Source organism: Heteronotia binoei, chromosome 2, assembly GCF_032191835.1.
Source record: "Heteronotia binoei isolate CCM8104 ecotype False Entrance Well chromosome 2, APGP_CSIRO_Hbin_v1, whole genome shotgun sequence".
In the NCBI taxonomy this organism is placed as follows: domain Eukaryota; kingdom Metazoa; phylum Chordata; class Lepidosauria; order Squamata; family Gekkonidae; genus Heteronotia; species Heteronotia binoei.
Window position 1 is genome coordinate 100861476 of NC_083224.1, and position 144179 is coordinate 101005654.

General features: G+C 44.4%; 2 protein-coding genes across 3 annotated transcripts; one reads left to right on the forward strand and one right to left on the reverse strand.

Moving 5' to 3' along the window:
- Positions 1 to 1063: 1063 nt before the first annotated feature.
- Positions 1064 to 70491, reverse strand: POMGNT1 (protein O-linked mannose N-acetylglucosaminyltransferase 1 (beta 1,2-)). Of its 2 annotated transcripts, XM_060231754.1 has the most exons (21): positions 70311 to 70491; positions 48262 to 48367; positions 47631 to 47746; positions 46938 to 47003; positions 46163 to 46276; positions 31779 to 31896; positions 31193 to 31291; positions 29333 to 29460; positions 28577 to 28647; positions 27793 to 27868; positions 22007 to 22090; positions 21206 to 21247; positions 20680 to 20738; positions 19380 to 19452; positions 19140 to 19268; positions 17758 to 17883; positions 7271 to 7335; positions 5945 to 5989; positions 5085 to 5220; positions 4749 to 4858; positions 1064 to 2206 (listed from the first exon to the last, which is right to left on the reverse strand). In XM_060231754.1, exons 1-21 carry the CDS (start codon positions 70422 to 70424, stop codon positions 2104 to 2106), a joined length of 1980 nt encoding a protein of 659 aa, XP_060087737.1. In that variant the 5' UTR covers positions 70425 to 70491; the 3' UTR covers positions 1064 to 2103. The 2 variants fall into 2 exon arrangements, with proteins under 2 accessions (XP_060087737.1, XP_060087738.1); XM_060231755.1 differs by lacking the exons at positions 48262 to 48367; positions 70311 to 70491 and having other exon boundaries at positions 46938 to 47008.
- A 34888-nt stretch (positions 70492 to 105379) lies between these two features.
- LURAP1 (leucine rich adaptor protein 1) lies at positions 105380 to 124691 on the forward strand. The gene is made up of 2 exons (XM_060231756.1): positions 105380 to 105700; positions 123661 to 124691. The coding sequence occupies exons 1-2, from the start codon at positions 105509 to 105511 to the stop codon at positions 124363 to 124365; spliced, it is 897 nt and encodes a 298-aa protein (XP_060087739.1). The 5' UTR covers positions 105380 to 105508; the 3' UTR covers positions 124366 to 124691.
- The last annotated feature ends 19488 nt before the right edge of the window (positions 124692 to 144179 follow it).

The window sequence follows — 144179 nt, forward strand, 5'->3', positions numbered from 1 at the left end:
GAGTGACACCCTTCTAAATCCATTCAAGTAAATGGGCTTATAAGGCTTTAACTATGTTTAGGAAGGCACCCTTAATCTCAAGCAGGTTCTGCTGTACTTTTACTCTGGGGCATGTTTATCATGCAGCTGGAAGATGACTTCTTTCACAGTGTATCTACCTCAAAACCAACAGGAAGGGCCAAGACACACTCATACACTACACTGGACCAGCTGGTTTCATGTGCATCTTACAGTGCCTAGATAATAACTGAATCTATCTGTCAGAGACAAGGTGTCAGCATTTGCTGCCCTGTTTTCTTACAAAAGATAAAGGATGGACTGAGGACAGATACAAAGATCATGAGTCACCTCTGTGTACCAACTCATTGCAGACCTCTGAAAAGTAAACAGCCCATCTCAAGATTTTGTGGTCTCTTCTTCAGTTATAGGAACAACAGGGCTAGTAGGTTGTAAGATTTAAAAAGAAAAAAAATACACCAGATGCAAAGCACAACACTCCCAACTCAAGACACTTCTCCAGCTCTGGAAGAAGCGGCAAAGGACGGAAACTTAGCTAGGAGACGACTACTACCTTGCAGGTGGATTAAAGGAACCCTGTAACCTCATGTTAATCCTTCATGAATCCAGAACTTGGAATGGCTTCTGTAGAACTAAAACCCAACTGTCCCTTAATTGTTCACTGAATAATTTTGAAAATAATATTCTAGACCCAAGCATTCCTTCACCTCATAAGGCACAGAATGTGGACAAGGAAGCCTCTGTTCACCTTCTATCTGTCCCATTCCATCACATTCGCAATGCTAATTTGAAGTCCAGAACATCTGAAGAACTGGCCACCTTTCCCATGGTGCGCACATGAGGACACACACAACCCTGCTCTTTGTGGAATAAGCATCATCAACCCTGGCCTCAAACGACAAGGATGGCAGAAGTCAGAAGAAGAGACTCAAGTCCTATCAACTCTCTAGGTCATAAGCAAATTTCCTCCAATGGTGGGACAATTGTGTTTCTGGGTTTGAATTTTTAAATTCCGAGAATCCCACTTCCAAATAAACAAGGAGCATTTAAAATCTGGTTATATTTATTTTTCTTCACCTGTACTTTTAAGAACTGATGCACACCAAAACCTTCTAGACTACCAGTTGCTTACACAAGGCATTTTTTCATCTGATCCTTGACCCTTTTCCTGGACCCTGTACAACATCACACACTGCAGCCACAGAACAGTAACAACGACAAGCCCTACATCCTCAGCCTTTGCAAGCCACTGCAAGTCTGCCTCTTGCCATGAGTTGGAGCTAGGAAAAGGTGACTTCATTTGCCAACAAAACCAAATGGGTTGACAGAAGCCTAGAAGATCTCTTCTTGTGTGGCATGCCCCTCTGACACAAGTTGGGAAAGAGAACAGAAGAAAACTAGCTGGAGAATCCAAAACAGGTATTCCACAGTGCTAATACATGGAGTGCCTTTGTGGCTCACATCCTGATGTTGCAGCATTCCACATTCTACACAAAACCATCTCCTCATGTACAGGTGATGTATTTGTTTGGCTACCTATTAGCTAAGCTGCAGGTAGGCTGGCTCATCTTATCCACAGAACTGCCCCCACATGCATTCAATTTGCACCATAATACCCATCTTAGAAACCACCAGAAATACAAGCAAGCCAAAACAGCCCATAGAAGTATGCTGACCACACAGAGTTAATAAATAAAAAAAAATCCTGAAGCAGTGGTGTGGGAGGAGTTCCTAAAAAAAGGAACCAAACCCTTTAAACAGCTCCCTCTGGCCCAGCCCCCAATTTGGGGGAAGGGGGCCACAGTTAGTAAAGCATCAGTGTTAAAAATGAGACAAATTGCATTGTTGCAGTGGCATAGAAAAATACTAAATGGAGCCTGCTGTGGCCTTCTCAAGGCAACTTATCCACACTTGACAGCAGCTGCCTTCGGGCAGGGGGAGCCCTGTAGCTCATCTGTCTTGCCCCCTACTCCTGAGACCTTCCAGCAAAATGACACACAGATCCCACAGAGCTTCATGGCTGCCTGTGCCTCTCTTCTCACAGCAGACAGCAAAGGCAATCCAAATGATGCTGTAAGTCCTGCTTCACGTTTGTTCTGCTGCTGCTGCTGCTACTACAGGACCTGCTGCCTCATCCTTGGCTTGGGGCTCCATGTAGATTGGGGTAACTGACAACGGTTTCTTGAATCTAAAAGAAAGGAGAAAGGAGTGAAAGATGACCAATGACCAGGATACATAAGATGTAGGGGAGCGGAAATTGAGGAGTCCACCTAGTAACAGTGGAACTGACAAAGAAACACCATATGATGATCTCTCTTCTCTTGCTTGTGGCCACTCTATGACTACACATCCTGCATGATTCTCAATCCAAACATTCCCTGATCACTGCCTCCCATTTATTCTCAACTATCTTTTGCCATTTGCATTCTTCAAGGGCCTCTCAAAGTCCCTCCCTTCATTGCCCACAGCTATCCTAGAGGCAGATGAAATGCTACACCACCATCTTCAGCACACACAGAGGCTAATCAAAGAATCATTTCTCTTCTCTTGTGAAAAACTTGGGCTTCCACCAAATCCCAACTGACAGCCAAGCAGGCAAAATGGTGCATTAAACGCACCACAAAACAACTTCCAAAGTGTTCTTGTTAAAATGAGACATGTACGTGGGACACAATGTGGATATAGAGTTTTATGCCATGCCATCAGTATTATTAGGCACTCAACTGAGGCCTAACATGCAGGCAAACTAAAAAAAAGTTAAAATCACATGTAGGAAAACCCTGTAATATGCAGATGTACACTGAATGAGCATGAAAAGAAGCACTTAATACCCATCTTGGAAACCACCAGAAATACAAGCAAGCCAAAACAGCCTGTAGAAGTATGCTGACCGCACGGAGTTAATAAATAAAAGAAAATCCTGAAGCAGTGGGAAAAAGGCATATGCCATCTTATGTGATGCATAGTGGTAGAAAAAATTAATTCTAATGCCAAACAATTGTATTTCCATTAAACATGGTAAAATATTACACAGGCTGCATTTCTATTAATTTATTTATTTAGTTCTATTTATATCCTGCCCTCCCTGCCAAATCAGACTCAGGGCAGCAAACAAGGCCAATGGTAAATTTCAGTACATTAAAATCAATTAAAAACCATAGGTACAATTACAGCCTTAAAACATTTAAAATGACAAATAAAATATTGAGTATTATGTTCGTAATGGCAGTGTGCCAATCCTTTCCATCATGATTTCCATCATAAATTCAAATCTCCAGGCATAGTTCAGATCTAAGGCAGGATCTTTAAAGAATAGTTCAATTTTATCCAACACGATAGCATTTCATATTTGACCAGGTGGAAGTCCCAATCAAAGGCTTGGTGGAAGAGCTCGGTCTTACAGGCCCTGTGGAACTGTAAAAGATCCCACAGGCCCCTAACCTCTTCAGGGAGCTCATTCCACCAGTGTGGAGCTGCAACCAAGAAGGCCCTCACTTGGTTTGCAGCCAGACTGGCTTTTCTAGGGCCAGTGGTTGAAATAAGGTTTTGACATCCAGACCGTAGTACTCTCTGAGGAATATATGGGAAAAGGTGGTTCCATAGGTATGCAGGTCCCTGGCCATATAGGGCTTTAAAGGTAGAAACCAGCACCTTAAAACGAATCCAGTATGCAATGGATAACCAGTGCAGTGCTTTCAGAGCAGACTGAATGTGTCTCGAGGTGACCATGGCATGGATCACTGTTGCAAGGTCATCATGCTTGAGGAAGGGAACAAACTGCCTAATTAGCTGGAGATGTTAAAAGACCGACTTGGCAGTGGTTGCTACCTGGGCTTCCATTGATAAAGAGGGATCCAGGAGCACTCCTAAACTCCTAACTTTCAGCACCGGCACCAGTTGCACCCTGTCAAAATCTGGGAGTGAGATGTCTGTCCCCAGACTGCCATGACTCAAGTACAGGACCTCCATCTTAGTCAGATTCAGTTTCAATCAACTCAGCCTGAGCCAACCAACCATGGCTTGCAGTGCCAGGTCCAGATTATTTGGGTCGTAGTTAGACCGGCCAGCCAACAACAGATAGAGCTGGGTGTCACCTGCATATTGGTGACATCCCAGTCCATACCTCCAGGCAATCTGGGCAAGAGGAAGCATGTAGATGTTAAATAACATCAGAGAGAGAACAGTCCCCTGTGGCACTCCACATAATAAGTGCTTTTGGGACAGCTGCTCCCCTATTGCCATCCTTTGTCCCTGAACCTGGAGGAAGAAGGAAAGCCATGTAAGGCAGTCCCTTGTATTCCAGCATAAATGAGGCGGTGGATCAGTAGCTAATGGTCGACCGTGTCAAACGCTACTGACGGGTCCAACAGCAACAGCACTGCCAACCCACCCTGATCCAGATGCCTCTGGAGGTCATCCATGTATGTATTTATGCAAAATACAGGAATGATTAATTATGTTTTGCCAAGTTCTTTACAACTTCTGTTTTTTGTTTTGGATTTTAGTTTTAGAGGAGATGGAACGGGACTAGCATAGAATGGCAATGACAACCTGACAATGACTTGGTGCTTAACTAGACACTTCTGTGCTGCTCCCTTCTGAACCATCAACATCAATGCCATTTGTCAAAACAGCAGCTAGAATAATGTGAGGAGAGAAACTGCCCCAACTAAGTCATCTGGCACCAAAGGCCTTTAAAGAAGCAGCTTCTTCCCAAGAAGGACACTTACGAATATGGTGAGGCAGGAACTCCTACTACTAAGAAATGGTTCTTCTTCCGGAAGAGCCGCCAAAGTCCCTTGTGGTTCCCACGGACATCCAGATCCCAAATATGGAGGCACTAAGAGCAGGGGGAAAGGGGACGGTTTATAAGTAACATGCCAGCAAGCCTTGGTCAATTGCAGTGGAAGCTCTTTAGATCTCACAATAATCTAGAAATGGTGAGGCTGCCATTAGGAACTTTTTTTTTGCACTGGCTATGAAATCATGTGGCTTGTAACTAATGCAATTTAATGATGGAGTTTTCTACATTCTATACCATAGGTTGGAAGGAAAGACGAAGTAACCTTGGCAAGTTGAGTCCAGGTAGTGAAATCTGCTTCTTGCTCCATCTTGATATACATCACATAGATCTTTCCCTCTGTATCTGGCACAAAGGAATCCTCACAAGGGTTCTTGCTGTGATCCAGAACCTCTGCCTCACTGATGAAGTCAGGGGGAGATAAGAAAGAGGAGGACAGAAATAAAAAGATTCAAATTTTGAGGCACATTCACAGGCATGATCAACAATCCAAGAAATCTTAAGTAGCTTTGAGAAGTCTGTAGAAGTTGTATTCATAGTATCTTTAAAAGTACTGCAAAATCCAGTAATCCTTCAAAAATTTAACAACCCAAACTGTAAACCTGCTGGATTGGCCTAGAATTGTCTGTCATTAAAGCTTCAGTTTGTTCAGATGTCTCCCCTGCCAGATGTTTGTCAAGAAGTCTCTTAGATCTATTTTATACACCTGAATTATACCATCTGCTAACATATTCTCACTTTCACATACAGGTGCTCTACAGTTAAGAGATACAACATTTGCAGATTTGGAGTCTTGGAGATGCTGACTGGGTGGAGGGGTGGCATAAAAATGGTTTAATAAAAATATATAGACTGCCGTAGGAAATTTCCAAAGCAGTCCAAAGGTCTACTCCTTTTTTCTTATACAGTTGATGTTCATTGCAAACATCTTGCTTTAATCAAAACTCATTCAGAGCAAGCATAGCTTACTGTCAGAACTGGCAAAGGAGAGGCCTGAAGATAGACACTGACTGGCAACAAACAATCTACCAGCTTAGATGGTCCTCTCTTCCTCCCCACTTAAGAGATGGGATTCCACAAAGTCAAATTACTAAGAAGTCTGTCATTCCTTAATACATACGTTACCTGAGCAGTTGGTGAATCTCAATCTCATATGCATCTTTCTTCAAGCTGTGTGATAAAAAAGAGAGTTTGCTATGTGCAAGCATGCATATAAGACTTGTTACAAGACTTATCTGAAGGCAGCTCAGACTGTGAGCCAAGAACTAGAGAAGGTATTCCACAGGAATGGTTTACGTAGCCAGCCCTTTGGCCCTCCCAGGGGATGAACAACTTGGGTAGAAGAATTAAGTCAGACCATTGGTCCCTCCTTCCCCCCAAGTCTTGTCTCTTCTCTCCTGCTCTCTGCACATGTTTTGAAGAGGCAAGGAGTAGACTAGCATAGTGAGCATATGTTGGTTTCCCAGTGCCCATGCCCATGGCCAGCTTGCCCAGTAGGCAAACTAGGCAATTGCCTAGGGTGCCAGGAAGGGGGGCAGCAAATTGGGTTCCCTCCCCCAACCAAGACAATTGCCTGTTTGTCTCCCCCCCACACTGCTGCCACCACCGTCACGTGCCCCTTCCCTTCCCCAACACAGTGCTCTCCCCCCCCCATGATCAGAGGAGCGACAAGGCTCAGCCCTACCCACTTTGCAAGGGCCTGGGCTTCTTCTAAGTTGTTTGAAGAGCATGCTGGAGGAGTTTTGCTCCTCCTGGTTCCGGGGGCAGGTGGCTTGCCTAGGGTGCCATGCGCCCTAAGGCCGGCACTGCCCATGCCAGACTGTGGAAATCAAGAGAGGTAAATGCACCCCAGTGATGCTCAACTGGCCACCCATGACTTATATCCAGCAGGTTCATCAGTACACTTAGTTGCTCAACAGATAAAAAAATGGGCGCACAGGAGAAAATTAGGAGAGGCAGGGGTAACCCATAGAGTACTCTAGATTCATACAAGGGTCTCTAAATAGATTAGTTAGAAAGACAAAAAGAGCATTTGTAGAGGTAAGTATATGAAGAAGACATAACTAAAATAGGGTAGAGATGTAGATTAGCATTAATTTTATCAACGTGAAACAGCCCTGGGTCAGTGGGTGGGAGCACTCCCCCAGGACTGTTTCAGGCTGGGAAAATGGCATGAAGGGGAGGAAGGCTGAAGCCCTTCTCCACATGCACTATGGCATTAATCCACATTGGGCACTACATGCATAGGAATTTAGGAGAACTCACAAGAGATTGTGTTACACCTGATATGTTGGGGGGGGGGCACCTGCTACCTAGACCCAATCTACTTAGTGTGTACAGCGAGCCTAAGTGAGCAAGTCTAGGCTGGATAGGTGCATCAATGAGAATGCAGTGTGCCTAGATCTGGACACACTTTGGATGGGCTACTAGTTACATATGCATTGCACTCACCTTTCCACACTTTTAAGCTGTACATTAGGGACTGTATTGAACTTGTGCTTTTTGAAATAGGCTTCCTAGAAAAATGAAGAACAAAACATCTTTAGGATTTAGTGCTCATCTATTCCTGGACTTGGCTTAGAACACAGTGAGCAAGTAGGGAAATCTGGGCCTGTGCACACCAGAACAGTGATCAGAACTGCAAGGAAGTCCCCACCACCATTGCCATGGTGAGCAACTGTATGTGATAGAGGTAGCCTCTAGATCAAGGATTTTAATGTGGGTTCTACATGGTAGTAATTTTGTGTGCACCAGCACATTTTACAGGGGGGAAAGTGGAGCATACATAAAATATTATTCAACAGATTACTTCATAAGCAGCTCTGGTATTGAGTTTATTCAATTCATTGGCCTGTAAGACATTTTAAATCAAAAGGAGTCTACAAAGCAGTGGATCAGACCAATGTTCACTAACTCCTGTTCTCTTTCCAATAGCAGCCAACCAGATTCACTGAAACATTTTCAAGTTGGGTATGAAGGGGGTAGCCCAGCCTTATTTGTCCTGTAATTGGGTATCCAGAGATGTTCTGCCTTATGCACACAAATATGTAGTCAGAAAACTGGCCAGGGAGATGGGGAGGGGGGGGAGGCAAGAAAACAGGGGATTGCCAAGACACAGAGACAGTAGAGAAAAGGAATGAAATCTTTGCATTTGTTTTCACTGTGGGAAATACCCCAAATTAGAGCAGCTGTTTTTGGAAAAGGGCGACAGAAGAACCAAATCAAGCAGAGGTGAAGATGTAAGAGGGTTAATGAGCAAACATAGACAATGTCACCAGGTCTTGGTAGTACATACTAGGGGTGTACATTCAGTTCAGCTGAACCGAATAAACCTCCGAATACCCCTTGATTCGGAAGTATATGGTGTCGTATACTTCCGAATCCAATTCACAGGAATTATATGGCAGCTGTATACAGCTCCCGTATACTTCCGAATCAATATCAATATTCGGAAGTCCATAGTAAAGGTGGGAAAGGAGCTTCTGCAGCCTCAGGGGAGCTGTCTGCCTCCTTTCCTGCCTTTGGAAGCCTTTTCCTGCCTCTCCCATAGCCTCCCTGGGATCAGGAAGGGAGGGGGAGGGGAGCCCCAGCAGCCAATCCAAAGCATGCATTTGCAAAATACATTGCAAATGCATGCTTTGCAGGGCTATTGTGTGGCTGGGCTAACCCCCCAGCCATCAGCAACATTGTTGTTCTTTTGTTTACTTTGGTATCCAAGTAAACACTGTTCTCTGGCCAATCACAGAGCAGTGGTATTTTTTGAAACTGCTCTGTGTAGGGCCAGAGAACCTTTTTAAGGCATCTGCCTGACTGGACTCCATTCCATTCCTGCTGTGTTGGTGTTGGTGTGTGAGAGAGATTGTGCTGGCCTCAACTGCTGCTGCTCTCTCTCAGCCTTGCCTGACCTGCCTGAAGAAGAGAAGACATCTAAGGTAAGACAGTCTTGGGGTTCTTGCTTTTATTTTAGTTAGGATAAAAGTAAAAGGACTTTTTAAGACTCAGAGTCCCTTTACTTATCCAGATTTGAGTGGGTGGGTAGCTTATTGGGGTTAGGGGGTTCTGCTGGGGGTGGGTGCCTGGGGTGGGGAGGCTGCCAATTTGAGTGAGAGGACTTTTAAAAGTGCAGTGTCCTTTTACTTTTCCTGATTTAGGTGACTTGGATTTCTTGGGGTTAGGGTGAAGGTTTTTTTGGGGGGAGGGGTTGGTAAAGTTCCTGTATTGTTAAAAGTCAAGTTTTTTACTGTTTTAAAAGGATTCTGTGTTTGATTTGTTGCTGCTGCGCTGCGCTGCACTGCAGTTGTTCCTTTTCTCTTCTGGTTCTTTTGGGGGGTGGGGTGTTTGACCTAATTTTCATTGTTAAATTCATTCCGTCATTGACTCCCATCAGTCGGGCTTTCGCCCGGGTCATGGGACGGAGACAGTGCTGGTTACCCTAGTGGATGATCTCCAGCGGCATCTGGACCGAGGCGGCTCAGCGGTACTGATGTTGTTAGACCTATCGGCAGCGTTCGATACGGTCGACCATTGGTTGCTGACTTGCCGTCTTGCCAACATGGGATTCAGGGGTTGGCTCTACAATGGCTTACCTCTTTCCTCAAGGGTCGGGGACAAAGAGTGGCGATTGGGGGTGAACTGTCCCGGAGGTACCCGCTGGATTGCGGGGTCCCTCAGGGAGCAGTTCTCTCCCCAATGTTGTTTAACATCTACATGCGCCCTCTTGCCCAGATTGCCCGGAGATATGGGCTGGGTTGCCACCAGTATGCTGATGACACCCAGCTCTATCTACTTATGGACGGCTGGCCTGCCTGTGTCCCAGAAAACCTGGACCTGGCATTGCAGGCCATATCTAGATGGCTCAGGCTGAGCGGGCTGAAGCTAAATCCGACGAAGACAGAGGTCCTTTGCCTGGGTCGCCGTGGTCCGGGGAGGGAGATTCCCTTACCGGCCCTCGATGGTGTGCCTCTGTCAGCGGCGCACAGGGTTAGGAGCCTGGGGGTGCTATTGGAGCCTACTCTAACTATGGAGGCCCAGATAGCAGCCACTGCCAAGTCCGCATGTTTTTATCTTAGGCGGGCAAGGCAGTTGGCTCCTTTCCTGGAGGACGGCGACCTGGCAACAGTGATCCAGGCAACGGTCACCTCAAGGCTGGACTACTGCAATGCCCTCTACATGGGGCTGCCCCTGTGCCGAACCCGGAAGTTGCAGCTAGTGCAGAATGCCGCTGCCCGGCTGTTGTTAGGGCTCCCTAGGCGGGAGCACATTCAGCCAGGACTTCGGGGACTGCACTGGCTGCCGATAACATACCGAGTTCGGTACAAGGTGCTGGTTATGACCTTTAAAGCCCTTTATGGCCTGGGACCTGCCTACCTTAGGGACCGTCTCTCCCCACATGTTCCCCAGAGAGTGCTGAGATCGGGGTCTCAGAACCTCCTTATAATCCCTGGGCCAAAGGAGGCCTGTCTGAAAGCGACCAGAGACAGGGCCTTTTCGATTGCAGCTCCCTGTTGGTGGAATCAGCTCCCAGAGGAGGTGAGGGCCCTGCGGAACCTTGAACAGTTACGCAGGGCCTGCAAAACAGCCCTCTTCCGGTTGGCATATAATTAATTGTTATCGGAATGCCTGAATATTCAAATCTCGAACATCAGATTATTGAATACTAGAATATTGAAGAATTGATTTAAGAAAAGGTAGCATAGTACATATTGAAGTGAGTTTTATGTGTTTTTATGTATTTTATTGTATAATTATTAATGTATTTTAAACTGATTTTTGTTAGCTTTTTATGTTGTAAGCCGCCTTGAGCCCACCTCGGTGGGGTAGGGCGGGACATAAATCGAATAAAATAAAATAAAATAAATAAATAATAAAATAAAATATCCGTTTTTTAACAGTTGAGTTTCTTGGCCTTTTCTCAGTGATTTGTTTGGATCTGTTGTTGGTTTTGCATCCTGTCCTGTTGTCCCTTTTCCTGGTTCTGGTTTTGGGTGGGGGGGTGTTAAAAGTTAAGTTTCTTTCCGTCACATTTTGGTTTTTTAAAATTACGTCTGGTGGGCGTGAGGGGGTTGGTGTGTGGGGTGGGTCACTTTCATGTTTTTATAGTTATTTTTGGAGTCTGAGGGTGCTTTCGGTTTGGCTAGGGCCACTAAATAGGCTGCTCCACTACTAAGGGTGTTTTTAGGGATTGTGGTTTTTTAAATTAAAAAAAAATTAATCCAGTTTAGGGCTTTATCTTCTTTCAAAATTCAACCAGGCCAGATAGGGGCAATTTAAAAAGATTTTAGTTTTCTCATAAAAGGCAGCGTGACTACTAGGCCACATCAGGCTCCCTTTTAAAGAGACTAGGGTTGCAGTGCATCTTACTTTCAGCCACTGAAAGCTGGTACATCCTTAGATTTCCTTAGGGTAAACCATAGCTTCTCTCTAGTTATAGGGGACACCTGATTTCTAGTTTGCAAGGAAATCCGGTTTGTCCCAGAATCTAGTTAGGAGAAGTTTAACTAGGAGGATATAACAAAGATTGCCTTCATCTCAAAGTAGCCTTTTAAAAACTGTAGCCAGGTAGAGGCAGGATCACCTAGTCTCCTAAATTTTACCAGACTACTACTACTTCAACCCAAAGAAGGACAGGTTAGGGACCAAACAAACAAGTTTTGGTGGGAGGGTTTTTAAAAAGAAGTCAGGGCACCTGTTGGTTCAGGGTACAGTGTAGTGAGTTAGGTTTGTAAAAAACCCCACTCTCAGTTCAGGTTGTGTGAGACTGGCCAAGAGTGACATAAGTCACAGGCAGCATAAGAGAGGCCCTGGGGGCAAGGCCAAGGAGAAGACTAGATGGGTGGAGGAGAGAGGGAGGACCCAGTTTCCCCCCCTCCACCTGTGCATAGGGCCACTCCACAGCCGCCTTCCAGCACTCCAACCTCTGGCTGGAGTGTGATGAAGAAGTCCCGCCTTGGGCCCTTCATCGAGGCTGCTGCTGGGGCGCCCCCAGCAGAGGTGCCATTAGGTGCTGGCACTGAGCAGGGGTCTGCTGCTCAGGCAGTCTTTCCTCCAGCTGATGTCGCTCGGCCTCAGCAGCTGGAGGAGGGGCAGCAAAAGCAGCCCTCCTTGGAGATGAGCTTTGGGGACAGTTTTCTGTCCAAAACGATCACCCCAAGGAGGGTGCAGGGAGTTATGCAGGAGCTGGAGGAGAAGCTGGTTGAGGAGGACCAGCCCCCTTCTTCGGTTCCTTTGGACACCAGCAATCCTTCAGGGGATGGCCAGGAGGGGAGGCCGCATGGGGTGCCTCCATCTCTGCCCACTTCCCCCCGGTGGCCAGCCCCTCCTGCCACCCCGAGACACGATGTGTCTGCCTGAGCACCTCACAGGAGGTAGCTCTGAACAACCAAGCTGCCGGTCAGCTTGGGCATCCGAACACCTCCGAAGTCTGGAAGCATTTCCGACTTATGGAGGATCCACGCTATGCGCAGTGCCAGCTGTGCAGGGCCCGGATCAGTCGTGGGCGAGACCCTGCCCACCTGACTCCAGGAGGGATGCGGAACCATTTGTGGAGAAGGGGGAGAAGCAGGCTGGTGCTGGGGTGCCCAAGCGGCCAACACCACCCAGCCAGGAGGTCTATCCCACTGCGACTACCTCCAGAGCTCTCCAGGAGAGTTCCGCGACAGGGCAGGGACGCCAGCCATCTCTGCCTGAGATGTTTGGTGGGGGTGGTACCTGTGTGCCAAGAGGGGGAATCAGGTACTGCAGGAGGGTGATCGCTTGGAACCTTGCCAGGTCGGTCACCCATGGGCTTCCATTTTCAGTGTTCAAGAATCCTGGGGTGCTAGGGTTGCTTGAGTATCTGGCGCCCTGGTAAAAAGTTCCTGCTAGAACCACCATTAGCAGGACCATTGTGCCATCTGTTTTCAGGGCGACCAGATCTGTGGTGAAGGAGCATTTGTCCCGTGCTGCCGGAAGGACTGTTCATTTCACCTCAGATATCTGGAGCTCCAAACATGTGTTCGAGGGGTATCTCTCCCTGACTGTGCATTGATGGCAACCGAGTGAGCTGCAGGGTGGGGGTGGCAGTAGTGGTCGACAGTCGACACGCCGCACACAGCAGACACTCTTGGAGCCATCCTCTCATGGCAGTTAGAGGACTGGGTAGGCAGCTGGGACGTCGCCATGGGCTTCGTGGTGACTGACAGTGGCTCCAACATCAAGGTGGCTGTCCAGTGTCAGGCCCTAAAACACCTTCCTTGCGTGGCCCACCTTCTCCACCTTGTGGTTAAGGATGCATTGGGCCAGACGAAAAGCCAGGATCATCGGTATCTAGCCACGACCCATGAGTACCGACTTCTGCTCCAGAAGTATCGGCACATCACAGGTAACTTCTCACGCAGCAATACGGACTCATATCTGCTGCATGAGAAACAGACACTGACAGGTGTGCCAGGGCACCGCCTGATCGGTGACGTCAGCACATGCTGGAACTCCACCTGTACCATGCTGGAGCGCATGGTGGAGCAGAGAGCAGCCCTGAATGCCTTTGTCTCTGAGACGAGGGTCTTTTGGGATGAGAACCATCTCACCCAAGAGGATTGGGTGGTCCTTTCTCAGACTGTGGAGGTTCTTGGGCCCTTCAAGACCCACACAGAAATGCTCTCGTCTGACACGGCACGCATCGCACTGGCGTTCCTCGTATGCCCACCGACGAGCGTGCAGAGCGAATGCGTCTTTTCACATATGGGCGACATTGTCTGCCCACATCGCAATTGCCTGCAACCCTGGACAGTTGAGCAGTTCGTCTTCCTGAAGGTCAACTTGCCTCTGTTCGGCTCCCCAAATGTAGACTTTGAGAGTGAATGAAGTGAGCACCTACTTGTGCCTGCATCCTTTCTTGGTTTGCGCTTAGAAGGTGGTTGTAAAATGCTCTCCCACTAAACATAGACTAGAGTCCAAAGACAGCCCAAAAACTCACTCACAAATTGACTGGCAGTGCACCCCCCACCCCTCATTCACCCCCAAACCCAAAGTGAATGCTGGTTTAAGATCTGCAAAGCAATCCAAATTTCCCCAGTCCCCATCCACGCATGCCTAATAATACTGAAAGGGCCATTGCAGCCCCCAGCTGTAACCGACAGAACCCATAGGCCCAGCCAGGATAACCCAGTTTTTTTTTCAGGGGCAGGAGGAAGAAAGAGGGAGGTGCCAGTGATGATGACAGGCAGCCAGCAGCCATACCAATGCTGAGGTCCCTCTAATGGGACAGTGATAGCTGGTGTGTTGCTGCTGAGCTGAGAGAGAAGGAATGGTTCCCTTCCTCTCAAACAATCTGAGGCCCTCCCAGTGATCTTCCTCATTTGGGGTGCAACTCTGGCTCGCCTCCTTGTGGTGCACCCTGGGTAACGCAAAAGAGCCTGGACCAGCCAACCATCCATCACTCAAGGTAAGTCTAAATGCTTTTTGCTTTGTGTCAGATACAGAATGATGTGGAGTTAGGTGTGGTCCACCGCTTCTCTTGTTTGAGAGTTGTGTTGTTTGGGCCAGGGCTGGAGAGCTGGCATCTGTAGATTGCCTGTTCTGTGGCAGGCAAGCTGGCATCTGGGTGAGAGACCCAGAACCAACATGCTTGTTGTGCTTGGCCAGCTCTCCCCATGTTGTTTGGGGCAGGGCTGGAGAGCTGGCATCTGTAGATGGCGTGTTCTGTGACAGGGAAGCTGGCATCTGGGTGAGAGACCCAGAACCAGCATGCCTTTTGTGCTTGGCCAGCTCTCCCCGCATTGTTTGGGGCAGGGCTGGAGAGCTGGCATCTGGGTTTGCTGCAGCCAGGTCTGCAGAGCAGACTTTGAGCAGATTGTGTTTTGTGTGGCAGTGACATTGGCAACTGGGTTTATATTGGTTCCAGGCCAGCAGGGTTCATATAGTAGATAGATAGATGTAGTGCATTTGGGTCCTATAGAGATTCTGTGGTGTGAAGTTAGGTTTGGATTTAGGTGCCCCAGGAATTGGACCCCCTGGTCCAATTTTTTTTTTGGCCTTGTGGGTTTTGTGTGTGACAGTGCCCTGAAGCTGCACAGCAGTTTGGGGGGGCTCTTCTCAAAACCCCCTGCTCCCCAGAGATACCACTTTTCCCACGATAATTACAATGGGGGAAGTGCCTCTAATTGGTTTTTTCTCGCCATTGGGAACAGTGTTACTTTTGGGGTGCCCACAGATGGGTACAGTCTTTTTGGGCTAGGGGGTTGAATGTGGGGGAGTCCCCTGAAGCTGCCCTGAAGTTTTTGGGCCTCTCCTTCAAGCCCGCCTCTGGCCAGAGTCACTTTCCCCACAGCAATTATAGCGGAGGAAGTGACTAATTGGGCTTTCCCCAGCATCGGTGGCAATGGGCCTTTTGGGGAGCCCAAAGACAGGGACTTTTTGGGACTTGGGGGTTTTGTAGCAGAGAGTGCCCTGCGGGTTCCCTGCAGTTTTGAGGGCTCTCCCTCAAACCCCCTCCCCTCCAGGCGGCTTCCAATATACCCTATTTTGCCATTGATTTCAATGGCCCATAGGGTATAATGGTGGGATAGGGGCACCCTCTTTGGGTGCCCCTGGAATGGGACTCCCTGGCCCAATCTTTTTGGGACTTGGGGGGTTTGTAGGGGAGAATCCCCTGCAGGTCCCCTGCAGATTTGGGGGCTCTCCTTCAAACCCCCTCCCCTCCAGGCAGCTTCCAATATACCCTATTTCACCATTGATTTCAATGGCCCATAGGGTATAACTGGGCCCTATATTCGGAAATAGCTGTATATCTCTAGTATATATGGCTATTCCGAATGCCGGTATTCAGAAATATATGGTATTCCGAATATTTTGGCCCTGTATATTTCCGAATCTGATTATTTCCGAATTATTATTTTTTTTTTTTGCACACCCCTAGTACACACCTGGTAATCTCCTAACAAAATATACAGTATTGCTAAAAATCACCCTCCTTTCCAGGGGGCTGTTAGGAACACCAATTCTTAAAAGGAATCCAAAGGAGTTCCAGGAAGTTGCAAACCATTTAATCTATTCCAGGTAAATTGGTGAAAACCATTATTAAAGACAAGACTACTACACACTCACAGAAACAAGCCCTGCAGAGGAAGAATTGAGCATAATACTAGAATTTGTGGGTGCCCAATGAAGCTGATGGACAGTAGGTTTTTTAGTATTCTATGTGGTTTTTAACTGTTGTTAGCCACTCTGAGCCCGTTAGGGGAGGGCGGGATATAAATCTGATAAAATAAAAATAAATAAGTAGGTTAAGACAAAGGAAGGCATTCATCACTTAGAGAGGAATTAACATGTGGAATTCACTGCCATAGGATGTGGTGATGGCCATTAATTTAGTCTGGCTTTAGGAGATTAGATAAATGCAAGGCAACTAGATCCTTCAGTGGCTATAAGCCATGAAAACTCAATGGAATTGCCATGTTCAGAGGCAGAACCACTGTGCATACCAGTGCTGGGACAGGGAGGGAAATGGGGCAAGGCTTTGGTTTCTTTGCCCTCCCTGGCTGCTGGCCTCCCAAGAGCAGCTGGCTGGCCAATGTGTGAAAAAGGATCACTGGTCTAACCTAGCATGAATGCTTTTATGTTTAAATGTGATTTAATTATCACTCCATATGAATGATTGTTTATGTGGAAGGGAGAGAGGGCAGCTTCCCCCAACAACTTTGGGTCCCATGTTGCCTGTGAAAAAGGCAAATATATAAATAAATTTTTGTAATAAATAAGGATTAGATTTTGTTTGGAAAAGTCAGGCTGCCTTGACAGCAAGAAGGATAAAAAGCTGAACAGTGACCATGTTCATTACCAGATTGCAAAACAACCCCCCCCGCACACACAGATTATTAACTTCCTGGCAATGTCAAAAGAGGATGCTAACAGATTGCCATAGTTAATGGATCATAAGAACATAAGAGAAGCCATGTTGGATCAGGCCAATGGCCCATCCAGTCCAACACTGTGTGTCACACAGTGGCCAAAAAAATTATATACACACACACACACACACACACATATATATATATACACACACACACTGTGGCTAATAGCCACTGATGGACCTCTGCTCCATATTTTTATCTAAACCCCTCTTGAAGCTGTCTATGCTTGTAGCCGCCGCCACCTCGTGTGGCAGTGAATTCCACATGTTAATCACCCTTTGGGTGAAGAAGTACTTCCTTTTATCCGTTTTAACCTGACTGCTCAGCAATTTCATCGAATGCCAATGAATTCTTGTATTGTGAGAAAGGGAGAAAAGGACTTCTCTACTTTCTCCATCCCATGCATTATCCTGTAAACCTCTATCATGTCACCCCGCAGTCGACATTTCTCCAAGCTAAAGAGCCCCAAGCGTTTTAACCTTTCTTCATAAGGAAAGGGTTCCAAACCTTTAATCATTCTAGTTGCCCTTTTCTGCACTTTTTCCAATGCCATAATGTCCTTTTTGAGGTGCGGTGACCAGAATTGCACACAGTATTCCAAATGAGACCGCACCATCGATTTATACAGGGGCATTATGATACTGGCTGATTTGTTTTCAATTCCCTTCCTAATAATTCCCAGCATGGCGTTGGCCTTTTTTATTGCAATCGCACACTGTCTTGACATTTTCAGTGGGTTATCTACCACGACCCCAAGATCTCTCTCTTGGTCAGTCTCTGCCAGTTCACACCCCATCAACTTGTATTTGTAGCTGGGATTCTTGGCCCCAATGTGCATTTACTTTGCACTTGGTCACACTGAACCTCATCTGCCACGCTGACACCCACTCACCCAGCCTCAACAGATCCCTTGGAGTGCCTCACAATCCTCTCTGGTTCTCACCACCCAGAACAATTTAGTGTCATCTGGAAGCAGAAGGTTTCAGTGTCTGCTAGGCACAGCAGCTGATTCCTGCTCTCTCTCTCTCTTGGTCTATATGAGTTACTCACATGGAAGTAGCCATTCATGTTGAGCCCCACAATGCCAAAATGGTATGAACGTGATACATCAGGGATGATACATTCTCGGCCCTTCCGCTGCTCTGGCATTCGCATCCACATATCCCAGTCCCAGAGCTGAAGGAAGCACAATCAGAGCAAACAGTAGAGCACAATGCAAGAAATGCTTGCCTGGAAAAAGCCTGTTTTCTGCAACCCCTTCCCCCATATCTTAATCCTGACAAGCCAGGTGAAAGATGCATGGGAATAGCAGATCAAGATATGCAGCAAGATTTCTCCTTCTAGTCCACCACTTTCCATCTGTCATCCAGTGACTATCCAAACACTCATGCATGGCATGCTCTGATAGACAGAGATCATAAGAACATAAGAGAAGCCATCTTGGATCAGGCCAACGGCCCATCCAGTCCAACACTCTGTGTCACACAGTGGCAAAAAATTTTATATATACACACACACTGTGGCTAATAGCCACAACTCTAGGCGATAGCAGGGCTAATCTAGACCTGGCTGTAGCACTGTTATGAACACCACAAGGGAGGTAAAAGAGATGCTGATTTGGGTCTGATATCTCAGAATCCAGAACCAACTTTGATTTCAGGTGTTTTCTTTGGAGCTGAAAATTCAAATTTCTTGCATCTATCATGGATTGAAGTCACAGGATTGGTTCAAGTTTATCAAACATTCCCGTATTTTTTCTGAAAGGTGCCAACAATAAAGAACTCCAGCAAAGTTGAGACAAATAAGCAGATAAGAGTATACAAAACTGCAATAGAAAACATGGTAGCTTTAAAAGCTTAAATAAGGCAGGTCATTTATGTGCGAATCTGCTGTGGTTTGCTCAATTGCTTTGCCATGTCCAGCCACCTAATCTGCTTCAATCATTTGTAAAGTAGAGGCACAAGAGCATGCCAGTAAGAGATGTCCTCCACAAAGAGGTATACTTCCAAGTGGCATGGACCAAATAGATTGTGAAAAGAGCATGGAATTTTGATGATCATTTTCAAACATGAATTTAGGATTTTCAGTGTTTCTCATTCATGACATTTTATACACTGATACACCAAATTTCAAATGTTTCAGTAGTGACATCTCTCCTCCCTGCTCCTTCCAGTGAACTTTGCAATGGGAAAAAAAATTTGGGAGAGATTTAGAGATCTTTTTGGTTCTTATTTTTCACATTTGTTTCCACGGGAAAATTCTGAAGATAACATGAATATCCCTTTTAAATAAATAGTACTAATACTGCAAGAAGTGATAATGTCTGGAGTTCAGGCATTGAATATCACTTTGGTATTCTACCCAAAATTTGGAATTTAAGAACAAAATTCAACCCTGTTCCATAAGGTAAGTCCAACAGAGATAACACTGACCTTTTCTGGTGTTGGCCATTTGGGCTCTAACTCATCCTTGTAGAGGGACTTCCTCAGCACCCAACCCAGGCCTGGCATGGTCTCCACACGATACAAGAGAGAAGGATCTTCAGCTGTGTGCTCATAACCCTAAGTGCCCCAAAACAAGTATTTTTAAAAAGCCCTCCCCAGTAGATAGCATTTTATGACTGTGCATGGAGAGTCCTAAGGGAAGGACAGGGTAATGAAATACCAGATCACCTGATCATTCCAAGCAGAGATGCAATACATGCTGTCATCTTCCTCCAGCAAATAAATACTCTGGCTTAGGAAACTGTTTAAAGAAGAAACAAAAACACAGTTGGAAGAAGCCTGAGTTTATGTCAACCTTTGTTGAGCTGGTTTTCCCAGTCAGTTGCCCACACTAAGGTTGGTGGTTTCCTTATCCTACTGCCTCACATTCTACAAAACACAGCACATGGAACAAAATCAAGATTAGCAGATCAGTTAAGCAATGGGAAAAACCCAGTGAGTGGATTAAAAAAAGTATTTGATCAAACAGATAACAAGAATGCGATGGACAGGCTAGGTTCAGCCTCTCCCTAAGAGCAGCCAACGAGAGCTGACAGAATGTTGAGAGTGGACACTGGAAAAACAATGGTTAAGATAACAGTTAGGGTTTAGCAGCAGAGAAGTTAACAGTTAAGGAGCTTAAGTGAAAAAGGTTTTCTGACTGCGGGAAACTGTGTAGAAGAGCTGCTTAGAGCAGGCTGAAAATAGTAAATTTGTAACTAAAGGATTCCAGTTGTAGAAATAGGACCTCTGTTCAAAAGTTCAGTGCAGGTGAAACATTGTTACTTGTACTTTACTTTCCTCAGTGTTTTGTTCTTATAAATAAAAGTTTCTTGTTTTGATTAACCCTGTAGGTCTAAAAAAACAAAGCCCACACACACACACAATACCTTGATCTACATATATTTATTACAGGACATGAATGAATGGTGGCAGCGAGTGAACAGTGTTTCAGTCCCATCCTCAATAGCTCTATGTGAATGAGGGGTGATTATTAAAGAGGGCTGTGCTACCCTGTCTGTGAACAGAGGACCTGAGGTGTGAGATGGTCATGACTCTCTGTAGATTTTAAAAGAGACAAGGGTGGCAAGCGTAACATCCTATAACCCATAAACTGAATAAGGGAGGTAGTAGTCACTCTGTGAGTGAATAAAGGGTGTCAAAGGATGACTGAAGTAAATGCTCAGTTTGGTCACAGGGATGGTCCCACATTCTTTTTCACACTTAGTTTTTTTTTACTTTGATCTCCTTTCAAGAGGCTGGTTGGAAAAGCCCTATTTTCCATCCTTCCTATATGAAAACTGCACAGCTCAACCACTTTCTCACACCCTTCTCCACTAGCTTGCTATTCTCACAGTCAGCTGTAGTGCAGCAACTAGAATTAATCCGGTCATGCTGAAAAAACAGAATACCCTGCCCAAGTTCCTTGTTAACAGAAAAAAATGGGATCTGGGCATAGTTGTGTTTTGGCTACAGAATCAGCTGGTACCTGAAGAAATCAATGGAAATGTCCAAGTCTTCTTCCAGCACCACAGCGAACCTGGCATCCTAAAGAGGGAAAGATACAGAAAGCGAATGTAGTGAGGAGTAATGTTCCCACCCAAGTGATGGTGACAACATTCTTCAAGAGGTAATCCTGAAGTCAACAATTTCATTCTTTCTGGTACCACAGTAGCACCAATCTAAATGTTGACAAGATTCAGAAGTGTCTACCAATTATTGTTTCATATCAGAACTAGATGGTCCTGACCAGGGTATGAGATATCACTTGTTCTAAGCACTGTAAAATCCTGAGCTTCCAAAAACATTTTCAGAAACAGAATGTCACTGCTTCTTATACTTAAAAAAATGTCTCCACAATAGGTTATCATGAGCATCATTATCTCAGTCACCAGAACATATTCCCCAGTGCTTCCATAGATGAGCATTATAAAAGCAGAGTTCGCCGTCTTGGAGAGCATAGGCTCAGTATGAGAACAGGACAAGAAAAAGGGGAGGAAAGGTGTTCCACATACTGGATGCAAGTTGAATGTTGCTGTCAGACTGGCCTTGTAGTGCTGCAAACAGGGAGAAAAAGAAGAAAAAAGTTATATAGACCAAGGTCTCTCTTGAAACCTGTTTTATCTTCAGAAGAGTGGCTAGGAGTTGCTTACAAAGTACTACTTTAAAGATAATAGAATTTCCTCTTTCACGAGTCTGGCCAATGGAGAACAGTTACCTGCAAGCACAGCAGCATGATTCCACTTAAGGCCAACCTAGACATTACATTCTTTATTACTTACCCAAACACAGCCGCAGAAAGGAGGAAACAACTCCACCTCTGCACTGTTTCAGCTTGGGAAATTGGCACAAGAGGAAGGCAGGAGTCCCTCCCTCCCACAACACCATTCTGAGTCAAACCTAACTCTCCCATATTTAAAAAAAAAACCCAAAACATTCCCCAGCTTCAGGAGAGTGCTTCAGGTCCAGGCAATCCAGACTCAAATCTTTTTTAAAAGATGTTTAGTTTGGCCCGTACCTATTACAGTAAAAGCTCCTAGGTTGGGTCCAGGTCAACTCCTAGACATCAAATTGAGGATATTTAAGGTATGTTTCTTCTTTTATTTTTTATTTGGTATACTCATTAGATCTATTAGTACTCAGGTTGAGAACATACCTCAGCCAGTGGGTCTATGTTAGGCCAGTTGCTTCTCAGATATTAAGCACAATTATTTAGGGTGAGCCATACTTCTATGTCCCAGGCAGCCCAGCAACATGGTTGCCAGAAAGGAGACACTGCCACGATCCCAGTGAGTGAAGAGAAAGGAGATCCTCACCTGGGAGACTCTGGCATTTTTAATGCTGATAGGGGTGTGCTGAATTCCTTTCAGCCCAAATAATTCCACCACATCCATTGGCTCCTAGAAAGAGAAGGCAACATACAAGATTAGTAACTGGGGTTCTTCAGGACACAGGGAGGCCTATTTCTTTTCACATAATCCATTAGCCTTTGAGCAGTCAATAAAAAAGAACATGACAGACTTCAGCTGTTACTAAAGATAACTTAGAGCCGGTTTGGTGTAGTGGTTAAGTGCATAGACTCTTATCTGGAAGGACCTGGTTTGATTCCCCTCCACTAGCAGCTGCTGGAATGGCCTTGGGTCAGCCATAGCTCTTGAAAGGGCAGCTGCTGTGAGAGCCCTCTCAGCCCCACCCGCCTCACAGGGTGTCTGTTGTGGGGTGAAAAGATATAGGAGATTGTAAGCCGCTCTGAGTCTCTGATTCGGAGAGATGTGCAGGGTATAAATCTGCAATTCTTCTTCTTCAAAACTGTACTGTATTTTGTTTAATAAAAACATAATACCTTCCAGACTGCCTCTCCCCATATGACCCCCGTAAGTCTTTAAGATCAGAACTCAACATCTTCTCCCAGTCCCTGGCCCCAGAGACATCTGACTTGCCTCAGCGAGGGCCAAGGCTTAATTCAGCCTGGTGGAATTAACTCCCCTTGAAGATCAGGACCCTGTGGGACCTGCTGCCATTCCGGAGGGCCTGCAAACAGAGCTCTTCCACCAGGCTTTCTGTTGAGATGGTGGACATCATCCTTTATTAGGCTTTCCCACCATAGGAGATCTTGGGATCTGATGGAACTCTGGGTCATAACCGTTAAGGCAGACTCTTTAAAGTCTGTATTTCAGCTGTTTTATATTGTAATTTTAATCTTGTTTTTAATTGTTTAACCTCTGACAGAACACACCCTTGAACCTGCTTCATGGGAGAGGTGGGATATAAATTGAACAAAATAAATAAAGTAAACAAAAAAAGTAATGTTTAAAGTATGTTGGACCGCTTCAGTTGACTCACATTGGAGGATGTAGACAGAATCCTGGCTGAAGTGAAGCCTACTACCTACCCATCCTGGCTTGTGAAGGGCTTCCAGGATGATATCAGGGCTTCTCTGGGTGATATTGTTAACCTGTCTTTGACAAGCGGGACATTCCCAGAGAAATCAAATAAGGCAGTAATTTGGCTGCTTTTGAAGAAACCATCGCTGGACCCTATGGTTCTAGCTAACTACTGCCCAGTTTCGAACGTATCATTCCTGGGAAAGGTGGTCGAGAAAGCAGTGGCAGAGCAGCTACAGGTCTTCCTGGATGAAACATCCGCCTGGACCCATTCCAATCCGGTTTCCACCCAGGCCATGGGACGGAGATGGTACTAGTCGCCCTCACAGACAACCTAAGAAGACATCTGGACCAAGGCGGGTCGGCGCTGCTGATTCTTCTTGACCTGTCAGCAGTGTTTGACATGGTCGACTATGATCTATTGACCCACTGCCCTGCCGTCACTGGAATACAGGGGGGAGCCTTGCAATGGTTTTCCTCCTTCCTCCAGGGACGGGGACAAAGGGTGATGTTGGGCGAGCAGACCTCCCTGTGACATCCACTTATATGTGCAGTGCTGCAGGGAGCTATTCTCTCACCCATATTATTCATCTATAAGTGCCCCCTTGCCCAGATTGCCCGAGGTTTTGGACTGGGTTGTCACCAGTATGCTGATGACACCCAGCTTATCTGTTGATGGATGGCAGACCATCTTCTGCCCCTGAACATCTGTCTGAGGCATTAGAGGCTGTAGCAGGATGGTTACAGCAGAGCCGACTGAAGTTAAATCCAACTAAGACGGAGGTTCTGTGCCTGAATCGAGGGGTGGGTGGGTGGGTGGGTGGGTTTGTGCACCTCGCTCCCAACCGTGGACAGCGCTATGTTAGTGCTGACCCAACAGGTGAAGAGTCTGGGAGTGATCCTGAACGCCTCACTTTCTATGGAGGCCCAGGTCATGGCGGCTGCTGGGTCTGCCTTCTTCCATCTATGGTAGATCAGGCAGCTAGCACCATACGTTTCCCTCCAAGACCTGGCTACGGTGACCCATGCAATGGTCACTTCCAGACTAGATTACTGTAACTCGCTCTACGCTGGCTTGCCCTTGAAGCTGATCCAGAAACTGCAGCAAGTGCAGAATGTGGTTGCTCACCTGCTGACTGCATCACCTGTATGGGTGAGCATGCGACCAGTGCTCCACAGCCTCCACTGGCTGCCTATAGAGTACCGGATTCGCTTCAAGGTGTTAGTTCTGACTTTTTAAGCCTTACGCGGCCTGGGACCAACATATCTGCGGGACCGTCTCTTCTCATATATACTTCACTCGGCCTCCCAAGATCTTCTGACCGTCCCCAGCCCAAGAGATGCCTGTCTTGCCTCTACCAGGGCCAGGTCTTTCTCGGTCCTGGCTCCAGCCTGGTGGAATCAGCTCCCTATGGCGATCTGGGTCCTACCTGGCTTGTTAGCCTTTCGTAGGGCCTGTAAAATGGAGCTGTTCCGCCAGGTTTTTGGGTGAGGTGGCAGGCATCTATTCACTAGATCGGCTGGCCTCCCCTACTGTACTATCCTACTACGCTGTTTTGCTGCATCGTATTGTTATACCATCTTGGTCCTGCTGAACTATTCTGTTGGACTGAATATTGCAATTGATTTTTACTGTTATGCTGTTTTATTGTTACGTTGATTTTATTGTGATTTTATTATTCATGTTGTGCTCCGCTCTGAGCCTCTATGGGGAATGGGCGGAATATAAAATATAATATAATATATTTTAATAACAATAACAACAACAATAAAGTAAAATAAAAATAAACAAATAAAAGTGATGTTTAAAGTAGAATAGTTAATATTTACCTGAATATGACCCAGGTTATGGCCATTCATACACACACAGAGTGCCTAACCTACCTCACAAGGTTGTGGTAATAAAATGGAGAATAATATAAGCTATTTAGGGTTCCCACTGGGAAGAAGTATAAATGAAGTAAAGAAAATGAAATAAAACAAAATAAATTAAGAACTGCAGAAGAACACATTTAGAAGATACAAGGAATTTCAGATTACAGCCACAAGAAATGGTCAGTGTTTGTGAAGTGGGTGAAGTCACTGCTTGGCCATCACTCACGCACTGCATGGCTTTTGCAAGCTGTACCCCCACATGGACTGATGGACCTCCTGGGACAGTCTATGGACTGGGCTCATGGAGCACAAACCAAGCCACGGTCCATGGTCCAGTCCATGGCTATCCCTAGTTATGGGGTTCAGTAAAACACTGTTCTGGTCTATGAACAACTGTTGGAAGGCAATGGCACTTCCTTATATAGCAGTGATTAAGGTCTTCAGCTGTGGATAGGGAAATTCCTGGAGATTTGGGGAAGGTTCTCAGCAGGGATGTGATGCCAGAGTCCAATGTCTGAAGCTGAACTCTGTAGTCTGGAAACCTGTAATAAAACTTGCAGGTTAGAAATCTCAGAATATTCTCTTCCTAAACCCTGCTATAGACACAGGCTCCAGAGAAGATGGAATCCCAGAGCTCCAGAGAAGCTGGAATCTTGTGACATAAGTCACAAGATGCTTTCCAAGTGTTGTCATGGGAGCTGTAACTGTCACTACAGCAACAGTAGTAGTAGAAGAGATTGCATTTATATCCTGCACTTCACTCAGGGAGTCTCAGAGCAGTTTACAATCTCTTTTTTCTTCCCCTTCCCACAACAGATACCCTGTGAATAGGTGGGGCTGAGGGAACTCTTTCAATGACTGCTCTTAAGAGAGCAGCTCTTTCAAGAACTGAGACTGACCCAAGGTCACTCAGCAGGTGCAAGTGGAGGAGCGGGGAATCAAACCTGTTCTCCAGGATTAGAGCCTGTGCACTTAACCACTACACCAAACATTTACTACACATGGTGAACGGTATATATATATATATATATATAATGTTGTTGTTCAGTCACACAGTCGAGTCCAACTCTTCATGACCCGATGGACTACATCATGCCAGGCCCTTCTATCTTCCACCATCCTCCTAAGTTAACTCAAATTCATGTTCATTGCATTGATAACACTAAGTATCTCATCCTTTGCCATCCCCTTATTTTACCTTCAATCTTTCCCAGCATCAGAGTCTTCTCCAGTGAGTGCTCTCTTCTCATTTGGTGGCCAAAATATTTGAGCTTCAGTTTTAGTATCTGACCTTCCAGGGAACAGTCAGGGTTGATTTCATTTAGGATTGACAGATTTGATATCCTTGTCATCCAAGGGACTCTCAAGAGTCTTCTCCAGCACCACAGTTCGAAAACATCTATTCTTTGGTACTCGGATTTCCTTATGGTCCAAAACTCACAGCCATACATTACTACTGGGAATACCATTACTTTGACTATACAGATTTTTGTCAGCGGTGTGATGTCTCTATATATTATACTAATATTTTCCTCACATAGTGTGCTTGCTTTTGCTATCTGGTTGTATCCAACCACTGTTGTCCAGATATCACTGGGCCACTGTGTGATACAGGATGCTGGACTAGATCGACCATTGGTCTGATCCAGCAGGGCTCTTCTTATGCTCATATGTTAACAGCAGAATTAACTGGCCTCCTGTTAAAATAGGAGGGTGGGAAATGCTGCCTTCCTGGAAGAATTGAATTAACTGGAGAAAGACCTCTGGGGAGAGAATTCTATAGTCAGGTCATCACTGCAAAGAAGTCTCACTCTTCATCCTCATCATTCTTAAGCAGAGGTATGTGCCCCAGGGCCTCTCATGGGGTGGGGGACGGGGAAGAAAAAAAGTGCTCCTTTAAGTATCCCAGGCCTAAGCCTGCTTAAACCAAGACATTCAATGGGTGCAAAAATTAGCAGGAGAATGAGGTGGAGGATTCTGAAGATGGTCCAATGAACTGCTCTGCTTCAGACTGCAAGAGGCAAATTCCATCTTTGAATATTGCATCAAAAATCTCCCTTCAAATAGAAACCAGCAAGAAGGGATAAGGATTTCCCCCCTCATTCTTTGCAGTGTGAAGTCTCTACTTGCAGGGATATTATTGTGCAAAGGAACATCTGAAGCTGAAGTTTCCCTGCCTGGAGTCTGAAACAGATGGACTCATATTTTTTTTTTCAACATTTCAGGTCCCTGTCACTGCACTCTCCTATATGCATAAACCAGGCTGCCAAACTAATCACCAGAGTGAGCAATGCTATGGCTGTAGGTCAGGCCAGATCTTATAATAGCCTGGATGCCACAGTCTGGACCAGCTTCAGTCTCTGAACCCTTTTCAGTGCCAGATACACCAACCAATTTTAATTCCACACTTCCACTTTGCTTTCTTTATCATGGAAGATATCCTTGCATCTGTGAAGCACAGAATGAAGGACAAAAGAATTTCTCAGTCTCCAGAGACAGCCACACCATGACAGAATCGGATCCTTGAGATTTTACAAATAAATGGCTTAACATGATGGAATGTGCATTCTTGTCTCAAGTCACAATGCACTTTCTGTGATCAGAAAGGGTGGAATTCATAAACTACTGGCATAAGCAGGACAGTGGAGGAAGGGAGCCTCTCCTTCAGTCTTCCACAAATCATCTTCTAGTTCTCTAGGGAGATTTCATCTGCCAGTGGAATATTCCCTGGAATTTACACAAAATTGGTATCTTATGTCAGGTGGAAAACTGATCAACATGATGCTATGGACATGAAAGTAGAGGATTTGACAAAGGAGGAATACCTCCCCACTCTATCTTACCTCATAATATCCATCGATAAAGACTGTGATCATCTGAGGATTAACCCCTTGTGCTGACAGCAGAGATCGAAGCATCCTGCCAGAGATATGTTCAAAATTTTTGCTTATGATCTGACCCAGTTTCTAATACAATTTCTACCAATATTTCTCTTCATTTTAAGTATCACACCTACCATACCCTTCGACACCATATGTATCTCTGACTTAGCAATTCTTGATGCCTGTTTACATGACTCAGCAAGCCAATTATCCAAGATTTTCTTGGACTGTACTACATCAGGCTGCAGGCAGGCAATTGTTTGAATCTCCTTCCCAGAAAAATAGACATGAAGAAACAGCTTGTCAGGGAAAATATTATTCTGACTTTACAAAAGAGAAAGAAGCTGTTGGCAAATAGAAGCCTCTTTAGTCTAAATTTAAATTTCTGGATCTTTGGCAGAAATCATCCCCACACTTAGGTTCAAGCCAGCAAAATGAAGTCAAGGAACTTGTTTTGTGTAAACAGAAAAGTTATTTCTATGCTTTTATGATAGTAAACTGATTTGTGCACATGTATGGCTTGCAAGTGTGGGAGAATTATTTTAAAATACATAAATATGTCCTCCAGGTGTTCAAGGAACTTTTTTTGCAGAAAGTCTGGAAAACATTTGTTTCTACCTTGTTTTTACATACTACATACAGTTCTAGGTTTGTTTCAAGATTTTTTTAATAATTATTTCTGGCTCTTGCTGTTGATGCAGGCAGTGCCAGTGGAAAACCATACCAAACCCAGCTCAAAACTCACCTGTATAAGTAGTTTGGTCTGTTTCCTGCAATGACAGCAACTGGCACATCAAAAACTTTGTTGTCTTTGAGCTTTAAAAAGGAAGAAATATGACCATGAGATAGAGTGTTAGCAAAACTCATGCCCTTCCCATCATATTGCTTCTGGAAAGTGAAACAAAGAAACCACCACGTTTACAAGCACAGATACATAATGACTACTACAGGCCATGTACAAAGGAGGCATTGCATCTCTTTGGTTGGTCCTTGTTGTTAAGGCTTGTGGGGTAAGCAAACAGAGTGCCAAGGAAGGGATGTATACCCTTCCTCTGAGGACAGGAAGTGAGACTGAACGATGGCAAAAGGGACGAGCAGGAGAAAACTGGGCAGATAGGTAGGTATCACAAGAGTTTGGAAGGTTTTATTGCACAGCAGCATCTAGCCCATGCTGCATCACATTTAGATAGCTTTACAATGACAAAGTGCAGTTTGAACACTCGTAAAAAACTTGAATTTCAGAAACTACCATGATGTTTGGGATAAGCTGAATATTACTGAAAGCTTTGGCATCCAGACAAAACATAAGTAGTGTCCTCCCAACACAGAGCCCACCTTATGCATTTTGGTAAGCTTCAGAGAAGATTTAGTTACTTCAAGCCATGCCTAGTGCTCACTGCTGGTTGCTTAGTTAATTAGAGAAAATTAAAAGGAGGCCTTCAATGCATGCTCTTCATGCAGCAGCTGGGGAGGAAAAGGACTTGAATACGGATTTACTCACTGGCTCAGGATTGAACTCTATAGGCGTAGGGTCCTTACAGCTGCAGACACTGCCATAACCTTCCACTTTGCTACAGAAGTGTTTCCTCCGTCGGTTTAACTCTGTGTCAGGCCAGTGACATTCAGCATCTGTGACGACAACAGTTTAAACACAAGGTAGGATAGAATTTGGAACCAGACAAGTTTTTAACATTACTACCCAGCAATCATGGTGTTCCTGGAATCTGAACTTCACTACTAACAGCATTAACAGGTTATGTGGCAATCCTCAACCTGGAATCAGTTGTGAAAACCCTTTTTCCCCTTTGCTGGGCTGCCCTCAAGGCAAGCAGCAAGGAGAACACTGCAGTAATTTCATGACATGGCTGAAGGAGGTCAGAACCACAAAGTCTCATAAAAGCTCAAGCACTTCCCATGAAAATAATGCAACTTTCAGTAATTCCAGAACACAAAATAAAGACAATGGTTCATTACAGTGGCATTCTGCATTCATGTTCAGCCTCTATCCTCGCATTTCCATCCTTCCACAAATTCATGAAGTAGGATGGGTCAATGAATATTTGTTGCAATGGTCCACTAAAATTTCAGTCTGAGACAAAAAGCAAGAAAGTATTTGCTAGCTGGCTTCCACGAACGACATTCAAAATGCTACAAAGATTAGACTTCATTAACTTGGAACAGAGGCATTACAATCTGGGCTTTTGCCTGTTTATCTGGGTTCTGTTAATTCTGATTTAGTTCCTTGTATTTCTCATCCTGATTCTACATCATTCCAAATGTGGCCTCTAGGACTTCACACCAGTGTTCCCTCTAAGCTGAGTTAGTATGAGCTAGTTCATGATTTTTAGCCTCCAGATCACACATTTTTGTCTCAGCTCAGGAAAAATTGCCCTACAGCAAACTAATTTATGCAGTAGCTCACAACTTTAATGCCAGTAGCTCACAAAGTAGAATTTTTGCTCACAAGACTCCATGGCTTAGAGGGAACATTGCTTCACGCATAGCAAAGTTCTTACATAGAGCATGTGGCTCAGAGCACTTGCCATGCATGCAAAAGGTCCAAGGTTCAAGCCCTGGCATCTCTAGTTAAAGAATACTGGGTAGCAGGAGAGGGAAATTGACTCATCTCTGCCTGAGATTCTGAAGAGCTGTTGCCAGTTAGACAATGCTAAGCCAAATGGACCAATGGTCTAGATTGGCTTTAAGGCAGTTTGTCAAGTTCCTTGCTATTATCTGTTTCTGTTTGATGTAGCCTGAGGAATGTATGAATAGAATGCTTAGTCTGCTGAGGAAATGGAAAGTTAACTGCTTGTCTCCTAGGAGCTGGGAACCTACATAGTACCAAGGTCACGGCTCCTCTCCCTGGATGTTTTGTAGAATGCTTGGTAGTGCGTGTGTGTGATTGTAGCCACTAAGTTTAAACTGTCTTCACACCCTTCACACTTCTAACAACCCCTGCAAGAGTATATAACCTGAACCTGTATTGCTGTGTGCCAGTTTCGGCACTGGCTGCGTGTCAGTGTCAATGTATCTCATCTTACCTTAAAATAAATACTTATCCAAACACGTGGAGAGTTATAATTACTGAAGAAGAAATGGGAACTTGACACAGTTGATAAGTTTGTTTTCTTGGAGTGGGGTTAAAAGCTCAGTGTTTCTACACAGAAGGTCCCAGGTTCAATCTCTAGTATCTCCAGGTAAAGGGATCAGGTGTTAGGCAGCACAAAAAACCCTCAACTTGAAACCCTGGAGAGCTGCCAGTGCAAGTAGATGATACTAACCATTATGGACCAGTTTAGTATAAGGCAGCTGAGCACATTCATGCATCCCATAGTCTCTTGGTTAACCATGCATACAATACCTTCCACAGAGGTCAGCTGGACTTCAGTTTTCAGTAAGACTGGTTCCCCCCATGTGGAAAGTGCAACTGACTTGGCATGTTTTTCACCATAGATCCCACCTGTGGAGACAGTATTGTGTCAAGACCACCATATGGCAAATTAGCATTAATCACTCATGCCTGTACACTAAAAGGCAGAAATTTTCTCTTTCTGCACCCCTATGCTAATTTTCTTCAAACAACAGTAGCAGGATCAACAATGCTACATTCACCTTCAGAAAAGACATGAAGCAACAGGAGAAGGTGCCATGGAAGAAGAAGTATTTTAATTGTTTGAAAGGAGAGAAAGAAAATGTCGGCATGCAGAGCTTTTCCTTTCCCTGTTCATAAATATGAAAAGCTGCACCTGCAAGAAGTCTCTCTCCTACACAGTCATTAGAAGTACAGGAGCCCTGTTTCTCTCTTACCTCTCATCCACTTAACAATACCAGTAGTCTCACTCTGAACACCTCAGAATACCTGCACAGTTAGTCTTAGAGCTTCTTTAAGAAGAGTCTCCCCTATCCCTGCTGTGCCTCACAGATTTACGCCCAAACCAGGTTCATACCTCCTTTCTTCCCCACAAAAGTCCACATGTCCCTCCAGCTGAGGGATTCTGCAATCTGGCTTCCTAAACTCTTCAGAAGACTCTTTGCTGTGTCTTTCAAGTGAAAGGAGCCCTCATCCTGAAAAGGACAGAAATTATGTTATTGGACATGATTTGCTCAGTTTGAAATAAGCTCTCATTTTTAGTAGTAGACTCAGTTTGATTAGACTTCCTACTTTAGGTGTTAGTCACAAGAAGTAACTTTAATTCCATAGCAACTTTATTTATAACTTAGAAAAAATGCCTTTGATAAATTCCAGATTTTCAGTACCAGTTCTGGGCATTATTTGATCAGCTTTATTAAAAAAAACCCAGTCACCAGAAAAACAATGCAGCAAGAGTAATACTAGTTTTAACACTACTCTTATTATGGTAAGCCACCTTAAATCAAGAGGAAAGAAGCAATATAAATGTTTTAATGAATAAATATTAAAAGGGATGGGGGGGGGGGAAGCAGGAGCTCTGACTTACAAAAAAAGAAAGAAAAAAGCAGTAGACAACTAACACCTTCAAGACCAACTAAGTTTTATTCAGAATGTAAGCTTTTGTATGCTCTTAAGCAGACCTCATCAGACAAAACTGGAATGGCAAGCCATCTTTAAATATAGAGAAAGTGGGCAGTGAGTTGGTACGTAGAGTCATGGGAATGTTTTTAGCAGATTAAAAGAATCACAAATTGGGGTCTGTTTGTTTGGTATTGTTAACTGGGCTGTAATAGCAGTGGAGGGTGATAAAAAGCAGACATGTCATAGGTGTGAAATGCCATAAATCTGGGTGTCATTCTGGCTTCTTAATTGTGGATTTAAATGGAGGGCATTAGTATCACAAGAGGTTATAACATCATTATAGTTTGCCATTAGAAGAAAAGAATACATTAAAATATAGTGGAAGATGAGTTAGTATATGTAATAAGATAAACAGCCAATATCCCTATTTGAGTATGTAAAAAAAAAACCCCAAAATATTCTGATACACTGTTCTAAAAGAAATACATTCTAGTTTGCCATTAGAAAAAAAGGGTACATTAAAATATAGTGGAAGATGAGTTAGTATATGTAATGAGATAAACAGTCCATAACCCTAACGGAAGTTTTATAGCGGGGCAGACATTGTAGCTCCAAAGCAGTGTGCACAAACACCAGCAGAGGTTGGTACTATTTACAATTTTATTTACAATATATATCTATAGTCCTTATAGTCAGTCATAGTTCTTACTGACAAACTGCTTCGCCAGACACCTGCTACCACAATGGCACACGCTGGCAAGTATATCACAGACTTATATACAGAGTTATGTGTCTTTTTACCCAATCAGCACAGACATGCTGAGTCACTGAAGCACCATTTACAGGCTGATGCAATATCTCCAGTCATGTGATCTTTACCTGTCAGATAGATCAACATGATCCGTCTACAAGTTGCTATCTTGTTAAGGCATTTCTACTTCATATGCCGACACGCTTACCAAACTAAAACTTGTTAGACACAACTTACTTTGGAGATATTCGAACTTTTCCACAGATAAGCATTTTGTAAATATGTCAGCTACATTATATTCTGATGCACAGTGCTGCAAAGAAACAAATCTTCGAGACACAGCAGTCCGTACATTCTGGTAGCGAATATTGATGTGTTTACTCCTTGTATGGATTCCTTGATTGTTTGCCAATTGTTCAGCTGCTAAACTGTCGCAATGTATAATTACAAGCAATTTACAGTTTACATGCAGATCTATAAGCAACTGATAACACCACTCTAATTGTACCAGGCAATCACTAAAAGCTGAATACTCTGCTTCACATGAGCTAATAGACACATGCGTTTGTTTAATTGACTTCCATAACACTAAGGCTCCAAACATGCAGGAGGCATAACCAGACGTTGATTTACCGTCTACTCTTTCTCCCCAGCTGGCATCACAATAGGCTAATAGTGCTTGTTCCTTATCTGAACTCAGGACTAGCTTATTGCTAGCAGTTCCTTTTAGATATCGAAGGATCTTTTTGCTGCTACCCAATCTTTTCTGTATGGACAGGCACACTTTTGACACCACCAATGAACAGCAATACATATGTCAGGACGTGTCCAGCATGCTATGTACAGCAATGAACCTACTAATGATTGATATACTGCCTTGTGGGGAAATACTTCATCATCTGTTTCCCCGTGATAACCAGTAGTCATTGGTGTACATGCACTGTGTGCTTCTGACATTCCATACTTGTCTAGCAACTGTCTGATTTTGTGTTCTTGGCTTAATTCAAACCATCCACAGTCACTCCTGGTGACATGTACACCTAAGGAGTTCTGGATAGGGCCAAGGTGTTCAGTTTTAAACACTTTTTGTATCATGTGGGTGAATAATTTCAATTGTTCTTCATGGTGTATACCAGGCAAATATTATCCACAAATACTAGCAAGTAACAGATTTTGTTACAAATGGTGATATAGAGACAAGGGTCAGCCACACTTTGTTTGAACCCATGGTCAATTAATGTTTTGCTAAGACATTCACTCCAGGCAAATGAACTTTGTCTTAATCCATACAAAGTCTTATGCAATCTTAACACCACATTTGAATTGTCACAAGTATACCTTGGGATTTGCTAAACGGGAGCGTTTAGATAAGCAGTGTCAAAATCAAAATGATTGACATTCCTTCTGCTCCTGCTTTTACAAAAGTTTCTTTAATTGTTTCAGCCTGCACTGTGGAAGCGATTGATTCATCAAAATCTTGTCCTTCTATTTGAGAGAAGCTTTTCACCACTAAGCAAGCTTTACATTGCACCCTCCCATCTGGTTTCTGCTTCAACTTAAAAAGCCAGCTGCATCCGATCACCTTTTTACCAGTGGGTAACTCAGCCACAGAAAACACATTGTGAGATACCAGTGATTTATACTATGCCTCCATGGCTTGCAGCCAAGCGGTCTGTTCCTCTGTTCCCAGAGACAGCATTTCACTGTAATCTTTAGGCTCTTTTACAAATACATGACTTACAGACACACCATATTGCCCAGACACCCTGGGCAATGCTTCTGCACTTTGCATGTTCTCAGGGGCTAGAGATATCACCTCCTGTTTAATTTGCAGTGAATCATTTGTGCTATCAGTCAAAGGTAAGAGAACCAGGGGAAGGTCTTCACAAAAAGTTGCAGACCGGCTGAAACTTAGAGCATTGTGAGTGTTAGAAAAACTATATGACTTCATCCCTGTTTGATATCCCAGAAATGTAAGTTTCTTTGCTCTCACCCCCCCTTTTCGCCATTGTCCAAGAGGGACATTCACTCAAGCTTTAGTACCAAACACCCTTAGGTGACTTATGCTAGGGGGTCCCTTCTATATAGCACCTTGTAGGGAATATTGTTCAAGGCTCGGGTCCAGTCTATTAAGGACATAGCAGGCTGCTTTCATAGCTTCAGCCCAAAATGATATAGGAAGATTTGCATCTGTCAACATTGAATGCATCATCGTATGTAGGATCCCTCCCTTTCATTCTGCTACACCATTCTCTTGAGGAGAGGCTACATTGGCAACCCTGTGCTCTATCCCTTGGGAGTTTAGCCAGTGCATTAATTCCCCGACATATATGCTCCACCCATATCTGACTGGGACGCACAAATCTCATGTCCTAGTTGCTTTTGTACATTCCTTGCCCACAGTTTCACTGTAGCACATACCTCAGATTTTCTTTGAAGGGGAAACACCCATGTAAACTGAGAAAAATCATCCACCAACATCAACACAAAATGTTGATTGGAATGATTATGAGGATATGGCCCCACAACATCAGAGTGTACTAGAGCGAAGGGCTTTTCTGTTACTCTTACACTCTGCTTTGCTACTGGGTGCACTTTGGATTTGGATTGCTTACAAACATCACAATCCAAGAATGTTTTACACTCCTGTACTACCTCTTTGCCAATTAATGCCAGAGTTTTGTTAATGGTGCTAAAACTAGCATGATCTAGATGTCATTTGGAGTACTGTGCACAGTTCTGGTCGCCGCACCACAAAAAGGATATTATAGCATTGGAGAAAGTCCAGAAAAGGGCAACTAGAATGATTAAAGGGCTGGAACACTTTCCCTAGGAAGAAAGGTTGAAACGCTTGGGACTCTTTAGCTTGGAGAAACGTCAACTGCAGGGTGACATGATAGAGGTTTACAAGATAATGCATGGGATGGAGAAAGTAGAGAAAGAAGTACTTTTCTCCCTTTCTCACAATACAAGAACTCATGGGCATTCGATGAAATTGCTGAGCAGACAGGTTAAAATGGATAAAAGGAAGTACTTCTTCACCCAAAGGGTGATTAACATGTGGAATTCACTGCCACAGGAGGTGGTGGCGGCCACAAGCATGGCCACCTTCAAGAGGGGTTTAGATAAAAATATGGAGCAGAGGTCCACCAGTGGCTATTAGCCACAGTGTGTGTGTGTGTGTGTGTGTGTGTGTATATATATAATTTTTTTGGCCACTGTGTGACACAGAGTGTTGGACTGGATGGGCCATTGGCCTGATCCAACATGGCTTCTCTTATGTTCTTATGTCTATGCAACAAATGAATGCAATTGTCATGGGGACTCTTATTGGTAACATACTGTGCCTTACCAAACCCGTTATCCAGTACATACACATTGTTCTTGAGCGTTCCTACAGCAAGGGCTTTTTCACCTTTGAGAATGTTACAGCATTTGTTCTTAAATACAACACTGAAACCAGCCTTGTCCAAGGCATAAATACTCAACAGGTTGTTTTCAAGGGATGGGACACAGAGCACATTGTCAAATACATGGTCCAAAGCTGGAAAACATGCACTCCCTTGACACACTATGGCAGCAGAGCGTCCATCAGCCAGACTCACGTGTTCCAATGTAGAAGGATGAATATCCTGCAGAAGACTCTTGTCCTGGGCAAAATGGTGAGATGCACTCGAGTCAATAATCCAGACCTCCTCCAGAGACGGCGTATTTGCCATAACTAACATGGCTTGTAGCTTCTGCACAAAATGAGGCTTCCTTTCACCCCCATGTTTCAGTGTAGCCGTACATTCCCTTTTGAGATGATTTGTAGCTCCACAGATAAAACAGCACCGCAATCTCAAAGCAACGGGCTCCTGAAGTTTCTTGCAATTATCCATGTTGTCTTTGGCACGAACATAGCTGTCGGCTCCTCTCCTCCCTTCCGGCTTGGCACGGTTCCCCGTCTTGTCAGTAACTACATCTCTCTGGAGCTGACGAGATTCCTCGTCCAGAAGATGGCCAGAAACATAACTTAAAGTGAGTTTCATAGGTTCCATCGATTCCAACACAGTAATAAGTGGGTCAAAATGCTCTGACAAAGAGCTTAAGATAATACAAACTTGATCATCTTCAGGGATCTGCTTCCCTCTCTGCACAAGAAGCTGGAAATAGGTAGCCAAGGAATTTAGATGAGACCGAACTGACTGGCCTGGCTGCATAACCATCCTATACAGCCGCCTCGTTAAAGATAAGAGAGTCAGCTGTCTGCTGAACATACACAGCCTTGAGGCTATCCCACGCCACCTTAGCTGTAACTTTGTGTGCAACATGCACAAGCTGATCATCAGCAACACTAAGTATGATCGTTGCCAAGGCCTTTTGGTCCTTGATGGTATCTTCAGCTGTTGGGGCTTGCGGAGGAGACGCAACATACTCCCACACAGCCTCCCGCTTTAGATAATGTTCCATTCAGAGCAACCAAACTGTATAAGTGTCTGAGGTCAGCTTCTCAACAAGCAAAGCCGTTGCCGCTTGGGCTACGGTTATCTCACCAACAGGCACGCTCTGGTCACTCATGGCCTCCTTCTCCGACTCTCCATGGTCGATTGCAGCACCGGCAGAAGACAGGTCACTCTGTTTTCACAACCTCTGCATCACTGGCAGCAAAACATCCACCTCCGGACCTCTAGTAGAACCTCCACAGCACAGAGCAGAGTTCTGGGCCCATAACCCTAACAGAAGTTTTATAGCAGGGTAGACGTTGTAGCTCCAAAGCAGTGTGCACACACACCAGCAGAGGTTGGTACTATTTACAATTTTATTTGAAATATATATACATAGTCCTTATAGTCAGTCATAGCTCTTACTGCTTCGCCAGACTGCTTCGCCAGACTGCTTCGCCAGACACCTGATACCACAATGGTACACACTGGCAAGTATATCACAGACTTATATGCAGAGTTATGTATCCTTTTACCCAATCAGCATAGACATGCTGAGTCACTGAAGCACCACCTGCAGGCTGATGCAATATGTCCAGTCATGTGATATTTACCTGTCAGACAGATCAACATGATCCATCTACAAGTTGCTATCTTGTTAAGGCATTTCTACTTCATCTGCCGACAATTCCATATTTGAGTATATCAATACAAAGAAACAAAATATTTTGATACACTGTTCTAAAAGAGAAACACATTCTAGTTTGCCATAAGAAAAAAAGTTACCTTAAAATATAGTGGGAGGTATAATAAGATAAAATGTATTTCAAAAAATGTATCTCATATGTAATGAGATAAAAAGCCCATATCCCTTACTTGAGTATATCTCTAAAAGAAAAAAAACATTATTCTGATACACTATTACTAAAGAGAAATACATTGGAATACTGTGGATGTATAGCTATACTCAGTGAGAGTTGGTTTAGCATATGTAATGAGATAAAAAGCCAATATCCCTGTTCAGTCCTGGGGAGGTGTTTGTCCCAAGTTTCATAATAATTTGTAATTCAGCAATTTCTCTCTCCATTCTGTTCTTGAAGTTCCTTTACAATAAAACAGCTACTTTGAGGTCACCCATTGAATGCTCAGGAAGGTTAAAGTGTTTTCCGACTGGTTTCTCAGTTCTATAATTCCTGTTGTCAGATTTGTGTCCATTTATCCTTTGGCATAGGCTTTGTCCTGTTTGCCCTATGTAGAGAACTGTAGGGCATTGTTGGCATTTAATGGCATATATAATGTTGGAAGATGAGCAAGTGAATAAGCCTGAGATGGTGTAGTTAATGTTGTTGGGTCCAGTGACTCTGTTGTCTGGATGTATGTGGCAGGAAAGTTGGCACTTGGGTTTACTGCAAGCTGTGGTACTGGTGTTCATGCTCAGATGCAATGTTATATTGTTGTGGGTGAGGAGTTGTTTGAGATTGAGGGCTGTCTGTGTGCAAGAAAAGATTTACCCCCCAGTACTTTTGAAAGAGAGCTGTCACTGTCCAATAAAGGTTGTAAGTTGTTGATGATATGCTGAACTGTTTTCAGTTGAGAGTTGTGTGTGACCACTAGTGGTGTTCTGTTATTGTCTCTTTGGAGTTTGTCTTGTAACAAGTTTTCTCTGGGTATGAATCTGGTTTTGTTAATCTGTTTCTTGACTTCATCAGGTGGGTACTTTAGTTCCAAAAAGGTTTGTTGTAGATCCCTCAGGTGAGAATCTCTGTCAGTAGGATTGGAGCAAATGCAGCTGTAGTGTAGAGCCTGGCTGTATACAATGGATTGTTTGGGATGGTAGCTGGAGGCATGCAGGTATGTTTGTCAGTCAGTAGGTTTCCTGTATAAGGTAGTGCCTATGGGTCCATTATGTATTTTTTCAGTGGTGTCCAGAAAATGTATTTCTTGCATAGACTAGTTCATTGTCAGGTTGATAGTAGCGTAAAAGTCATTGAATGCTTGGTAGAATGCATCCAGGGCTTCTTTACCATGTTCCAGACCATAAAGATGTCAACAATATAACGCGGGTATAAGGTAGGTATGAGTGGGTGGGAGTCTAGGAAGCATTGCTCCAAGTCAGCCATAAAGATGTTAGCACACACCTATGACATGTCTGCTTTTTATCACCCTCCACTGCTGTTACAGCCCAGTTAACAATATCAAACAAAGACAGACCCCAATTTGTGATTCTTTTAATCTGCTAAAAACATTTCCATGACTCTACGTACCAACTCACTGCCTACTTTCTCTATATTTAAAGATGGCTTGCCATTCCAGTTTTGTCTGATGAAGTCTGCTTAACAGCATACAGCATTCTGAATAAAACTTAGTTGGTCTTAAAGGTGAAACTTGTCTACTGCTTTGTTCTATTGCTTCAGACAACATGGCTGCCCACTTGGATCTAAGACCCTGAAAGGGAGATGTTGACTTGGCTCATAGTGTGTGAACTGAGGAAAACGCAGAGATTAACACAGAAACAAACAATACAGCTCACTGGTTGTCAAGAAAATGGTTCCTTGCAAAGTTCTGTCTGTGTAAAAATCTTTGGTTCAGGCTTGAGAGGCCTGCACATTCTTTCCCAGAGAGATTTAGAGACAATGATTGCTATGATCTTGCAGTGTAGATTGCTTACATCTGGCAGAGAAGGGAGTACTACTCTTGCCTTGATCTTCCAATTAACAAATACCAAGGTCTTGAGACATGATTTGCACCTGGGAACAGAGGCAAAATGAACTGCAGTAAATTTCATTTCTCTCCCTCCTTGCAAATCATGTGGTTAGTAACTCAGAGAGAGTGTTACATCATATCTCAGGTTTCTGATTGGCCCAATCAGGCCTGGGGTTCATCAAAATCCTTTTCTAAAAATTTAATTAGCTTTTGTCTGTCTTGGGCTCAGTGACTACTAGGCACGAAGAACATCAGTAGTTGCTCAGTCTAGCTTCGTGTGGCATCCACCTTGAACTGCTATGCTGCTCTTGGTGTGGGCTATGGCCCTCTTTGTCTCTGGAGACCAGAGGCTCTTTGTTGCTGAAACTGACAGCCTTTGGATTACACCTGGTAATTTGAATTTGGAACTTTGTTTTACTGTGCAAGCTGAGCTGGATAAGCATAGAATTTGTTACTTTATTCCTTCTCAGTCCTGTCTCTTTTAAAATATTTTTGCAGCACAATAAAAATAATTATATTTTTATCAAGGTGTTGGGGTTTCGCCTTCATTAACCTCAAAGCCTAAGTCCAGAGCTTGGGTCCTTGACCACCGACAGGAAAATATTTTAGTTTGGGGAAACTCAGACTGCAGTCCTACTTTGCAGGGCTGACTTTTCTTCATAACTTCCTGAAGAAGACGACAAGAGTCTCAGTGTCAAGCACTGATATTTCTCAATAACCAGTCTTTTGTTTTAAATCAAAGCTGTTTTATTTTAGAAACTCAGAAGCTGTACCAAGGACACAAGCCTACTTGAGTCACGGGTTCAAAAGTTGCTAAACACTATCTCTTTTATCACTAACGAATTTAGTTAGTGATAACTAACTAAAAACATCTCCCTTTCTCACACTTCTCTAGCAGAAGATAAGAGTTGTCTGTGTGAACCTGTGGGAGATGCGACTTGAAAGTGGTACCAGCTAGGCTGTAGCATAAACATCCTTGGGCCAGATGGATTTATTACTTGCCCAATGGTTATAAATAAGGGGGGAGCAGTAAAGAGCTGGAGATCTGCTCTTTGTCTGAGAACCAATTATGTTACAGAAATAAGCGCGCTTGACATACTGCCCCCCCTAAGCCCCTTTCCGGGGTTTTGAAGGATATTTAGCATAGAATTGTTTTATCAGCGCTGGCGCTCTCACATTTGAGCTCATTACCCACTCATCGTGTGCTGTTGAGAAATGTTTCCATCTAATCAGAAAATACAATGCACCCCGCTTCAGTTTAGCATCTAAGATTTCTTTTACTTCATGGTGATTCTGATCCCCCACTGGTATGGGTTTGGATGCTTGGGGTCAGGGGTGCCAAGGCGTGGCTCCAGGATCCCTCCGAAGCAAACTGCAATGAAAGATTGGATGCATCTTACTAAATAGTTTGGGTAATTCAAGTTCTACAGTCACTTTATTGATTACTCGCTTAATATGGAATGGTCACAAACACTTGTATGTCAGTTTTTTAGAAGTTTGTGGTAGAGGCAAGTTCTTGGTAGAGAGGAACACTGTATCTCCCACTTTAAAATCCCAAGTGGGAGAATGGTGCTTATCGTAATGTTTTTTATAGTTCCCTTTAGCCAATTCCAGGTTTTCTTGGATGTTGTTCCAAGCCTTCCCCAACTTTCCCCACCATTGCTGAAAAGTTGAGGGTATTGCAGGCATTGTTCCCCCTGGTAGTAGCAGAAAATGTTTCCCTTCATACCCATTCACTACCAAAAAGGGGGAGGATTTGGTTGAGCTGTGTATGCTGTTATTATATGCAAATTCGGCAAACGGGAGCAACTCTGCCCAGTTTGATTGCTGATAGTTTACAAAGCATCTTAAGTATTGCTCCAGCAGCGTCTTTAGCCATTCCGTCTGGCCGTCCATCTGAGGGTGGTACTTGGAACTCAAGCCCTGCTCAATCCAGGTTAGTTTACAAATCTCCCGCCAGAAGTTGGCAACAAACTGGACTCCTTTGTCACTAATTAGCTTATTCGGGAATTAGTGTAGTTTCACCATGTGTTGGAAGAATAGTTGAGCTAGTCTTTTAGCCGTGGGTATTTGAGAGCATGGAATGAAGTGGGCTTGTTTAGAAAAAGTGTCCACTACTACAAGAATTACAATCTTTCCCTGAGAAGGAGGAAGTTCTACGATAAAATCCAATGAGACTATCGACCACGGTCTGGTTGCTGTCTCCAGTGGCTGCAATAACCCTGGGGGTTCCCCCCCACCCCTTCTCTTAGCCATCAAGCATATTGGACAAGAAGCTACATAACTAGAGATGTCTTTTTTCATAAACGGCCACCAAAATTATCTATTCACTAGATGCAGGATTTTTACATTCCCAAAGTGCCCCGATAGTTTGCTGTCATGACACATTTGGAGCACCTCTTTCCGGAGGCTCTTTGGCACATATAGTTTGCTGTCTTTGTACCAGAAACCACCCTCCCCTTTCTTTACCCCTTCGGGTATTGCATCCGCTTCCTTTTCCACTTCATCAATCAGTCTTTCTCTCCCCCCCCCCCCCCACACCGCATTTTATGTTGGGTTCATGTTTGGCCAACCATCCAAGTCCCAGGACAATGTCAAATGACGAAGAAGGGGCCACAACAAAAATCTCTGTATCCCAGTGGTCTTCTATTCCCATCGGCACCCCTTGGGTTTGCTCCGTACATGGTTCCCCCTTCATCACTGTCCCATCCATTTGCTCAAATTGTATGGGGTGGGGGAGAGGACTCATAGGGAGTCCAAGCGCTTCCACTAATTTGGGGGTGATTATGTCTCTGGTGCACCCAGAATCTAGTAGTGCCCGGACATGTATGAAACGTTTGAGGCTAGAGTTTAATAAAGTCAGTGGAATGAAAAACAACGGTCCCTGTAATTCTCACCCTCAGTGATGCCGTTAACTCCACGACCTGCTGCTCGGCACCTCTCAGTGCAGGTCGCCCTTGTTTCCCACTGGCTCGTCTTCCCAGGGGTCTTCTCCCAGCTCATCAAGGATGATGATTTCTTCCTCCTGGGCGGATGCGGATGCTGAGCTACCCATGGCGGGTTCTTTCGCTCTCCCCTCCACCTTTTTCACCTTGGGTGCGCTGGTCTTCAGAGTGGGGGGGGGGCTCGAGGCCACTTGGGACAGTTGGCCACCATATGGTTTGGGTCGCCGCACGGAAAGCAGCGTCTAGGGGTGGCTGGTTTAGTTGCTCCCCCAGACTGGCTTGCTTTCCTCTCTTCTGCTTTTGCCCCAGCCAAGACTCACGTCCCCCCTTACTCCCTTGCTGCTGTTGACGCTGGAGAGCCACTCTCTTCATGTTGGTTTCCACCTCACCCGCCATTTGCACCCACCCTACCAGCATGGTAGGGTGAGCCTCTTGGAGGGCTCGATACAGTACGCTGGCATTCAGGCCCCTCTGGAACTGCTCAATCTTCATTTGATCGTTCCACCCTCGTACTTTGGCCACATTGGCTCGGAATTCGGCTGCATACTCTCACACAGCTTTGGGCCCCTTCTGTAGGTCCCTCAGGGTGGCCAGGGCTCGGGTCTCTTGCAAAGGGTCTTCGTACTGCGTCAGTAGGGCTCGTAGGAACACCGCTAGTTTGGGGCTCCTGGTCTCGTACAGGCTTACGTACCATCTCTTGGCAGCCCCTTTCAGTTTTGATCCTAAGAAATCCACTCTGCTAAATTCATCTGGAAAGGCGTGCCCCCCAGTAGAACATAAAGCTGTTGGCTTGTATTGAAAAATACTCTCTCTTTGGGGTCTCCATCGAAGGTGGCATACAGTTTGCGGTCTCGCCCGTAATCTCGCAGCGATGGCTGTACCAGCAGCTGAAGTTGCTGGGGCAGCGGTGGCGGTAGTGGGGAGGGCAGTGCCAAGATCACCTTTCTCCGAGCGGGTGCTTCGTCCATTAGGCTGGTTGACCTCCTGGGGCCCCAATTCTTTGGGGTAATTAACAGCTGCTGTATGTACAATGGAGACCCTTGCCCAGCTGGCCTCCTGGTGCCAAGTACATGCCATGGAGGTTGTCTCGGGCCCTTGATCTTCGCCAATTGGTCATTCTGGGTCTTTGGGGGCCTCTCCGTTCTCTGGAGCTCTCTCCGCCATTTGGATAGGAAGTTTCCAATTCAGTTACGTCCCCAAGGAGGACTACTTGCAAAATGTCAAGTGCCGATATTTCTCAATAACCAGTCTTTTGTTTTAAATCAAAGCTGTTTTATTTTAGAAACTCAGAAGCTGTACCAAGGACACAAGCCTTGGGAGTAATGACGTATACAGAGTTACACAGTTGCTATATAGGATATCTTCAAAAGTTACATTACAGATACATACTTGAGTCACGGGTTCAAAGGATGCTAAACACTATCTCTTTTATTACTAAGGAATTTAGGCTACTAAAAACATCTCCCTTTCTCACACTTCTCTAGCAGAAGATAAGAGTTGTCTGTGTGAACCTGTGGGAGATGCGACTTGAAAGTGGTACCAGCTAGGCTGTAGCATAAACATCCTTGGGTCAAATGGATTTATTACTTGCCCAATGGTTGTAAATAAGGGGGGAGCAGTAAAGTGCTGGAGACCTGCTCTTTGTCTGAGAACCCATTATGTTACAGAAATAAGCGCGCTTGACACTCAGAGCGGCTCACAATCTCCTTTATCTTCCTCCCCAACAACAAACATCCTGTGAGGTGGGTGGGGCTGAGAGAGCTCTCCCAGAAGCTGCCCTTTCAAGGACAAGCTCTGTGATAACTATTGCTGACCCAAGGCCATTCCAGCAGGTACAAGTGGAGGAGTGGGGAATCAAACCTGGTTCTCCCAGGTAAGAGTCCATACACTTAACCACTACATCAAACTGGCTCTCTGAGAAGCCAGGAGATTTGTCCTTTCACTCCTGTGTCATTAGGAATAGTCAGAAAGGACTGGGGGCAACCTACCATAGGCTAGAGTGAGAATTAGTCTCTCTCTGGTATTTTATAACTTTGTTTGTCTTGCCCTCTTAACCAAGAGTTCTCAACCCAGGCTTGGGGTGATGCACGCTTTGACACTGGTTTCTACAAAAATTCTGATCTCATTTTAATGTATCATGAATTTAAATGAATGCTGAAAGCATTCCAGGTGGGTGGTATAAAATAAAATCCCTCCAGAGTAACTGAATAGTATAGCTAGATCAATGCTTTGATTATCTAGTTTCTAGAAAGGACAAGAGCCACAGCCAGCTATAGCTTACATTTGGCTCCAGCTGGCTTTGGGCATGTTTATTTTGCTGGTCTAAGAGCACATAAGAGGGAACATGGATTAAAAAAAACCTTGGTTAGAGCTATGGTTTAATTTTATGAAGTACTAACATTAAGAATACTCTTTATGTATCAAAATTCTTCCATCTTGAGTCTCCAAATGGGAAGAGAGAGAGAATAGAAATACAATGACCAGTAAAATGGCATCCCTCCTCCCCCTTATAAGTTTTTTCCTGGGGTCATGGGATCCATGTGAAGTTGCAGCTGTGTGAGTTGGTATGGGGTGAAACAGCTCCCCTCTCCCTTTTCTGCCAGCAGAGCTCTACACATGCAATGTCTTCTGGTGAGAGTGGAATGCTGAGAAGGCTGGCAAGTGGGACCCTCTGCTGATGGATTTCAGGATCTAACCTATTATTCACACTTTTACTAATACATTAATTATAATAATTACATTAAAATATTCATGTTAGATTTTTCTAGAAGTTGGGTCAACAAATAATCCTGTGGTATACCTTAAAATCTTCCCTCACTCACTTTTAAGTGTTCATAATACAAATAAGAACCTTTCTTCAACAAAGTGCTATCCTCTACTCATTAGAAATAGTTGGATGTTTGCCTCCTCATTGTGGACAATGAAGTATTACCTACTGAATTTCTTGAAAAAGGCTGCTGGGTATACTACTGTTTTATTTTTCTTTAGAAAGAGTTGAGACTCCAGCCCCACTTACCTTAATAGTGAAGATCAGAATGCGGCCTCTGGCCACCATATTGAGGAAAAGGACCATGGCTTCATCCTCATGTGGAGAGTAGGTATCAAAAACCCGTTTTGCCATCACATGGCCCTGTTTGGCATTCATAGACATGGAGGGGGGGTCATGTTAGAGCACAGAAGGAAATAAAACACCAGCATGTACATGAACACTGCTCAAGTGTTAAAGTATGCTGAAGAGTTAAGAAGTATAAAGGAACAGCGTTAAGTCAATCACAACCCTCAAAGCCAGTGCAGAATGTGTGCATCATCCCTGGGAAGTATATTCCATATTATATCTGTCTGCCTTTTCAGACTCAAATGGATACACACCCATAGGTGTGAATAACCTTCATGAATAATCTTATTTTTAAAAGGAACATTATGCTATCTGAAGATCTGCAGCAAAGATGTAGGAGAACAATTATTCTTTATGATGAAGTATTTTAAAAAATCTAATTTCTTGACATGATTGTAAAAAAGAATGAAAGCAAGAACTGTGAGAGATGGGGCCAACAGAATCATCAGTCTACATCATCAGGTCTATAAACAGAATCATTGGTGTTTGCCCAAATTCAGAGGTTGGACTCCAGAATATGCCTCCATAATCAATTAATTTGTTCCTGGTTTTGGTGGTATCCTATAGATAGACCATCATGCACTGTAGGCAAGCTGATTTACACCCATCTTTTGAAAGAAAAATCAGATTGCTCCCCCTAAAAATATATTACCATAGGATTTGCTTTCCTGCTTACCGTAGCCTGATTTAACACAATCACATGGATCCCTCTGCCCTGCTCCCGGGCTTCATCTTCCAAAACCTGCACTATGATAAAAACAAAAGTGGTAAGACTGTATTTCTCCAGCTGCTGCCACTCCTACCTCTTTTCCCGAGACCTTCACTCAATAATTACTAGTTTCTGTAACATGGAGATTGCTTCAGAACTTGTATTGTGCCATTGTCTCTCTTGCCTTAGGGAAGAACAATCCAGCATGCAAGCAAGAGCTAGAGTTAGATTCTATACCAAAAATCTTTGGAGCTGAGGTACAATAACACCATAACAGGGAAATAGCTTTAAAAAGGGGGGAGGGGAGAGGAAAAGGTTGGTGAAACAGAATTGTACAACACCACTTTAAAACAATAATGACAGGACTTTTTTTTTTAGTAGGACTGCACAGGAACACAGTTCCAGCTGGCTTGGTGTCAAGGGTGTGGCCTAATACGCAAATGAGTTCCTGCTGGACCTTTTCTTCAAAAAAGCCGTGCATGAAACAATGGTGATGTCAGAGGATGTGACACAATATGCAAATAAGTTCCTGCTGGGCTTTTTTCTACAAAAAAGCCCTGAATAAAGGCCTCTCTGTTCCAAAGAGGGAAAAACAAACAACGTGAATTTAGTGATGCCTTGACTACACCTCCATTCCTGTTGCAAAGTGCAAGCCCTCACCGTCGTCCCATCCACCGCCACATAGACCTTGGAGCGACTGGAGTACACCTCAATATCCAGAACTTTCCTACTGTTGACTGGCCTCCGTGGAATCTCCACGTTCTGCAAGCCTTCATCTAGGAAGGAGGGAGGGAGAACACCAATATTTCCATGCAATTTTCCAGCTCTGGGTCCAGAATAATTAAACACCCCAATGTTTCCTTTTAATTAAAAGTAATCTTGTTATCTACTTTGAAATCTCTCTCCCCATCATTATATTAACATTTTCATAATACAAATAGGAACATTTTTTCATGAAAATACTATTCCTTACTTACCTACTTATCTGTGAATTTAGGATTCTTAGCTCCCCCCGGGATAGATCTGAATCTCCAAAAGTCAGCATTAAACTCTCCCACCCAGACCCTTCCCTGTGGAACATCCTTTCTCTTTGAAACCTGTTGCAATGCATACGTAGAACCTTGCAGCACACAGAGTAGATCAAGAACGACAGTTGTGGGTTAAAGGTGTAGACTGGAGCCCACGATCTGAGAGATTTAAGTATGATACTGGGGGAGATACTAGCCTGGCTACCAGCTCGGCTACCTGATGTCTGTGCTAACCTCATTGAGCTACAACCTTTCATACTCACCATAATCCTGAGCAGACTCCTCTTCTTCACTGGCTGCTCTCCTAGTATCCAAGATCAGTTTTATGTTTACTATGACAGTCACCAGCAAGAAGAGAACAGCCCCTGTCTGCAAGGCAAAACCATCCACATCAGACCATTAAAAGATTAAGACGTTTAGACTTTTAATTTAAAAAAGACTTTTAATTAAAAAAAGATTAATTCCTATTAGGAAGGGAATTGAAAACAAATCAGCCAGTATCATAACGCCCCTGTATAAATCGATGGTGTGGTCTCATTTGGAGTACTATGCGCTATTCTGGTCACCGCACCTCAAAAAGGATATTATAGCATTTGAAAAAGTCCAGAAAAGGGCAACTAGAATGATTAAAGGTTTGGAACACTTAAAACGCTTGGGGCTCTTTAGCTTGGAGAAACATTGACTGCAGGGTGACATGATAGAGGTTTACAAGATTATGCATGGGATGGAGAAAGTAGAGAAAGAAGTCCTTTTCTCCCTTTCTCACAATACAAGAACTTGTGGGCATTCAATGAAATTGCTGAGCAGTCAGGTTAAAACGGATAAAAGGAAGTACTTCTTCACCCAAAGGGTGATTAACATGTGGAATTTACTGCCACAAGTGGTGGTGGCAGTTACAAGCATAGACAGCTTCAAGAGGGGATTGGATAAAAATATGGAGCAGAGGTCCATCAGTGGCTATTAGTCACAGTGTGTGTGTATTTTGACCACTGTGTGATACAGACAGCTGGACTGGATGGACCATTGGCCTGATCCAACATGGCTTCTCTTATGTTCTTATGACTGGAAATCTGAATCGTATCTTCCTGGTTTCAAAAATGCTATAGAAAGAATTCAGATTAAATTATATACCATACCACCAATCAGTAAGACACCAGATTCAAATGAGGCAAAGCATTATGCCTTTCACTTTTGCCCTTCACAAGTGAAACTTCATCTCTGCTACTTTATTTGCTTTCCAACATCTCATTCTTCTTTGAAAATCCTTGTTTTAGTAGCCACCTGTAGTATGTAAGTTTTTAAAGTGCTTCACCCATAATTCTGTCTTTCTTTTCCATTAAGGGGCAGCAGAGGAAAGTAACCTCAATGACTAAGGCATATCCCATTTTCCTTGGCAGTCAGCCAGTCATTATTAAAAATTTGCAGAACTGACTTTTGGCATTTGGAGATGGAAATTAGTTGTACGTCAAGTCTCACATGACACAAACTTTGCAAGGTTTTCCAAGATCTGTTAATGGAAATATTATCAAGAGGCACAATCCTTTAAATGAACTGCTCTCAGGAGAATCCTGTGGCATGTAAACAAGGCCAAGGAGGATTTGAAATATTCTCTTCACAATATGCAGCATCCAAGGCATCATGTTTGACTTTTTGATACTGCAAAACTTCCATCAGCTACTCTTGGATTTCAAATAGAAGCTTTTCTAGCAATTCCAGGTATCTGCACTAGCATCCAAGAGGAACTATTGTTACTAATATTTTTGGTCCTCTTAAGCCCATAGTGTTGGGAAGAGTTCGTTAAACAATAATAATGAACTATCAACCTGGTATTGACACCTACACAAGAGCAATCAGCATGAGAAGAAATAGTCTCTTTGCCTTTTGGATTGGCATCCTTGGAAAACAAGAGACCGCTCATACAGTGTAAGTCTCTAGCACAGCACCAATGGGGTATAATCAACCTATACAGATCAGACAGTTATTTTAAAATGTGGACAGCTGGACACCATTTTATACAGAAGTACAGCTGATTTCAGGTCAGTGAAAACCAGATGCTTGGTGGGAATCCAGAACCAAAGAATTTGAACTGTTGAGTCTGCATAAATGGTTATAAAGATGGTGCCAGGTGAATAAGCCTTATTTTATATTTTTATTACTTATGACAAAAGTTTATGTGAACTGGAAACCTACATTGTGCTTTTGTGATTAATTTGTAAGAAATGGTTCAGGGAGGAGCAGGCAGGATGGTTTCTTTTTAAGCTAATATGGGGCCAGGGGTAATTTTTGAGCTCTTCTGGGTAGGTAGAGTTCAGGCATGGTGATCTTTGCCCCCACCCCCTTTAGACTAGGGCTGCCAAGCCCCTGGTCCAGAGATCCCCCGCCCGGGAGGTTCCCAAACCACCGGCCCAATGTGGGGACAATAAAGGGGAACCAGTCAGGAGGGAACCTCCCCTGAAGTTGGCGCAATGACATCACCTGGAAGTGACATCATTGCACCAATGATATCACGTGGTGGCCACTCTAGGTGTTTCCGGGAAAACTCTATGGTTTTCCTGGATGCTTTAGCCATTTGGGAGGGAAAACTATAGTACAATAGATGCCATGTAGTTTTTCCCTCCCAAATGGCTAGAGCGTCCTGAAAAACCAGTTTTCCTGGAAATGCCTAGAGCGGCCGCGAGCAACATTGCCAGTGTGATATGTCCCTTCCGGGTGATGTCATTGCATCGCGCATGCGAAAGTCCGCCGCTAGACAACACTGCAGACTTGGCAACCCTACTTTAGACAGCCATGGTTCAGGGTGACACAGGGGCTGGGGACTCCCTAATTTATTATAAAAGCAAAAAAGGGGTAAGTTTAATAATAGTCTACATGGGCACTGGTTACCTTTTCTTTTATGTTCCTGCCCAGGCCTTAAGATCACAGGGAGAAGCCCTCCTGATTGTCCCACCAAGGAAAGGAGTTCATCTGGTGGGTACATGAGAGAGGGCCTTTTTGATGGCAGCCCCATGATTATGAACAACCTCTTCAGAGTCGTGTGCCTGGTCCCCTCACTTTTGATCTTTAGGAGGTATAGGACAGTTTTATTTGGGACAGAATTTGACTATTTTTTTTTATTTACTGGCAATCCTAAATTGTCATTTTAAATTATGGTCTTCTATCTATTTTTATGGTTGTTGCTTTATTTACATTGCAAGTCACTAACAATTTTTTACAAATAAATAACTTCAGTACTTTAAGAAAATGGGACGCTCCCCACTCCCTGCAAGCTGCAAACAGGATCCTGCTCCCAATTCATTTCTCAGTATGTAGGACAGCCTGAGGAAGTCTTTCCCTGGGCTCCATTCCTTTGTCTCCAAGCCACCTGGGGTAGAAACTGGTGACAGGGCTGGCGCCTCTGCAGCTAGGAGAGAGCCACCAGTCATGGCTCCAGGGAAACTGCATGAATGTTCCATTGGGGGGAGGAAAGAAAGGCCAGCTAACATTTGCCTCATCTTTATTGTCCAAGATGAAGCCCTCTAAATAAAGCTCCCCATTTTCTATAAACCTCTGAAATCTGTATCTCTTAATTTGTTTTTCCACAAAAAGTAAAACATGGCCATATTGGCAGCCCTAAGATTCTAGACCAGCGTTTCCCAATGACAGGGTCGTGACCCGGCACTGCGCCATGCAGCCCTCAATCCCAGGTTGTGAGACCTCCTGCCGATGTCCCCTGGGATGGGGTGGGGAAGGGAGGGAGGAGGAGGTGCGGGGCAGGCGCAATGCTGCGGGGGGAGCTGTGGGGGGGGGGAACTAGGCCTCACTTTCCCTTGGCTAGAGGAGCGGCCAGATTCAGCAGTTTAATAATAATATAATATAATAATAATAATTTTTTATTTCTATCCCGCCCTCCCCGCCGGGGCAGGCTCAGGGCGGCTCACAACATAAAACACACATTACATCAATTATACTTAAAAATAGTTAAAACAATTACAGATTATTAAAATTAACATAACAGTATGGCATTAAGACAGGTTTCAATAAATTTCAGAAGTAAAAACATTTCAGGAATAAAAGCATTTCTAGCAGCATATAAAAGGTAAGTTGCTCCCATCCCGCTTTCCTTTCCTTTCCCTCTCTGTCTATTTGTTTCCAACTCTCTCCCCCTCCCTTTCATTCATTCTTTCTATCAGTCTTTTCCCCTATTTGCTTTATTTCCCACTCCCCTTCCTCTCTTTCTCTGTCAGTCAGTCATTTCCCCTGTCTCTTTCAAGAGTCATTCCATCTTGTTCCTCTTGTCATGTGTATTCAATTGTACAATGCTAGGCTGTGCTTTAATGCTATGCTGCACTTGCTATGCCTTTGGTATAACTGCTGTATTGTTGCTTATCTGTAGAAAGGATGGCATGTCTGGGAATTGGCTAGTTGCTAGGTAACCAAGGGCAAGAGCTGGAGGAGATGCGAACCATAAACTGATAGCGAGCACCTGCAGTGATGAGAGCTTTGCAAAAACCCAGTGCAAAAACCCTGCTTTGGCTTGGTGCGCTTTGGCTTGAATTATAACGGTCAGGGCAAAGGTTTATAAATTGGGGGAACTGACAGAGAGGTCAGTTCTGACAACGCATGTGTATGCCCATGAAGCTGGAATAAAGATCTTGAACTTAACCGTCTTTTCAACTCTGGGTCTGACATTTTGTCGGAACTCACTTTTCACCCTGGCCTAGCCTAACCCCAGACTCACGATTTCTGGTGAACAGGACCAGGCTACGGGGATTACTAAACTGAACGGTGAGGAAGAACCCAAGCATGAAGGGCCGTGGGTCACTCCGGTCACCATGACATTGCGGAGGAAAGACTGGAGCTCCATGGATTTCCAAGGGAATATTATCAGAGATCTGAGAAACGACCCCTAGCAGCAGCACCGACTTTTGGGATTGCAATGCTCCTACCACCTGTGGGGGTTCCAAGGTGACAAAAGTCAAGGGGAGGAACCACGGTCTAGCGGGCCGGGGGACGCAACCGTGGAGTGGATGCAATAAGCTTTAGCCACTCAAAGCACCCAACTCCGGGACGAAATGCAACCCATGCATGCCTTCATGATCCAAGAGATGCGATCTGCTCACCCAGCAAATGCGAGCAATGGGGGAACAGATTGCAGCTGCACCCCCCCTTGCAACCAGCCCCTGAAGGGGGGGAAAGACCGCCGATTCCTGCTGGGGGGGAGCCCCTGCGGGAGGCAAACAACCCATGGGTGGTGACTGGGTGCCACAACTTCAACCTGAGCTGGAGGAACCGGTGGCAGTGTTCAGGGGGCCCCAAGTAAGTGAAGTGAGATTTGATGGAGATCCATCGGAACTAGCCTACTTCATTGTGACTGTATGAGGGCACCTCAGCATCTGGGCCTGAAATTTCCCAACGGAGCAGTCACGGGTAGTGTCCATTGGCAGCTGCCCGAGGCCCAGCGGTATGTCACCCTATTCGAGAAGCAATTCCCTGCGCTGAACTTGGCTATGGACCTCCTGAGGGCTTTATGGCACCACTTCGAAGACCCTAAACAGGAGACCAATGTGATAGTGGCACTATAAGACGTGAAGCAGGGCACTGGATCGGTCCAAGTGTACCTCAGCGAGTTCAGGGAGCTGAACTCCAAAGTCCAGAGATGGGACGACGGGGCCAGGATTGAGCAATTCAAGAGGGGCCTCAACTCTCACATATATGAAAAAGCCCTGAAACTGGGAGAGCCACAGGTGGACCCAACTAGCTTGCGAAATAGAGGATGGCAACAAGATGATTGCCCTCCATAAGAAACAAGCCGCCCCCCCCCCCCGCCCAAAGAAGCACGGGAGAAGACACCCCGACCCAATCTACCCAAGCACATCCCTGAACAGCTGTCATGTGAGGAGCGAAACCGGAGAGCCAAAGCAAAGTTGTGCTTCAAGTGCAGGGGGGGGGGGATCATATCACCAGCGAATGCCCCAGCAAGCCGAAGGAGCCGCGGACCTCCACACCTCTGAAGGCGGAGGCTAAGAAGAAAACCACTGGCAGCGGAGCCCCAACGGCCAAGGCAGCAGTGCTGCAGTTCTGCGAGCCAGTCCCCGAGGAGTAGAGGCCCAGCTGCTGGGAAACAACCCAGACCTGCTGTGAGGAGCGTGCAACAGCAGGTCAGAGCCATGGCCATGCCACTACGGCTGAGATTGCTCAGGACTTTGTATTATGTATCCATAACACTAGTAAATCCTGTTAAGAAATGATTTTCTTGCATCAAGGCCCTACTGGACTCAGGATGCTCCAAAGACTTACTATCCCCAAGCTTGGTGGAAGCGCTAGGATTAAAGACGGTGCCTCTGCAAGAATCCTATGTATATGAGCAAATGGACGGAAGCCCAATGAAGGGGGAGCCGTGCAGGATGGGGACCGAAGTGTGCGCCCTAGGGGTGGGGGAGCATTGAGAACCTCGCACATTCATTATCGCCCCGGCCACCAAGTTCCAAGCCGTCCTCAGCCTGGAGTGGCTGGCCGACCACGACCTGCTGGTCCAGTGGAGTGGGAGTGCTATTTACTTCTTGGATCCGGTGTGCGAGAATCACTGGTGGAATAAACAACAGGGCCCACATCCCCCTCCCCAGCTTGAGAGACTCTGCGTCACCAAAGTTGAAGTGCCCAGTCTGCCCCCAGAGTATCAATATTTGCAAAAGGTGTTTGACGCCCAAGAGGCAGATGAGCTTCCCCCCCACGGATCCACTGACGGTGCTACTGAACTGGTGGAGGGAGAGCCACTTCCCAAGGCCAAGCTATATTTGATAACTCAGGGGGAGAGGGAGGAATTACAGATATTCCTGGAACTCAACCTGCGTAGGGGGTTCATACGACCCGCCAAGTCCTCACACGCCGCTCCGGTGCTATTTAGACAAAAAAAAAGACGGCAGTTTATGGCTTTGCACTGACTTTTGCGGCTTGAACGCAATCTCCATGAGTAATGCATACTCCCTCCCCCTCATACAGGATCTCCTAGGGGAGGTGTCCCAAGGGAAAATCTTCACTAAACTTGAGCTCAGAGATGCATACTTCTGGGTGTGCATCAAGGAGGGGGACAAGTGAAAAACAGCCTTCAACACACCCCTGGGCCAATACGAGTACTTGGTCATGCTGTTCAGTCTTAAGGGAGCGCCGGGGGTATTCATGAACTTAATCAATGAAGTATTGCATAAATACCTATATAAGAGCATGGTCTGCTACCTGGATGACGTTTTGATATACTCGCAAGACCTGCCCTCGCACATCCAGTTGGTAAGGGAAGTACTACAAACGCTGTACGAGCACAAATTATTTGCCAAACTGTCCAAGTGTGAGTTCCACAAGACAGAGCTCGACTTTTTGGGATACCGCATTTCCACGGGGGGCCTGGTAATGGATCCTACTAAAGTACAAGCCCTGGTGAAGTGGGAGCCCCCTTGAACCCATAAACAACTCCAGAGTTTCCTATAGTTTATAGGGGGTTCATCAATAACTTTGCTGAGATCACCCTACTCCTCACAGAACTGTTGAAAACCAAGGGGAAGGGGCTGCAAGCCACTAAGGGCAACTCTAGCCTCCTTTGGACGGGGGAGGGCCAAAAGGCGTTCGATGAACTTAAGGCCCAGTTCACCTCCAAGTCCTGCCTAATACGCCCAGATGAAAACAAAAGGTTTGTGGTCCAATGTGACGCGAGCGACGTCGCCCACGCAGCTGTGTTACTCCAGGAGGGGCCAGATGGCCAATTGCACCCCTGTGTGTACATGCCCCAAAAGTTCAGCCTGGCTGAACATAACTGGTCAGTGTGGGACAAGGAAGCCTCCACCATCAAACCGGCCCTAGAAAAGTGGAGGCACTACCTAGAAGGGGCGCAGGAACCATTCGAGCTCTGGACAGATCATAAAATCCTGGCCACCCTCATTGCCACCCGCAACCTCAACAGTAAGCAAGTAAGGTGGGCGGGGCTGTTTCAGAGGTTCAATTTTAAGCTGGGGCACGTCCCCGGGAAACTGAACTTTTTAGCGGATTGGCCCGCCTCCCTCAACATGATAGCAAGAGGGAGGAGGTTATCGACTCATTGTTCACTCCCTCCCAACTAAGTACATTGGTAACCACGTGTGTGTAGAGCCGGAAGGAAAAGGAGTCCCCTGACGGGCTCCTAACTGAACTGAAACAAGCTTTCCTCAACAGTCCCCTAGAGGAGGAATTACAGTTAACAAAAGCAAAGGATGGGTTTTGGCGTCGAGGGGAGAAACTAACTGAACTGAAACAAGCTTTCCTCAACAGTCCCCTAGAGGAGGAATTACAGTTAACAAAAGCAAAGGATGGGTTTTGGCGTCGAGGGGAGAAACTCTACGTGCCCCCCTCATTACATAAACGAGTGATCCAGAGGGCGCATGACTCCAAACTGGGAGGGCATTTTGGGTTTGTAAAGACAGCCCATTTGATTCAGCGACAATTCTGGTGGCCAAGATTGCATACGGATGTGGGAGAATATACAACGGGGTGCCCCACCAGTATCATGGCTAAAAGGGGGGGGGGGTTGCCGCCGGGGCATTTGCAACCATTTCCCCCCGCCTCGTGCCCCTGGGAATGCATTTCCATGGACTTCATAACCGACTTACGCCCCTTGATGGGGAAGACAGTGTTCTGGGTGGTAGTGGCCACTTTTTCTAAGCAGGCTCATTTCGTGCACTGTAAGCAACTCCCGAAGGCCAAGCAGCTGGCTCAATTATTTATCCAGCATGTCTTTAGGCTACATGCCTTCCCTGCTAAGGTAATCTCCAACCGTGACCCACAATTCATTGCTAAATTTTGGCCGCACCTCTGAACTAGCAGGAATGGAACAAGGGCATGTTTCCATACTAGCTACTTGAAGAAGGACCCTGGACCCTCACGCTGGCACCCCCACACGGAACCACCACCCCCGACTTTGGTTCGTGGTCAGATTCATCATGAAGTACAAGAGATCCTTGATGCCAAGATCAAACGTGGTGAACTGTTCTATCTCATCAAATGGACTCATTTCCCATTAAGTCAGGCCGAGTGGGTCAGTTCCAGAAATACCAACTGCAAGGCTTTAATTAAAGACTTTTACAACAAACATCCTAATAAACCCGGGGGAAAGGGGTCTTGGGGGGGGCAGAATGTCAAGAGTCATTCCATCTTGTTCCTCTTGTCATGTGTATTCAATTGTACAATGCTATGCTGCGCTTGCTATGCCTTTGATATAACTGTAACTTGTTGCTTATCTAGAGGGAGGATGGCATGTCTGGGAATTGGCTAGTTTCTAGGTAACTAAGGGCAAGAGCTGGAGGAGATGCGAACCATGATAGCGAGCACCTGCAGTGATGAGAGCTTTGCAAAAACCCCGCGCAAAACCCCCGCTTTGGCTTGGCTTGAATTATAATGGTCAGGGCAAAGGTTTATAAGTTGGGGGAACTGACAGAGAGGTCAGTTCCGAAAATGCGTGTGTATGCCCATGAAGCTGGAACAAAGATCTTGAACTTCAACTGTCATTTCCTTGATTCTGGGTCTGACAGGCTCCTTCCTTGCCATTGCTAATCTTAGTAGAGTGGGGGCGGGGGAGAAGCTTGAAATGCCCCAGTGCTGCCTCCTTCCTTCCTTCCTTGAAATGCCCTGCTTCATGTTTTCCCAGGCTGAGAGCATTTTATATTTTTCGTTTTCTGCTGTGTGATCCTTGTGCTTTTTCTTGATGCAAAATCCCACTATTCTCCTACCTTTCCTAAATAAAATATTGCACAAGTTTTAGGCTTGTTTGTACATCATTTCCTGTCTCCTGTCTCCACCCCTAAATTTTAATGGGCCACAAAGAAGTATAAAAATAACGGGGCCACAGAGGGGGAAGTTTGGGAAACCCTGCTCTAGACAGTGAGAATCTGTCGACTTTTCAGGCAAGTATCTCAAGCATTCTGACTACCTTGCTGGATCAGGGGAATGCTGTAGAGCAGTGTTTCCCATTTGCAGAGTCGTAACCCGGTACTAGGACACAGAAGCCTCACTACCAGGCCACAGGAAAAGCCAAAGCTAGCCCCACACCCAACAAAGCTAGCCCCGCCCCATCTCTGTGTTGTGCAGAGAGGAGCTGGGCTGCCTCTCCTTCCTTCTCCCCCACTCCCAGTGTTTGAGAGAAAAGCTGGCATCCATTGGCACTTTAGACCCATGAAGTGTTCTTCAAGGTATGAGCTTTCATGTGCTTTGCAGTATGTTCTTTTGGGGAGATTTCCCCAGGAGGCCTGGGCAGCAAAGAAAGGTGTGTGTGTGTTTTTCAGCCGGGAGGGGCGGGGAGTGGGCATTCCAGTAGCTGTTTTTTTTGCCAAATGACTCCTGGGCAGAATTTTTGCTGGCTGGGATAATCTTATGGTAAGGAAGGGTTTTTTTCCTTTGTCCCCTCTTCTTTCTTTCCCTGCAAGTGATGCTCTGTCTGTATTCTTGGTGCTGGGGGGGGGGGGGGAGGAAGCAACAGTGGGAGGGCTTCTAGTGCCCTGGCCCCACTGGTGGACATTCTGGTATTTTTTGGGTATTGTATGGGGGAATTTTGGATTGGATAGTCCACTGGCCTGATCCAACATGGCTCCTCTTATGTTTATGTTCTTTCTTTCCATGTCTTTTCCTTTCCTTTCCTTCTATTTCATTCTTTCCCTTTCTCTTTCTTTCCTTCCATTTTTGCTGGATGAAACTTTTCTGTTCACCCTACTGTTGTTGCAGACATAGGAGTGTTGCTTGTATATGAGAAGTGACAGCTTATAGCACATGCTGTAAAAGTGAAACTAGATCTGGAAGCTAGATGATCTAGATGACAGCAGGTGGCTGGGTGCCAGAGGTATTGCATCAGCCAGCACAGTCAGCATGACACAGCAAGTTGCTGATTGGCTGGTCAATGTATAAATGTACAAAGTCACTATGGTATGTGTGGGTTAATGGAGTTGGAGTTGCAGCGGAGCATACTGTTGGAGAGAAGAGTGATTGGTGTGTAAATAAATGTATATAGTAGTTTTACAGCTACTGTGTACAACCTTCATTCTTGCGTCGCTAAGAATCACCCTCTTGGACTCTAAGCGCATCGACAAGGAGCTCTGCCAATGAAAAGTTGGCACCCCCAGTTGTAGCCAGGTGGTCTTCTATGAGATTTCTGTGTGAGTGAGTGAGTGAGAGGTGTGGGGCAGAAAGAGATTATTGGAGATTACTGTGGTATATCTCAACAGCACTGGAAGAGATGGTACTATGAACTTGGCACCATTTTACTGGTCTTGCTTTTAACAGCTGTCTGATACCAAAATTAAACTCCTCCTGTAGATATTTAAAAGATGAAAGTAGTTCACTGGCTAAGTATCTGCACAACAGGTGGCTTTTAAAGGCATGGGAAACATAGCCAGTAAAAAGCTGCAAGCCCCTCATAAATATCCTTTTTGGGATAACTGCAGAAAAGCTTGTATAAACGTCATATAACTTGAAATTAATGCATTAATTGCAGTACAATTCTCTGCTACCTTTCACAGCAATTTCCCAGTGTTTCAATCAAAGAAAAGATGAAAAATAGCTGGCAAAAGCTTTTCTTGAAACCAAGCAAGCTTGATTGTAGCTTGAGGCTGGGTTCCAGTAGTAGCAGCTGAAGGAAGGGCCTACTAAATGTGTCAGCATATTTTGAGGTAGAGCAACTGCTAGGGCCCAGTGTGGGTGGTACACAGTGCTGGCATTACTGATGGCAATGGCAACAGCACTTCCAACTGCATACACTGGCCAGTGCTGTTGAGGAAGGGATGTATAGGTGGTGCAGGCAATTGAACATGGGCATTAGGAGTGCTTGCAAGCTGGAGAAGAATACACAAATAGATAGGTGTATGCAGGTGTGGGGGTGAAAAGAGAGGACCGCCCACCTTCCACCCCCATTTTGGCTCAGCATGAGTTTCAGAGAGATTTTTCTGAAAATGTATTTACTTCTGAAGATGAGGCAGATTTGGGGGAGTGCCCTGGAAGTGACATAACAGGAAAAGGTGGAGTTTTGGTTCAGTGTGCCCCAGAAGTGACATCACTTGGTCTTTGACACCACAGGAAATGACATAATTCCTGTCTCCCGGCTCCACCCCCAAAGTCTCCTGGCTCTACCCCCAAATTTTAGTGGGCCACGAAGGAGAAGTGCAAAAATAACCGGGCAGTGGGAAAGAAAAGTTTGGAAAACCCTGCTATAGACAGTTTATTTTAATTTCAGTAAGACTTTTGATAAGGTTCCACAGACTATCCTTGTTTACAAGTTGGTAAAATGTGGTTTGGATCCTGTTACCCTTAGGTGGATCTGTAACTGGTTGACAGATTGCACCCAAAGAGTGCTTGTGAATGGTTCCTCATTCTCTTGGAGAGGAGTGACAAGTGGAGTGCCTCAAGGATCTGTCCTGGGACCTGTTTTGTTCAACATTTTTATAAATGATTTGGATGAAGGAATTGAGGGAATTGAGGGAATCTTATAAAATTTGCCGATACTAAATTGGGAGGGATTGCAAATACAATAGAAGACAGAAACAGGATACAGGATGGAAAACTGGGCTAAAACCAATAAAATGAATTTTAACGGGGATAAATGTAAAGTTCTGCATTTAGGTAGGAAATATCCAATGCATGGTTATAAGATGGTAGAGACTTGTCTTGGCAGTAGAGCAAGTGTGAAAAGGATCTAGTGGTCTTAGTGGATAATATGCTGAACATGAGTCAACAGTGTGATACGGTGGCTAAAAAGGTGAATGCAATTTTGGGCTGTATCAACAGTAGTATAGTGCCCAGATCACGTGAAGTGATGGTATCACTTTACTCTACTCTGGTAAGACCTCACCTGGAGTACTGTGTTCAGTTCTGGACACATTTTAAGAATGATATAGAGAAGAAGAAGAAGAATTGCAGATTTATACCCCACCCTTCTCTTTGAATCAGAGACTCAGAGCGGCTTACAATCTCCTAGGTCTTCTCCCCCCACAATAGACACCCTGTGAGGTGGGTGGGGCTGAGAGGGCTCTCACAGCAGCTGCTCTTTCAAGGACAACCTCTGCCATAGCTACAGCTAACCCAAGGCCATTCCAGCAGGTGCAAGTGGAGGAACGGGTCCAGAGGAGGGCAACGAATATGGTGAGGGGTCTAGAGACCAAGTCCTATGAAGAAAGGTTGAAGGAACTGGGCATGTTTAGCCTGGGGAGGAGGCGGCTGAGAGGTGAGATGATCACCATCTTCAATTACTCAAAGAGCTGTCATATAGAGGATGGTGTGAAATTGTTTTCTGTGGCCCCAGAGGGTAGGACCAGAACCAGTGAGTTGAAATTAAATCAAAAGAGTTTCCGGCTCAACATTAGGAAGAACTTCCTGACCATTAGAGCAATTCCTCAGTGGAACAGGCTTCCTCAGGAGGTGGTGGGCTTTCCTTACTTGGAGGTTTTTAAACAGAGGCTACATGGCCATCTGACAACAATGAAGATGCTGTAAATTTAGGGGGAGGTATTTGTGAGTTTCCTACATTGTGCAGGGGTTTGGACTAGATGACCCTGGAGGTCCCTTCCAACTCTATAATTCTATGAATAAATATGTCTCTCATTTGTGTCTTGCCCTCCCCTCAGGGCAGAACCTGCCAACGTATCCTCATGCAATTCTGTAGAGGTTAGGATATGAGAGAGACTGGCCCGAGACTGCTATGTGAGTTATAAAATTCAAACTCAGCTCTTTCTCTCTGCAGTCTCAGTCTGATACCTGAACCACTTCACCACACCAGTTACTTTTCACAAAAAACAAAACAGCTTTCTAATCCCCAAGGCTGTGAATTTAATCTTGAAACTGTGTGGCTAATGTCACTGCAGGACTTCCAAAGCAAGGAGATCTGGTATTCTCATCTTCCCACAGCTCTCAGACATTTTCTCCAACCTATGATCCCTAGCAGTGGCCTTCTTAAATACACTATTGCCTACAAACAACCGGGCTGGTAGCAGAGCTGTGGGGATAGGATGCAAGAACAAAGACGGAAACCAAGGAGGATTGCTTGGCCTAACAAAATTTCATGACTATACAGTCTCTTGCATAAAGTTAACTATTTGAGTCTCATTTATTTAACAGCACTATTCCCACTTGTATATTCCTTCTAAACATTTGAAACAGTTGCAAATGGAAATTAGGAAAGTTCAAATATGATTCTAAATATAGAATCCATTTTTAAAAGAAGCAGAAACTGAGTTTTTTAAATCTTTCAAGAATCACAGCAATTTTAGCCATATCTCCACTCAAAGGCAAACATGGCAAAAGACACATTATTAATACAACCTACTGATTTCCACAGTACACAGGAAGACAAATGTCAGGTTGTCTGTGCCAATACTCAGACTGGCTGTTAGGCCAAGAAATGCCATCTGATTTAGCATGCGCTTCCAGTTTACCTTGATAGGAAAGGTTATACCATTACACTATTGTGGAAGGGTGGTTTGCAGGGAACATCACACTGTCACAATACATACAATGGAGCTCTAATAAACAATCTTACTGTGATGCAGGAACCCAGGGCAATATGGGTTTCTATGGGAACCTGAAGAGCCCTGCCTGTGTACAATTAAGGTGTCAGCTTTCCCCACAACACTGACAGCTTTGTATTAAACTTGCTATTTTGAGACATGGGATGCAGACACTATATTGAAATACATTTGTCATGCCTCTCTGCTTATCACAATGTCAGGTTCTTGAAGGCAACTGGATGGATTCCTTGGCCTTTTTGGGTTTCAACAATGTCTGAGAAATTCAATACTAAATAAGTTGTTTCTAATGTCATCAGATGCTTCTTGAAAACAGAGAGAATGAAGGTTTGGAAATAAGTTTTTCTGTACTGTGTTCTGCTGTAGCCTTTTAATGTTCCTACTTTGGTCAAATAAAATAGGGAGATATTAATGTATCTGTATATTTCCTTGACTGTATTGGGAAAGAAAAGAGGTAGAACTCAGGTTCCAAGGGATTGTCTCATAAAGAGAAAGGCAGAATTTAAAGGAATTCAAGCATCACATGAATGCTGGACCCTAGCGTGGTTCAAACCAAGGGCTTCTCATGTATTAAAACTCTTACTGAAGAAGATTACCTTGAGCTGTGGGTGGGAGATTTTCCATCACAATTCTAGCAGCAGCCTGTAAATACTTAGAATGGCAACTAACCCCTACAATACCATAATGAGGAAATATGCAGTGATAACACACTGTTAACACTGTACAAGTATCAGCCTGGCACTGGTACCACTGGGTTCCAACCAGGCCTCGAATTCAGCAGGAGCTCACAGGAGCACAGCTCCTGAACCCTTCTAACAGCCCCCCCCCACCTATCTTGTCCATTGAATAGTAGGTGCAGCTGCATAACTATCCCTGGATGAGCTCCACTACCTATTTTTCTACAAAACAACCCTGGTTCCAACAGCATCCTAAGCATCCTTAGCCCATATCCTCTCCTGGGTGAAAAGACTGGTGTAAATATAAAGCAAAGTCTCCCACCTACCACTGCTGCACAGTCATCGTGCAGGTTAGAATACTGATTTCTCTGCAGTCAAACACAGGTTGCCCAAACATGATATAAATCCCAGACACAACACCCCTCTCTCAGATAAGGTGTGAGCAGCTCTGGGCTACACTTCCATTTCTGTGATCTCATGCGGTCACAGAGCCCACTTAGATCACACATGGTTCATTTGTGTGTGTGGTCTTCGATGACAATTCTAGTACTTTGCATGAACAGCCAGAGATTAGAATATATTTCTAATACTGCTGTCCTCAGAACTCTTTTAGATACCCCACCTCAAGACACAAACACTGTGTCCTCTAGTCCTCCTGTGGCAGATGAAAGAACAAAGTGTCCCACACAACTAAGCAAGGAAGAATGAGTCCCTGCTTCAAATGGGGACCACTGCAAATGCTTCCCCACAACATGTATCTACTGTGCATTGGCTCAGCTACCTTTCCTTAGAATCATAAGAGTTGGAAGGGATCTCCAGGGGCATCTAGTCCAACCCCCTGTACAATGCAGGAAACTCACAAATACCTCCCCCTAAATTCACAGCATCTTCATTCCTGTCAGATGGCCATCCAGCCTCTGTTTAAAAACCTCCAAGGAAGGAGAGCCCACCACCTCCCGAAGAAGCCTGTTCCACTGAGGAACCACTCTAACTGTCAGGAAGTTCTTCCTAATGTTGGGCTGGAAACTCTTTTGATTTAATTTCAACCCACTAGTTCTGGTTCTACATTCTGGGGCCAAAGAAAACAATTCTGCACCATCCTCTATATGACAGCCCTTCAAGTACTTGAAGATGGTGATCATATCACCTCTTAGCCAACTCCTCTCCAGGCTAAACATGCCCAGTTTCTTCAACCTTTCCTCATAGGACTTGGTCTCCAGAACCTTCACCATCTTTGTTGCCCTCCTTTCCTTCCTCAATAGCTGCCAGCAATCTCTTGTACAGCAGTAGTAAAGTTAGGAATGAACAGTGAAAGAAAGGAATTATGTAGACAGAAAATCACTGCTGTGTAAGTGTGATGTCATGCCAGTATAATGCCACAAGAAAGCGGAGGAAAACAAACAGCACAGGTATTTGTGAGTTACTACCAGCCACTTCCATAATTACTGATGCCAAAGCACTCATGACCCCTACACTGAAATCCCAAGGGGTGAATACTGAAGTGTGAGAGTCCTAAAAAAGTAAGAGCACCTAGGGGTGCCATTTTCTCAACTCTAGAGCTCATGCCAAGCACAGAGATCAGTCCCTTGACAGAGTGTGGTAAATCATGCAGATTACATGGGAGAAGGAGACTTAGTTTTTATACCCCACTTTTTACTACCTGAAGGAGTCTGAAGTGGCTTACAGTTGCCTTCCCTTCCTCTCCCCACAAGAGGCTCCTTGTGAGGTAGGTGGGGCTGAGAGAGCTCTAAGAAAACTGTGACTGACCCAAGGTCACCCAGTTGACTTCATCTGGAGGAGTAGCGAACCAAACCCAGTTTCCCAGACTAGAGTCCACCATTCTTAACTACTACACCACATTGGCTCTCTAGCTGGGATGTATAACAGCAAGCAGCAGTAATGAATCTCCTGAAAGCTATAGAGACCTGGTTACACAGGAAGGTGCTAAGCAAATTGTTTGGACTCTGAGATTACCAATCTGCATGAGTAGTTCATTCTCAGCTATTTGGTTTCATGGTACAAAATCTCAGCTGTGTGTAAGATTCCTTTCATGCATCTAGCAGTTAACTTCATGAATGAATTGAATGGGGGCCTCATGCACGCTAAGCCTAATACCTTTCCTTGCAGCTTTTCTCATCCTAGTATATATGGCTGATTTCAACAGCAAGATGTCTCATGATAATTCCAGATGTCCCATGATGCTCCTTTTTCTTGTATGCCCAGCTGGGTTACAAGAATTCTCACAGCATGAGGTAGAGGTTTCAGTCTCGTCTCCTCTTTCCATTTTGTTACCGACCAGCTGGTTGCTAGTTAAAAGGTAAATTGCTCCTTAATTCCAGCTTCTCCTTGGGTGGGAACTGAGACCTTCACTCTTATTTCCAACATGCAGGGCTTTTTTTTGTGCAGGAACGCACAGGAACGCAGTTCTGGCAGGCTAGGTGTCAAGGAGTGTGGCATAATATGCAAATGAGCCCTTACTAGGCTTTTCTACTAAAAAGCCCTATGTGAAACAATGGTGATGTCGGGGTGTGTGGCTTAATATGTAAATAAGTTCCTGCTGGGCTTTTGCTACAAAAAAGCCCTGCCAACATGAATGCTCTTCCCCAGTGGTCTATTGAGATGATAGGAATGCCTTCTGTGAATATGTGGTTGGGCATTCCCTTGTTGTTGACCCACAGTCTGTGTCCCCCAAGTCTACCAAAAAGCTACTCCACAGAACATTCTCTACCTTTCTGGTGATGTGAAGATTTGCAGGGAAGAGGACAGGGAATTTCTAGATGGGTTTCTCTTCCGAAGACACTGTGGCGGTGTCTGGGTGACATGCTTGGACTGGTGATGCTTCCTTCCTTGCATGTCTGCCTGTCACAAGGGTAAATGTTTGCAGGAAGGGATCTGAATCCTCATTTGGAAAGACTGCAGGTGTGGTGTAGTTGCAGGGTTCCTACTAGGCACGTTATACTGTAGAGGCATTGCATTTCCTTTGTTTTGTTATGATCATGAACAGGGGCAAGGTGATACCAGGAACAGGTGCCAGCACTGATGGATATTACTTCGCTCCTTTCATAACTTGGTGGACGGGTGTCACTGGCATGCCACTCTGTGATTGGTGTGTGTAGGCAGTGTTGTTTTCATATTGCCAGGGACATGAGGCTGAGTGTTTATTGGAATTTCTTTTCTGTGTTGAGAGCACAAGATACTAGTGCCAGCAATGCACCAGCATCTGGGGCTCAGGACTACACTGTTCAGTGCAGTGACCCTTCACTGATATAACCCTTCCCTTAAAACAGAAGGCCAAAAATCTGGCTTATGTCCTAGCATCTCCCCAGCACAGTGACTTTTAGGGAAGTTTTAAAAAAAAAATACTACATTAATGCAATCTCCTTTCTACAGTGTGAAGTGTTATGCTAAGGAACACTTTTAATCAAATAGGGCCATAGATAGCAGTGGGGTAGATGGGGGCTATTCCCCCTTTCAAAATTGCAGCACCCCAACTTGGGGCATCCCTCCACGTTCCCCAAGAGGCATGCCACATGCCCATCTGGGATCTGCTGCAAAGGGAGGTGAAGGTGAGCTCTCGTTTCCCCTTCCATAGCTCCTCTGCTGGGAGCAGCACATGAGGTTGAGCCTGGGCTGCAAGGCCCCTGAGAAGAACAGTTTGCCCATTGGGGATCACTACTCTCCAGAGCAGCAGGGAGCTTCCCAGGGAGCTGGTAGTTCAGGGGGGAGGTGGAAGGTGCTTCTGAGGGCAGTTGTGGCTCCCACCGGCATCTTTGCCTCATCCTGTCATGCCCCTACTTATTCTTGGTGGCAGGAATAATGAGGTGAAAGCAAGCTTTCACTTCCACCTGCCACCTTCCTCCTCCGCAGCTCCTCTCCTGGGTGTAGCACACAAGCCTGCAAGGCTCCCAAGAGGTGTGTTATTCACACATCAGGGGTCTGCCATGATCTGGAGCAGCAGAGATTCTCCAAGAGATTCTGCCCTGTCTGCCTCTGGTAATTTAATTCAATTCCTAATTGGTCTATTTAGTTAATTTAATTTTGATTTAATTAAATTAGCCCTCTGCTGCCTCCTGAATATGGGGCTGCCATACAATAAGCTGCATGAAGACTATCCCTCCAGTCGCTTTCTGTAGCAGGCTCAAACACTCCTTCAAAATACAAAGCAGATGAAGGAAGAAGACATCAACAAGCACTAAAATAAGTGCAAAATAGAAAAGCACCATGGAGACAGAGGTTCATGAGAGATGAGGCTTCCTTCATGCCCCTGCTGCAAAGCTTATTTGTGCCCCACTTCTTAAAAGGAGGTAATTGTGAAAGGCTTGCACTGGAATTTCCCTGTCACTGCTCTGTTGACACTACAGAAAGAAATACGAATGCAGGGCTTTACATTGGCACTACAGAAAGAAATACGAATGCAGGGCTGTTTCTAGTTTCTCATACTATAGAGGACCAGTTCAAACTTCTTCTAAAGTGCTCCATCCTCTTACACTCTTACACAAGCCTAGCTCCATCCTCTTGCACTCCTGCCCTTGATTCTGCTCCTCTGACCATATCCCCCTTCAGCTGATCAAGGACCTCTTATTCTCCATTATAACTCCATTCCTAGGTATGGTACTGCCTCCTGGAACATAGTATGTGGTGTCTGTTGTCTGCCTCTCCCCCTCCTCTCTCTTCAAGAACCACTTTTTCCACATGATCTCTGACTTATTCCTCCATCATGATTCTTAGTTTTAAGTACCAGTATTTGTCTTTCTTGGATCTCTTCTCTCATTTTAGTCTGAAACCACCTTTAAGGCAGGGATCTTTGCATATGGAGCTCAAGTATGCCACTGATACTTATGGGTTGTATAACAAAAACCAAGGAGAAATATTCCTGAGCATCAGAATGCATTCCCTCCCCCCAAGTGCAGCCCATCTGAAATCACCAGGGAATAGGAAGCATGGCCTCCAGGCAGTCTCTAGCCCCAGCATCTTCCCTCTGCTCACTACACCTCTTCACCTCCAATACATGCTGAACAAGCAAGGTAAACAGTGCTTAATGCTTGCAAATGTTCATGAGCTTCCACGCATTCACATTTTAATAGCAACCTCTGTTATATAAACAAATCTGTGTAGCAAGACTTGCTAGAGGGAACACAGAGCCAATTAGTGCATCTAAAAATATGGGGGGGGGGGAGAGAAATAGTCTGTCACAGACACACAAACCAGCATGAAGCTTTCCAAGTCTCTGCCCCTCCTCCTCCTGTTCTATCTTAACTGAAACTCATTCAGTGCCATGGGACAAAAGGAGAAATTGACAGTTCAAGAAAACTTGTATCTACAGTGCAGCAAATCAACTTTTTTTAAAAGGCACCTACAATGTTTATATATTAAGGAAGAACAGCACACACAATTAGTATGTGCACACTCTCATACACAGATGAGGACACACACACACACTTCTACTTGCTGTAAGACTCTTGAGACCAACTGGACAGAGAATGTCTCAGTTGCTGGGTCTGCATTCATTTGTATGTGAAATCCCTGACTGGAGAAATGGGGTCAAGACCAAGGAGAATCCTTCGTGAAACAGGCAGCATGAATGAGATACTTTCCATCAAACCAAGTTTCAGTGAAATATAACAGAGCAGATATTACAAGATACAGTGCATAATTTTTTTTATCTTGCATGGGAGATGAAGAATGACCCAACTGGCCCAACTCCAATAGCTCTGGTAAAAAATGCAGGCATACAGAAGGTGGCTAGCCATGTAATCCTATACAGAATTATTCTAGCCTAAACCCACTAATATTAATGGATTCTGACTGGAGTATCTCTGCAAAGAACTACATGTCAATCTCCCTAAATAACGAAGGGATACTCTAAAAAAAATTCAGAAAATGCAGGAACTCCTTTACATATTAGGCTACACCTCCCTGATGCAGCCAATCTTCCAAGAGCTTAGAGTAGGCCCTGTAATAAGAGTCCTGTAAGCTCTTGGAGGATTGGCTACAGAAGAGGGGGTGGCCTAATACACAAAGGAGTTCCTGCTACAAAAAACCCTCTGAGAGAATGTGTTTATTGGCATTTTAGGCTGCATCTACCATGATGACTTCAGGGTGGAAAAAGCCTCACAAGTAAAATCAGAAACAGTGAAGCTACAAAGATCTGCCAAGAGTTTTGATAATTCAAAAAATAAGAGATCAGACACTATATATTAAATGAACTGACCCTTTAAATTTTAAAGTGGAGATATTTCCAGATATTTTGCGCTTTATGCTCCAGCATGGATAGAACAGGGGCCTCCTCAACTTCCTACTCAAATGTGGTGCAGTGGCCCAGAAGCTACCACTAGTCTTTTTCTCCAGTCCCTGAAGCAATGGGCTATTCCTTGGCTCTATGGTCTAGTCCTCCCCATCCAAACTTCTCTTCTGGCCAATGCCTTTCAAGTCTGCTTTGCCTGTGGCCCTTCAATGACAATTTCCATGCCAATGCGGGGCTAGTTTCCATATATAGTCAGGAAACAATTTCTAAAAATTCATATGGACTTCACTTCACGGGCAATAGTCTGGATCACGGCATCCTAACACAAGAGACTCTCAAGCTCCTTTTATACCTGATCACTAATAAAACATATAGAAATAGCATGAAGACTGTTCTCTAGATACATTTTAACCATTTGGAGCCAGTGATCTATATTGCACAGAGTGAAGTGCTTGAATTTAGGAGATTTAGGCTCAACTCAAACTTCCTCCATGGATTGCAGGAAGCCTTGAGTAGATCTCTGAAACTTCACTGGTTTTGACAAAAATATTCCTATAATGTCAAGATAGGGGCTTACAGAACCTGTATGTTATGTCATGTTTATTTGATTTAGGCTGAGTATTGCCTCATGAACAACTCTAATTTGCCGAGTGTCACAGGGCTCATCATTGCCCCTACCAAAAAACACAGGCTGAAACTACTGGTTTTCTGTGGAGATGCTTCCATAAAAAATAACTATCACCTCATTCCATTTCTAAAGTTTTCACCTCCTTGAGCATAGAAACTACATAAACAAGAAGGATTTAAAGCTAATCTTCCTTAATCCTAGCTAGACACAATGTATACATTGTACGTGAGCAGAAGGCAAGATGGGCTGGACTGGTTCTCACCTGAAACAGCCTCCGTAGGGCCCTCTGGTTGGTCAGCTTGTACTTCCAAGCCAGATACCAGCTGCGTTTCTTTCGAGGCTTGGCTAGTGGATTAGGTTTCCACTCGTCCATCATAGTAGGGCAAACAGGATAGAGGAGGGCAGCATCTGCTCTTCAGAAGTCACATTCTACCAAAGAGATCTGCCAGGACACAGAGAGCAGTAAAAGCTGAAGGTCAGAAAGGTAAAGCTGGGCATAAGGGCCAGCATGGAGCAACAGTTAGAGTCAGGCTAGAACCAAGATAACCTGGGTTCAAATTTGCATCCAGCAATGAAGCTCAATCAGCAAACCTTGGCCAGTCACTCTGAGCTACTGGCTGGCCATATGCTACTCCACTGCAGTTCAGAGTTGTTGTAAGGATATGTAAAGGAGAGACTGCTATATAAGCCACCCTGAGCTCCTTGGGATCTTTGCCAATGGATCTCAAGCCCTGCACACAAAAACAAAACAAAAAAATGAAAAAACCACAAGTGTTAAACTTGGCCACTTGTTTCTAGACAAGCAAGCAGAACACTGCTTAAGAGACTTCTTGCAAAAGGCTCTTAAGCCTGTATCCCCACTGCACTCTAGGCAACCATCTGCAAATAAATCCATAACTAACACTTAAGAATGCATGGGAGGAGACAATCCTTTAGATACGTGGGTCCCAGGCCATGAATGGATTTGAAGGTCATAACCAGCACCTTGAATTGAATTTAGAAACTGGCAGCCAATATAATTATTTCAAAATGAGTAACATACACTCCCACTGGCTTATCCCTGATGAAAACTGGGTGACCATACTCTGCACCAGCTGCAGTTTCCAGGTCATCTTCAAGGGCAACCCAACACAGACAGGTTTATAGTAATCCGACCAAGAGATTACAAAGGCATGAATCAGCATGGTTAGATTGGCTAAGGCTAGGAAAGGAAAGAGCTGATCAGATGCAGCTGATAGAAGACACTTTTGGTTATCACAGCAACTTGCTTTTCAAACAGCACAGCTGGGTCCATGAGCACCCCCAAGTTCTTAACCTGCTGTACAAAAGCCAACACTCCATCAAGGATAAATAAACCCAACCCCTGCAGAACATCAGCCTTCCCGACCAACATAACTTCTGTCTTGTCTGGATTCAGCTTCAGCTTGTTCTGCCTTAATTTAGTCCACAGCCTCAAGGCACCAGTTCAGTTCTGAGACAGAAGTATCTGGAGCCTTTAAGAATGAAATACAGAATTGGGTGTCACCTGTGTGTTGTTGATACCCAACCGCCAGAGTTACAGACAATCTCATTCAGTGGCCTCATGTATTTGACAGCATGGGTCAGAGAACAGAACTCTGTGGCACTCCACAAGACAAACCCCACCCAGTTGATTCTGTACCTCTGGTGGAAAAGCTATGTCTGATCAGACAGAAAAGGCCAATAGCACTGAAGAGCTAGTCTTGTAACATCATATTGCATGCAATTTTCATCAACCCAGCACAAAAAGTATGATGGAATTCTGCAGAACACTAATGAAAAACAAGGTCTCAAGAATATAGAATAATTACTAGAAGCAGACAGGTTAAAGAGATTAAATTCATCCTAGATGCACTTTGGGTAAGACCAATGGAGAATATTATGGTATTTTACTTTTTTAAAAATCTCATTTATACTTTAATTTTGAAGGTATGAGGTTTGTCACCTGTTTTATTATGTGTGCTGTTTTTAATGTGTCCTGTGAACTACCATAGGCACCAGGTATGATCAAAAAGGAAGTCTAGAAATTCACTAAATAAATAACAGAATTCTAGAAAGCAAAGACTAGAGAGAGGAGATCTGAGAACCACTTTTTTCAAAGCAGAATTTATTCCTCTAACCTTCTCAAAAAGTGAAATAACAGACAAAGCAATGTACATGCTGTGAAAATGTAAAGAAGCATAAATTTGCTTCTTAGAGGAAGAGAACAAAGAGATTGGATTTATAACCTGCCCTTCACTCAAAGTGGTTTACAATTTTCTTCCCTTCCCACAACAGACACCCTGTGAGGACTGATCTTGAGAGACCAGCTCTGTGAAAACTGTGGCTGACCCAAGGTCACTCCAACAGGTGCATATGGAGGAGTGGGGAATCAAACTGGATTCTCCCTGATTAGAGTCTGTGCACTTAACCACTACATCAAACTGCTTCATGTTAACATGTTTCCAAAGAAGCCTGATTGTGCCAGTAAATGGCATTCTTTAGCCTGCTCTGCATTCGCCCCCCCCCCCCCCCGCTCTGGTAATTTAGCAAAATAAAGTAATCCTGCATCTCCCCACCTCTTTGCTAAAGAAATCATTAGTTTTCTTAGTATAAAAAAACTATATCATTGTGCATCCCTCAACTTTTTCAGCAGAAGTGTTAGCAGGAGATGGATGATTGAGCCCTAGTGAATGTTTGCCAATACTTTAACAGATTATGTGCATTTACTGAGAGTTTCTATCCTCATGGCATGACTGGTTAAGAGAACATATTGTGGCAGAAAACAAGTAACCCCTAACTTGCACTTCATTAGCTAACATCACGATCCTAATCATAGCTATTAGGAAATGAAAACTACTGAGAACAAGAAGACTTATTTCCTACATACACGAACAGAATTAGAGTTCCACTGCTTATCACTGCAAGCATACCACAATACTAGGCAACACAACGTGCCTGGGGGTACTCTACACCAAAAACAAACGTTTCCAGCTGCCTGTTATTCTTTCCACCTCTTCTGTCACACTCCAGTGTCCTGCCACCTTGGTATCTGCATGTACACCTCCAAATGTGTACATGAGGATTGGTAATCCTGAGAAGAGACTGGTTTCACGCTAAGTGGATAAACCTCCAAGCAGCACAAACCAGAGAACGTGGAAGATCTTCCTACTTGAACATGCTCCCCCCTCTCCGGTATTAGTAAAGGCAGAGTGAGCAGGCAGTGCCGATTTGCAACAGGGCAAACGAAAGCAAGACAACACTAATCTCCAGGATGGTTACCACCAAAAGAAAACAAAAGCTCAGAAGGAAGCGATGCAAAATGGATCACAGAGTCTTGTTAAAAGAGGGAAAGGCAGTTTCCCGAACGGATCTCTTATTTACATACATTCACTTTATCGTGCCAAATCGATCACCAAAGCAGCGGAGAATCTACTTAAAGGGGTTGGCGATGGGAATGCTGTCCATGGCCAGGCACCAGACAGCGTCCTGAAGCGCATGCAGCGACAACTCCTAACCTCCTCCGCCTTTCGCCTTCCTTTTGCGACCAGTAGCAGGCTCCGGCGCAGCGAGACTGAAATTGACGTGTCTCTGCTTCCGGCGCGGGATATACGGCTAAAATCGAGCTCTTAAAGGAACCTTGAACACAAACCTCAATCGATAGGACGGGTTAATAATGGCAGAGCGCCTTACGGAAAGAGGCATCCTCCTTATAATTGCCGAGTAGGCAAGTGATGACGTACTCCTCGCTCTCTTGGCCAAATGTTAAAGTTCTGGCTCCTCCTTTGGAGGGGAGGGAAAGTGACGAGACCATCTGCTTGCTGCCAAGGGTCCATTGCAGCCCGGCTGGTGATCGGCTGCTGCCTTTAACCAGCAAGTACTCATGGATAGCATAACCCAGAGCTGTATGGCCCAGGCTTGCCAAAAAAGTCCAGGGTAATGAAGAGAGCGGGCAATGACAAACGATCTCTGAGCGTCTTTTGCCTTGAAAATCACAAGGCGCATTCCATCACCACTGCACTCATGAATAAAGTGCTCTTAAATTGCCACTTGCCTAGGCAGGCTGCAGCACATAATATGAACTGTAAACTCGCCAGAGACTGAAATAAAGAAGAGTCTTGCTGCTGTGGAATAGAGTTAAACCCTTATTACTCACGATGGTATTCATAACTTGCTTTTATATAGTTAAAAAGCAACATAAGCCTCTGAACTATGACAAATAAATAACACAAAACATTGTGCAAGCTGTGGCATTCTCTAAGAACTCCTCATCAGTCTGGATGCTTAAAACACATGAATGTGGTATTGTTATCACAGAACTAGCTGCTGCACTAAAACAGCCTCTCCAAGGGTGGCCAAACTGGCTTGGGAGCCACATGTGGCTCTTTCACACGTATTGTGTGACAAAGCCTCCACCACCGCATCGGCCAGCTTGCGGAAGGCATTTCTCTCTTCAAATCACTTCAACAAGCCAGTCAGCGGCTTGGAGAATGAATTTTAAATTAAAGTTGCATTATTCCCACCTCTACCTCCCTCCACCATCTATTTGCCTTCCTTCCTTCTCTCAAACATCTGATACAATGTCTTGCAGCTCTCAAACATCTGATGTTTATTCTATGTGGCTCTCAGTTAAGCAAGTTTGGCCACCCCGCTCTAGACTTTGCTGGTGATTCGGACAGATTTCCTGTAATCTTCTCTGGATCCTAATCCCACAGAACCATAAACATTGGCTGAAGAGTCCTGTGTGACTTGAACCCAGCATTTTAGCACACTGTTTGTTGAAGATAGAAGTATAGCCTCATCCATACTATGTTTCTGAATAAACCTTGTATGCGTGAGTATGTAACAAGAACAAACAAACAAAGCAAAACAAATGAAAAAGAGCCACAAAGCTTCTCATGCCAAAAGGATACCTGTACAGGATTTCATATGAGAGCCAAGAAACTTATCAGACATGAACAACTGTATTTGGATAGATGCCTTTATCATTAGATTACAAATCAGTGTGAGTAAATAGCCCAAGCAAACACTTAGCAACTATCTATGGGACAGTTAGGACTGTCAGGCCATGATTGGAAACAAGCAGTGAGCTCGGAGGTGGCGAGGAAATGGCACCATGACATTCTAGGAACTGTCAGAAACTCTATGGTAAAGCATGTGAATTCCAAGTTTCCCCTAGATGTGATGTCACCCTGTGTAACACCAACTTTTAAATTTTTCTCCTGCTATTGTTCCAGGTGTTGCCAGTGGGAGGTCTCTTGTCATGGTGAAAGGCCTGGCAGCCCTAGGAAGAGGGAAGATACAAACCTAGGTGTTCCAGATCCTACATTCTAACCATCATATTCCACTGGTTGTTACTTTTCTTTCCTGCCCTTCTCCAGGCAGCATCTCCATGGGAAAAGTCTGGCTAAATAGCAAAAGTATAATATAATATAATCAGTTATAAATAAAAGTCCAACTGTGGTGGCAATTCTGAGAATTTTCATTCGTTGAATGTAGCCTCCATAGGATTTGCTCACACTGTCTTTGCCATGCCTTTGGCTGATTCTGCTTTCCCCCGCCTACTGCCGGCCCCATCAGGCAAGAATCCCAGCAGAAGGCCACTGACCTTCAAGGGCGATAGTTCTCTGCTGACAGGGCTTACTGAACAGTACTGCTTCTCCTCAGGGCCTGTTGTAGGAAGTCCGGGGGCGGGGGAGTGAATGCCTTCACTTGGGTGGGTGGGACGATGACAGCAAGGCTGGAGGGAGTCAAGATAGAGGGAGTCAAGATAGAGGTTTATAAAATTATGCATGGGGTGGAGAGAGTTGACAAACAGAACTTTTTCTCCCTTTCAAAATACTAGAACTCAATACAATGAGGCTGATAGTACATTCAGGGTGGACGAAAGGAAATACTATTTTACACAGAGAGTGATTAAAATGTGGAATTTGCTCCTCTGTCTGCACCCTTGGTTCATCAAGGAGATCAGTTCCTAGGCTGACCATGCCCCACAACCTCCTCTTCTCCCTAAAGCAGCAACAATAAACTGTTGTGTTTTTTTTTTAGAACCCTAGGCAACCTCCTACTGCTGGGGCCAGTTCATTGCCCAAGTAACCCCCAGACAGTTCCTTGGAGTGCTAACAGGTGGAGGATGCTGACAATGGAGAAAGATTACATGTGTTGGTGTCCCTGTTGCCCTTTCCTCACCCGAGACCGGAGCTGCTGGTGTTAAGGGTCCAAAGCAAGAAGCAGAGCCTTCTACACCCCACCTTGGATCTTGCCTGAATAGCATAGGGTGGACAAAAGGAAATACTATTTTACACAGAGAGTGATTAAAATGTGGAATTCGCTCCTCTGTCTGCACCCTTGGTTCATCAAGGAGTTCCTAGGCTGACCATGACCCACAACCTCCTCCCAGGTGACACTAGAGGATGTTTGCCCTTCTCTGCTGTCCATGCTGGCTCCATTTGAGGCGGTTTGCAGAGGAAGTGACTCTGCGGCCCTCCTCAGATGGAGAACTTGGGTAGGTGGCAGCAGAGAAGGTACACACTTCATGCCCGAGGAAATATCCTCGGTGTCAGAAACATCCCATGTTGAGGGAGGGATCAGCTCCTTCTCCCAGTCCTTCTCTCTAATTGCTCAGTAGCACCAGAGTAACATGGTGGCATGGCCAGATTTGATGGCTGGACATAAGATTCACAGTCAGTCTTGAAGGTTTGCATCATGGCAAAAACAAAGCAGCCTGACTTAAATTGTTTGGTTGCATTTTATACTGCATAATGTCTATAGCGAGGTAACTCCCACATTCAGGATAATCACCCTTCTTTGTTTTTAAGCAAAAACATTCATAAGAACATAAAAAGAGCCCTGCTGGACCAGGCCAGAGGTCTATCTAATTCAACATCTTGCCTCACAGAGTGGACAGCCAGTTACACTATCTGAAGGGCCAAGCCCTTCCCCTGATTTTGCCTCCTGGCACTAAGATTCAGAGGTTGACTGCCTCTGAATGTGGAGGTTCTTGCCCCTCACCCATACCTGTACAGAAAGCTCACTTCTGCTCAGCTTGTAGAGCCAGTGAACAACTACATGTATAGGTGCTCATAATGAACACTCACTTGGGATCTGAGGCACCAAGGGTGGAGGAGAACCAGTCCTCAATGTGTTATAACTGGTATGGGAACTTCCCCTCTTCCCTGCATTTTTTTTCCCAGCCAAATTTCAGAAGCTTCTATGCAGAGCTGTATATGTTTTATCCATCCATGCTTTCTTTTTTTTTTACTCTGCAGGTAAAATGGTTCTTTGGTGCAGAAATCTCAGTTTACATTTGTTCTAAAGCATTTTTCTAGCCCTTGTAATCACTGAGAAAAGCTGTTGGTTGTGTGGAGTACTTATTGAAGTCTTGGGAACCCAAGAGTGGTCAGGCAGGGCTTCTCAAAGACCTGGGGCAGGGGGTAGATGGCAACACCCAACGGGCCTGTGAGAAGTCTTGAGACCTCTTGTTTTGACAGGCAGAGCTAAACAACCATAATTTTTGTTGATGAGAGTCTAACACCTGGAGTGCCCGGGCAACATTTTGAAACATATTGTACAACAATATTTACAACTTCTCACCGTAAAAATCAGTGACCTAGAGCTCCTGACCTTTTTTAGGACTGTTTGCATGTCAAATGCTGTTTGTCTCACAAATAGCAATATATAAGATAGATTGAATTAGAAGGGAGTTATCAAAACAGCTTGAAATTGAAAACCTCTAGCTTGTTTGTTTTTAAATGCTGGGTGGGAGTAAGGACTTGCAGAAATCTTTTTTCCCAGACATGGGGCCTGGGAGAACTGTTTTTTGCATCAAGATGTTTGCTTTTAAATAGGATGCTTTCTTAATCCTCTGAGAACAGGCACTGAAGATGCTAGAAAAATGTCAGGATTTAATGTGGAAAAGGGCGTAAGAAATGCTGGATGCTTATAATTAATGGGGCAGAAATATTAGAATGGGGGCAGAAGTAGTCTTTCTTGAAGTTGAACAACTCTTCCCCCCCCCCCCTGTAAAAATGTAGACAGGATTAGGAGACCACAGTAAATGTATATATACTTTTTCCCTGTAAAACACAGCATTCCCCCCAAGCACAGCTTTGTACATGCACAAATGCCCTACATTAGGAAACATCTGGCATTCATTTGCGGGTGGATCAGGAGGACAGGACACTCATCAGGACAGTTGCCTCAGTGCCCATAGGAAAACATCTGGTATTCATTTGGGAGGCACCTGTCACTTTTTGATTGCGGCTTGATGAGGAAAGGTATGTCTAACATACTACTACTGAGCTTGGGGACTGAGGAACAATGGGCAGCAGAATCCAAATCCTCGCTGCCCTGCTCCAATCACAGGCCCCCTGCTGGTTTGAATGATCCAATGGCATGCTTGCACAGGAACGTGAATGTATATATAGTTGGCCCTGTGGGCCCAGTTCTCAGTGCAGCCCTATACTATGCTATACCTAATAAATGAGCTATGATCACTATTTCCACGTCTCTTCCATGTGTTGAACCCACTATATTATACCTCCCAAGCCCCGTCCTCTCCCAGATTCACCCCCAAAGTGTCTAGGTATTTTCCAGCACAGACCTAGCAACCCTAATTGACAGCCCCAGAGCCAAGTAACCCACAGAGAATAGGACAATCCTGCACCCACACTGTTTTCTTTTCCCCTTCCCTGGTAGCCCCCAAGCCTCTCCCCATTTTTTTGCTTCCTTCACTCCTTCCCACTCACTGGCTGACCTACCTTTATTTGTCTAGCTGTCTTGAGCTTTCCTTCGTACTGGCAGACTTTCCCTGGAAAAATCTTGCCAAGTTGCATGATGGTTGCTGGGCCAGGCCAAGCCAAATTATGTGGGTAGTAAGTTTCCAGTAGTTATCACTGAATCTGTCCTCCAGGATTTCTCCTCCATTGTGAGAAACAATTAGGGAGGGTGGCAGGACCTCTTTTGGGACCTACTCCTTTCTCCCAGCTTTGCTTTACAGAAACAAAGGCTTGGTAGGCTAGGCAATATTGTTGCATATTTCTAGAGACCCTTAAAATGGCCCTGACAGCATAGTCTCATTGGGCATTCTTTTCTTAAAGCTGTAAGTATTGTTTCTATTATATAAGGGAGAGTTAATCCCCCAATGTATAATTTTCAGTTGTCTCTCTGCGCCCCCCTCCCAACCCTGGGTCTTCCTTCAGGTTTGTAGAGAAATCTCCCCTTTTGCAGGTTTTTTGATCCACAAAGTTTGGCCCAGTTGAGAATTCAATATATAATTATTTAACATAGCAGGTAAAGGCAGTCCCCTGTGCAAGCACCAGTTGTTTTCGACTCTGGGGCGACGTTGCTTTCACAAAGTTTTCACAGCAGACTTTTTATGGGATGGTTTGCCATTGCCTTCCCCAGTCATCTACACTTTCCCTCCAGCAAGCTGGGTACTCATTTTACTGACCTTGGAAGGATGGAAGGCTGAGTCAACCTGGAGCCGGCTACCTGAACCCAGCTTCTGCTGGGATCAAACTTAGGTCCTGAGCAGAGAGCTCTGACTGCATACTGCAACTTTACCACTCTGTGCCATGGGGCTCCACTTTAACATAGCAAGCATTTGTTTATTCAGAAGAATAAAATAAACATTTGAATATACATAATAATCATGTCAAGAAAATTAGCACATAGCCTTCAATTTTAGAACAAGGAACAAAAGACTGAATTCACCCATGTCATTTGCAGGGCTTCTCCGTCCTTCTCCCTCTGATGGATATGTACACCCGAAGCACAGCAAGATGCTTGAATCAGATTTCTGAACTGAAAGATGTTGCAGGAAGTCTGTTTTACATGTACATTCAACATTCCTTGCTGCAGTTCAGAGGGCACACAAGCTTTCAGTCTAAGAAGTGCTTTGCTAAAGTCCAGGATCTCTGTAGATTAGCATACTGTTTCCAAAAGTAGGCAGCCATACAGCTTTGGAAATTCATCGCAACTGATACCTGTCCTTTGTTTCCCAGCACAAAGTATCCAAAGGAATACTGCCTCTGCACAAGGAAGGAATGACACAATTTTTACTGAGGGATGCCAAAATTTTTACGATGGCAGCTGAACTTACTTTGTGACTCTGTTGACTGGATAAGAGTTGATCACTGGATCTGGTCAATTTTGCATTTGCACCAAATGATTCAAATGTCTGCCAAACAGATTTGCATCAAGTTTTTGCAAAACCATTTGTAGACTCATAGAGTTGGAAGGGATCCCCAGAGTCATCTAGTCCAACCACTTGCACAGTGCAAAAAATTCACGAATAGCTCCCCCTAAGTTCACAGGATCAGCGTTGCTGTCAGATGGCCATCTAGCTTTTGTTTAAAAACCTCCAAGGAAGGAGAGCCCACCACTTCCCGAGGAAGCCTGTTCCACTGAGGAATTGCTCTGTCAGGAACTTCTTCCTAATGTTGAGCCAGAAATTCTTCTGATTTAATTTCAACCCATTGGTTGGGTTGAAATTAAATCTAGGGCAACAGAAAACAATTCCACACCATCCTCTATATGACAGCCTTTCAAGTATTTATCTGGGAGAACTGGGTGTAATTCCCACTCCTCCAGTTGCAGCTGCTGGAATGGCCTTGGGTCAGTCATTGCTGTCCTTGAAAGGGCAGCTGCTGTGAGTGTCCTCTCAGCCCCACCCATCTCACAGGGTGTCTGTTGTGGGGAAGATAAAGGAGATTGTGAGCCGTTCTGAGACTCAGATTCGGAGTGGAGGGCGGGATATAAATCCAATAGCAGCATCATCATCATCTTCTTCTTCTTCAGATGGTAATCATATCACCTCTCAGGCCCTTCCTTCCAGGCTAAACATACCCAGCTCATTCAACCTTTCTTCATAGGACTTGGTCTCCAGACTTCTCACTATCTTTGTCACCCTCCTCTGGACCCATTCCAGCTTGTCTGTATCCTTCTTAAAATGCGTTGCCCAGAACTGAACACAATACTCCAGTTGAGGTCTTACCAAAGCAGAGTAAAGTGATACCATCACTTCACGTGATCTGGACACTATACTTCTGTTGATACAGCCCAAAATTGCATTTGCCTTTTTAGCTACCACATCACACTGCTGACTCATGTTCAATGTATGGTCACAAAGACCCCTAGATCCTTTTTGCACATACTACTGCTAGGAGAAGTCTCCCTCAATGTATATCCATACATTGGATATTTCCTACCTAAATGTAGAACTTTACATTTATTCCTGTTAAAATCCATTTTATTGGTTTTAGCCCAGTTTTCCAGCCTGTTATCCTGTATCCTGTTTCTGTCTTCTACTGTATTTGCAACCCCTCCCAATTTAGTATCACCTGCAAATTTAATAAGCATTCCCTCTACTCCTTCATACAAATCATTTATAAATGAAAACAGCCATCAATGTCAGTATGGACAACTTAGACCTAAGTCAGATGGTAGAGTTGCAAACACACATCAGGGTGGAATGAGAATGAACCTCACTATCCTTGCTCTCAAAAGTAAGGAGACATTCCTGAGCCAGCCAGCAGAGAGCTTGTTGTATAAGCTTGTCCTTTTATCTGCTCTCTGCTCCCATAGGTGTCAGGAGGGGAGTAAGACAAGGTTGTGTTCTTGCTCCTGCCTCATTTAATCTTTACAGTAACAATTTAGCCCCTAGACTGAATATGCTGTTTTTGCACTCCCCACAGCTAGGGACTCATCTGATTCCGGTCATGCTATATGCAGACAACACAGTTCTGGTATCAGTAACCAGAGTGGGACAGTGTTGATCAATTGAGCTCTTCACTCAATATTGTGCTGATGAACACCTGGTAATTCATTTCAAAACATCCAAGGTTTTAGTTTTTGATAGATCTTGTAGGCTAAAATTATTAAACATTATGGAAGAAGTCCAATTTTATAAATATCTGGGAGTTGCATTCCAATGTTCACTCTTGTGGGCTTTGCATGCTAAAGAGATATCTATGAAAGCAGAGTACAGCTGCAATTTTGAGGATCTTTCTTTCACCACAGGTGCTCAGTTTGTCCCTGCAGCTTTAGATGCATTTGGGGCAAAAATAACCGCTGTTTTTGTATGCTATTCCAGTGTGGATTCGTAGCCTGGGTAAATGTCCAGATATAATCCAGACAAATTTCCTTAGATCAAACTTAGCATGTCCTAGATGTAGACAATTTCTCTTATAGCCTCATTAATAATTATTAAATATTGGCTTGCAATTAATCTAGAGAGTAAGGAATCACTAGTTGCACTGCTAGTATCAGAGTCTTTTAAAACTGGATTGGGCCACCTGCTCATAGATAGCAGACCTTACTTGATTTGGGTTGTGGCTCTCTTCTGGCCTTAGGGAAGACTGGTGCGTATAGTTTGGTTAGTAGCCACCTTGTGGCAGAAGAATGGTGTGGTCTTCAGGAAGGGAAGTGGGTTGTATGTTCATCCATGTACTTGGGCTATTCATATTTAATATTGTGAACGGTCTTTGTACTTTTCATGATTACACTTGAATCTTATATAATTAGGTTTCACCCTGTTTTCCTTGCATTTTATAGTTCTTTAGACCTTCATGTCTGACCAGACTATGAAAAAGAAATAGAGACATGTTAATATTATAGATTTAACAGGCTTCTTTATTACGGCAGGTGGGCATCTGTGGAAGATGGGGACAAGTCTAAAGAGGATCCATTGGTGCACCACTAGGTGGCAGCAGAATAGCACAGACAGATGAAGAACAAACCAGGAGTCAATTTAAGACCAACTTACTTTTATTCAGAACACAAGCTTTTGTGTGCTGTAAGCACACTTCATCGCCTTGTGCAAAGTCTACAAATATGCTAAAAAATTTTCCTTCTGAATTTTACGTTCTTTTCTCTCCAGAGCACTGGAGAAAGTCACAACTTAAATTGGGATGGTGAAAGGGGTATATAATGTAGTCATCTCTACCAGTGGGTGGTGCTAGAAAAAAGTTTGAGTCCAGTGGCACCTATAAGTGCAGCAAAGTTTAATTCTGGGTAGGGGATTTGTGAGAGAGAGAGAGAGGGAGGGGCAGGGGATTCCCTGGTTTGGAGGCCCTCCCCCCATTTTCTAAGGGGGGGGAGAAAATGTCTACTGGGCACTCTATTATTTCCTATGGAGAACGATTTCCATAGGGAATAATGGGGAATTGATCCGTGGGTATTGGGAGCTCTGGGGGGGCTATGTTTTGAGGTAGAGACACCAAATTTTTAGAATAGCATATAGTGCCTCTCCCCAAAATACCCCCCAAGTTTCAAAATGATTGGACCAGGGGATCCAATTCTATGAGTCCCAAAAGATGGTGCCCCTATCCTTCATTATTTCCTATGGAAGGAAGGCATTTTAAAAGGTGTGCTGTCCCTTTAAATGTGATGGCCAGAACTCCCTTGGAGTTCAATTATGCTTGTCACACCCTTGCTCCTGGCTCCACCACCAATGTCTCCTGGCTCCATTCCAAAGTCTCCTGGCTCTGCCCCCAAAGTCCCCAGATATTTCTTGAATTGGACTTGGCAACCCTAATTCTGGGTATAAACTTTCTTTTGCATGCACACTTCTTCAGATAACATTTAAACAAGACTTCTTCAACCACTATATATAGATGGGGGGATTACTTGCCAGGAAGGGCCAGTTAGAGTCAAAATGCATAAGATACTGAGCAATAAGTATAGCTAAAATTGAATTAAAGCAGTTGGTAAGACCTGTGAATAGCAGAAAATTAGCATACGTAATAAAAGAGTTAACAAACAGATGTGGGAACTAAGTTTGAGTCCAGTGGCACCTTTAAGACCAACAAAGTTTAATTCTGGGTATAGGCGAGAACTGTGTGACTTTGCATATATAATAAGAACCTGATATCTCTATTAAGCCCTGTGGGTTCCATTGTCCTGAGTGTTGTAATAACTTGTAATTCAGCAATCTTCCATTCCAGACTGTTTCTGAAATTCCCTTGCAATAAAACATTTACCTTGAGGTCCCCCATTTTGAGATCCCCTACTTTGAGGTCCCCCATTGAGGCTAAAATATTCTCCTACAGTTTTCTCAGTTTTGTGATTCTTGATGTCAGAGTTGTGTCCATTTATCCTTTGGCATAGGATTTGACCTGTTTGCCCTAAGAAGAGAACTGAAGGGCACTGATGGCATTTAATGGAATATTCAATGTTAGAAGATGAGCAAGTGAATGTGCCTGAGATGGTGTAGGTTCAGTGATTGTGTTGTCTGGGTGTATGTGGCAGCAAAGTTGGCATTTGGGTTTATTGCAAGCTCTGGTAGCAGTATCCATGTTTATGTATGATGTTGTATTATTCTGGAGGAGGAGTTCTTTAAGACTGAGGGAAGGCTGTCTGTGTGCAAGAAAAGATTTCCCCCCAGTACTTGCCCCCCCCCATTTGCCCTCCAATCCATGTGAGAAAGGCAGACTATAAATAATGTAAATAAGATAAATAAATATAAATGGCTTGGGGTCATTTGTAGAAGCACTGGGGAAATCCTGCTTCACCACAGAAGATTGGCTTGGGCAGTCTTCTAGTTCTTTCCACCTGTATGAGGCTGGCACAAAGCTGCCTTCTGGATCTATCCAGATGTCCCTGTTTTGGCTTGCTGATGTAAAATGCTGTAGTTTATTTTCTGTAGTGGTTCCTTCCCCCCTCCAACATCTTCTTGACTATAACTCCCAACCATGATTTTTGCTGTTTATGTAATTCAAAATTCGGGTTCTCAATTTAAAGGCTGAAGGGATGATTCAACAAGTACACTTTGACTTCAAAGATTTGTTTTACATATTCAAATTAAGTATGTATGTACCCCTCTGTATAACAGATATGTACAGCTATGATGTTATTTACAATGTTGCTTATATACAGAAAAAATCATCTTAGGTGGATTTATGCTTTCTTTTGCTCTTACAGGCATGCAATAAGAACAGTAAAAGGCAGTTTTCCAGTGGTCTGGGCAAACTGGGTTTAGTTCTTTCATAAAAGCAATCAACAGTTTATATCCTAAAGGGCCAGCAGCAAGAGAGTGTGTGAAAGTGCACACCACCTCCCTCACTGGTTCCAATGTGGGCAGCAATGGCAAGGGGCTGGGTGCTGACAACAGGCTCAAATGACACCTATCATTTCCTCCCAGTTTTCTGCCTCAAGCAACACTTGGGTCTCTTGGGTGGAGAACCAGCCCTGGACCAGATGCCTGCTTTCCATCCCCCCATTTTGGTTGCAAACTCAGCTCACATCCCAGAAGTGCTTCAGAGCTACCTGTCACTAGTATGGCACCTTGAGACTGGTGGAGGGGAAGTGGAGTAAAGTCTTCCTCAGATCTTTTTAACAATAAGAATGAAATTGGGGGTTTATCATAAGATAAGACTTGTTTGCCACCCCATCAGAAAGTTGTAGGTGACTGGGAACATTTGCGGTGGGGGAGGGGGTGAAACAAAATCAAAATTGCATTAATTAATTAATTGAAAAGCAAAAAAACTACAACAAAATTAAATTGGTTGGACTATCAGAGAGTATACGTGTAAAACAACAGCTATAGCAAGAATCCAATCCAGTAATTCCTCTGACAGAAACTACTAAACCATTTATTTGATTACTCCAAGGGCCATGTCTAGAAAGGATAATTGATCTTCACTGTAGCTGCCAAGCATTCTCTCCCTTACCTCAGTTCACTGGCAAAGCTCTGCTTCATTATGACATTTATTTGTATGTAGCTGTGACAAAGGCTCTCTTATACATCAAAGACTTGGAATTTTTTTATTCTGCTTCCTATCTGAGTCAAGTTTGAGTCTGATGGCACCTTTAAGACCAACCAAGTTTAACTCTGTTGCTTTGTTTTGTTGCTTCAGACTAACACAGCTAATCACCTGAATTCTATACCTCAGATTGTCATGTAAAAAGGGAACTTTCAATGGTACAACTATTAGGGTTGCCAGCTGCAGGTTAGGAAATTCCTAGAGACTTGTGGGTGAGCCTGGGGAGGGCAGGGTTTGGGGAAGACAGGGCCTCAGTGGGATATAAAGCCTTAGAGCAGGGTTTCCCAAACTTTTCTTTCCTGTGGCCTGGTTATTTTTACACTTCTTCGTGGCCCACTAAAATTTGGGGGTGGAGCCAGGAGACTTTGAGGGTGGAGCCAGAAGACAGGAATTATGTCATTTCCTGTGGTGTCACTTCCAGGTCAAGGGCCAAGTGATGTCAATTCCAGGGCACAATGAACCAAAACTCCACCTTTTCCTGTGATGTCACTTCCAGGGCACTCCCCCAAACCTACCTCTTTTTCTGAAGTAACTTCATTTTCAGAAAAATCTCTCTGAAACTCATGCTGAGCCAAAATGGGGGTGGAAAGTGGGTTGTATGCAACTTTTTCATACATTCCCAGGGTCCTCTCTTTCCATCCCCGCACCTGCATGAACCTATCTGTTTGTTTGTTCCTCTCCAGCTTGCAAGTACTCTTAATGCTCATGTTCAATTGCCTGTACCACCTACACATCCCTTCCTCAACAGCATTGGCCATTGTATGCAGTTGGGAGTGCTGTTGCCATTGCCATCAGTAATGCCAGCACTGTGTACCACCCACACTGGGCCCTGGCAGCTGTTCTACCTCAAAATATGCTGATACATTTAGTAGGCCCTTCCTTCAGCTGCTACTACTGGAACCCTGTGTCAAGCTACAACCAAGCTTGTTTGGTTTCAAAAAAATCTCTTGACAGCTATTTTTTGTACTTTTTCCTTGGCTGAAACACTGGGAAATTGCTGTGAAAAGTAGCAGAGAATTTTACTGCAATTAATGAATTAATTTCAAGTTCTATGAAGTTCATACAAGCTTTTCTGCAGTTATCCCCAAAAGGATATTTATGAGGGGTTTGCAGCTTTTTACTGGCTGTGTTTCTCATGCCTTTAAAAGCAACCTGTTGTGCAGGTTTTTAGCCAGTGAAATTCTTTCATCCTTTTTAAATATCTACAGGAGGAGTTTAATTTTGGTGTCAGACAGCTGTTAAAAGCCCCACACCTCTCACTCTCACTCACTCACACAGAATCTCATAGAAATACCAGCTGGCTACAACTGGGGGTGCCAACTTTTCATTGACAGAGCTCCAGTGTCTGCAACAACAGTATGATGAGCAGAAAAGTTTCATCCAGTAAAAATGGAAGGAAAGAAAGAAAGGGAAAGGGAAAGAATGAAATGGAAGGAAAGGAAAAGAAAAGAAAGACATGGAAAGAAAGAACATAAGAACATATGAGAAGCCATGTTCGATCAGGCCAGTGGACCATCCAGTCCAAAATTCTCTCACACAATGCCCAAAAGCACCAGAATGTTCACCAGTAGGGCTAGGGATTTAGAAGCCCTCCCACCATTGCTTCCCCCCTCCCCAATACCAAGAATAGACAGAGCATCACTTGCAGGGAAAGAAAGAAAGAAAGAAAGAAAGAAAGAAAGAAAGAAAGAAAGAAAGAAAGAAAGAAAGAAAGAAAGAAAGAAAGAAAGAAAGAAAGAAAGAAAGAAAGAAAGAAAGAAAGAAAGAAAGGAAGGAAGGAAGGAAGGGGGGGAAAGCCTTACTCATCATCAGATGACCCCAGCCAGCAACAATTCTGCCCAGGGATCATTTGGTAAAAAGAAATAGCTACTGGAATGCCCACTCCCTGCCCCTCCCAGCTGAACCCCCCCCCTTTCTTTGCCACCTAGGCCTCCCGGGGAAATCTCCCCAAAAGAACATACTGCAAGGCACATGAAAGCTCATACCTTGAAGAAAACTTCATGGGTGTAAAGTGCCAGTGGTCTCCAGCTTTCCTCTCAAACACTGGGAGGGAGGGAGAAGGAAGGAGAGGCAGTCCAGCTCCTCTGCACAACACAGAGATGGGGGAAGGAAGGAAGCCAAACAGCTAGGCTTTGCAGCCTGTGTCAGTCTTCAAGGCTAGCTTTTCTCTGCACAACACCGAGACGGGGGAAGGAAGGAAGCCAGATGGAGCTCAGGCTTTGCTGGGGGCGGGGCTAGCTTTGGCTTTTCTTGTGACCTGGTATTGAGACTTCCATGACCTAGTGCCGGGTCACAACCCTGCAAATGGGAAACGCCGCCCTAGAGTGCACCTTCCAAAGCAGCCATTTTGTCCAAGTGAACAGATCTCTATAGTCTGGAAATAAGTTGCAGTTCTAGGAGATCTTCAGACCCCACCTGGAAGTTGGCAACCATAGCATTTGGTCATTTTAGAGTGGTAGCAGGGGGAGAGTTGGAAGAGCAGGAAATGGCTTCTTCTAGCCAGTATTAAAAAAACACAGGCACCCTGCCCTCCTTTGCATAAGGGCATTCAGTTCAGGCCTGCCTCACTGGGCCTCTCTAGGATTGCAGCTCTGGGTGGGGTATTGTCTGGAGATTTGGGGGGTGGAGCCTGGGGAGGGTTGAATTTGGGGGAAGTGAGAGTCTTTAGCAGGGTACAAAGTCACACAGCCATTTTCTCTAGGGAAATTAATCTTTATTGCCTGGAGAGCAATTGTAATACTGGGGAGAACTCCAGACTCTACCTGGACGTTTGGCAACTGTACTAATTAATAATGAACTGGCCAGTGGCCTGTCGCCTTGTTGCTACTCCAGGCCAATTTCACAGTACAGCCCAGAAGGCTGCTCTAGTACTATGGTGTTCATTCTTAGCTTCTGCAATTCATGTCACAGTGAGATGGAAAGAGGGGGACAAAGAGGAGGGCATGGAATACAAAGGTATGCAGTAAATAAGCCCACTGAACCAAGTAAATCTAGCTCAATCTTCTGTCTTGGCAGCAACCACTCTGGATGCTTTTAGGGGATCCAGTCATCTCATTTCTACCTATTCTAGCTGTAATGTTCTTTAGGAGCAAGATGTGAAGGGGAAAAAATAGGATCAGATGTGCCAGAGATGGGCTCCAGTTCCATCCTGCAAAGTAGTGATGATAAGAGATCACCCTCCAGAGTGTACATCCATTTTTTCACTGATGGTGGGTGCTGGCTCCTGTCTCTGCCTGCTTTTCTATAGGCCATGCTCTCCAGTCCACCACACAAGAATCACACATGCATCACAATATTCATATTTAGAAGGTATCTGTGTTGCATAAACATTCTCACAAGAGGGTGGAAGTTGCATGTGCCTTAGTGGCATGATGTGAAACATAGTAGAACCACACTGTTTCATGCACAGGCCCATTTTAAAGTGAACTGAAAGCCTGCAACCAAATAGTTGGCTGAATTCAAATCAATATGAGAAATTTAGGCTTGATTCACACAGGTAGAGGAATAGGATTGCCACCTCCAGGTTGGGAAATATGGTGATTTTGGGGCAGAGTTTGGGGCATAGTGCCATAGAGTTTCAAGCTGTCGGTCCTTACCTTTAAGGTCCTTCATGGCCTGGGGCCTGCATATCTTCAGGCCCATCTCTCCGCATACGAGCCCCCCCACCCCCTCCCCCCCAGCTTTGAGGTCAACTTCACAACATCTTGTGGTTTCTGGTCCTAAGGACACCCGACTGGCTTCAATGAGGGCCAGGGCCTTTTCAGTCCAGGCCCCTACCTGGTGGAATGAGCTCCTGCTGGAGATCCGGGCCCTGCAGGACTTATCCAAGTTTTGCAAGGCCTGCAAGACGGAGCTCTTCTGACAGGCTTTTAATTGATGAAGTGGGTGTCCTCTAGGCTTCCCAACCCTCCCGCCCTGGCGGGGGACCCCAGGATTTCCACCCTCTTCCCCCGCTCCCCCAAAAAACGGAAGCGGGGGGAGGGGGAAACGGCACCGGGGAGCATGGCGAGCTGCCCCATCCCGGAGCGAGCGAGGCCGCCGCTGCCCCCTCCCCACCCACCGCAGCTGCTCCTCCGTGATGGGCCCAGGCTGAGCCCATCTCGGAGGAGCAGCCAAGAGGCGGCAGCAGCACAGGCAAAACCAGGGGAGGGCGGAGGCAGGCCAGGAGCATGGCAAGCCGCGAATTCGGGCCCTTCTAGGACCCGGACTCGCGGCTTGCCATGCCCCTGGCCTGCCTCCACCCCCCCTCCAATTCCACCCCAGAGGCGGAGCCGGCGAGGCTGCCGCGCCGCTGCCGCCCCCCCCCCCCCGCCCCACCACAGCTGCTCCTCCGAGATGGGCTCAGCCTGAGCCCATCTCGGAGGAGCAGCCACGGCGAGCGGAGAAGAGGCGGCAGCTGCGCAGCGGCGTCGCCCGCTCCGAGACGGGGCGGCTCGCCACGCTCCCTGGCGCCGTTTCCCCCCCCTCCCCCTAGCTCCACCCCAGTGTCTCCTGGCTCCACCCCCAAAGTCCCCAGATATTTCTGGGATTGGACTTGGCAACCCTAGTGTCCTCTGAAGTCATCGCTTCCCCCCAGCACCCTACTATCAAGGTGCTCAAGTTTTTGCTGATCAAGTTTTTGCTGAAAGCTTCCAGCCTATATGCTGTTGTTTGGTTTGCTGCCAATTGTGTGGATTATGGTCTTTTGATTTTATGTGACATTTTGTACTTATATACTGTTTAATTTGATGTGGTTTGTTTAATGCTGTTCTAATGCTATAAGCTGCCCTAAGCTGGCTTGCCGGATAGGTCGGGGTATAAATTGGAAAATTAAATTAAATTAAATTAAATTAGAGTTGAACTTTTAAAGTGTCCATTTTCTTCAAATAAAGTGATTTCTGTGGCCAGGAGATCAGTTGTAATAGCAGGAGATCTTCAGCTACCACCTAGAGGGTCCTATAGAGGAATGTGGTGGCAACCAGGGGATGGAGACCTGAAGCAGCAGAATGGGCTGCTCCACATCAGACTGCAGGTGGAGGCTGACTATTTTGGATTGCTTTCTTGTGATCAAAACTTCCTGCAAATAGAAAACCAGCTCAGCAAACCAAGAGAGGGGTCAGACCCCCTTCTCCTTGCTCCACCATCTTGCAACTTGCATGGGAAAGTTTTATATGAATACACATTCAGAGCTGAAGTCCTCTCTCCACAGCCCGTTCTAGCTCAGAGCTTTGCCGTCTTCCTGCTGCCTCACATCCTTCTACATACATGGACCAGGCCCTAACCTCCTCCCCTGCTTGCTACTCTTATGCCTCATTGTACTCTTTGGGATGTCAAGTTGCAAAATTGCACTGTCCATAGAAGCCACAACTCCAGGTGGTATCTGGAGATCTCCAGCTATTATAATTTATCTCCAGAAATCGGAAGACCAAGATCAGTTCCCCTGGAGAAAATGGCTGCTTTGGAGGGTGGTCTCTATGGTATACTCTGCAGAGGTCCGTCCCCTCCTCAAACCTCATCCTCCCTAGGCTCCATTCCCCAAATTTCCAGGTATTTCCCAAGCCAGAACTGGCAACCCTAGCCACAGCTAGAAAAACCCCATGTATCACATGGCCTTAGCAGTCCTGTCCTGTCGCCTTGACTGCCTGGCTTACAGTTCCCAGGTGGCCTTAAAAATAGTTGGAAGCTCCAACAGGGGCATAAAATAGCTCATCTGGTCACTGAAGTGTGCACATCATTTTAGGTTTAGCCCATCTGCACTGACTTTCACTTGCTTTAAGGGCCAAATACAAGGTGCTGTTTCTCACAGGTAAGGCCCTTAATGTCTGTGTCCTGCATTCTATGGGAGAACCCCCTTCCAAACGGCTTCCCCTAAAATAGGATTCAAGCTGTGGTGCATGTTTTAGCTTTTGCTATAGTGGAATCTGTGAGAACATGCAACAGGGCTTTCTTAATGGTGGCACCATCCCTTTAGAATTGTTGTCATAAGATTCAGTTAACTTCTTCCTTGAGAATGCCTACAGTAGGCTTCCCAACCCTTCCGCCCTGGCGGGGGACCCCAGGATTTCCAGCCTCTTTCCCCGCTCCCCAAAAAAACGGAAGCGGGGGGAGGGGGGGAAACGGCACCAAGGAGCGTGGCGGGCGACGCTGCTGCCGCCTCTTCTCCACTCACCGTAGCTGCTCCTCCGAGATGGGCTCAGGCTGAGCCCATCTCGGAGGAGCAGCTAAGATGAAGCCGAGAAGAGGCAGCAGCAGCGCAGCGCCATCGCCTGCTCCGCCTAACTGAAGCGCTCTCTGTAACCAGCCCTCCAAAGCAATGGCCCTACATCAGCTGTTAAGGGCAACTAATTCTCCCTCTCTTCCGCACCAGGCACGAGGCAGATGCACCAACTCTCTCGGGATAGCAGGAAGAAGAGTGAGACGGCCTCAGTTGCCCCAACCGACCCACCCACATCCTAATTAGCACCGCTCGTGCTCCTCCACTCACCGCGCTCAGGACGCGCACCACCACCTGAGGCTGCTGCAAAAAGCGCCACAGGTCAAAGGTACCGCCAGCTTTGCTGGCTCCGTAGGCGCCCCCACCGCTCTCCATGATCCTGACGCTGCTTTCCAACACTCTCCCAGCCCGGAACTCACTATAGCCGCCTTGCCCAAACATGTGCCTGCGCGTCCCCAAGCTTCGCCTTCAGGGAGGAGACCCGACCCGAGAGCAAGTGAAGGAAGCTGCCTCACTCTTGGGTGGTGAAGGTGCCGAGTCGTTTCATCTGCGCTCAGTTGTGCCTACGACACAGCAGCCCTGCTTCGCATCTACAGCAGGCAAAACCAAGGCAGGCGTCCGGTTGCTTAATGGTTAGGCTTTTTTTTCATTTGTTGAAGACCCCACTGGTGAATACCGATGTTGTCCTAAGCAGACTTACAACCCTTCTATACCCATTGGGCTTAGATTAGATGTACCTGTTTAGCAGTGGCTGTTGCTTCCCTGGCCCTTTCACCCCACCCTAGGGTTGGCAATCCCCAGGTGGGGGCAGGGGATTCCCCGGTTTGGAGACCCTCCCCCACTTCAGGGTCGTCAGAAAGCGGGGTGGGGGGGGGGAGGGAAATGTCTGCTGGGAACTCTGTTATTCCCTATGGAGATTTATTCCCAAAGAAAATCATGGAGAATTGATCTGCGGGTACCTGGGGCTCTGGGGGGGGGGCTGTTTTTTAGAGTAGAGGCACCAAATTTTCAGTATAGCATCTAGTGCCTCTCTCCAAAATACCTCCCAAGTTTCAAAAAGATTGGACCAGCGGGTCCAATTCTATGAGCCCCAAAAGAAGGTGCCCCTATTCTTCATTATTCCCCATGGAAGGAAGGAATTGAAAAGGTGTGCCGTCCCTTTAAATGTGAAGGCCAGAACTCCCTTTGAAGTTCAATTATGCTTGTCACAGCCTTGATCTTGGCTCCACCCCTAATGTCTCCTGGCTCCACCCCCAAAGTCCCCTGGCTCCACCCCCAAAGTCCCCAGATATTTCTTGAATTGGACTTGGCAACCCTAGCCTATAGCCAGCAAATAACTTACATTTTCTTAAACCTTGGCTTGTCTAGGTTGAATTTTGTGTTATCAACTAGATACTGGATTTCATACCTTTGCAGCTGCTTAGTTTTTAAAGATGGCATTCTATTATTTTAGTATGTTTGAAATTAAACATGGATTACATTGTATAATTCTTTGAGCATATGTTTTTGGGTTGCATAAAATTGATTCAGAAATGTTATTAATAAACCTGTTTGATATTTAATCTCAGACAATTTCCCCTCCCTTCCCCTCCACATCCTAAAAATGTAGTGGATATCTTTGTTGCTTGACCAATGACATAACCACAGGCTTCACTACAAACATACAGCACAGTAAAGAAGCTCCTTTCCAACTGTAAAGCATAGAGTACCCCCAGACAGCATAATTTACCGCTATCAAGACCTCGCAAGTTCAGTTAGAACAGTCCATTCTGAGAATAGCTGTTTATTGATACATGACAGGTCAGAGTAAGACAGTCCTTGGGGAGGGACTGTGGCTCAGTGGTAGAGCATCTGCTTGGTAAGCAGAAGGTCCCAGGTTCAATCCCTGGCATCTCCAAAAAAGGGTCCAGGCAAATAGGTGTGAAAAACCTCAGCTTGAGACCCTGGAGAGCCGCTGCCAGTTTGAGTAGACAATACTGACTTTGATGGACCTAGGGTCTGATTCAGTATAAGGCAGCTTCATATGTCCATGTCCTTGTGAAAACTGGCTTTGGTGGGCTTTTGCCCTTCTCTTATAGCCTTGGCCCAAATTGTTACACATTCAAAGAAAAGTGGGAAGCAAGCAGTCCCTCCCCCCCCCCTCCGAACTTTCTCAGGCCTCTTCGCAGGTATGCACAAAATCAGGCAAGAGCGACCTTGGTAACTCTTGAGACTAGGCAGAAAGGAATGTTTTAACCATTACATAGAGATAGCAGTAAGCGAAGCAGAGACACTGGAAAGTGAAAGAGCCTTAAGATAATAATGGCAAGAGCCTTCTTGACAGGGAATAAATTATTACTCCAAGAAAATGCCAGATCTGAGAACCGGAGGTTGACAGCTCCAGTGGAGGATACTGTTTGGTTAACTGATAATAAACTGAAGATGCCTGATCGCATTTGATGTTACAGATACTTGCAGTATATGATGTACATTGATTAGGCTGTAAAAGTATTTGGTTGGCTACCCCCCCCCCCCCCATAGTCTCTCAGTAGTAATCACTGGAAAATGTACATTTATATACATTGACACAGTGGCTTTTCTTCCAAAGAGCAAGGTAACACCATTAAGAGCTTTAGGGAAGGGGATATATGTAAAAGTGATAGCATGGGAGGAAGGGGTCCCATGGCACTGTGAGGGAGTGCCACTGGAAGGAACAGCTTGAAAATCTTCCCACAGGAATTGCATCAGTGGGACATTGCAACCATATGCTAGCACTGCAGTGCCTGATGTATGCCAGCTTGTTGCTCAGAGCATTAATCCACAGTTTGCAATGTGTAGAAACTGATCCAGTGTGGGAAAGCTGACAACTTTATTCATTATATAGATGTTCTGTATCAAGGATGAGGAGTGCCTCTTTCCCTTTTCCCCACTTGATGGCTCCATCTTATTATTTAACCTGCCAGCAAAGACTTGTTTGAAGGCATCATTCCTCTATATATATCTCTTCAAGAGGGGGTATTGAGTGATTACCTAATGGCTGAATATCCCCTCCCCTAATGAAGACAAATGCAACACTCCAAGAATTATATTTTTAGTAGTGACTATATTTCTTTGGCTTTGGGGTTTTTGTTTTTTGTATCTTTTTGTTTTTGATGCTCTCTATCGCCCTGTTTTGGGTTGCTTAAAACCACCATGTGATCCAGAAGGGCAACACCATTGATGCCCCAGAAGTTGACACCAGTGGTTTCATTAGAACAGCCTTGGGCTGAACAGGAGCTAGGGGTGGTTAGCTCAGTACAAGAAATAACATAGGTGTATATATATATATTGGGGGGGGGGGGGGGATGGAGGTTCCCCATGCTCTCCCAACCTGCCCACTGTCTCCCCCTGCCCTCCACTTATTGCTTTTTAAAATTTAGTAATTTGTATCTACTGCAGGGCTGTAGAAATGTATCCGATAAAACAATTACAAAAAAGAAGAGACCCCCTCAAGGGTATATGTCCACAGAAAAAAATCTCACCATGTTTCAAGCAAGCAGCCTTTTTCAGCAGAAGAATTGGCCACGGCATTATCCTCTTAAAGAATGATGGCAGATCCTTGTGCACAAATGCAGGGTGGTTCCAGTCATATGTAAAGCTGTGGTTTGGGTTGCAATTTAAAGCAGAAAAAGGTGCTTGGGTCGGGGTGCTGAATCCTCCACTCCATGCTAATTTTCTTTCTGCTGGACTCAGTTGCAGTGGGGAGGCCTTGATTTGTACATGGAAGCAGGAGGCAAGAAACAGTGGCCAACTCAGCACTCCCAGCCACACAAACCTTTTGTAGTTTTAAGGTGTTAGGCCCATGTTTAAAGGTACAGGCCTGTTGCTGTCATGTGGGCTGCTCAGAGGCGTATGGATTTGGGGGTAAATACTTACTAGACTCCATGTGTGTAGAGAAGAAAACTGGTTTGTTGCTGAACCATGAGTTGCATGTAGGCCATCAATAGGGTTGCCAAGTCCAATTAAAGAAAAATCTGGGGACTTTGGGGGTGGAGCCAGGAGACATTGGGGGTGGAGCCAAGAACAAGGATGTGACAAGCATAATTGAACTCCAAGGGAGTTCTTGCCATCACATTTAAAGAGACAGCACACCTTTTAAAATGCCTTTCTTCCACAGGAAATAATTAAAGATGGGGGCATCATATTTTGGGGCTCATAGAATTGGACCCTCTGGTCCAATCGTTTTGAAACTTGGGGGGTATTTTGGGGAGAGGCACTAGATGCTATACTAAAAATTTGGTGCCTCTACCTCAAAAAATAGCCCCCCAGAGCCCCCAATACCCACAAATCAATTTCCTATTATTCCCTATGGGAATCATTCTCCATTGGGAATAATAGAGTGCCTAGTAGACATTTCCCTCCCCCCCACACGCTTTCTAAAGGGGGGGAGGGCCTCCAAACTAGGGAATCCCCTGCCCCCTCCCTCTCACACACACACACACTTACCAGATCTTCCTCCGGACAACTCTACTTCCTGTGAAAACGAAAGCAAAGAAAGGGAGGGGCCGTTCTCAGAAGCCCTTTCTGCTTCCTGCTTCCTGCCCAGCCTTAAAGGGGCAGACATTTTGCAAACGGCTCAGGAGCTCTACAACATGAAGCCTAAAGGTATGTTCTCCCCCCCTCCACCCCCCACCCCCACTTCCAGAGTTTTGAAGAGCGGGAGATGAGGCTGCGAACCCAGAAGTCTCCCGCCAGAGCGGGAGGTTCGGGAAGCCTAGCCATCAACCAGGGTGTCAGAGCAGGAGAGCTCTGAAAGGCTGTGATGCCTGATGGATAAACTGGCCACTCTGTGTAGGGCCAGGCCTTCTTGTAATATCAGGTGCTGCCTTCCCTGGGCTGGGTGCAACTCATCCAGACAGCTTCCCCAGGCTGGTTATGACATGGCTGGTGCAAAAAGGCAGGCAGCTTGCTGCCTTTTCCTGGGCTTTTGTGACTCATCCAGGGCAGGTCAGATTGCAGTTTTAACTTTGGCATCTCCCCATTCAATGCTATTGAATGGAAAGGGATTACCAAGGCCTCGGATTCAGCAGGAGCTCACAGGAGCGCAGCTCCTGAACCTTTCTGACAGTTCCACCTTCTCCTTCCCACCTGGTCCATTGAATAGTAGGTGCAGCTGCATAATAATCACTGGATGAGCTCCACCACCTTTTTTTCTACAAAACAAACCCTGGGAATACAAATGTCATAATTATCACTAAAAAACCTTGGACTGTCCTTGTTCTTTGGAAAGTTGTTTTCCTGACAAATTGTGTTTGCCTAAAATGCATAAATAAAATTTTAAAAAGAACCCTGTGGCGCTGAGTGGTAAAGCTGCAGTACTGCAGTCTTGAGTTCGATCCCAGTGGAAGCTGGGTTCAGGTAGCTGGCTCGAGGTTGGCTCAGCCTTGCATCCTTTCGAGGTTGGTAAAATGAGTACTGAGCTTGCTGGGGGGAAAGTGTAGATGACTGGGGATGGCAATGGCAAATCACTCCGTAAAAAGTCTGCTGTGAAAACGTTGCGAAAGCAACGTCACCCCAGGGTTGGAAATGACTGGTGCTTGCACAGGGGACTATCCTTACCTTTAAAATGCATCTGGATTTCCCCCAAAAAATCTATATAGGGTATCATAAACCATTACAAAAAGGCACTTCATTAGAATCTAAAGTTCAAAGAGTACAGCAGTAACTTCATTTTACACTACAAAAACATTCTCACACTCCATTGTGAACTGATAAGGAGCTTGTGAAATTTAGGGAGTACACACTTCAGGCATAGCATGCTTTTCCCAGTAACATAAACATTCTTTGCCAGATGGCAAGGCATATGTAGTTGCTAAGTTGTATATAATGAAGAAGAACCAAAGTATTGACCTGACATTTATTCAGCCATCTTATATCAAAATACCCGGGCTTGACAGATACTTTCTAGAGTTGTTGGGACTCAAGCCTGCCTGGAAGCCACATTGTATGCTCAAGAAGCCCTGGCCTTGGTTCCCTTGATTGTGATGTGGGAAATGCATTTTGTACATGCCTCATGTTCTTCTTTGTTTTTGCTTTACACATTCAGTGAGGTAAAGAGGAGCAGAAAAATGCAGAAGGTATATATATATATATATATAAAGGTTGACTAACGCTGATATTAAAATACAGAGATTAATACAGTCATGAATATATGTAGGTAGTTACATACAGGTAGAAATAGTTACATAGAGGCAGGGGTCATTTTGTAGAAAAATAGGTGGTGGAGCTCATGCAGGGATTGTTATGCAGCTGCACCTACTATTCAATGAGCAAGGTGGGAAGAAGGAGAGGGAACCATCACAAAGGTTCAGGAGCTGTGCTCCTGTGAGCTTCTGCTGAATCCGAGGCCTGCATACAGGTGGAAATATAGGTATAAATACATGAATATATGTGGATATGCAAATAGGTATGAACAGGGTTTTTTTAAGCAGGAATGCAGTTCCGGCTGGCTTGGTGTCAAGGGTGTGTGGCCTAATATGCAAATGAATTCTGCAAAAAAGCCCTGTGTGAAACAATGGTGATGTCAGGGGCTCTGGCTTAATATACAAATGAGTTCCTGCTGGGCTTTTTCCACAAAAAAGCCCTGGGTATGAGTAATTATATGAGTATATATGTGGACACATATATATGCTTTTAATAACTGACCATTCATTAACTATGACAACACTAACAAGACAATCACTTGGTTGTTTCTGAATCACAAATCTAGGGCAGATTCTGCACTAACCTTGCTCCGAGCCAGGCTTCTGTTTCTTTCAGGAGCAAGCTAGCAATTTCGCACCAGCTACTTTGCACCGTCATTTTGCATGGGGAAAACCTGTGATTTGCCATGCCACAGTGTAAACCTGAAAAAACAGGTTTATGCTGCAGGGCAGCAAATCGTGGGTTTTCCGCACACAAAATGAAGGCGCAGAGCAGCTGGTGCGAAATCTCTAGCTTGCTCTGGAGAGAAGCAGAAGTCTGGCATGGAGCAAGGTTACTGCAGAATCAGCATAGAACTCAACCATTGTCAGGGACTTGCACCTGACACTTTGACTTTAATTAAAAATTGTTTAAAACTCTTTAAACGATGTAATGTATAAGCAGCATTTTGTTGGTCCCATCAGGATGTGTTCAGAAAGACAAACAAGGTTGAGGGAGGAGGGGGAACTAGCAATTTAAAATGTTTTCTCCTAGCACTCAAAAGTGATCAAACTACATACCAGGTACTCTCTGTGCAAAGGGAGTTCCAAAATCTAGGCATCACAGCAGAAAAGCCCCTGCCTCTGGGTTCACCCACCTTACTTCTACTGGTGAGTGCACACACAGCTAGGGTGGCCAGACCGTCCCGGTCTCCCGGGACATTCCCGGATCTGGCCACCCAATCCCGGATCCCGGGCTGCCTATACCGGGACCATTAAAGGTCCCGGTTTAGGCAGCCCCGAGCCGGTGGGCCCGCGGGCGTGGGCGGGGAAGGCGGGGAGTGAGGGAGGGAGCGTCCCTGCGCCTGCGCAGGGCCCCTGCGCACGCGCAGGGACGCTCCCACCCTCACTCCCCGCCTTCCCGCCCGCGCGCGGGGCCCGGCGGCAGTGGTGGAGGCCTCTCCGTGGCCTCCGCTGGTCGCTGGAAGCCCTCCAGAGACTCTGGAGGGCCTCCAGGGACCAGCGGAGGCCGCGGGGAAGCCGCGGAGCAGCCGGCGCTGGTCCCTGGAGGCCTCCAGAGGCCAGCGCCGGTAGCGGAGAGGCCCGGCGCTGGTCCCTGGAGGCCTCCAGAGGCCAGCCCCGGCAGCTCCCTCCCTCCCTCGCCGCGAGGCCGCCGCCGGAGGACTCCGCGCCGCCGCCGCCGCTGGATCCGCCGCCCTGGAATAAGGTAAGGGGGCCGAAAGCGGGGGGGGGGCGGGGGGCGGCCTTCCTTTCTTCCCTCCCTCCTCCCTCCCTCCCTTCCTTCCTTCCTTCCTTCCTTCTTCCTTCCCTCACTCCCTTCCCTTCCTTCCTTCCTTCCCTCCCTCCCTCCCTCCTCCCTTTCTTCCTTTCTTCCTTCCTTCCCTCACTCCCTTCCCTTCCTTCCTTCCTTCCCTCCCTCCTCCCTCCCTTCCTTTCTTCCTTCCTTCCCTCCCTCCCTTGCCTTCCTTCCTTCCCTCCCTCCCCCCTTCCTTCCTTCCTTCCTTCCCTCCCTCCCTCCCTCCCCCTTCCTTCCTTCCTTCCCTCCCTCCCTCCCCCTTCCTTCCTTCCTTCCCTCCCTTCCTTCCTTCCTCCCTCCCTTCCCTCCCTTCCTTCCTTCCTTCCCTCCCTCCCTTCTTCCTTTCTTCCCTTCTTCCCTTCCTCCCTTTCTCCCTTCCTTCCTTCCTTCCCTCCCTCCCTCCTTATGTTGTTATGTGATGCAGAGTGTTGGACTGGATGGGCCACTGGCCTGATCCAACAGGGCTTCTCTTATGTTCTTATGTGACGCAGAGTGTTGGACTGGATGGGCTACTGGCCTGATCCAACAGGGCTTCTCTTATGTTCTTATGTGATGCAGAGTGTTGGACTGGATGGGCCACTGGCCTGATCCAACAGGGCTTCTCTTATGTTCTTATGTGATGCAGAGTGTTGGACTGGATGGGCCACTGGCCTGATCCAACAGGGCTTCTCTTATGTTGTTATGTGACGCAGAGTGTTGGACTGGATGGGCCACTGGCCTGATCCAACAGGGCTTCTCTTATGTTGTTATGTGACGCAGAGTGTTGGACTGGATGGGCCACTGGCCTGATCCAACAGGGCTTCTCTTATGTTCTTATGTGATGCAGAGTGTTGGACTGGATGGGCCACTGGCCTGATCCAACAGGGCTTCTCTTATGTTGTTATGTGATGCAGAGTGTTGGACTGGATGGGCCACTGGCCTGATCCAACAGGGCTTCTCTTATGTTATTATGTGATGCAGAGTGTTGGACTGGAGGGGCCACTGGCCTGATCCAACAGGGCTTCTCTTATGTGACAATACTGACTTTGGTGGACCCAAGCACTGATTCAGTGTAAGGGAGCTTTGTGTTTGTGTCTTCTAGTGCAATTTTGTTCTCAGATCCTGTATTTACTTCATCAGTATATGGGATAAGGCACTTTCTCAACTGTGCTGCATAATGCAGCCTATTTATTTTGTCCTGTTGGCTCTGTTGGCTCTATCTGCGCCACCTTCATCACTTTCGGGGTGTGGATCCCCCAGTGGAGTGGTCTCCCGACTCCCTCCGCCGGCTGTTTCTGATAGCCCTGCGCCCCCTCTTTCATTTGATATGTGTCCCGTGCGGGTGCCACCCTCCCGCCGGGAGATGCCGCAAAATGAGCCCCCTTGAGGCTTATGGCGGCAGGGCTCGGGGGAAGCGAGCTAGACTGCTGTTCTTTTGAGGGGTTATAGAGTGTTTCGAGCCCGTCCCTGTGGCATCGGTCCCATCATTGTGGGGCCCAGGGGGCCGGCGCAGCGGCACGCTGAAGCAGCCTGTCGGTCACTTCCAGGTTCCTGTCCTGCATCTTGACCGGTGTTATTAGTGACAGGCTGCTTCGGCGTGCCGCTGCGCCGGCCCCCTTGGTCCCACAACGATGGGACCGATGCCACAGGGACGGGCTCGAAACACTCTATAACCCCTCAAAAGAACAGCAGTCTAGCTCGCTTCCCCCGAGCCCTGCCGCCATAAGCCTCAAGGGGGCTCATTTTGCGGCATCTCCCGGCGGGAGGGTGGCACCCGCACGGGACACATATCAAATGAAAGAGGGGGCGCAGGGCTATCAGAAACAGTCAGCGGAGGGAGTCGGGAGACCACCCCACTGGGGGATCCACACCCCGAAAGTGATGAAGGTGGCGCAGATAGAGCCAACAGAGCCAACAGGACAAAATAAATAGGCTGCATTATGCAGCACAGTTGAGAAAGTGCCTTATCCCATATACTGATGAAGTATATACAGGATTTGAGAACAAAATTGTTTCCGGCGGTGATATTTGGGGGATTTTTGGGGACGTCACAGGAAGTGCTGTGAAGTCACTTCCTGTTTCCGGCAGGTGACACGGGGGAAATGATGTCACAGGAAGTGATGCCACTTCCTGTTTCCGGTGGTGGCATGACGTCACCGGAAGTGACGTCACCGGAAGTGACGTCACTTCCTGTTTCCGGCGGCGCACGCGCTTTGCGCGCGCGCACCCCCCCCCCCCAGTGTCCCTGGCTGGCCTTCAGACATTATGGTCACCCTACACACAGCAGAACCTCAGCTTCCAGTTTGAATCATAGGCAGGTTAATGTGAGAGAAGATAAGCCCTTTCTGGCAACTAGCAATCTCCCTACAGTGGTTTGTATAAAGCTTTCAAACAGTCTTCAAAGGCAGCTCCACACAGAGCGCATTGTGGTAATCAATGTTCCCTCTAAGCTGCAGAGTTTTATGAGCAAAAATTTTACTTTGTGAGCTACTGATATTAAAGTTGTGAGCTACTGGCATTAAAGTCATGAGCTACTGCATAAAGTATTGTGCTCTTGGACCATTTGTCTTGAGCTGGGACAAAAATGTGTGAGCTGGAGGCTAAAAATTTGTGAGCTAGCTCATGCTAACTCAGCTTAGAGGGAACACTGGTGGTAATCTATCCTGGATGTAACCACAGCCAGCTCATGCTTCAGTCTCAAAGAAGGTGGGGTGGGGGGTGGGCAGAGTCTAGCCAGCAGTCACTACAGTCTCTCTCCTCCCACCATCACTGCGCCACAGACAGAAGAAAAAGTGTCATTGTGCACAATGGCTGAAACACCATTGCTTCTGTCTCCTGAGTGGTCATGGGGGGGGGGGGCGGGCAGGGTAAAGTGACTGGCAGCTAATTGCTGCCTCTTTCTACCTACACTCCCCAGCACTTCTTTTCCACACAATACAAGCAACACTTCTGTCTGTCACATTTGTCTCTTCCTAGGCAGGCATGCTAGCATGGATGTGGTTCAGATCAGATCTGAGCCCTAGAATGCATGACTGAATACTCTTTGCCACATTTCAATGAGCAAAGCCAATGGCCTGAGTCTCCCTTGATGTTATGCCTGGGCACACTGTGTTGATTAGTTCAGTGACCCTTCATCCTGTGCTGGAATAAACTAACCAGATGGCAAGCTCTGGCTTGGCTGGTTTAAGGCTGTACTTTGATCTTCTACTTTGTTTTCCCTATTATGATGAAAGTCTATTGGCTGAGATTCTTACTAGTATAAATAGGAATTCCCTATCCCTCAAAATTGAATGCAGTGGTTAGGAGAAGCACACTATCCCTAGAGAATGAGGTCCTGGGAATCATATGTTATGTATGAGAAAATAGCAGTTTCCCTAAATTCATTATTTCAGATATGGAAATGAACACTTCTCCTAAATGGTAATGGATAAATCTCCTCCACTTCAGTATGGATGTTATTTATAAGGTTTTTGTTCGTTGTTTTAATAGCTAGATATTTTAGACTTTCTGTGCTTTATATGGCTTTTAATCTGTTACCCACCTTTAATCCCAACTGCCTAAGATAAAGGCAAGGGGGTGAACCCCAGAGGCAGGGGCTTTTCTGCTGCGATTCCTAGTTTTTGGAACTCACTCTGCAGAGAGTCACCTGGTATCGTTAAATGTTACATAAAACAAATATGTGCACACTATATCTATATTTAGTGACTATTTGGGAAAAGTTAAATCTGTTTCTAAGAGATTCTTCTCCCAGCTCATAATATTGATGCATGCAAGCTGTCGGTGCAGTGTGTGTGTGAGTGAGTGAGTGAATGAGTGTGTGCATTATCATGAACAATTTAATAAGATCCAGATTCTGCTAAATTCTGCTAAAGCATAAGGAACAGCCATATGTTTTTTTTAATTGCCCACAAGCCCCAAGTACTTTCTGAACTGAAGTCTCAGCTGCCTTCCTTAAAGTCTGTAATCAAGACAGATATCTCTTGGGAGTGTATTCCATAGGGAGAGTTCTGTTACAGAAAATGCTTGCTCCTCAGCAATACTGGCCATTCCTCTGAAGACTGTGTGGCACTGTGTGGCACTTACATGATTGAAGACATCTTGGTCACATCCACTTGCCTTGGTGAATGCTGAGAAGACTGTGGCTGGTACAGCACATGCTTTGAATATAGAATGTTCCATCCCCAGCTTCTTTAAGAAATGGTAGGTCTTGGACCTTGGGAAAGATGCTTCTCAGACTGAGATACTCACCTCTGCAAGAAGATAATAGACTTGGACCAGGTCCAAACCCTGGTTTCTGTGCCAGCTGCTTCAAAATAGGGTGACCACAGGAATCCCATGACTTTACATTGCTTTAAAAAAGTAACTTCTTAGCAATGCAAACCTATGGGATTTCTAGGGTCACTCCACTTTGAAGCAGTTGGTCTTCAAACTCGGTTTTGGATTAGGCCCCAGCGTATCTCATTTATAGGGCATAGTCTTCAATAGTGTGAGGAAGTATGATTTAGGGTGGTGGAGGCAGCTGTACCTGGTGATGTAGCATTTAAAGTGTCAGATTAGGATCTGGCTATGGATACTTGCTTGGTGATCCTGAGCATAAGAATCTCTCTTAGCCTAAGCTGCCTCATAAAATTGTTGTGAGGATAAAATGGAGGAGGGGAGAACAAGCTGGTTAGGGTCCCTGTTGGAGAGAAAAATAAGATATGAATAGCTAAACTTCACACACACACACACAGAGGTGTGGGGTTTACATCCCACATTTATCCAGGTACTCATCTCCAGTTTAATTTATAAAGTGAAGCAGTTGGCTTTTTGTTGCAAACAGGTGCATGCAGGCTGTACCCGCATTCAGTGTAACATGTCAACAGGACTTAGGGCAGATAATATAGGAGTGTTATGTGGAAGAGATCAAGCACTGGCAATACACGAAGGAGAAGCCTTCAAAGTGAGATTCGGCTGGAGTGTACATTCCCTTGGAACATGTCCCGAATCTACCTGCCCACTGGGGTGACCTATTTTGGATGGCTCTTCACATGTGACAATAAGGTACAAGGAGGGGAGGTGCTTTTATGAGGCGCTTTACGGTAGCTGGCTTGTAGCGGTTGGTTTCTCTGCATCGGGCTTGCCTGTATTCCGGGCAGGTGGGAGAGGCCGGAGCAGAAGGCGCGGCGGGAGAGCCCCAGCGGATCAGCAAGCGCGACCCCTCTCCGGCGACAAGCTGCGCAGGAGCCGTTTGGCAGTCCCGGCTGCTGCATCCCAGAAGCGGCAACTTTGGTAGAGCTTGGATGCTGCTGAGCTCCGGCCGGCTGCCGGCCCGCCCCTGGAAGCTGGTGCACCCAAGGGCAGCCGGCCGGTGCTACGGAGGAGTTTCGTAAGAGACAAATCCTGGATCAAGGCGAGAGCAGCGGGGTCGGCATGACGGGGGAGGGGAGAGCCGGCCTCTTCCTTGCAGGCGCCCGCCCCAGGAGAGCCTGCTGCTAGTTCAGGTCTCCTCACGTCTCTGGCGGGGCGGGAGGAAGGGGATCCCTGCTGCTCCAGGCCGCCCGCAAGGAGGCAGAAAGCAGCCCCGTGGCCATGGAGGTGCCGGCCGGTTGTGCTGACTTCCCCGACCTGAAGGACCTGGAGAGCAAAGTCGGACAGAAGCCCCCAGACGGGCTGCTGCGTTGGCTGCGGGAAGACCCGGCTGCTCATCTTCTCCCCAGCAGCCCCAGCCGCGGCCTGCGCCAAGGACTCGGGGAGAAGATCAAGGCGCTGAAGCTGGAACTGGTGAGTCACGGTCACACACCCCCTCCCCCGCTCCTCAGACTTGCCCCTGGGGTGAATCAGCCCCCGCTGTCTGAAACACCCTTTCAACAGCACTGCCTGGCTGCCCTCCTTGTGTCTGAAGTTCTTTCTGGGACATGAGCTCAGTTCTTTTCCTGCTTATCTCCCCCCACCCCCACCCCGCAAGGGCAGTGCCTCATTCTCTACCCTTGTGCCTGGTCTCCACATCCGCCCTCCTTACCTCCTTTTGCCCAGGTGAGACATCAACACCATTGGGAGGTTCTTGGGCAAGTCCAATCCTCCCCCCTTTCTATGGGACAGAAGCACCTTGCAGTTCTCTTCATGGCTTGCCCTGCAGTGTGGAATAAATCACCCACATTTTTGGTCCCAAATGTTTTTGTGTGTGTTGTGCTCCCTCCTCTTATTTGAAGGGAGGGGACTAATGTTCACCCACTGCTGGAGGTTCTCCACGGACCTTGAGTTTTTCATTCTCCTTCTGATGCATCTGATGATTTAGAGGATGCCTGTGGCAGCTCAGACAACAATCTACCCATTCTTCTCCAAGGTGCACAGCACCACATTTGGTCTTTTGCCACTGCAGATTACAGCAAGGCCAGTGCCACCTCCCCCCCCCCCCGCCCCCATGCTTTCCCACGCCCTCCTGTTATGACAGACCAGCTGTAGACTCTGGGACATTTCTGAGATGCTGGAGGTTGGAAAGCATTCCAGCTTCCAAGCCCAGCATCACAGGCCAGCTCACTCAGGCCCACTCTGTTTAGCTGCACTGCATGGATTTAAATGTGATTTCAGTGGGATCATTTGAAGCAGTTCTATTCAAGTGGCCACTAGAACTAAAGCTGCTTAAATTCCTAACAGATTCTGTTTACATTGAGACAGGCTGAAAACTTATTAAATAGCAAGATTATATATGTTTTTTGTTCTTGAGGAATACATTTGAAGGATGTGAAAACAGTAAGATCAGAGGTGTTTTGATTGTGTGTGCACAAACAAAAACCCAGATAGTTTCCCTGCCTCTTGTATCATATACTTGATTTGGCCAATCAAAGAACCACATTAAGAGATTGCAAATATAGGCTGAGTGGATTTTTCAAGCATCCAGCATCCTCTGAAGATATCATAGGATTTCTTTCTCATGTGTCCAAGTTGCAGCCCATCAGGACTGGATCTCCGTGTTTTTTGAGGAGGGGCAAAATTAAAAAATGGTGCTCCCTTATGGGCTATTCTAACTTATGGTCCCATAGAATACAATGGATTCCATGCCCAATTTGGCTCCCCCACCCACTGTCAGCGCCCGGGGCAAGCACCCCCTTCTGCACCGCCCCCCTAGATCCGGCCTTGCAACCCACTGCATACTTACTTGGGAGGTAGATGCGGGTGGGTAGCCATGGTCGTCCAAAGCAGCAGAACCAAATTTGAGTCCAGTTTCCCTTTTAAGACCAACAAGATGCTATTCAAAGTATAAAAACTTCCATGTGCAAGCAAGTATCTGAAGAAGTGTGCTTGCACACAAAATCTCTTGTTGAATACAATTTTGTTGGCCTTAAAGGTGCCACTGGACTCAAACTTTGTTCTGTTACTTGGGAGGTGTATACTAAACTTTGTCTGGAACCATTCTATGACCTCTTTAGGGCATCCTGACTGCTTTGCAGTTCCAGGCAACTCACTTTCAGTACTACAGCAGATATGAGTGTTCTGGTTGTCCCTCAGGGAAAAATGGATACATGGGAAGGAGTCTCTCCACATCCCAACATCATTTTTCATTCTCTTTACTTTGAAATATCAGATATGCTGGGATCTCCTATGGTGAACTGAATTAAGAGCTAAGAGCACTTTTATTTTATTTCATTTGATATTCTTTGTATTTGTGTGTGTGTATGCATGTGTGCATGCATGCCTGGAAGTCATGGTGACTTCTGGTGACCCTAATGGGGCATGGAGAGTGTTCAGAGAAGTGGCTTGATACAGCCTGCCTCTCCTTCCCAGTCCTGGTATTCCAAGGAGGTCTCCCATACAAGTACTTGCTAACCCAGCCCTGCTTAGCTTACAAGACTCAAAAGAGCTAAGAGCCAGGGCTTTTTTTTTTTTTAAGCAGGAATGCACAGGAACACAGTTCCGGCTGGCTTGGTATCAGGGGATGTGGTCTAGTATGCAAATGAGTTCCTGCTCAGCTTTTTCTACCAAAAAAAGCCCTGCTAAGAGTACTTTTGAGTACAGTGGAGGGGCTAGATGTTGCTAGCTATCTTACTGGAGACGTTTGTAACACACATCCCTCCACAGCCATGACTTCCCCATCTCTTTCACATAGCATTCAGTTCCACCCTATGAATGGAAGCCATAACTCATCCAAGGTGGTTACAGACAAAAATCAATCTAAAGACACTGACACTGGGTCATGATTGCTCAACGACCAACCTCCCCATCACCCATTACCTCAACCTTACAGTTCACTGTTCATTGGCTAGAGTGTTAGACTGGAATATGAGAGGCTGGGTTCAAATGTGCGCTCTGCCATGGAAGCTTGCTGTGTGATCTTGCCCAGTTATACACTCTCAGCCTAACCTACTTCAGAGGGTTGTTGTGAGAATAAAATGAAAATGGGGAGACTATTGTAAGCCACTTTGGATACTCATTGGGGACAAAAGTGGGATATAAATGAAGTAAATAAAAACAAATAAATAAAAAATGGGCACAAAACTCACCAACCATATTGCTAGTAAGAGTCTGTCACAAAGTGGAGTGAGCCATGAGTGGCCTAGCCAACTACATGTCCAAAAGGAATTGTTACTACTGCCAGGCAAGTCAATGAACAGTGAACTGTAAGGTTGAGGTAATGGGTGATGGGGAGGTTGGTCGTTGAGCAATCATGACCCAGTGTCAGTGTCTTTAGATTGATTTTTGTCTGTAACCACCTTGGATGAGTTATGGCTTCCATTCATAGGGTGGAACTGAATGCTATGTGAAAGAGATGGGGTTTTGTCCTTATAAAAGGAGGCACCCCAGGCTGCAATGGTGCAGGGAGAGAGAAGATTCTTAATCTTTTTTCTTCTGGCCATTCCCCACTAAAAACAGCCCCTTTACTTTTTCTGGGAAAACCCTATGCATACTCACTTTTTAAAAACCAAGTGACAGTGAGGAATTTTCAGGAAAAGAAAAGGCATAAGGAACCCCTCCCCCCTGCATTCTGCAATAATGAAAGGTTTTCCTTTAAAGAATTGTAAGATTATATAAGAGATGCAGTTCTGTCTTTAGCCATTATGTTATGCTAGCTGCTACAGTTTCATGAGTTCTATTAACATAAGCAGAGTCATTGCTATTTGCATATACCTGAGATCAGGTGTTATTTCTATGGACTAAAACAGGTGAGCCACCCTAAGCCCATTATAGGGAAGGTGGGATATAAATAACATAAATAAATAAATAAATAAATAAATAAATAAATAAATAAATAAATAAATAAATAAATATTTGTTTTGAGGATTGGCCAATCATCCTGTATGACTGAAGAATGCATATACTTAGGTTTAATTTAGAAAAGCCCAAACAGGAAGCTTGTGCCTGTACTTCATCCTTCAACAAGCAAATCTGTTGCTTGATTGCCATTAATCACTAACTGATATTAAATATTCCCTGCAAAGTGCTTCCTGTGCAAACATTGTTACTGCTCAGTAGTCTTGCAAAGACACCAGGTAGGGATAAATGAAATCCTAGAGCCACTTGTTTTTCTTTCACATTTTTAGTAGGATTTGTTTCTTAAATAATCTGGATCAAAAGCATGCTGAATGCAAAGCACAGAACTGTCAGGGCTCATTTTAATTGCTGTATTCTGGCAAGCCCTCCTTAACATTCGTCTTGTCACTGGAGAGGCAGGCAGGTATGGAGTTGTCGCTGTACAAAAACAGAAGAATGGGGAAAGTCCATAAATGCAGTATTGGGTGTACTTTGCATGTAAAACTCAGTAAACCACTAGATTATCAGTATTCTGTTTGCTTGTTTGGAAGTAAAATTGTGGTGGGCACACTGGGCTATGGATATTCTTGGCTGTCGTAGCAAAAAATCATTATGCTGTAATGAAAAACAATTGGAAGCCTATCTTGGAGATATTCAGAGAGCTTTAGAGCAATTCACTTGAGCTGGGAATAGATATGCCAACAAACCTATGCTTTATAGATACACTGAACATACTCCTCCAGAAAATATATCACATGGACTCTTGAAGTGCGGTGCATAAACCACATCAAGGTTGCATGTGGCCACTTTATGCATGTTGGCTTCAATGAGTTAAAATGATTGAAGTTCAGGTGCATCAGCTTTAACTTTTTCTTGAGGGCACCAAATGGGTCCACCAAGTGCATATGTATTTCTAGTGTGTTTAGAGTAGTTCACATGCATTTGTCAGTAATCCTTAAAACAATGCAGCTGAAGAAGATAGAAGATATTGGATTTATATCCCGCCCTCCACTCCGAAGAGTCTCAGAGCGGCTCACAATCTCCTTTACCTTCCTCCCCCACAACAGACACCCTGTGAGGTGGGTGGGGCTGGAGAGGGCTCTCACAGCAGCTGCCCTTTCAAGGACAACCTCTGCCAGAGCTATGGCTGACCCAAGGCCATCTCAGCAGGTGCAAGTGGAGGAGTGGGGAATCAAACCCGGTTCTCCCAGATAAGAGTCTGCACACTTAACCACTACACCAAACTGGCTCTCCAGCTCTCCAGCTGACAGTCTTCGGGTAATATTTATGAAAAAATATTGCTGACATTGCAGGATATCTTATTGAGGTAGCCAGTTTGCTGATATGCAACTCACATAGAATTGATTTGGTTGAAAGATGTTATTTATTTTCTAAATAAAGCAGAAGAAAATTAAATATATATAAATATATGGAGAGATTATTTTATTTATTTATAGTCCATTTTTCTTACTGAGATTGAAGGCAGATTAAAACCAAAGCAAAAAGGGCAGTCAGGGCTTTTTTTGGTAGAAAAAGCTCAGCAGGAACACATTTAGACTACACCCCCTCCCCACATCACCATTGTTTCAGCAACAATTCATTTGCATATTAGGTCACACCCCAATGACAAATTAGCCAGAACTGTGTTCCTTTGCATTCCTCCTCAAAAAAAAGCCCTGAGGGCAGTATTGTTCAAACAATGCAATGCAACCAGATTGCATGGTTAAGAACAACACACTTGAAACTGGGTACAGTGAGCAGTGCCATGAACTGTCAAAGTTTTCAAAGGCATTACTATAGTCCTAGTCCCTCTACAGAAATATCCTCCTGAATGTTTCCATGTACATGTTCTATGGAATGATAAAAGCATTGGAGCCTTCATGATCTCTTCCAGCTGGCCAATCCATATGGTGAGTGCTGCAACAAAAAAAGGTGAAGATTAATTGAACACATATTGTATATTCAAATATAATAATTAATCAAAACGTAGCCGATGCAATTGATATCGTATCCATAGAATGACATTATTTAATTAAAAGCTCTGTAATCTTTACTGGTCTGCTCATCTTCTTGCATCATTAATAAGTTTTGCCAGATTTATAATTCTGCTAGAGAAAGTGTACTAGAATGCTTTCAATTGCTGGCTGCTATGAGTATCATGGCACTTTTTAGCAATCCCAGTTTAATTAGAAAGTGTGGTATATAATTGCAATAAGTAACCACAAAGCTTTTGTGAAACAGAACTCATGGCAGTGGAAAGGGGGGGGGAGACTTTACATGAAGCAATCCTCTGGAAAGCACTGCATACATTGGCCCTGATCCAATTGTACATGTGTGCAGTAGTCATGACTAAGTATGTGTAGCCACTTCAGACATTTGGCAATTGTACCCATCAGCCATTTGTCAAGGAGCAGGAAAAGGGATGAGCTACTTACAGACCCTGTGCCCTGTCCTCAGTGACAGATAGGTGCTATTGGCCATATTCTGACCAGGCCATGTGCATGGTACATGCCTGGCATGGTACATGCATTCAGGAATTAGCCATATCGCAGCATCCATTTCCACACTGAGCTCTTTATTCTTCTGGGGAGATGCAGGCCAAGCCTACTTCTGGCCTTGTAGTTAAGCTGTCACACATAGAAGTTTTTGATTTGTGATAGAGTGCTCAAAAGCAATTATTTGCACAGTGGTATTATAGAATGTGCTTGACTGGTGCCTGAGGGCAAAGACCCATTGCATTAAGCAACTACATATAGCCACAGTTTGCCCAGATGGCAGTTAGAAATGATTCTCCCTTCTCCCAGTTTTATTCCTGAAACAGTTGTTGATTGCTCTTTTTCAGCTAGTCCATATATAAAAGGTAAGGTTGAGTTGCAGCTCATGGTGACCACATGATGTACCTCATGGGTTTTCAAGGCAAGACATGAGCAGAGATGGTTTGCCATTGCCTTCCTCTGCATTGCAGTCCCAGTTTTTCTTGGTGGCCTCCCATCCAAGTACTAACTGTGGCCAACCATGCTTACCTTCTGATGAGATCAGGTTAGACTGAGCTATTAACATGCAACTAAGTCCTATTGATTCCAATAGGAATTAAATAGGATAGTGATGTTTGCTTTCTGAAGCCTGTGTCTGCTGTCATTCCCAGTTTTCTTCATTGTGTCAAATCTTTCAATATGATGAACTGTTGTGAGATAACCCTCAGTCTCATCTCCCACATCACAGGTTTTACTTGCTTTTCTTTTCCAGTAGCATCAGTTGTATTCCTAAATGTCATGCTTTCCAAAACTACAGAAATGTCTTCCCTGGCATTTTTTTAAAAAAAGAACTTCTTTTGCAGATTCATTTGAAGTAATTCAGCTTTCACAGAATTCAACAGCTCCTCAGTAATACTATAACAGTGTTCTATTTAGTGAGCATCTTCTGTTGAAACTGGAAGTGTTTATGCAATAATCTGCTCTTAGAGTCATTTGGTTTCCTTATTAAGTTTATCAGTATGGGTTTCTGATAACTCTAGATTCCCCCCTCCCATCTTTGGTATAGATGATAAAACATAGGCATCTCTTGATAGCTTTGTAGGGCACATCTGTGCCGAGGTATTGATGAAACCCAGATGGGTATACCCCTGCTGTCCAGATATAGCAGACTTTTCAGATTAGCCTCTCTCACTGTCTGCACTGCAAACTGAGCAACTGACTGAATCCAGGCATGACATTGAGTTCCATCTGTGCCACATTTTCTTTAAATCCATAGCAATTAAGTCTTAGCTTGTTTTTCAGAAGACACATGTTTTTAAAAGATGCTCACAAATAATAGAAATGGTGCTTCTAAAGAACAGTTCTGAATCCTGTCCCAGCCCCCGCATGCTGCTCTTCATCTGACTCCAAGATGTACACGTTCATTCTGCTCATTGGGAAATGCAAATACAAAAGGGTCACAGCTCTTTAAAGAACACCTGCTGGATGTTTATTTGATTTTTTTGAAAATTCAGAAATAGAACTATAACTTTGTGCAATGGGATCTGTGTCATGTAGACCAACCATTTGTTCTTTAGTCTTTTCCTGAAGTTTTTTTAATGCTTCCTGCACAAGTGTTTGCTTAGACACAATTCATCCATCTGTTCATTCAGACTTCCCCTTTCTGAAAGCTATCCATACAATTGTGATAGAAATATAAACTTGTCATTGTACCCCCCCCCCCAGCCTTTGTGTAATGAATTGAAAGGTACAACCCAAAGCCAGCTGTAGAGAATGCTCAAAAGAAACACACTCATGGTTAGTCTTCTCTGATTCCTGCTAAGCTCCTGTACAGGCACCATGACCAATTTCCAATTCCTAGAGTTGTGGATCTCCTTTTCTTTTGATCAAACAAACTCATGTACAGCATCTGATACCATAAGGAAGATACAAAGCAATCACTTGTACAAGAAACAGAGTTGAGCTGCCTTTAATTTATTTCATCTTCTGGATGTAAACATTTATAATAAATAATAATAATAATATTTAATTTGTATCCCACCCTCCCCGCCAAAGCAGGCTCAGAGCGGCTCACATAGCAAAGCATAATATACAACATTTCAACAGTTAAAACAAAGTGTTTACAGAACATATGACAAATCATATATACATGTTATTATACATTAAAACCATCTAATTAAAGGCATCAAATTAGTTTGGTGCTAAAATCTCGGTGTTACCCATCTTACAGTTTTTCCGTGGCGACGGCATTCCTTCTACAGTAGACTCCACATTAAGTAAAAGCCAGCTGAAAGAGAGTAGTCTTGCAGGCCCTGTGGAACTGGGCAAGGCTCTGCAAGGCCCGCACCTTCTCTGGTAATTGGTTCCACCAGTGGGGAGCTGTAATCGAGAAGGCCCTTTCCTTGGTGACTTTCAGTCTGGCCTCCTTCAGCCCAGGGATTGCCAATAGATTTTTAGAACCAGATTGTAGTACCCTCTGGGGAGTATATGGGGAGAGACAGTCCCTAAGGTAGACAGGTCCTCGGCCATATAGGGCTTTAAAGGTAATAACCAGCACCTTGTAACGAATCCGGTACACTATTGGCAGCCAGTGCAGTACCTGCAGCCTCGACTGTATGTGCTCCCACCTAGGGAGCCCAAATAACAGCCTGGCTGCCGCATTCTACACTAGCTGCAATTTCCGGGTTCGGCACAGGGGCAGCCCCATGTAGAGAGCATTACAGCAGTCCAACCTCGAGGTGACCGTTGCATGGATCACTGTTGCAGGTTGTCACGCTCCAGGAAGGGGGCCAACTGCCTCACCCACCTAAGATGAAAAAAGGCGGATTTAGCAGTGGCTGCTATCTGGGCCTCCATTGACAAGGCAGGCTCCAGCAGCACCTCCAAGCTGTTGACCTTGTGCGCCATTTTCAATGGTGCACCGTCAAACATTGGTAGGGGGATTTCCCTTTCTAGACTGCCACGGTTCAGGCAAAGGACCTCTGTCTTCGCTGGATTCAACTTCAACCTACTCATCCTGAGTCATCCTGCCACAGCTTGCAACGCCAGGTCCAGATTTTCTGGAACGCAGTCAGGCCGGCCGTCCATCAGTAGATACAGTTGGGTGTCATCAGCATATTGATGACAACCCAACCCGTACATCTGGGCAATCTGGGCAAGGGGGTGCATGTAGATGTTGAATAACATCAGGGAGAGCACCGCCCCCTGTGGAACTCCACAATTAAGTGGGTGCCTCTGGGACAGTTCACCCCCAGTCGCCACCCTTTGTCCTCAACCATCAAGGAAAGAGGAAAGCCATTGCAAGGCCAACCCCTGAATCCCCGCGTCGGTGAGGTGGCGGGTCAGTAACTGATGGTCGACCGTATCAAACTTAGCTGCTAGGTCTAACAACATCAGCACCGCCGAGCCGCCTCAATCCAGATGCCGCTGGAGGTCATTCACCAGGGCAACCAGCACTGTCTCCGTCCCAAGACCTGGGCGAAAGCCAGACTAGTGCGGGTCTAAAATGGAAGCGTCATCCAGAAAACTCTGCAACTAACGCTACTGCCCTCTCAATAATTTTACCCAAAAAGGGTAAGTTTGAGACTGGCCAATAATGTGCCAATTCGGCTGGATCTGATGTAGCCTTTTTCAGGAGAGGGCGGACCACAGCCTCTTTAAGAAGTGTTGGAAAAAGCCCTTCTGAGAGGGATCTATTTACGATGTCCCATCTAAGCTCCCTCTGGCAAGCTTTAATTAGCCAGGAGGGGCATGGGTCCAGATCACAAGTTGTTAGGCATAAAGTGGAGAGGATTCTGTCAACTTCCTCCAAGCTGAGCATGTCAAAGCGATCCAGAACTGGTCCAGAAGACAAGCACGGGGCCTCAAGTTTACATACTGTATCCAATGTGGTGGGGAGGTTGTGGCGGAGCGACGAGATCTTATCTGCAAAATTTTTTTGCAAAAGTCTCACAGCCTATCTCCAATTCCCTAGCATTTGGCCTGCCTTGCGGCAGTGTTGTAAGATTCCAAATTGTTCTAAGCAATTGTGCCGGGCGCAAATTTGCAGATGCAATCTTGACCGCAAAGTAAGTCTTCTTTGTGGCTTTGACTGCTATCTCATAGGACCTCATAAACTCTCTATAAGATGTTCTAGTCGCTTCATCTCGAGTACACCGCCATTGCCTCTCTAACCATCTGAGCCCTCGTTTCAGCTGCTGCAACTCCGGGGTATACCATGGAGCCAGCTTAACACAAGGGTGCAGAGGGCGCCAAGGTGCAATCTCATCAATGACTCTGGAGAGCCAGCCCTACCAAGACTCAATCAGGTCATCAAGAGACGTGCCAGGGGGCCAGGGATCCTGTAGAGCCATTTTGAACTGCTCAGGGTCCATCAGACTCTGCAGGCAAGCCAAAATAAGCTCGCCGCCCAAACGGGCTTAGGGTGGGACATCCACACGAGCCTTAAGAGCAAAATGGTCCGACCATGGCACCGCCTCAGCAGTAATATTGTCCACCAGAACCCCAGCTGCAAAGATCAAATCTAACATGTGCTCCACCTGGTGAGTGGGCGATGCAATAAATTGGGAGAGCCCCAGTGTCGCCATGGATGACACCAGGTCCATCGCCTGACTGGAGGCCATGTTGTCAGCATGGACATTGAAGTCACCCAGGATCACAAGCCTTGGGTACTCCAATGCCCAACCTGCTACAGCCTCCATCAGGAATGGTAAGGTGCTGGATGGTGTGTTAGGCGAACGGTACACCAGCCATATCCCAAACGTCCCATGCCAGACCGGCACATTCAATACCGTTGATTTCTGGGGCCAGGAGAGCCCAAAAGGAGTAAGCCTCTCATATGAATAGAGCCACCCCTCCCCCCCCACCCGCTAGTCCGTGATTGGTGAAAGACTGAGTATCCCGGGGGAGCCATTTGGGAGAGGGCTACAGTCTCTCCCTCTCGTACCCAGGTCTCAGTCACGCAAGCCAGGTCCATGTCCTGTTCGAGCAAAAACTCTCGGAGGACCGTGGTCTTGTTGTTTATGGACCTGGCATTGCATAACACCAATGACGGAGGCGAGTAATTCAACCTGACCCCACTACCTTTCACCGTCGGGATGGGACACAGACTGGAAGGTGGTTGAGCACAATCTTGTCTCAGCCTCCTTCCCTTATACTGATGTCTGTTCCCACCATCATACCTTCCCCTCCCCAGGAGTACTGGAATCCCCAGGCCAATCATCTCCCACTGGTCTCTGCTTCAGCCTCAGCCCAATGTCAAAGAGCACAACTCACATCCTGTAATTAACTTCCCAACCCTCTCCGTCCTTGCTAATCTAATTCCCTTAATTTATCAGTATCTGCCACTTCTAAAGTTATCTAACCAATTAAACCCAACCCACAGTCTCCCTTTTAAATTAATTAGCTAAAAATATTTAGATTAATTCTAATGGCTATTAATTATAAGAAACCCTCACCAACAATAGTACTCAATTAATTTGCCAGAAATATTATATTTTATCAGATAGCCAATTAGTTAATTGATAAATTCATCTACAAATTAGTTAACCAACAGTCCATCGTTTTATCAGGTAAAATTCAATCCTTATAAATTAGCAGCTTGGAGGCAGTTGGAGGTAGGTGTTATGACAAGATAAAGTGCTGCTGTGCCTCTATAGTGCAGATGTTGTATGGAATGTCCTCAAAGTGCAATTGTGCAGAGCAGGGTCCCCAGTTCTTCAAAGTGTGATTCTGCAAAGCAGGGTCCCCAGTTCTTCATCCTTTCCTGCATAGGTTTTTTGGCCCATCAGCCCCCTGCACAGCTTAGCAGACCCGGGAGGGTAAGGCCCCCCTCGTGCCTTCTCGCTGCACAATCAAGGACCCAGAAGCTCTGCTAGCAGCAGCGACAGCAGATCTGGCCAGCACCCAGATGACTGCTTGTAGTATTCCCAGCCGGGGTCAGAGCCCAGATGGTTGCTTGTAGTATTCCCTGCCGGGATAGGAGTCACAACGGCAGCCGACTACCACCACTGGAGAGGTGCTGATTGAATTGCGGCGGATAGAAGTGCTGCTTTCATGGCTGCCCAGGAGCTCTCTGTTGCTTCCCCAACACCTTGTCTGGCAGTCCGGCCGCCACTGATATCTCCTCTCCGATGCCCCACAGCTGAGCACGCTCTCCAGCGTCCGGCCAGCGCTCGGCTCACTACTCGGCCCTGCTTGGCCCTGCTCATTTCTCGGCCCTGCTTGGCCCCACCTACACTCCAGACCACGGTCACAGCAGCCCTCCACATCAGTGCCAGGTCCAGCTTGCTGGAACAGTGAGCAGTGCTTTTGTCTCTTTAGGGAGCTGAGAGCCCACCAAGTTCTTAAATTTCATACCGCACCTTCCCCTAGCAGCATATTATCCAGTCCGCCCTTTGAAACTGCAAATGCAGGGTGTGCTAGGCGTAGATAGTTTTCTTTTTACAGGAGCCCTAGCACCATAATTAAATATATTTATAGTATTAGGGGGCACACCTAGAAAACCTGCATTTTTGGATCAGCACCAGAAATTACAATTGCTGTAGAAAATAGAGATATCATCCTAGCATTCACAAGCTAATGTAAATGTAGCTACGAGACCTGACTCCATCAGGGTTCCGAGTCATGCGTGCCTGAGAATTTAATAACATGTGTATACATGTATTTGATTTTCAAGTGTTCACTGCAGGAAGCAGCAATACAGGAGAGCCAGTTTGGTGTAGTGGTTAAGTGTGCGGACTCTTATCTGGGAGAACTGGGTTTGATTCCCCACTCCTCCACTTGCACCTGCTGGAATGGCCTTGGGTCAGCCATAGCTCTGGCAGAGGCTGTCCTTGAAAGGGCAGCTGCTGTGAGAGCCCTCTCCAGCCCCACCCACCTCACAGGGTGTCTGTTGTGGGGGAGGAAGGTAAAGGAGATTGTGAGCCGCTCTGAGACTCTTCGGAGTGGAGGGCGGGATATAAATCCAATATCTTCTTCTTCTTCATCTAGTTGTGTTTTTTGTATGTATTTACACAACATTAAATACCTGTGCCTAAGAATCCCGATTAGGCAGGTTCCCAAAGGTGTCTCCACAGATATTTAAAACCCTATTTACATGTGTGCACTGCATTCTAACTTTATGTAGTTGTATGGGAAGTGCTGTTGCTTCCTGCAGCTTTCATAATATTCAGAAGTGCCCTCAACTGATGGATTTTTTATGTTCTGAATTTGCCTTTGTTGGCCTCTGGTGCTCCAAGATCTTTAGCCACAAACATTCCTCCGGTTTGTTTTCACTTGTAGCTACGCCCTGTTGGATCTGTTCCCCTCTGTCCATGGTGCTCATATGCCTCATGAACTTGCTCAATGGCATCCGGTCCAACTGGAATCATTTAGCAACGGCACAGTCTTTGAATACAGTCTAATAAATCATACTTTTAAAAACAAGTCCTTTGCTAGTCTTTCAAGTTCCTTGCCTCTCTTCTGTCCTTTATGACTGCATCATGCTGGCAACATTCAAGAGCAAACATGTCATACAGATGTGAATGCTTTGGCAGATCTGAGTTTCTTCTACTAAAAACATAGGCCTCATTCATGTAGACAAGTGGCTGCTTTAAAAGCCATCTTGGACAATGCTCTTCACCAGGAACTATTTGGCCTCTTACTAAAATCCTGATATTCACCATGTCAACATAGAAGGAGCTCTAGGAAGGGAAGATTTGTGGTTGTGTGATGAAAATGGCAACTTTGGCATGGTGAAAGCTACAGTCAAATTCTTCCCACATGCAGGGAGCAGCCTTGCATACCATTTATAGCAATAAAATTCTGTCATCTGGTGCCTTTCTGTAATGACAACCAAAATTTATTTATTTATATATCAGATTTATATCCCACCCTCCCCCAACAGGCTCAGGGCAGCTAACAACAGTTTAAAAACACTAGCAATTTACAAACATATTAAAATTAGATATATAAAAACATTTCCATACATATTAAAAATCCAAGATGGCAACTTCTGATTTCCATTATATTAGTTCAGTGAGATTGTCGGTGCTGAAGGTAATAGCCACCTCTCCCTAACCATTAAAGGCGAGTTTGAATAGTTCGGTCTTACAGGCCCTGTGGAACTATGGCAGGTCCCGCAGGGCCCTGATGTTTTCAGGGAGGGCATTCCACAAAGTGGGGGCTATTACCGAGAACGCTCTGGCTCTAGTGCTGGTCAATCAAGCTTCTTTTGGTCCAGGGATCTTAAGGAGATTTTGAGACCCTGAATGTAGTGCTCTCTGGGGAATTATGGGGAAAGGCGGTCCCAAAGGTAAACAGGTCCCAGGCCATATAGGGCTTTAAAGGTTATAACCAGCACCTTGAAGCGAATCTGGAATGCCACAGGCAACCAATGTAACGCTTTCAACGCAGGTTGAATGTGCTCCCGTACAGGTAGCTCCATTAACAACCTGGCTGCTGAGTTTTGCACCAGTTGCAGCCTCCGAAGTTGAGCCAAGGGCAGCCCCATGTAGGGGGCATTACAGTAGTCTATTCTCGAGGTGACCGTTGCATGGATCACTGTTGCCAAGTCGTTGCGCTCCAGGTATGGAACCAACTGCCTTATTCGCCTAAGATGGTAGAATGTGGATTTGGCAGTGGCTTATATCTGGGCCTCCATTGTCAAAATGAAAGTGAGAGATTAACAGATTCACATTCATAGGCTGGAGAGTCTTTACATTGGATGAATGGAAATGTTTTTCATATGCCAACCGTACAAGGAGCATAAAGCTTTCAGTTTTTGGGTGCATCCACAAAATAAATAAAGACCAAACTAAAGGATGGACTTTCAGATTCAACTATTATTAGGAAGTAATGGCATCATCTAGGATTTTCTGTAAGGACATTTAGTGATTTCCTAACATGATCATTCTCAACAATGCTGTGAGTTAGGTTCTTTTCTGTTATGAAAAATAGTATGTTCTAATTCTTGATCTAAAGGGAGCATCACATGTCTGCTTGGCATTATAAATCTGCCTGAAGAGCTATGTGGGTCCTAGTTTTCTGGGGGAAAGGCAGGCTTATAATTTTTCACTTTAATTACAAGCCTCAAGGGCAAGAACCATCAACATTTTAATTAATGTGATCTTTGCTTCTAGCAAAACCAAACATACTTTCCCCTTGTCAGTCCTTTCCACTGAGTATTCCTTTCATTTGTCTTGTTTTTTTCTTCTGGTTGAGAGCTGTAGTTATATGGAGATTTCGTATGTTGCCTCTCCTCCAGTTCTTCAAGAGCAAACAAACATTTTTCTGTAACCCAAGGATTTATGCGGTCTGTGCTCTGCATTATAGATGCAACTAAACCTTTATAGAGGCAGAATATAATTCCAATGAAGGATGTATATCTGGTCTCTCTTTTAGGACAGATGGTCTCCTTTTTGGTGGGATATCAGAGCATGATTCTGCTACTCAAACAGAAAACATCACAGTCAAGTTCAGAAGCTGAGTCATCACACTCAGATTAACTGAGCAACCAACACTAAAACAGAATGAAAGGGTATAATTTTTGCTGTTGTCTAGTGCCCCATTAGAAAGAACAGAATGTCACAAATGTATGTGGTCTACCCCTACCATTAATAAGAGCTCCCATTTGTTAGCATTGCTTTGGGAATGCAATTGCAAGACCACAGTCATAAGCATAGTCAACAGAAGATAAAGGCTCAATCCTAAGGACATTTCCCTAGGAGAAAGCCCCACTTCCATGAATAACATGAAATTTACTTCTGAGTAGATCTACTTAGAATTGCTCCCTGAACGCCTGGGACTGAAATAACCTAGTTGGTTAAAATGTAACATTCTCAGAATGTGTGTTCTATTAAAACTCCAATAAAATTGTTCACGGTGTTGCATATACAGAGAGAAAGAAGAAAGGCTCTGACACCTGAATAGAGCCAGGAGAAAAATGCAGAAATAAACAAAGCTCAGAGTGATAAGGCACAGGACTGGGCAGGATTTAACTCCCCTAATGCATGTACTCAGTTTTCTTAAAAATGGACCTCCTCAGTTTGTACTTCCTTTACAATTAAATGGGAGGTTGTCTGTATTTTTCATGATCAGGACTATGAACATCTGCAGGGGCAGGGGATATGTTTTGGAGAAAAGAGTACAGGAGTCCCTCTTGAGCAAGTACATGAGCAAGTTAAAGATATCTGCGAAAGGAAACAGCTAAGGGGTATAACATAAACTGACCCCATGGGACTAAGGTTCTTGTACCTGGAACTTGACAGGGATTGGAATGGTTTGCTCTCAGGCTATGTTCCCAGCTGGTTCTGGTTCTGCAAGAAGGTGGGCAAGGGCCAAGTTCTGCGCCAACACTTCTGCATTCAGTGGCTCTTATTTCAGATAATTGCAATAGGAGAATCCATGTCGCTCACAAAGGGTTAAAATGGACGGATATACTTCTTCCGTGAAGATCTTAAACACTGGCACTCCTCAGGGATGTGTCTTGAGTCCACTTCTTTTCACTATTTATACGTCTGATTGTGCTTCTAGTAGTCTGAGTAACAAAATCATTAAGTATGCAGATGATATAACGTTAGTGGGGCTCATCTCTGAGAATGATGAGTCTGCGTATAGGAGGGAAGTTCATCAGCTGTCCCTTTGGAGTAAAGTAAATAATCTTATTTTTAATGTAAATAAGACAAAGGAAATCATAGTGGATTACAGGAAGAGTAGTCTGGATTTTCAGCCATTGTTTATTGATGGTGTTATGGTAGAACAGGTGACAGAATGGAAGTTTTTGGGAATTACTATGAAACAGGATCTAACATGGGGGGCAAATACTTCAGCTCTAGAGAAAAAGGCCCAGCAACGACTATACTATTTAAGACTCTTAACATCACAAAAACTGTCAGGGAGTCTGCTGGTTGCCTTTTATCGTAGTTCCATTGAGAGCATTATATCTTATTGTCTCTGCGTGTGGTTTGGGAGCTGCACGGAAGCAGAGAGAAGGGTGCTCCAAAGAGTGATGGTAAGAGCACAGAAGATTTGTGGATGCTCTCTCCCCTCATTGGTGGATCTGTATAATATGGGATGTAAAAGGAAGATACAAATGATCTTAAAGGACCCTTCACATCTGGGCCACTTGCTATTTGAGATCTTACCATCGGGCAGACGATATAGAGTGTTGAAGGCTAAGACAAATAGATTTAAGGGCAGCTTCTATCCAAGTGCTGTGGTTAGGCTAAATGCACGGCTATGAATGGTTATTTGTTTTAGATGTAGGCTAAATGTAGGGTTATGAATGGTTATTTGTTTTAGATGTATTTAAATGGTTTATGTATATGTTTTTTCTTTAGTGTTGATGTGTTGGTATGTTTGTGGAAGAGCACCTCATTTCGTTGCTCTCATTTTCCTTTTTTGAGAACAATGACAATAAATCTATCTATCTATCTATCTATCTATCTATCTATCTATCTATCTATCTATCTATCTATCTATCTATCTATCTATCTATCTATCTATCTATCTATCGATCTATCGATCTATCGATCTATCGATCTATCGATCTATCGATCTATCTATCATCTAGTCTCATTCAAGTCTGGATGGCAGCCAACATATTTCACAATGACTTGACCTGTTTGTGTCTTATGCACATGAAAGCCATCTTTTCCTTTTTAGGTCTCTCCACTTCACAGTGTTACTTACTAAAATGTATGTTACTTCTGTCATTGTCAACATGCCAGTTGTTGACCCATGCCGCCTCCAGGTGATGCTTCTTGTGAATTGTAGTAAAGGTAATGAGAAATTCTTCTTTGTCATTTGTGTTCAGGAAGGTGTGGGAAAAGACCCTGGGTTACATCTAGGTGGTCCAGTGCCAAGAACAAGTTGAGATGGTATTTTTACTATCATTATTATTGCCAAAATTCTTTGACAATTCTCCTTGGAAGCACTGTGCCATTGTATTTGAGTTCAGTAAATTCAGTCAGGGAACTTATTTGATAACACTGGCAGCTAATGTCCTTGACCATATCCTAAATTTCCTCTCTTCTTCCATAGGCCTACTTGAGAGCAATAGATATCAAGATCCTGCAGCAGTTAATGGCTGTGAATGAAGGTATTGAGGCAGTCAAGTGGCTACTAGAAGAGAAAGGAATGCTGACCAGCCACTGCAGCAGCCTCACCAGCAGCCAATACAGCCTGGTAGAGAGTCAAGAGACATCTCGGCGGGGCAGCTGGAACAGCCTTCAAGACCCCAATGACAAGTTGGATAGTATCTCCATTGGCAGCTATTTGGACACACTTGCTGATGATATGGATGAGTATGGACAAGGCTCTGGTATAGAGCCTATGATGACGTCCACACCAGGCATACCAGTGGCCAGAGTTGAAAAGACTGACCCAGACCAGGCCCTTCCTACAAAGATGTTAATCAAAGAACAGGACAAAAGCAAAGGGGATCAGGAGAAAGCCCATAGTTTGGTTAAAAACCAAGGAGTTAGTGAGCAAAACAAAACTGCCGGACAGCCACCAGCAGTAACCAATGGGGTTTTGGGCAGACGAATTCCAGAGCTGGAGCAGGACGCTGAGGCTAAATTCACTTCCGCAGTTGCAGATACACCAACTAAAGGTAGCCCTGCAGCAAGAGCCTTCAGAAACAAAACAGTTGACTTGGAGAACTGCAAGTTGAACAGCAGGTTGTACCTGGAATATGATGCTCATTGGCAGTGGGTTCAGTCTCAAGATGATGTGACGTTCTTGTAGCCTGCAGGATCTTCTGTCTAGATTATCAGCTATAGATTCAGGGCCTCTTAAAAAAAGTCGTTTGCACTTTTGACTTGAAGCACTACTGTTCTTGCCAAAATGTCAGTTTTTGCTGACTAAGTAGGCTGGGTGGAACACAATATGTGGTATTAATCTTCTTTGAAATGCCATTAATCTTCCCCAAAATGGTGTCATATCAAGTGATGGCATATCTCTGAGGGAGAAGTCCTATGGCTTCCTATTGTCACATCCCTTAGCCTTGTGCAATAATGGAAGAGTCACCACTTTCTGTAGATGTGTGGTCAATAAATTGCACATAGCTGTTTCTTGACATGTGTTAATACTCAAGCATTTGAGAAGCATGTTCACCCTTGATGGTAATAGAGAAAGACTATCATTTGTTCGTGAAACAACATGTTTTTACATTCATTTTTTTCTCTTCATGGTAACTGAGAATTTTTCTAGGCTTTGTTAACAGTATTTTCATTTTTCGTTATTGTTAGTGTGGAACCCATTTCATTATTGTTAGTGTGGAAGTGGGATTATCTCCATTTCCATTTGGTTTAAGAAAGGAGTGGAGGAGAGAGACTGCACAATTTTGTTCATCTCAGTCACTTGATGACCATCCCTCACCCCTTTGAGCAAGCTTGCTAGGCCCCAGCCCTTGTCCTAAGTTTGGAACTATAGGATTGTCTTTGACCTTGTGCTAAACTGTATACACACCCTGAGTGCTTCCAGTGTTCAATATAATATCAGACAAAGTTCTCTTATAGACCTCACATTGTCTTCCACCTGCAATTACTGGCGAAGCATAGGTAATTGTGGGGAAGCAATTAAATGTGCATTCAAAAGTATGACATCTAGAATAATTTTATGTATATGTGTCAGCCATACACAGAGCTGCAAAAATTAAATATATCACATATTGAAACCGACATGAAGTTCCTAGGATTACAGAAAAGCTAGGATTTCTGTAGCCACATGTACATTCTTTTAACATGGATTCAAATAAGTTGCTCAGTTTTTCTGCACCTCAATCTAATGTTATAGTAAAAGTACTGGGTACTTTGTAGGAGTGCTGTGTTGTCACTTGAATCTTGCATACCTTTTACTTTGGATAGATCCAAGTGGGTAGCCATGTTGGTCTGAAGCAGTTGAACAAATCAGGAGTCAAGTTGCACCTTTAAGACCAACTAAGTTTTATTCAGAACGTACGCTTTCGTGTGCTAAAAACACACTTTTTCAGATGAGGGGATCAGGTATAGTGGGCTGAAATACATGTAGTTTGTTGATTAAGAGGGCAAACTGGCAGGGATCACATGGTGGAACAGTGTGGCGGTTTTGAAGGCCATTTGGTCTGGATAGCCATAAAAGGTAATAAAAGTTTCCTGCCAATTGGTGTTTCTGCAAGTCTGGGTAAATCACAAAAGGACAGGTATTTCCTAGTTGTAATCCACCTAATTTACTTCTCAACATCAATCTGTACATTATGAACATCATTCTAGTTTGCCATGAGAAAAAAGAATACATAAAATGAAAATGGGTTAAGTATATGTAATGAGATAAATAGCCAATATCCCTTATTTGAGTATGTCAATATAAAATATTGAATAATGATACACTATTATTAAAGAGAAATACACTGGAATACTGTGGATGTATAGCTATACTCACTGAGAGTGGGTTTAGCGTATGTAATGAGATAAAAAACCCAATATCCCTGTTCAGTTCTGGGGAGGTGTTTGTTCCAAGTTTCATAATAATTTGTAATTCAGCAATTTCTCCATTCTGTTCTTGAAGTTCCTTTGCAGTAAAACAGCTACTTTGAGGTCACCCATTGAATGCTCAGGAAGGTTAAAGTGTTCTGCCACAGATTTCTCAGTTCTGTAATTCCTAATGTCAGATTTGTGTCCATTATCCTTTAATTTTCCAAAGCATTCAATGGGTGACCTCAAGGTAGCTGTTTTACTGCAAAGGAACTTCAAGAACAGAATGGAGAGAGAAATTGCTGAATTACAAATTATTATGAAACTTGGGACAAACACCTCCCCAGGACTGAACAGGGATATTGGGTTTTTAAAAATCTCATTACATATGCTAAACCCACTCTCAGTGAGAATCCACAGTATTCCAATGTATTTCTCTTTAATAATAGTGTATCAGAATAATGTTTTATAGACATACTCAAATAAGGGATATTGGCTATTTATCTCATTACATATACCAGGGGTGGCCAATGGTATCTCCAAATGTTTTTTTTTTTTTGCCTACAACTCCCATCAGCCCCAGCCATTGGCCATGCTGGCTGGGGCTGATGGGAGTTGCAGGCAAAAAACTTCTGGAGAGCTACCGTTGGCCACCCCTGATGTATAGATTGATGTTGAGAAGGAAATTAGGTGGACTACAACTAGGAAATACCTGTCCTTTTGTGATTTACCGAGACTTGCAGAAACACCAACTGGCAGGAAACTTTTATTAGCTTTTATGGCTATCCAGACCAAAGTGCCTTCTAAATTGCCACACTGTTCCACCATGGGATCCCAGCCAGTTTGCCCTCTTAATCAACAAACTACATGTATTTCAGCCCACTATACCTGATCCCCTCGTCTGAAGAAATGTGTTTTTACTTTGGAGTACACTGAATAAATTTTGGTTCTGTTTAAATTAGTGGTCCATTTAGGAGTGCTTATGCAGCTTTGAACAAGTACAAAACGGGTCCAGTTTAGGGCTTGTTTCCAGTAAAAAGTTACAACTATTCACATTCAGTTCACCCTATTCCTATATGTTAACCCCGCTGCTACAACTTTTGAATATTAGCTCTGTTTATGCTCAGTATATTAAAATTGCTATGGTCAGACAATAAACATGGTGGTAAAGAATGCCATCATGTTTGTTTTCCTAATAGTGACAATTTTAATGAATGTTTCTGCTGAAATACATAAATGGCAGCATTAAGAACATAAGAGAAGCCATGTTGGATCAGGCCAATGGCCCATCCAGTCCAACACTCTGTGTCACACAGTGGCCAAAAAAAGATCTTCCCTTACAGAACCCATGCTGAGTCTTCCTCAGTAACCCGTGTTCATCAATGTGCCTATTCATTTTGTCCTTGATAATGGTTTCTACCAACTTTCCCGGTATTGAAGTCTGACTGGCCTGTCATTTCCCAGATCTCCTCTGGAACCCTTTTTAAAGATGGGGGTGACATTTGCTACCTTCCAGTCCTCAGGAACGGATGCAGATTTCAATGAAAGATTACATATTTTTGTCAGAAGATCCACAAGTTCAACTTTGAGTTCTTTCAGAACTCTTGGATGTATGCCATCCGGACCTGGTGACTTATTAGTTTTTAATTCATCTATCAGTTGTAGGACCTCCTTTCTTGTCACCTCAATCTGACTCAGGTCTTTCAACACCCCTTCCAAAATTAGTGGTTCTGAAGAGGGCAAACACTTCTCATCTTCCACAGTGAAGACGGAGGCAAAAAATGCATTCAGCTTCTCAGCCATTTCCCTATCCTCCTTCAGTAACCCTTTGGTCATCCAAGGGCCCCACTGCCTTCCTGGCAGGTTTCCTGCTTCTAATATATTTGAAGAAATTTTTATTGTTGGTCTTTATGTTTTTTGCAATATGCTCCTCACAGTCTTGCATTCTGGGTGAACAGTATTACAGCCTTACTTCTCTACAGTGCTTCCACTGAATCCACTGCACACATTCATCTTGGAAATTTCAAAACTATATTTTTAAGGTCTGGAAACACACATTCTATATTCTCATAATTGTTCGGTCGCACAGTCGAGACTGACTCTTTGCGACCCCATGGACAAAGTCATGCCAGGCCCTCCTGTCTTCTACCATCCTCTGAAGTCTGCTCAAATTGGTGTTAGTTACATCAGTAACACTGTCCAGCCAATTCATCTTTTGCCGTCCCCTTCTTCTTTTGCCTTGTGTCTTTCCCAGCATCAGGATCTTCTCCAGTGAGTGCTCCCTTCTCATTTGGTGGCCAAAGTATTTGAGCTTCAGCTTCAGCATCTGACCTTCCAGGGAACAGTCGGGGTTGATTTCCCTTGGGACTGACTGATTGGATCTTCTTGCAGTCCAAGGAACTCTCAAGATTCTTTTCCAGCACCATATCTCAAAAGCATCTATTCTTCTGCGCTCGGCCTTCCTTATGGTCCAGCTCTCACAGCCATACATTACTACTGGGAATACCATCGCTTTGACTATATGGACTTTTGGTGGCAGGGTGATGTCTCTAGTTTTTATTATACTGTCCAGGTTTACCATAGCTGTCCTCCCAAGGAGCAAACGTCTTTTTCATGGCTACAGTCACCATCTGCAGTGATCTTGGATCCCAGAAATGTGAAGTCTGTCACTATGTCCATGTCTTCCCCTTCTACTTGCCAAGGTGTGATGGGGCCAGAGGCCATGATCTTAGTTTTTTTGATGTTGAGTTTCAAGCCTACTTTTGTGCTGTCCTCTTTCACCCTCAAGAAGAGGTTCTTTAGGTCCTCCTCACTTTATGTCATTAGAGTAATGTCACCTGAATATCTGAGGTTGTTGATGTTTTTCCCGGCAATCTTAATTCCGGCTTGTGCTTCATTCAGGCCAACATTCCACATGATGTACTCTGCTTATAAATTAAATAAGCAGGGTGACAATATACATCCTTGTCAAACTCCTTTTGCTATTCTAATCAGTTGTTCCATATCCCGTTCTGATCGCTGCTTCTTGACCCTTATACAGGTTTCTCAGGAGACATGTGAGGTGGTCTGGTACTCCCATCTCTTTAAGGACTTGCCACAGTTTGTTGTGATCACCACAATCAAAGGCTTTAGCATAGTCAATGAAGCAGAAATAGACTTTTTCTGATACTCACGTGCTTTCTCCATAATCCAGCGAATGTTGGCAATTTGATCTCTAGTTCCTCTACCTCTCTGAAACCCAGCTTGAACTTCTGGTAGTTCCCGATGGACATACTGCTGAAACCTAGCTTGTTGGATCTTTAACATGACCTTGCTGGCATGTGAAATGAGTGCAAAGGTGTGATAGTTTGATCATTCCTTGGCATTACCTTTCTTTGGGATTGGAATATAAACTGATCTTTTCCAATTCTGTGGCCACAGTTGTGTTTTCCAAATGTGTTGACATAATGTCTGCATCACTTTAACAGCATCATCTTTTAGGACTTTGAATAGCTCAACTGGGATACCATCATCTCCGCTCTTAAATCCTTTTAAACCAAACCATTCCATCTCATTCTGACTTTGGGCTTAGGAAACATATTCCTGCAGTGTTTTCTTTTAAATCTTTTTGTGCCAAACAATCTTACCTACTCCATATAATTTTTCTGTGAAGACCCATTCAAATATTGCATGTTTGCTGCTTTCCTGTCATTCTTAAAGATTACTGATGCTCTACTGCATTGCAATGTATACCCAATGTGGATGTTTTATTTATATTATGTGCTTGTACAGTAACTTTTGGGGCTTCCATAATGAACAGAATTATCTGTAACTTCTGGCATTTTTTTTCATAGACTTGAATCTTAATAGAAATCTGGTTCTAAGAAAATGATTGTTTGCATAGGAGTAGCCATTAGTCTATTGTAGCAAAATAAAACAGAAGTTCAGTGGCACCTTAAAGACCAATGACATTTATTTCTACGTGAGGTTTTGTGAGCCACATTATAGTTCTTCAGATAAATAGGAGACTATGTACCTGAACATGTATCTGTGGTATTAATATTTATGGATGCACTGATTTCTGTTGGTTTCCTCCTGGACTTGGGAGAGCCCTCCCCCAAAAGTGCTGATATTCGATACCATTGAGTACCACTGACTCACTCCCCCACATATCTGAAGTGAGCTGTGACTCAAAAAAGTTCATGTAGAAATGAATGTTAATTTTTCCCCGGCCAAAGTGAACTCCTCTCTAAATAAACATGCATGCCATAGACAAGTTCCTTTACTGGAAAAAGTAGACAGTAGGCTTTATAAAACCTTTTCTGTCCAAAAACAAAGAACCTGGTCTGTCCCACACAAGGAAACAGGGCAGCTCACTAAGCTTCAACTCCGGAAGTCTCCCGAAATGAATGTTAATTTTTAAGGCGCCACTGAACTTTTGTTTTATTCTGAAAAAATAGAATTGAGAATGTTAATCTTCTGCAGGCTTTGAGCAATGTTCCCTCTAAACTGCAGTCTTGTGAGCAAAAATTCTACTTTGTGAGCTACTGGCAATAAAGTTGTGAGCTACTGGCATTAGTGAGCTGCTGCATAAATTAGTATGCTCTGGGGTCATCCTTCCTGAGCGAAGTCAAAAATGTTTGAGCTGGAGGCTAAATATCTGTGAGCTAGCTCATGCTAACTCAGTTTAGAGGGAACCCTGGCGTTGAGATAATTTTAACATAGTAGGTGTACACTGCTGATTATTAGGAGAATGCACCGACCAGATTTTGCCTAATCCATTGTGCCTAATCTATTTTTTCAAATTCTAATCTTTCCATCACTTGGATTTATTGCCAAGGACAGGGAAATAATCAGATTCTCAGGGTTAAGATACTGTAAATAATTCTAGCAGTTTATTTCAATACAGGAAAAAAATAAAATTGGTGAAAATATAACAGAACAAAAATTAGAATTGTAAATCAGGCAACAAGATCTTTTTCCCTGGCCACTAGGGAAGTACTTTAATTTCATGTGCTATTCCAAGTGACTAAAATCTATCCTTTTAAGACCTAGCCATTGTGGTTCAGAAATCATGTGGTTTCGAACCCAGTCTCCAAACAAGAACAGCTATGGTGGGAGCACTCAACATACATATTGGTGCTGTATTCCCTATTAGAGCTTTTTGGTGTATGTCAACATACTGGCAACATGGCTTGAGGGAATGAGCATCCAGCTTCTAATAGTAGTATGGACTAGAGCATTACATTATTATAAACAGATTCTCATAAGCAGTGTTGTTTAATGCCTCTACTTTATTTGAGTCTCTAAAATGTCAGCTGATCCAGAGGTTGTCTGAAAGCTGGACAATCTACCTACCTGTCTGAATGGCTCAATGTACCTCAGTAAGACCACCAAAGGCCACAGCAGATATCTGGTACTCAGCAGAAAATACATGTAAGCAAATAGTTGCAGATAGCAACTGAATGACCCACATATTTCTGAAGAAGACAAAGCTAAACAATCCAAGTTCTTTGGCTGGGAGAAAAACTCCAAACATGACATCTCCAAATTCTCAGGATACGGAATATTATCAGCTTGGCAAAATTTATGTTTGTAGTGTAATTCTAAAAAAGAATTACGTGTTTAAAAGTATTTTACTTATATAGACTTAGAGGAATGTAACCCCTCTTATGATTGTACTGTGTATCACAGTTTACTAGCCATCTGGCAACGGAACACATCTTTTAAAATGTAAAGATACTGATCATTTGATGATGACTGTCATTCTCATGACAAAATTGAAAGCAGGACATTCCACTATTCAAGCCTAGGAGAATTCCTGTACAACTTCTACTTAGCAGAGAGGAAATGCGCTTTGAATCAATGAAGATCTCTCTTGCTGAGTTTGGAAGGGCAAGTCTGCCCCTTTGACCATTATTATAGGGCTGGCTTCCTGAGGTTGGTTCCTTTAAAGCCACTACAATTGCTCATAAAAATATAACAAGTTCTAAAGATAATGCAAATCATATTGTCAAATAAAAATTTCCAGTCTTACATCTCTTTGCTTTCATATATACATGATCATTTGCAGATGGAATTTAAAATATTAATGGCAATGAACTTGTCCAGGACTTCCTTTTCTTTTCTTTGGAAAGCTACTGCATTTGAAGTGGTACCATGCTCCATGAGATTCTGGTTTGATTTTGTTTTTGAGGGAAATTTGCCTTCTGAGGAACATAAAACTGTGAAGAAAAACCTTTCCTTCCATGCTCATGCTTTGCTTCCTGCCCATTTGTTACCAGATCTGCTGTTCCTTCAGGGTATGAAGATGGAATACCGTCATACTGCTCAGACAACTGGGCAATACTTCCTGCTTTGCCAAACTATGCTGGCACTCTCATCACCTGTCAGTGCTACTCAGTAAGGCTTTAATCTGGCCCTATTCCAGCTATAGACAGGAATAGCTATGCATGGCTAGTTGGAACAGACGGTGGATGAACATCTGCATGTGCATATCATGTAAAATAATGCTTGGACACTTGGGTGTACATATTGTCTTTCCACATTTCTGTTGACAGAATGTATATATCATAGTGCACTCCTAAACAGAGTTATACCCTTCTAAATCCATTGAAATCAACAAAGAGGGAGCATTTGTTTTTCATACACAAAGTCCAAGATTCAATTGTTAGCATCTCCAGTTAAAAGGATCAGGCAGTAGGTGTTACCTACCTCTAAATGAGTTGTAGATTACATCTAGATTAGATTACTGCAATACAATCTATAGGGGACTGCCCTTGAAAGTGTTTGGAAATGTCAACTGGTACAGAATGCCACAGCTAGGATACTGAGTCAGCTAGGGTTGCCAACTTCCAGGTGGTAACCAAGTGAAGCAAAGCCTCTGTGCATACGAGTCTCAATACAATACTGCATCCAATTCTTTATTATTCACTATTAATGAAGTCCACTTATAAACAATATTTGCATACAGCAAAAATTCACAAAAATACACAGAACAATCACAAGCGATCCAGAACACTTGCCCAGCAGGTAAGTTGTTATTGCTGTGAATCAATCACTCTTTTCTTCTGGAGGACATATTCTGTTCCAGCCGTGCCAATAAGTTATTCCTCTTGGGACAGCAGTCCAGTTAAATCCCATCAAACAGATCACCAAGCAGCTAAATGAGCATCTCCAGAATATAAGGAACTCTCTCTGTAAACTTAATCTAAACTTTACATTCACATAGCTATATGTTGGTCCTCAGAAACGCCTAACTCTTAGACCTCCCATTACGAGTTACAGACTTTTACTCAAGCTGAATTTTCTCACTTTTCTTGCCAAACTTCCAGATAGTGGCTGGAGATCTGGGATTACAACTGATCTCCCAAGGACAAAGATCAGTTCACCTGGAGCAAAAGGCCGCTTTGGAAGGTGGATGCAATGTCATTATACCCCATAGAAGTCCCTCCCCTCACCAAATTCCACCCTAAGGCTACACCCCCAAAATCTCCAGGTATTTTTCAACCCAGAGCTGGCAACCCTAATGCTGACTGAAATGGGTCATAGGGACCATACCACTCCAGTCTTGGTATACCTACAATGGCTCCCAACCTGTTTCTGGGCACAATTAAATGTGCGGGTGTTGACCTTTAAAGCCCTATGTGTTTTGAACCAATATATCTGAAGAACCACCTTCTCAACCACTGGTCATTTCTGAGGCCCTGCTTCAGGTGCTCTTGCCTTTTGAAGTTAGGCAGGTTAAAGGAAGGATAGGCTTTTCTAGATTGTGGCACCAACATGCTGGAACTCTTTCCTCAGAGAGACTTGTCTTCCCTTCTGTTGCCATCTTCTACCAGCAAGTGAAGACTTTGTTTCATTTGATGTTCCCTTCTTTCTGTCACGTATTAGTTGTTTTTATGTTTTTGTATGTATATTTAAGCTGTGGTTTTAATTGTTTTAATGAAATGTTTTTGTGAGTTTTAAGAAGTCATTTTAGTTGTTAGCTGCATTGGTGGCCTTTATAGGAGCAGAAAGGTGGGGTATAAATTTTGTCAATAAATAAATAAATATGAATGACGTGGATAAGTCACTGACAGTCAGACCTTGATAGAACAATGTTCTGACCTAGTAGAAGGCAGATTCATTTGTTCATATACACATCCCATCCACATTCTACCCAGATTTGTCAATTCATTGTAACTGATTGATTGAACTTTGGACCTTGGTGATGAGGATGTTCTCTCTCCTCTCAACAACAGTCTCTCTTGCAGGGCCATCCAGGGAGTGGGCCAGGGGGACAAAATCTGGGAGGCCCAAGTCAGCTGGAGGGGCCCCAAAGCCAGTGTCCTGCTGTATTCATAGAATGTATTTCATTTTTTTTCCTAATGCAGTTCTGAGTGCATCCACTGGCAGAGCACAGTAAAGAGCTCAGCCTTTCTGCAAGGTTTACTATGAGACTGAGGGTAAACATTGCTTCTCAGATCCTGCTAAAACTATCAGCCAAATTAGCATTAGAGCAAGGCAAGACCAGCCAGGGCAAGCTACATTCATTGCCAGGATGTTGCCTCCTTAAAAAGTCATTATCTTCAGCAAACTATAATTTCCCTGTTCCTTTAGGTCTACCAGGCTCCTGCACAGTCATGTCTTGCAAAGGGACTGCCCCATTAGTGTGTGGTAGAAAACAAACTTCTGTTGTTTTTTCCTACATCTGTAACTCCTTTCCATACTTTTCTCCCCCTTCATTTTGCTCGCTTCCTTTCATGATCTGCCATTCATCTATCCCCACTTCTAATTTCTCCCACCTCAGTCTCAGACCATCCCATCTATCCTGGCTGGCAACTTAGAATGTATTTAATAGTACTATAACAGCAAACTTTTATTGATATTATGAACAGAAGAGGCGAGTTAATATTTCCCCATAATCTATCAAAGTAGTAAAAGGATGCTTCACCCTCCAATTTTACATGTGTGATAATAAATGTTAATCTACTTTAGTGGCAACAAATTAGGAACAGAAGTTAGAACATATACATTTGTTTCCTTTATTTATATCCCGCCTATCTCTCCAGCAGGGACCCAAAGCAGTTTACATAATTCTCGTCTCCTCCATTTTATCCTCACAGCAGTCCTGTGAGGTGGATTACGCTCAGAGTGTGTGATGGGTCCAAGGTCATCCAGCAAGCTTCCATGGCAGAGTGGGGATTTGAACCTCGGTTTCCTAGATCCTACTACAACAACCTTAGCTTCCATTGCAAACAGATTTTTTTTTTGGGGGGGGGAGGGGGGTTCCTGAAGATAACCTGGCAAGGATATTCCAATCCCTTTTATTTTTGGCCTTGGGACTCTCATTATCATCCTGGAGCTGGTGGCCAATTTTGAATTTCCTGATTTTATTTCTGTCTAATTAGGCCTGCCACAAATAGACTGACAAATGGACATATGAATTCTTTTATTATTGTAGATGCATGTCATCAGCCAGACAAAGTGTTTTGTTATGATATTTGGATTTTGATCTGGGTCATATTAAGGGGAGAGGGCAGATGGAATCTTTGTCTGGGGGCCCATAGTGGCTTTTGGTAGCCCTGCTCTCTTGTGAACAGTTTTGCACCCTTTTGCCAAGGGGTATCTGAAAGGTGTGTGTGTATAAAATATACCCCTCCTACTGGGGTTTAGCATCAGTATAAAGTGCAGTGGTTAGGAGGGGGAAAAGTCAGTTGGCAGTGAGATGAAAACTGGATTCAGGTATGATAATCAATATATCTAATTCTCAATGTGGCCAAATTTGTGGATACTTAAATCCAGAGAATGGAGCCATGAACAATCTGAAAAATGCACCAGGTTTACAGTAAAATCTGAAATTTAAAAATAAAACTTGTGGTATTAATTCCCCCTCAAGTAATAAAAGCAGCTTTAAGAAACAATTCCCTCAGTAGTTATTACTAGGCAACAACACAGTCTTTGAACCTTGGTTTCTGTCAGCAAAAGGCAGGGGAGGGGGCAGGAGCTATGTACAGGGCTTTGAGTAAGGACTCATTGCAGTCAGGCCTGGCAGCAACTGCTGAGTGATTTGCTGTCATATAACTTCTACAGCTCACCAAGGCCCAGCTTCTCACTACTCTTCAGCAGCATCCACTCCACAAAAGCCAGTGTGAGGTAGTGGCTAGAGTTTCAGACTAGAACCTGGGAAAGCCATGTTCATATCATGACTCTGCCATGGATAGGGTTGCCAGGTCTGTGTTGGAAAATACCTGGAGACTTTGGGCATGGATCTGGGAGAGGGTGGGGTTGAGGAGGGGAGGGGCCTCAGAGTCCACCCTTCAAAGCAGCCATTTTTTCCAGGGGAGCTGATCTCTGCCAGCTGGAGATCAGTTGTAAAAGTGGGAGGCTGGCAACCCTAGATGGAAGCTCACAGAGGAGTTGTGATAATAAAATAGAGGAGAGGAGAATGATGTTAGCTGGTTTTGGTCCCCACTGTGGAGAAAAGTTGCAATTTTATCACTGTGTAACTGGACCTGGACCAGCAGTCAGCATCTCACCACTGTGTCATAGTTTTTCCAGGCAGAGACTGCTGAGGGAGGGAAGGAGGGAAAGCAAGAGTTTCCAGCCTCCAGGTGGTGACTTACGATCTCCTGGGATTACAACTGATTTCCAGGCAAAAGATCAGTTCACCTGGAGAAAATGGCTGCTTTGGAAGGTGGACTCTATGAAATTATATTCCCTTGAAGTCCCTCCTCTGCCCAAACCCCACTATCCTCAGACTCTACCTCCCCCCCGCCCCCACCAATCTCCAGGTATTTTCCAAAGTTGAGCTGGCAAGCATAGGGAAAGCCAGGGCAAATAAAAATAGGGGCTTTCAGAGAAAGGAAAAGGAAATTGCGGTGGAAGGGAAAATCAGATATCCTTGTAGTGAGGCCCCCTACAAGTCATGATAGCCAGTGTGGGGTAGTGGTTACAATTTGAATTCCCCTCTCTGCTGTGGAAGGTGACTGGGTGATATTTGCCATCACACACACTCAGACTCTCCCACCTCACAGAGTTGTTTTGAGGATGTAATGGAGGCTAGGAGAATTATGGGAGGGAAGGCGGCATGGTATAGCCTGGTCTCGGCAGATCTTGGAAGCTAAGCAGGGTTGGTATTTGGATGGAAGACATCAAGGCAGATTCTGTGGAGGAAGGCAATGGCAAACCACCTTTGCTTCTCACTTCTTGGCTGTGACTTAATGGCACTTTACACATACCCACACTGAACATTGTTGTAAGGTGCTTTGTGTCTCCATCGTGGAGAAACATGGGGTATAAATGAAATAATAAATATAGCCAGGGCTTTTTTTGTAGCAGGAACTCTTTGCGTATTAGGCCACGCACACCTGATGTAGCCAATCCTCCAAGAGCTTACAGGGCTCTTAGTACAAGACCTACTGTAAGCTCCAGGAGGATTGGCTACATCAGGGATGTGTGGCCTAATTTGCAAAAGAGTTCCTGCTACAAAAAAAAGCCTTGAATATAGTTGAAAATGGTGGGCAGATAAAAGGTAGGTTCGTTTATGGGTTGGAAAGAGAGGGAAAGAAATGGGGGTTGCTATGAGGACAGAAATAGAAGAAATGGGGGAAGGAAGACAGGGGAATGTGAGGTACCTCCTGCAAGTCAGTGCAGGTTCCCCATTATGCAACTTGGTCAAGCCCAGCCAGCACCACACAACTGGGACTGGTCTGGTGACTGGAACCATGTAACTGCACTAGAGATTCCCCTGAGAGAGGCTGCCTGAGTGGAGAGAAAGCTGAACACAGGGGCAGATAAATTTAAGTTGGCTGGAGGGTGGGAAGCAGACAGGAAAGCAGACTTTCAGGGAAGGGAAAGAGGAAATTGTGGGAGAGGAGGAAATAAGATGTACCTGCAACTCCTTATGAGTCCTCTGCTTGTCTCTTTTTAAACATCTGTGGAAATGTTGACTAATTCCTATTTTTAACCTGCATTTGCTTTACCAAACATCATTTGCTCTATCCTAAACTATCCATCTAGTTTGCTTTAATATTTTATTTATTGGTTAGAAAATATGAAATAATCTAGCACCTTCCCCCACCTCTTAATTCTATCATAACACCAACAGTAAGGCTTGATGAAATATAGCAGTTGGGACAAGAAGAATTTCTTGTATGAACTTACTTATGGCCAGAGTGCCATTAAAAGTGACTCAAGCTACTGTGTCCCAATGCTTCTATATGTGCAACATTAGCATACCCACACAACACCTCCCAATGCACAGATTTCTGGCATGCTAAAGTAATGGAGAGCTCAGTTTAAATGAGATTATGGTGCATGAAAGATTTTTTGGGTCCTTCTTAGACATCATCATCATATTCAAATCATTCTTTATGGAGAAACCAATTTTACATGGTAGCTCCACATACAGAGGCCCACAAAAAGTAGAGAAAGATAGGGAGGCCACTTTCTCCTTTCCAAGCACCAGGTAATAATCATTGTCCAAGGTCTTGTGTGTGGAATTTTCACAGGATCAATACCTTAATATTCTTTATTGGATCGGTGGCAATATATTAATTGCATAAAGATCATAACTTTGGTCTGTTCAACATTTAATGCCTACATTATCACAAGATGGACTTGCCTTGGAAGTGATCAAATGCCATGAACAAAAAGCCTTTCATACCAGCAGAGTGTCCTGGAAAAATTCTAAGTTGGCTCCTTTAGGAAAACAAAAAAATCACTCATACACTGTTTGAAGCACTTAAAATCACTTATTGCCTATAAGCTTTGCAGGATTTAGCTGCTTGAAGAGTATTTTAGGTTAGAAGGGTTTATCTAAGGAGTACTCAGATGAGAGAGATGGGAAAGGAGCAAATTATTGGCAAGAAAGATGTTTTGGTTAGCTAAGAGATGAGAGTCTTTGAGAGCCTTTGAGACTTTCACACAGGAGATTTGCCCTGACCTAGCCCCACCTCCCATTTGGATTAAAAGTGCACAATCACACAAGCACATCTGCCCTTCGAGCCCCACCCATACACACGCCGTCTCCAGAAGCCTCCTATCCGCATCAAAGAGATACCTGGATTTTCCCGGTAGCATCCCCCTGAATCGGATGTACGTTGCATAATCGGCTGCTGTCTGAATGCCTGGAGTGACTCAAGTGTGATCAAGCCAAGCAAGGTTGGGGTTCCCCCCCACCAACCCCTCTCAGTGGTGCACTTGTGCACTTCTCCAATTGAGTGCACACATGGGGACCTTTTTTTAAAAAAGACAACTCTTTCTGCAGTGGTCTGTGGTTGAGCCAGGCTAGCAGTGTGAATGAGTAACCACTAACCGCTGCCAGGATCCTGCTGCTTCAGCAGTGGCTGTCTGATAGCTCAGAGACAGTTCAAACTGAAGCGGATTTTTTTTGCAACAGGATAAAATAGTGTCAGTTTCACAGTGTGAAACCAGACTTAGTCTCTGATATGCTTAGCAGTCTTAGAATCTAGCAGGTATAAAAAAATTATAAGAGTCTTCAACTAATAAGGTATAGTGTGTAAGTCTTGTTACCTAAAACTTCTAAAACTGTTTTGCCTTTTCTATAAGTAGTTTGGTTACCAAGAAAAATAAAGTGTTATCAGTTGTTTATGAAACAGTGAGTCTGTGTCTCTGTATTAGTTGCTGGGAGAATCAATTTGTTTTGGGAAATGGTGATAAGAAAAAGTGTCTATGAAATAAAATATAATAGGAAAATTCCCCATCACAGAGGTATGACTTTTTTCATTGGAAAGTGGTCCTTTATTCAGTTGCTTCTCCTCCACGTGCTTGCTCATAATAGAGTGGAGGGCTACCACCAAGCTGGAATCACATTGTTTACAAATGGAACTGCAGCAGTTGTGCTGGAATTGTTGCAGTTGTAGCAAGTTGAAACAGAGCCACCACAACAGCACAGATCACAACAGCTGTGGGTCCATTCCTTATATGGAAGCACATCCCCATCTGGAGGGAGGGACAGTGGCTCAGTGACCACCATTTTGAGTCGTGACTGCCATTTTGAAGGATTTAAAAATTTTAAAAATTAATATCTCGGTCTGGGAAGCTCCGAGGATGGCGAAATTAGGCTTGTTGTAAAAAGCAAGCTCTAATCTTTTGAACCTGATAATCAAATTTGAAATTGGTGAGATCAAAATTTTTGGTGTTTTTAAATGTCAGAACACAAGCAAACCTGTGCAAGGGCTACTTCATTGGAGAAAATGCAGGATCAATTAGAGGCAATGGAGGCCAGAATGATGAAAGGCATGAAAGAGATAATAACTGCATCAAAAAAAGAAATTATAGAAGAGATTTAAAAAGATATGGAAGATCTCAGAAACGAGACAGAGGAAACATCTAAGAAAGTGCAGGAGGTAGAAGGGAGAATGAAAGTACATAACTCCACCTTGTTGAAAATACAAGAAAAAGTCACAGTCCATGACTGCAAATTAATGGAGGCTCAGATACATCTGAGAGGAGTACCTGAAAAGGAAGATGGTGACTTGAAAGAATATATAATAAAAATAATTGCAGAATTTTTAGAGGAAGATCCTGAAGAGACTAAAAATATGTATGATTATATGTATAGAGTGAACTCATTCTATGCCAGGAAAAATAATTTACCAAGAGATGTTGTCATAAGATATATGACAAAAGAAATGGTGGGAAAGATCATGAACAAAAACTTTGAAAAGACATTGATAGTGGGAGGCAGCAGAGTAAGAATTATGAAGGAGTTCCCAAGGCAAGTGATAAATGATAGAAGAACATATAAAAAACTGACAGAAAAATTACGAGACAATGAAATGAGGTTTAGATAGATAATACCTGAAGGTTTGAGCTTTGAGCTTCAAGGGAAAAGAATCACAATTACAAATGTACAGGAACTGTGTAGATTTTATGAAGAACATAAAGAATTTGCACCATGATGGATTACAAATTATTGTCTTGGAATGTAAATGGACTAAATTCACCACAAAAAAGAAGGGCAACGTTTCATTGGATTAAAAAGCAAAATTGTAATATAGTTTGTTTACAAGAAGTGCATATTAAACAAAAGGATTACAAATTTTTATGGAATAAACAATTGGGGTTAGACTTTTTTTCATTGGCTGAACAGAAGAAAAGGGGAGTGATTTTTTATATTAAACAAGAATTGAAGCCAAAATTAGTGTTTAAAGATAAAGATGGAAGATTTGTAGCAGTAGAAATAATATTAAATGCAAAAAACCTGTTGTTATTGGGACTGTATGCACCTAATGGTGCAAAGGATGCTTTTTAAAAAGACATTATACAACTTGATGAACTGATTTATGACCAAGTTTTGAAAATGGGAGACTTTAATGGAACAATTAAGAACTCACGGGATAGGTCTGGGGGAAAAAATAATAACAAAGAAGGAAAATTGCCAAAGTCATTTTTTGAACTGGTCAAACAAGAAAATTTGGAGGATATATGGAGGAAATTTAAACCTGAAGTGTGGGACTACACCCTTTTGTTCAGCAAGACATAAAACTTTTTCCAGAATTGACGTTGTGGGGCACTAAAGATTTAGGTCTTATAACAAGGAAAATAGAGATTTTACCTAAAATTGGGGCTGACTATAACCCAATAATGTGGATTACAAAATTGTCTAAGAAGTTGAGAAGATGGAGATTGAATGAAGATTTACTACAGAATAAAGAAATAGTGACTGTGATGGTAATGAACGGGTTAACAAGAAAACTAAGGATGCATCAGATGATCTGAGGGTGGGGGCCAGAGTGCTCAGAATTCTCAGAGGTGATTGACAGCTAACGGCTGAGGGCAGTTAGTTTCAGACAGAGTCTGAAGGAGACTGCTGAAGAGAGCAGTTGGTCTGAGAAGGAGCTGAGACAGGAGCTGAGGAGAGTCTTCGAGAGAAGCAAAGCTCACTGTTCACTCTATAAAGAAAGCCACGGGGCTGTGTGTGACTAGAGAAGAGTCACAGTAAAAGACCTGAGAGGTCACAGACACAGATACACGTCTTTTAAGAGCTAAAGAAGTGGTTGAGGGAAAGATGTGGGTCTAGAATTCTGAAGGACTGGGAGAAGAGACACCAGTCGACTTAAGGGACTTGGCACATTATACCCAAGAGGCCAACCTAGAATAGTGTTGGAGAGTGAAATCTATATGATCTGTGAAACCTGAGAGACCTAAGTGCAATTGATATTATAAAGCCTGAACTACGAAGAAACTGTTAACTGCTTGAGATACAATATAGTCCATGTATATATTTCCCATTCTCCAGCTGAAGACGGTGTGTGTACGTTAATAAATGTCTGTGGTTTACTTTAAAGTTCTCTGGTGCCAGTATATTTGGGGAAATTATCAAAGCTGCTGTGGTCCCCTACATACCAACTGAGTTTATATCCATCAGAAAGCAAAACAAAAACCCTGAAGAGACTAGTAGTGAGAAATCCATATTACACCCACCCCTTGAGTTTCATAGTCGTGAGGTAAAATTCAAAAGGAAGAACTGAGGTGGAAGAGGGGCTGGGGTAGTCATAAGCCGCATATAGAAATGATCCAGTGAGACCGCGAGGCGCACTGTTATAGTGACATACCTAGAAAATGAAACTAAAGCTTTCTTTCAAATGAATGACAAAGAGGATATAGAATTTCAGACTATCTGGGATGCCTATAAAGCAGTAATGAGAGGAATATTGATTACTTTGAATAATAAAGATAAGCGAGCAAAAGAAAAACAGTTGTTGGACATTCAAAATGAAATAAAGAAAAAAGAAGGGAAGTTGAGAAAAAGGCCAGGGAAATTACAATACTACAAACGCAAATGAGACATTTGTTAAATAAAGAATTGGAATGGAATTTGAAAAGACTGCAGCAGAAATCTTTCAAGGGAGCAAATAAACCTTTTAAAGTATTTGGCTTCGCAACTGAAGAAAAATAAAAAATAAAATTATTAATAAAATTGTGATAGATGGAAGAGAGGTGGTTAGCCAAGAGGCAATAAAAAGAGAATGTTTTGAGTATTATGCCAAGTTGTTTAAAGGTGTTAAAATAAAGCAAGAAAAGATGGATGAGTATCTACAAAAGATAAAAATAGAACTCTTAACAGAAAATATGAGAAAAGTTTTGAATGATCCAATTAAAAAAATAGAAATTGAAGCAGCAATTAACGCAATGAAAAATGGAAAGGCACCTGGGCCAGATGGATATACAGCTAAATATTTTAAAAGATGAGTTAATACCAAAATTGCAGAAGTTGATGAACATGATAAGAATAAAAGGGAAAATACCAAACACATGGAAGGAAGCTGTTATTTCGTTGATACCAAAGGAGGATAGAGATGTCACGAATGTAAAAAATTACAGACCAATTTCATTATTAAACAATTACTATAAAATATATACAAGAATCTTGGCAGAACGGCTTAAACAACATTTAATACATTTTATAAAGGAAGATCAAGTGGGGTTTCTTCCCAAAAGGCAAATAAGAGACAATATTAGAACTGTTGTAAATATTGTAGAATATTATGAAAGACATCCAGAAAAGGAAGTAGCATTATTCTTTGCGGATGCAGAGAAAGCATTTGACAATTTAAACTGGGACTTTATGTTTGCAGTAATGGAGAAGATGGAGTTGGGAGAAAGCTTTATAAGAATGATAAAAGCAATATACACTGAACAACGTGCAAGGCTATGTATAAATGCAGATCTTACAGAAGATATGATAATTAGCAAAGGTACAAGACAAGGCTGTCCGCTTTCCCTATTGTTGTTTATAATGACTCTTGAAATATTACTGATGCAGATTCAAGAAGATAAAGAAATAGAAGGATTAAAAATAAAAGGATTTACTTACAAATACAGAGCATTTGCAGATGATATAATGTTTATAAATGAAAATCCCATACAAGTTGCACCTTTGTTGTTAGCTAAAATACAAGAATATGGGGAGTTAGTGGGACTTTGTATCAACAAAGAAAAATCAAAAATTTTATGTAAAAATATGCAACCAAACAAGCAACAGGTCTTGCAGAGACTGACGGGCTGTGAAGTTACCTCTAAAGTGAAATATTTGGGTGTGGAGATAACAATGAAGAATATTGATCTGTTTAAAAATAACTATGAGAAACTATGGCGTAAAATGGATGAAGATATGTT

Excerpts from the sequence above, each read along its gene's own strand:
- POMGNT1 (XM_060231754.1), bottom strand. The coding sequence starts at position 70,424 with ATGATGGACGAGTGGAAACCTAATCCACTAGCCAAGCCTCGAAAGAAA. Across the intron at positions 21,248-22,006 it reads AAAATGCCAGAGTCTCCCAG|CACTACAAGGCCAGTCTGAC; the intron begins GTGAGGATCTCC and ends CCCTGTTTGCAG. Across the intron at positions 19,453-20,679 it reads ATTTCCATTGATTTCTTCAG|TTTCCTAAGCCAGAGTATTT; the intron begins GTACCAGCTGAT and ends TTCTTTAAACAG.
- LURAP1 (XM_060231756.1), top strand. The coding sequence starts at position 105,509 with ATGGAGGTGCCGGCCGGTTGTGCTGACTTCCCCGACCTGAAGGACCTG. Across the intron at positions 105,701-123,660 it reads AGGCGCTGAAGCTGGAACTG|GCCTACTTGAGAGCAATAGA; the intron begins GTGAGTCACGGT and ends CTTCTTCCATAG.